Below are 144,179 nucleotides of genomic sequence, written 5' to 3'. Positions count from 1 at the left end.
CAGACTCCCCTGTGTTGTAAACACAGCTGTCTCAGTGCAATGTGCGCGGCCATGTCTGTTAAAGTGAAGACCATCAAGCAGGAGGAGCTGGATGGAAGGAGGTGAGTGAAGCTTGTTGCCAGCTTTTCCCATATTAAAATATCTCTAATGTGCCTGTGTGTGTCCATGTATGATGTGTATATCTATGTATGTCAATGTACAGTACAGACCAAAAGTTTGGACACACCTTCTCATTCAGTTTTCTTTATTTTCATGACTCTAAAAATTGTAGATTCACATTGAAGACATCAAAACTATGAATGAAAACATGTGGAATTAAATACTTAAAAAAGTGTGAAACAACTGAAAATATGTCTTATATTCTAGGTTCTTCAAAGTAGTCACCTTTTGCTTTGATTACTGCTTTGCACACTCTTGACATTCTGTTGATGAGCTTCAAGAGGTAGTCACCGGAAATGGTTTTCCAGCAGTCTTGAAGGAGTTCCCAGAGATGCTTAGCACTTGTTGGCCCTTTTGCCTTCACTCTGCAGTCCAGCTCACCTCAAACCATCTCGATTGGGTTCAGGTCTGGTGACTGTGGAGGCCAGGTCATCTGGCGTAGCATCCCATCAATCTCCTTCTTAGTCAAATAGCCCTTACACAGCCTGTAGGTGTGTTTGGGGTCATTGTCCTGTTGAAAAATAAATGATGGTCCAACTAAACGCAAATCGGATGGAATAGCACGCCGCTGCAAGATGCTGTGGTAGCCATGCTGGTTTAGTATGCCTTCAATTTTTAATAAATCCCCAACAGTATCACCAGCAAAGCACCCCCACACCGTCACACCTCCTCCTCCATGCTTCACGGTGGGAACCAGGCATGTAGAGTCCATCCGTTCACCTTTTCTACAAAGACACAGTGGTTGGATCCAAAGATCTCAAATTTGGACTCATCAGACCAAAGCACAGATTTGCACTGGTCTAATGTCCATTCCTTGTGTTCTTTAGCCTAAACAAGTCTCTTCTGCTTGTTGCCTGTCCTTAGCAGTGGTTTCCTAGGAGCTATTTTACCATGAAGGCCTGCTGCACAAAGTCTCCTCTTAATAGTTGTTCTAGAGATGAAAAGGTGTGTCTAAACTTTTGGTCAGTACTGTATATGACTGTGCATAGATTTGTTTTTTTATATGTATTTTTGTGAATTTGTCTTCAAATATGTATTTTTATGTATGCCTGTATGTGTACATGTTTGTGTATGTATGTGTCTGCATGTGCATGGGCCCCATTGAGACTCTTTTGTGCATGGCCCACGAAAACCTGGAGCCGGCCCTGGATGTCAGCTGAACAAGTATTCAGACAACAGTTATCCTATATGTATGACCACCTTTAATTGCATCAGGTCTTTTAACAAAAACTATAGATGGCAAAGATTTGATAAGGATAACATCTGGGGACTTTGGGATTTTAACTTGTCATGGTGTTTGTGTGACGCCCTGGACTAGCCAGGTAGTCACAGATAGTGCCCCGCACAACACCTGTCCCCCAAAAAGGTAACATCAGCCTACCCTTTAAAACCTAGTCACATCCCTCGAGCTTAATGAACACACCAGGGGGCGGAACCAGGAAGTTGGCCACGCCCACTGAGGAGTTCAGAGGGCCTGAGGCAGGAAACAAGTCAGTTCAGTCAGTGCTGTTTTAGAGAGTGGCAGCAGGCCTATGTAGCAGGTCTGCAGCAGTCTGACAGGTGCCGGGGTCGGAGCCCTGGTGCTGTAGCTGGGAGGCAGACGGTGGCCTGGCCTGCAGGAGCCGGGAAGACGGCTCGGTGGAGGAGGAAAGAGAAAAAACGTGACCACAACGTCTATTAGTGCAAGTGATATCTTTATTGAAACCAGGGAGGGTGAATGGCGGCACAATTACAAGTGAGACTGCAGGTAGCAGGTGGTCCAAGATACTAAAATGTAGTAACTAATGTCAATCAAATTACATGATTGAGCATGTTTACATATACACTGTGTTCCAAATTATTATGCAAAAAGAGTTTAGGAGTGATAAGGTTAGACATTTTTTGTATGTCATTTAAACTCATTGCTGGTGATGTGTGTCAGGGCTCTTTATATCTCTGAAAGCAATTGCAGATACCTGTGCAGATTAGTTTGGAAGGTGTGTCCAAATAAAGGCAAGACTACTTAAGAAGGCTGTTCCACATTATTAAGCAGCCTACATTTTTTGCCAAAATGGGAAAGAAAAAGGATGTGTCGGCTGCTGAGAAGCAACAAATTGTGGAGTATTTAGGTCAAGGCATGAGTACAATCAACATTGCCAAGACACTTCATCGTGATCATCGCACAATCAAGAAGTATGTAGCTGATTCACAGCACACACATGTGTGTGCTGATAAGGAGAAACTGAGGACTCTTTCCAACAGGCAATTGCGTCAGGCTAAAAGAGCAGCTGCTAAAATGCCTTGTCATAGCAGCAGACAAGTTTTTGAAGCTGCTGGTGTCTCCAACGTCCCCTGAACAACAACATGCAGGGTCCTTCAGAGGTTTGCAGCTGTGCGTAAGCCATCCTGTCGACCACCGCTCTCCATTGCACACAAGCAGAAACGGCTCCAGTGGGCCAAACGATACATGAAGACTGACTTCCAAACTGTTTTGTTCACCGATGAGTGCCGTGCAACGCTTGATGGTCCAGATGGATGGAGGGTAGGATGGCTGGTTGATGGACACCCCATGAAAACATGGCTAAGACGCCAACAAGGAGGAGGTGGAGTAATGTTTTGGGCTGGAATCATGGGGTGAGAGATTGTTGGCCCCTTTACGATCCCTGGAGGGGTAAGATGATCTCCATAATCTATGTGGAGTTTCTAAAACAGTAATTCCTGCCATGGTTCAGGAGGAAGAACCGTGCATTCTGCAGCAAGATCATTTTCATGCATGATAATGGATCGTCTCATGCTGCAAATAACACATCTGCATCTCTGGCTGCTATGGGCATAAAAGAGGACAAACGTATGGTGTGGCCACTATCTTCCCCTGACCTCAACCCCATTGAGAACCTCTGGAGCATCATCAAAAGGAGTCTCTATGATAGCGGGAGGCAGTTCACATCTAAGCAACAGCTCTGGGAGGGTATTATGTCCACATGCAAAACAATTGAAGCACAAACCATCCAAAAACTGACAAATTCAATGGACGAGAGAGTTCAGAAGCTTCTTTCAAACAAGGGGTCCTATGTGCAAATGTAACATCACCTAGATTTAAGTTTTGACTTGAAAACTGTTTGATTTCATTTTGTAATAAGCTGATGATTAGTGATGAGCGAGTACTAAAAAGCTCGGGTGCTCGAGGCTCGGGCCGAGCATCCCAAGATACTCGTGTACTCGGCCCGAGCACCGAGCCCAATGTTATCCTATGGGAGACCCGAGTATTTTTGTGAAATGACCCCCGGCAGCATGTAGAAACCCTAAAAATGTCACAAAAGTCTCAGAAGAGTGCTCAAATGACATGGCAACAGCATGGGGAAGACCCCTTGAAGCATTTATCACTCAAAAGTCACAGCTGTGAACAATTTTGTCCGCGTTTTACGCCATTTTTACGGACTCACCAGAAAACCTTCAAAAATGACACCAAAATGAATTTTCATGGCGGAAATGTTAAGGGCACATACCCAATAGTGAGATAGAGCTGGTGTATGTTACTTTTTGAGATTAATACATGAAAGATTTTACGTAAAACATTGTGTGGCACTCCGATGTCCCTGAGAAGAGACGTACATAAAGGCCTCTGAGTCTAATGTGCCCATTTTGAGGAAGTGAGTCTTTGTAGTATTTTCCTTTGCCAGGGCAGTCCAAAATTGTGAGGTTCACCAATGCCCCTGCATACAGACGTGCATGAGGGCCTGTAAACCTGAAGTGCCCATTGTAAGGAAGTGGGTCTATTGTAGTATAGCCCTTTGGCAGGGCAGCCAAAAATTGGGAGGCTCCACATTGTCCCTGGATAGAGATGTGCATGAGGGCCTGTAAACCTGAAGTGCCCATTGTAAGGAAGTGGGTCTATTGTAGTATAGCCCTTTGGCAGGGCAGCCAAAAATTGGGAGGCTCCACGTTGTCCCTGGATAGAGACGTGCATGAGGGCCTGTAAACCTGAAGTGCCCATTGTAAGGAAGTGGGTCTATTGTAGTATAGCCCTTAGGCAGGGCAGCCAAAAATTGGGAGGCTCCACGTTGTCCCTGGATAGAGACGTGCATGAGGGCCTGTAAACCTGAAGTGCCTATTGTAAGGAAGTGGGTCTATTGTAGTATAGCCCTTTGGTAGGGCAGCCAAAAATTGGGAGGCTCCACGTTGTCCCTGGATAGAGACCTGTTAGGTTCTTAGTGCCTCCGTGCTTGCATTTAAAAACCGCACGTGTGTGCCTGTCGGTGGCAGCTTTCCGCTGCACTTGTGTGCGGTTTGCAAAAACTTGGATATAACGCACAAGTCTAGTGAATACACATCAGCACAACATTGCAAAATGCGCAAGGGCGTTGTCAACGAACAAGGAAGTGGACGTGATGGTGGTGCAGGCAGAGACCGAGGTCGTGTGCAAGCTCAAATTTCGCCACAACAAAGGGCCACATCTACTCGCTCGCACGTCCTGTCCCAAATTCTTGGGGACCGCAGCAGTACACCGCTCTTGAACCAAGACCAGTGTCAACAGGTTGTTAGTTGGATAGCAGATAATGCTTCCAGTCAGATTGGCACCACCACAAACACTCTGTCTTCCACACGGTCAAGTGTCAGTAGCCGTGATACTGCACCGCACATTTCAGAACCTGATCCTCCTTCCTACCACCTGGCCGAGTACACGTCCACGGACATTACTGATCCCACACTTGGACACTCGAAAGAGCTGTTCGTTCACGTTTCCATTCACACATTCTGGCCTCTCGCTAGCTCCTGTTGAAGTGGGCCATGACGAGATTGTATGTACAGATGCCCAAATATTTGAGCAGCCACGTTCTCACGAAGTTGGCAACGTGTCTCAACAAGGGGTGGACTATGATGAGACACAATTGTCAGGAAGTCAGGAGGAGCAGGGTGCGGAAGAGAAAGACGACGTGGTGGATGATCCAGTAACTGACCCAACCTGGCAGGAGGATATGCAGAGCGAGGACAGCAGTGCACAGGGGGAGGGAGGCGTAGCATCCCAACAGGCAGTAAGAAGCAGGGTGGTGGCCCCAGGCAGACGTCAGGCAACTGTTCCCCGGAACAACACGACACAAGGTGCCTGTACAAATGTTAGGTCTTCCCGAGTCTGGCAGTTTTTTAAGTTGGCTCCAGATGATTCTAAAAAGGCCCTTTGCAACACCTGCCGTGCCAGCATCAGCAGGTGTACCAAAACTAGCAGCCTGACCACCACCAGCATGATCAGGCACATGTCAGCCAAGCACCCGACTTTGTGGGATGTACAACAGAGTCGAGGAGCAGTGCTTGCTGATGTCACTGCTACGTCTTCGCTTGTTGTGCATGCGAGCCAATCCCCTGTCCATGCTGCCTGCGAACAAGCCTCCTCCGGCCCTGCACCTGCAGTTGCCCACGCAGAAATAACACCATCATCAAGCACGTCCTTGTCCCAGCGCAGCGTTCAGTTATCCATTCAGCAAACCTTTGAACGCAGGCGCAAATACACTGCCAACGCCCCACATGCCACAGTTCTAAATGCTAACATTTCGCGACTGCTTGCGCTGGAAATGTTGCCTTTTAGGCTGGTTGAGACAGAAGCATTCCGCGACCTGATGGTGGCAGCTGTCCCACGTTACTCGGTCCCCAGCCGCCACTATTTCTCCCGGTGTGCCGTCCCCGCATTGCATAACCACGTGTCACAAAACATCACACGTGCCCTGAACAACGCTGTTTCAGCCAAAGTCCACCTAACCACAGACACGTGGACAAGTGCATGTGGGCAAGGCCGCTACATCTCGTTGACGTCACACTGGGTTAATATTGTGGAAGCTGGGACCCAGTCTGAGCGAGGGACGGAACACGTCCTTCACACACCAAGTTTTGCAGGCCCTACCTCAGTCAGGGTTTCACCCACACGCTACAGCTCCGGAATGTCATGCTCCTCAGCCTCCTCCTCCTCCTGCGCATCCTCATCCACTTTACCCTCCACACCAGTCCCAAGCTGGAAGTGTCGCGGGCGGAGGAGGGGACGCTGCGCTCTCCCACTGCTCGGGTCCGGCTGCCGCTGCTCTATGGCTGCTGCTGCTCGGTGGCTCGAGCGATGGCCGGATTCCGGGGACTCGAGCGGCGCTCATCGCCCGTGAGTGAAAAGGGGTCGTTTGGGGTTTGGGGATATTGTCCGTGACGCCACCCACGGTTGTGGTGATTGTGTGGACACCACCGCTGCTCTGGACGGGGATCCCGGGAGCCTGTGACAGGGAGCAGCTTTGTTGTTATTTCTCCCCTCCGTGGGTAGGGGGTTGGTTGTCCCGGGGCCCGGTGATGGGGTAGAGATGGATGACAGGCGGGTTGCGGGGCCTGATGAGGTGCAGGGTCGCAGGGGCAGCGCTGTGCCGCACGGCACGGAGGTACTCACTTAGCCCAATGATGATGACACAGTTCACGGTAAAACAAGTGGCTGGATGGACGGGTCCCTCGGACGGCTGCGGTTGTTCCTCCCTGCAGGTTAGTGATGACTGTCTCTCCCTGCACCTAAGTTCAGTGTTGGTAGTGATGGTTTCCCACCGGTAACCCTCCCCGACCTGGATATGGGCCGGAGGAGCCCCTTTTGCCCACAGGCGCTGGCCCTGGGAGACGGTTGCCCTTGGCGGTGGCGGTGTCTCCCCTTCACGGTTGGACGGTTGCCTTCTATCGGGACTTGGCTGTTTGGAAACCCTGAGGTCCCCTTCACTAACGGATTTGGCAAATTCACGGCGACACCAAGCCTTGCCGGGATCCGAAAGGCCCCTGCCAATGGTGCTGGCTTCTCTTTGTATACCGGTCCGGTACGGCCGGGTCACCACCCGTCCACGGTCCTTACGGCAGACTCCAATCGGCCTCCACTGCAGACTGTCACCACATCCTGCCAACCTTGCTGTCCTGTCCGGGCCACACACCCGGACCAACTTCAGGCTCTTTGCTGTCACTTTTCTCCTCTCTACTACTTTCCTCCTTCCACTTCCTTAGCTTAACTCTCACTGCCTGTGTTTTCCCTCCTCCTTGGTGGGTGGAGACCAACCGCCTGGCTCCACCCCCTGGTGTGGACAACAGCCCCTGGGGAAGGCAACAAGGATTTTGTGTTTTGACTATGATATGCCTGCAGGGAGTGTGGGGTGTGTAAGTGTTGTGCTCTGTGGCCCCTGGCTTGTCCAGGGCGACACAGAAGCACTGCAGCACTGCCTCGGCGAAGCGGCAACAGGATGTGCTGAAGCTAATCTGCATAGGTGACAAACCCCACAATGCAGAAGAGGTGTGGACAGCTCTGAAACAGCAGGCAGATCACTGGCTCACACCTCTGAACCTAAAGCCAGGAAAGGTTGTGTTTAACAATGGCCGGAACCTGGTGGCGGCTTTGAGGCGCTGCCAGCTGACACATGTTTCATGCGTGGCCCATGTGCTCAACCTCGTGGTTCAGCGGTTTCTAAAGTCATACCCAGAGCTGTCTGATCTGCTGGTAAACGTTCGCCGCCTGTCTGCACATTTTCGAAAGTCACCTACTGCTTCAGCCGGCCTTGCCGGCTTTCAGCGCCATTTGCATCTTCCGGCTCACAGACTGGTGTGTGATGTCCCCACGCATTGGAATTCAACTCTGCACATGTTGGTCAGGATATGTGAGCAGAAGAGGGCAGTTGTTGAGTACCTGCATCACCTAAGCCGTCGGGAAATGGGTCAAACTCCACACATAACACCTGAGGAGTGGAGATGGATGTCCGACCTATGTACCATCCGCCAAAACTTTGAGGACTCCACCAAGATGGTGAGCGGCGATGACGACATTATTAGCGTCACCATACCGCTTCTCTGCCTTCTAAAATGGTCTCTGCTCAAAAAACAACCATGATGCATTGCAGGCGGAGCGCGATGAGTTGGAGCAAGAAACAGTAGTGGGTGTGAGTGATAACACACAGCCCAGCCTCGTCTCATCACAACGTGCAGTGGAGGACTATGACGAGGAGGAGGATGAAGACATGGAGCAACTCTCTGGCCAAATTGAGGATATGACATGCAGTCATATCCTCGGTTCATCGTGGCTGGCCAGAGGACAGGGTAGATGATGATGAGGAGGAGGAGGAGGAGGAGGACAGCATGTTCAGTCATCGTGTTGGTCAGGATACTGAAGTGATGGCTGTTAAGAGTCTGGCACACATGGCTGACTTTATGGTAAGCTGCCTGTCTCGTGACCCTCGCGTTAAGAACATCTTGGCCGACAATCATTACTGGTTGGTAACACTGTTAGACCCACGCTAAAAGGAGAACTTTATGTCTCCTATTCCCGAGGCGGAGAGGTCAGGCAAAATGCAGCAGTTCCAGAAGGCCATAGTCACGGAAGTAGGCAAAGCATTCCCCTCACAAAACGCTAGCGGCATAGGTCAGGAATCAGTGGACAACCAAGGCGTACAGCCGAGAGGGGCACAAGTCCAATCCGCCAGAGGTAGGGGAACAGTCTTTAAGATGTGGGACAGTTTTCTCAGCCCCTCACATACCACAGCCCCTGAGGTGCGGGGTAGTGCCACAAGAAATCCTAAGTTTGCCCAGATGCTCAAGGAGTACCTTGCAGATCAAACAACTGTACTCCGACATTCCTCTGTGCCTTACAATTAATGGGTATCCAAGCTGGACACGTGGCATGAATTGGCTCTCTACGCCTTGGAAGTCCTGGCCTGCCCTGCCGCTAGCGTTTTGTCAGAGCGTGTTTTTAGTGCCGCAGGTGGAATCATTACAGATAAACGCACCCGCCTGTCAACTGTAAATGCTGACAGGCTGACTCTGATCAAGATGAACAAGGGTTGGATTGGGCCAGACTTCACCACACCACCAGCAAATGACAGCGGAATTTAAAGTTTGTAACGGGAATTTGCCATGTACCTCCACTCACCCATGGTAACACACTTCTGGAGTTTGGCTAATCGCTGGACTGCTCCTCCTTCTCCTCATGCGCCATCATGATGACCATTACAATAGTTAGGCCGTTGTTTCAGGTATAGCCCCAGTGGTAAATTTTTTCGCCCATTCTTTCAGAATGGGCATTACAACGACAGGAGACCTTCTCCTTTGCAATGGGAACAATGTTTTGAGGCCCTCATGCACATCTCTATCCAGGGACAATATGGAGCCTGACGCTGCCACCGACAGGCACACACGTGCGGTTTTTAATTGCAAGCACGGACGCAATAAGAACCTAGCAGGTTTTTAGGAGCGACAATTACTGAGAAGTCTGACACTATCAGCCACTGCTGACTGACGTTTATTATACACTACCCTTGTGCGTTATATAATAGTTTGTGAAAAACGCACACAAGTGCACCTGTACGCTGCCACCGACAGGCACACACGTGCGGTTTTTAAATGCAAGCACGGACGCAATATAAACCTAACAGGTTTTTAGGAGCGACAATTACTGAGAAGTCTGACACTATCAGCCACTGCTGACTGACGTGTATTATACACTACACTTGTGCGTTATATAATAGTTTGTGAAAAACGTGCACCTGTACGCTGCCACCGACAGGCACACACGTGCGGTTTTTAAATGCAAGCACGGACGCAATAAGAACCTAACAGGTTTTTAGGAGCGACAATTACTGAGAAGTCTGACACTATCAGACACTGCTGACTGACGTGTATTATTCACTAGACTTGTGCGTTATATAATAGTTTGTGCAAAACGTGCACCTGTACGCTGCCACCGACAGGCACACACGTGCGGTTTTTAAATGCAAGCACGGACGCAATAAGAACCTAACAGGTTTTTAGGAGCGACAATTACTGAGAAGTCTGACACTATCAGCCACTGCTGACTGACGTGTATTATACACTACACTTGTGCGTTATATAATAGTTTGTGAAAAACGCACACAAGTGCACCTGTACGCTGCCACCGACAGGCACACACGTGCGGTTTTTAAATGCAAGCACGGACGCAATAAGAACCTAACAGGTTTTTAGGAGCGACAATTACTGAGAAGTCTGACACTATCTGGACTGTTTTAGACTGTGTACACCAGCCCCAGATATAATGAAGGCTGGTATACGGTCACCACTAGGAATGGCTATATACCCTCACTGCCTGCCTGCCTGCCTGCCTGTATACTGCTACAATAGTCCTGACAAGGACTCTTCTGGTCACTAGCCTGTATTGCTGTAAGGTAAAGTCTGGCTCACTTAAAATTAGGTGCCTCCGAGGAAAAATCACAGTATAGCAAAAACAAGTAACTCGGGCACACAGAAGAAAAGGTAAGAGTCTGAGGCAAAAGAGTGCTTGAATTTCAGTTTGCTTGTTTATTGATGAGAAAGTATCCAAAAATAATATTTCTAACGTTTCGGCCTTCACATACAGGCCTTCGTCAGAGAAAGTCTATGACACAAATATACAGAAAGAAAAAACGAATTAATTGTTATACAAACAACATAATGTACAGACAAAACATGTTCAATGTAAGAATACATCATTGAGGGCAAAGAACATCAAACAACATCAACAAGCTTTTTAGTACTGATAATTAGTCTATAATGAAAGAAAGAATCCACATGGTGTATCCTAATGGTCTGTTTTTGAACAAAGTGTCATCTGGAGGAGGTAACGGTAAAAAATTGACCGCTGTATGGGTGAAACACCCTAAAGAGAAATAGCAGGAATAGATGAAACATACCTATCTGCTTGTAGAGAAAACGATGTGTATATAATCTATGGAATCACCATATAATGAAGGGATACCTAAAAATAGAGGGTGGTCAGATAACAGATCCGGCTGGAGATCTAAGATGATTAATACATAAACAAGAGGTCGAAATGTGACCGCTAGTAAACGAAGAGAGGGAAAGTCATGTGAGGTACAAGATGAAGATGAAAAGTGAAGGAAGGAGCAAGAGACAAAGAGGAGAGAAAGGAGAAAGAGGAACAAGGAATAGAAGGATATGAATGAACACAAGAGAAAAAAAAGGCGAGAAAAATAGAGAAAAATAGAGAAGAGAAAATGAGGAGCAAAGTACAGTTATGAAGGTAGACTATAAGTAGGGGATACCTCTGTTGACACCAATGATACGATTAAGGGTAAATGGATGATGTGAGAATCACATAAAAGAAGTGGAGTCCACTGTAGGGTATTATAAACAAGAACACAGTCAGTCATAATATCCAGGGTAAGTAGTATTTTGAGAGAATGTGTCCAGAGACCAAGTCAAATCAAAGTGTACATACCCTGTTGCCGTATATGTGGTGCAGAAAAAACTGCAGGTGTGGGGAGTGCCCTTACACCCAAAGGCAACACATTCCAGGTATGATGGCCTAAATAATCAATCAATGAGAACAATTAATCAAAAGTGTTAATACTACATTTATGTAAAAGAAGGTATATGCTCAAGAGATCGGCTCATACCAAACAATAGGAATTTTAAGTGGTAAGGTTCAATGTATGGAAAACACCCTGAGGGTGTGAAATACCCAATGGTATGGTCTGCAAATACAGAAAAACATAATAAAATGAGTATATGCCCCCATCAATGCGACTACAATGAGATATGGAAAGGATATGACATGTCAAAGCACAAACCTTTATACCGCCAAATATGGCTAGGTATCAGTACATCAAGGGGTAGTGTAATAAGGGGAATCAATCGGACTCCTAGGAAAAAGATATAGAACATAATACAGAATAGATACAGAGACTGAACACAGTCACAGTGAAAGAGAAGAGAGGCAGTGAGTCGTCTGTACCTGGAAAGGATGAAATCCTGTGAGATCGCCGGTCCCCATGTGAATCCCTACGCTGCATAAGGAAGTGAGGAGTGTGCCTTTTAAGGGTGCCTAATTGCCCAGGTGCGTCTGCCAGAACGGGAAGTAGTGCCTCTAGAACGCAAGGACCGCCCGTGGCACGCACGTCGCCCATGCGCGGAGGAACCTGCTGCGATCATCGGCGCATGCGCGAGCGGCGGCCACAGCCGATCCATGTGCGTGTATGTGGGCCGGAACAGGATGTACATGTCCTTGCGTTCTAGAGGCACTACTTCCCGTTCTGGCAGACGCACCTGGGCAATTAGGCACCCTTAAAAGGCACACTCCTCACTTCCTTATGCAGCGTAGGGATTCACATGGGGACCGGCGATCTCACAGGATTTCATCCTTTCCAGGTACAGACGACTCACTGCCTCTCTTCTCTTTCACTGTGACTTTGTTCAGTCTCTGTATCTATTCTGTATTATGTTCTATATCTTTTTCCTAGGAGTCCGATTGATTCCCCTTATTACACTACCCCTTGATGTACTGATACCTAGCCATATTTGGCGGTATAAAGGTTTGTGCTTTGACATGTCATATCCTTTCCATATCTCATTGTAGTCGCATTGATGGGGGCATATACTCATTTTATTATGTTTTTCTGTATTTGCAGACCATACCATTGGGTATTTCACACCCTCAGGGTGTTTTCCATACATTGAACCTTACCACTTAAAATTCCTATTGTTTGGTATGAGCCGATCTCTTGAGCATATACCTTCTTTTACATAAATGTAGTATTAACACTTTTGATTAATTGTTCTCATTGATTGATTATTTAGGCCATCATACCTGGAATGTGTTGCCTTTGGGTGTAAGGGCACTCCCCACACCTGCAGTTTTTTCTGCACCACATATACGGCAACAGGGTATGTACACTTTGATTTGACTTGGTCTCTGGACACATTCTCTCAAAATACTACTTACCCTGGATATTATGACTGACTGTGTTCTTGTTTATAATACCCTACAGTGGACTCCACTTCTTTTATGTGATTCTCACATCATCCATTTACCCTTAATCGTATCATTGGTGTCAACAGAGGTATCCCCTACTTATAGTCTACCTTCATAACTGTACTTTGCTCCTCATTTTCTCTTCTCTATTTTTCTCTATTTTTCTCGCCTTTTTTTTCTCTTGTGTTCATTCATATCCTTCTATTCCTTGTTCCTCTTTCTCCTTTCTCTCCTCTTTGTCTCTTGCTCCTTCCTTCACTTTTCATCTTCATCTTGTACCTCACATGACTTTCCCTCTCTTCGTTTACTAGCGGTCACATTTCGACCTCTTGTTTATGTATTAATCATCTTAGATCTCCAGCCGGATCTGTTATCTGACCACCCTCTATTTTTAGGTATCCCTTCATTATATGGTGATTCCATAGATTATATACACATCGTTTTCTCTACAAGCAGATAGGTATGTTTCATCTATTCCTGCTATTTCTCTTTAGGGTGTTTCACCCATACAGCGGTCAATTTTTTACCGTTACCTCCTCCAGATGACACTTTGTTCAAAAACAGACCATTAGGATACACCATGTGGATTCTTTCTTTCATTATAGACTAATTATCAGTACTAAAAAGCTTGTTGATGTTGTTTGATGTTCTTTGCCCTCAATGATGTATTCTTACATTGAACATGTTTTGTCTGTACATTATGTTGTTTGTATAACAATTAATTCGTTTTTTCTTTCTGTATATTTGTGTCATAGACTTTCTCTGACGAAGGCCTGTATGTGAAGGCCGAAACGTTAGAAATATTATTTTTGGATACTTTCTCATCAATAAACAAGCAAACTGAAATTCAAGCACTCTTTTGCCTCAGACTCTTACCTTTTCTTCTGTGTGCCCGAGTTACTTGTTTTTACTAGCCTGTATTGCGACCTGGCTATACCCTGCCTGTAGATAGCAACAATAGTCCTGAGAAGGACTCTGCTACTGTACTCCGACCTGGCTATTCCCTGCCTGCCTGTATACAACTTATTGTATGTCCTGAGAAGGACTTCTGGTCACACTGTTTGCAGCCCTGCTCCGGAACTAACTATAAAGGGCCGCAAACCTTTCCCTGAAGCAGCGACCCTCTCCCTGCACTGACTGTCTGGATGGCTGTGAGCAGAGCACAGCGCGCCCGCCGGTATAAAGGCTCGGTCACGCTGTGCGGGCCGGCCAATCACTGCAATTCCACAACTAACAGGGCTGTGGCATTGCAGTGGTCTGCCAGCTAATCCCTGCATGAGGGCTGGCTCTCAAAAGAGCGCCAACATGCAGGGATGAAGACCACGAGTACAGCACGAGTATCGCGAGATTACTCGGTCCCCGCCGAGTAGCCCGAGTACAGTGATACTCGTGCGAGTACCGAGTAGTAACAAGCATACTCGCTCATCACTACTGATGATGCTTAGAATTTCACAATTGACCATTTTGTTTTTCAAAATAAAAATAAAAAGGTTGAAAACTCTGCTGTGCATAATAATTTGGAACATGCATTTTGAGTGTTTATTATTTTTAAAAATATACTGTTTTCATAGGCAATTTGATCAAAAACATTGCAATTATACTCGAATAGTAGATGACTGGAAAATAACAATGACTGCAATTCATAAAGTTAATTTAGGAAAATATGAAAAAATATTTTTTGCATAATAATTTGGAACACAGTGTAGATAAATAAATAAACGAAGGCTTGGACAGCCGAAACGGCCGTCGGGTAGACGCAGGTCACGGTGCGTTCCAAGTTCCTTTCCCCTCGAGGTATGCCAGCATCTAATATATGCGGATGGTTGTGGCTTAATTATATGCCCTGTTACTCTGTATCTGCTCTTATGGGTGTCTGATCGCTACTTTCTGTATACTCTGTTCAGGCTATTATATCTCCCTTTGACACCTGATCTACATGCATTCTTTCCTGGTCGGTGAATTGTATCGCTCCATTTGTTAATGAATCAACGGGACGGTACTTGTTTATTTATCTATATGTAAACATGCTCAATCATGTAATTTGATTGACATTAGTTACTACATTTTAGTATCTTGGACCACCTGCTACCTGCAGTCTCACTTGTAATTGTGCCGCCATTCACCCTCCCTGGTTTCAATAAAGATATCACTTTCACTAATAGACGTTGTAGTCGCGTTTTTTCTCTTTCCTGTGTATACTTCTAGGAAGTGCCTAGCACTGAAATGCACTGGGTATTTAAGGCAAGCTCCCACTAGGGAAGTTTCCTGTTCAACACCTTAAGTGTACTCAGTGTATTCTGTCTAGTCAGTTGTCAGGTTACCCGTCTCATCCTGCTTGTCCTGTCCAGTCCTGTACATGCCTGTACCTAATCCTAGCCTGTCCAGCCTATTTGCACCTGGTTCTAGTTCTGTCCTGCCTGTGTCTGGTTCCAACTCATCCTGCCTTTTGGCACCTGGTTCCAGTCTTGTCCTGCCTGTACCTGACTACCGGTCCGTCCTGCCTGTTGGCACCTGCTTCTAGTCCTGTCCTGCCTGTACCTGGCTACCAGCCTGTCCTGCCTGTTGGCACCTGGTTCTAGTTATGTACTGCCTGTACCTGACTACCAGACCGTCCTGCCTGTTGGCACCTGCTTCCAGTTCTGTACTACACATACCTGGCTACCAGCCTGTCCTACCTGTTCACACTTAGTTCCTGTCCTGTCCTGCCCGTACCTGGCTACCAGTCCGTCTTGCCTGTCAGCATCTGGTTCCTGTCCGTCCTGCCTTGTTCGTATTAGTGACTCTGCCTGTCCTTCTGGCCATGCCATCTGCTTTGCTAGTGATTTTGTCTGTCCGTCCTGCTTTGCTGGTGCTAGAGACTCTGCTTGTCCGTCTGCCTTGAGCCACCCTGGCGGTCCCTGTCTGCACCTGAGACTCTGTCCTGTCTTTTCCTGTGCCTTGGGGGTCAGCTGCCACAGTCCGGGTCCTCTGCTCATCGTAAGGGTGGGCCTGAGGTTTCCCTGTTGTCCAGTGGGTCCACTTTCACTCACTGCTTCACCATCCCCGGCGGCGAGTGTTACACATATACGGCATTTGTAACATCGATTTTCCATGGTGAAATTATTTTGAACCATAGCAAACATCGTTTTATTGTATACAGTTCCTATATATTGATAAAATTGGAGATGTTACAGGTTGGAATTTGCTCTTCTGTGTGTGTTTTTTTTTATGAAAAATGCCTTAAAACATTCTCTATCTCTCTCTCTCTCTCTTTCTGTGATGCCCTGGACTAGCCAGGTAGTCACAGGTAGACCCTTGCACAAACACCGCCCTTCTTAATAAGGTGACAGCAGCCAACCTACAAAACCCTTGTCACCTCCCTCAGGGTTTGATGTACACACAAGGGGGCGGAGCCAGGCGGTTGGCCCCGCCCACCGAGGGGTGCACAGGCCCTGAGGCAGGAAAAACAGAGTAGTTCCCCGTGGGCACAGTAGTTTTTGGACAGTGAAGTGGAGAGTCAAGTCCAAGTGCAGCAGGCCTGAGGTGTCAGGCTTGCAGCTTTAACACTGACCGGTGCCGGGGTCGTAGCCCTGGTACCGTGGCAAGGAGGCAGACGGTGGTGGCCACCTGCAGGAGCTGGGATTACAGCCGGTGAAACCGTAAGGGACTGGGTGGTGGCCCGCCGGTACCGCACCGGGGAACCGATTGGAAACCGGAGCACCAGGAGGGGTACTCAGACCCAGTATGAGGCCCAGAAACAACTGGATCGAGTCGAATCAACTGATTGAGGACTGGACTTTAGGCCCTTTCCCATCTAAGACCCGACTGAAGACAACAGCCCAACGGGGGTAGAAAGCCACCGCCCAGGCATCGAAACCCCACGGGTCAGCATCTGCGGGCACATGGGCTCTACCGGCACACATCAGGCTGGAGAGCGGACTACCATTGCTCAGGCATAGGAGTCATCATTTCTACAAAAGTGAGGTGCAGGAGAAAGGCGGAAACCACCAACCTGAAGAGGGGAAAAGCACAGCCGGCTGTGGGCACTGCCCACCATCTTGTCTGGTTTACCAGAGACTCCAGCGTGTTTGTAATAGTGAGTACAACAGTGCCTTCGGGCCGCGCACCGCACCGACACGCCAGCACGCATCCATTCCCCCGCATCAGCATCTTCCTCAAGCCCCCGGGACCTTCATCCCCCTACCCACGGAGGGGTCAAGCTGCGCAACACCGTCCCCGGGAGCCTAGTCAACGGCAGCGGTGGTGTCCCTCCATTCACCACAACCCGTGGGTGGCGTCACAAGCTTAAATCCCCAAACAACCGCGGCCCCGGCCATGGACCTCTCCACCAAACACCACCCCTCACGTAGCGCCAGCAACTCCCTTTCAGAGCGACGTGACGCCCGGGTCCGTGAGGAGCTCGAGCCACCCACCGACTAGCACGGATCCGAGCTGCTCAGCAGGTGGCCGAGCCCCGGGGCAGTACATTTCTCTCTCATTATTCCGGCATTTGGCAAATCTAAATAATTTTGGCTCCTAATTGACCTAAAACAAGAAAGGTTTATTCTGATTTCATGTGAGATAGTGAGAAAAACATGCAGATGTGTCTAGTTAGATAGTGTATGTAAACTTCTGGTTTCAACTATATATATTACAGTACATGCATGATTATTATTATGAATGGACACTGCATGAAAATGTCTAAAGTCTCCCCAGAATAATAAGTGGAGTGTTTGGGGTACCAGGATCAGCAGGCCATTTCAGCGACTTGCTTATTCACAGTATTGTCAATGGAGACTATATCCCTTACAGACAAATATTCCTGTTTGAACCGAGCCTGAAAATTGTTTCTGGAAGTAAATGGCGAATGTATATCTACTAATGTGTGAAAACTATTGTCTGTATACTTGGCTATACCAGAAAACAATTTCAGCAGTATCACAGTACAGCAGGCAGAGCTGCAAGGAATGTCTCCATGAATTATAGCGATCACCAGATAGTCTGCATATTTCATAAATATTTCATATTACATCTTAGTCTCCTAATAACAATCTATATAGTATGATATGATATAATGTAGCTGCAAGGTTAAAAAGCACATCTCAAAGGAATGTTAAATGGCATTACTTGGCAATGCAAGGCACAATCTCTATTATAAACATAGAGATTGTATCTTTAAGCTTAAATCAATCAAATCAATAGAAAGCAGTCCATTGGGAGCACTGTTCACAGTCCAGGGACATGCCTTGCCCACCACGTCTGGTCTGACTAAAGGCATGTCTTCATATCTCACACATCTGGTCTTAATATTGCATCTTCCTCCCCCATGCACTTTGGATAGACAATATATTTCTGGAAGTGGTTTCTTCTAAATATTACTTCACATAGGTATTTGGCCTGACAGGGATGCCCACGGTGCATTTTTAGTCAAGTGTATATGCAGAAATGGCAACACTGTGGACGAGGGATAGTGAAAAAAAACTGTGGTCTTTATTAACAAATGTTTTTTCAATTTTTTTGGCTCATCAAACTGTGAGTCTTTCTGAAGCCATGAACATTCATAGTGCACGAACAAGGTATATAAAGGTTACACTCTATAGTCAGGTATTAATTGTTATCCAGGAAAGCATAGTGCATATGTTTACAGTGCAATAAATGTTTACAGTGCAATAACAACTATCTATCTATCTATCTATCTGTTTGTCTATCTATGTCTAGGAAAGGTGCAGGCCTCCACTGGCAATTAGACAAACTATATGGGTACGGTCCCACTTACGTTTTGCACTGCCAAGTGCAATCCAATAAAACATCGGATTGCTCTCACTTTAGTGCAATACTATGGGGCAGTGTCCATCTGTGATTGATTTCTCATGCCATAGCGGCATGAGGAATGAATTGCAGCATGCTGCATTTGGCAGTGATTCACGGCTCACGCACCCCCATACAAGTTTATGGGAGTGTGTGTCGCCACCTGGCACAAGGGCAGAGAAGCTGTCGTCAGCTCCCTGATCTACCAGGAACCCCTTATTGTGCTGTCCAGCGCTCACTGCTGTACCAAATGCCCAGGAATAAAAACAAACCACTATGAATAAATAAGACTGTACAAAGTATAATAAAACAAAAAGAAAGGGCGTTTAAAATCTTGAAGGCAGAGAATACTGAAATAGCATTTCAGAAGTATAAAGATATCAATATGAAATGTAAAAAAGAAATCAGGCAAGCTAAAATTAGCTACTAAAACAAAAATCACCAAGAACATTAAAATATATTCCAAAATCTTTTATAAATACATTAATGCCAAAAGGAAAACAAAGGAGAATATCGGCCCCTTAAAATATAATAACAAGTTAGTTATAGAGGACAAAGAAAAGACTGAGTTATTAAACAGGTATTTCTCATCAGTGTTCACAAAGAAACTTAAGCAAGCATTGTTGACCTTAGGGAGATCAACATATCCACTGCGGAGACACCATCACGTGTTTCTCAACGCAGTGATTCTAGAGCAATGCCCCCTGGGAAGTATGCAAATAAGAAAAGCCGCGGAGACACCATCACGTGTTTCTCAACGCTGCCAGGAAACTAGCCAGGTCTTTCACCGGGAAGGAACAACCACGGGAAGGGCAGTCTCCAGTCAAGGAGACCACCTATACCAAACATGGTATCCATCCACAGACAGCCGTTTCGGGGTATTTGTCCCTCATCAGTGTGGAGTAGGAATCTGGCTAGTGGGGGCAATGCCTAGTAAAGACTACTTAAGCAAGCATTGTTGACCTTAGGGAGATCAACATATCCACTGCAGAGACACCATCACGTGTTTCTCAACGCAGTGATTCTAGAGCAATGCCCCCTGGGAAGTATGCAAATAAGAAAAGCCGCGGAGACACCATCACGTGTTTCTCAACGCTGCCAGGAAACTAGCCAGGTCTTTCACCGGGAAGGAACAACCACGGGAAGGGCAGTCTCCAGTCAAGGAGACCACCTATACCAAACATGGTATCCATCCACAGACAGCCGTTTCGGGGTATTTGCCCCTCATCAGTGTGGAGTAGGAATCTGGCTAGTGGGGGCAATGCCTAGTAAAGACTACTTAAGCAAGCATTGTTGACCTTAGGGAGATCAACATATCCACTGCGGAGACACCATCACGTGTTTCTCAATGCAGTGATTCTAGAGCAATGCCCCCTGGGAAGTATGCAAATAAGAAAAGCCGCGGAGACACCATCACGTGTTTCTCAACGCTGCCAGGAAACTAGCCAGGTCTTTCACCGGGAAGGAACAACCACGGGAAGGGCAGTCTCCAGTCAAGGAGACCACCTATACCAAACATGGTATCCATCCACAGACAGCCGTTTCGGGGTATTTGCCCCTCATCAGTGTGGAGTAGGAATCTGGCTAGTGGGGGCAATGCCTAGTAAAGACTACTTAAGCAAGCATTGTTGACCTTAGGGAGATCAACATATCCACTGCGGAGACACCATCACGTGTTTCTCAACGCAGTGATTCTAGAGCAATGCCCCCTGGGAAGTATGCAAATAAGAAAAGCCGCGGAGACACCATCACGTGTTTCTCAACGCTGCCAGGAAACTAGCCAGGTCTTTCACTGGGAAGGAACAACCACGGGAAGGGCAGTCTCCAGTCAAGGAGACCACCTATACCAAACATGGTATCCATCCACAGACAGCCGTTTCGGGGTATTTGCCCCTCATCAGTGTGGAGTAGGAATCTGGCTAGTGGGGGCAATGCCTAGTAAAGACTACTTAAGCAAGCATTGTTGACCTTAGGGAGATCAACATATCCACTGCGGAGACACCATCACGTGTTTCTCAACGCAGTGATTCTAGAGCAATGCCCCCTGGGAAGTATGCAAATAAGAAAAGCCGCGGAGACACCATCACGTGTTTCTCAACGCTGCCAGGAAACTAGCCAGGTCTTTCACCGGGAAGGAACAACCACGGGAAGGGCAGTCTCCAGTCAAGGAGACCACCTATACCAAACATGGTATCCATCCACAGACAGCCGTTTCGGGGTATTTGCCCCTCATCAGTGTGGAGTAGGAATCTGGCTAGTGGGGGCAATGCCTAGTAAAGACTACTTAAGCAAGCATTGTTGACCTTAGGGAGATCAACATATCCACTGCGGAGACACCATCACGTGTTTCTCAACGCAGTGATTCTAGAGCAATGCCCCCTGGGAAGTATGCAAATAAGAAAAGCCGCGGAGACACCATCACGTGTTTCTCAACGCTGCCAGGAAACTAGCCAGGTCTTTCACCGGGAAGGAACAACCACGGGAAGGGCAGTCTCCAGTCAAGGAGACCACCTATACCAAATATAATAACCAAATACTTCCCAGGGGGCATTGCTCTAGAATCACTGCGTTGAGAAACACGTGATGGTGTCTCCGCAGTGGATATGTTGATCTCCCTAAGGTCAACAATGCTTGCTTAAGTAGTCTTTACTAGGCATTGCCCCCACTAGCCAGATTCCTACTCCACACTGATGAGGGGCAAATACCCCGAAACGGCTGTCTGTGGATGGATACCATGTTTGGTATAGGTGGTCTCCTTGACTGGAGACTGCCCTTCCCGTGGTTGTTCCTTCCCGGTGAAAGACCTGGCTAGTTTCCTGGCAGCGTTGAGAAACACGTGATGGTGTCTCCGCGGCTTTTCTTATTTGCATACTTCCCAGGGGGCATTGCTCTAGAATCACTGCGTTGAGAAACACGTGATGGTGTCTCCGCAGTGGATATGTTGATCTCCCTAAGGTCAACATTGCTTGCTTAAGTAGTCTTTACTAGGCATTGCCCCCACTAGCCAGATTCCTACTCCACACTGATGAGGGACAAATACCCCGAAACGGCTGTCTGTGGATGGATACCATGTTTGGTATAGGTGGTCTCCTTGACTGGAGACTGCCCTTCCCGTGGTTGTTCCTTCCCGGTGAAAGACCTGGCTAGTTTCCAGGCAGCGTTGAGAAACACGTGATGGTGTCTCCGCGGCTTTTCTTATTTGCATACTTCCCAGGGGGCATTGCTCTAGAATCACTGCGTTGAGAAACACGTGATGGTGTCTCCGCAGTGGATATGTTGATCTCCCTAAGGTCAACAATGCTTGCTTAAGTAGTCTTTACTAGGCATTGCCCCCACTAGCCAGATTCCTACTCCACACTGATGAGGGGCAAATACCCCGAAACGGCTGTCTGTGGATGGATACCATGTTTGGTATAGGTGGTCTCCTTGACTGGAGACTGCCCTTCCCGTGGTTGTTCCTTCCCGGTGAAAGACCTGGCTAGTTTCCTGGCAGCGTTGAGAAACACGTGATGGTGTCTCCGCGGCTTTTCTTATTTGCATACTTCCCAGGGGGCATTGCTCTAGAATCACTGCGTTGAGAAACACGTGATGGTGTCTCCGCAGTGGATATGTTGATCTCCCTAAGGTCAACAATGCTTGCTTAAGTAGTCTTTACTAGGCATTGCCCCCACTAGCCAGATTCCTACTCCACACTGATGAGGGGCAAATACCCCGAAACGGCTGTCTGTGGATGGATACCATGTTTGGTATAGGTGGTCTCCTTGACTGGAGACTGCCCTTCCCGTGGTTGTTCCTTCCCGGTGAAAGACCTGGCTAGTTTCCTGGCAGCGTTGAGAAACACGTGATGATGTCTCCGCGGCTTTTCTTATTTGCATACTTCCCAGGGGGCATTGCTCTAGAATCACTGCGTTGAGAAACACGTGATGGTGTCTCCGCAGTGGATATGTTGATCTCCCTAAGGTCAACAATGCTTGCTTAAGTAGTCTTTACTAGGCATTGCCCCCACTAGCCAGATTCCTACTCCACACTGATGAGGGGCAAATACCCCGAAACGGCTTTCTGTGGATGGATACCATGTTTGGTATAGGTGGTCTCCTTGACTGGAGACTGCCCTTCCCGTGGTTGTTCCTTCCCGGTGAAAGACCTGGCTAGTTTCCTGGCAGCGTTGAGAAACACGTGATGGTGTCTCCGTGGCTTTTCTTATTTTCACAAAGAAACTGACTGTCCCAGGGATCATTTAACAAGTCAAAAATCAAAGCTCACCAACCAATATAATTAATTTAACACAAGAAGAAGTACGCCTGCGTCTGAGTAAATTAAACATTAACAAATCCCCCGGGCCAGATGGAATTCATCTATGAATATTGAGGGAATTGAACTCAGTAATTGACAGACCACTGTATCTTATCTTCTTAGACTTGCTTGTAACAGGGTTGGTGCCTCAGGATTGGAGGATTCCTGATGTGGTACCGATATTTAAGAAAGGTAAGAGGGTGGATCCAGGCAACTACCGTCCAGTAAGCCTGACATCAGTAGTATGCAAGGTTTTTGACGGCCTTTTAAGGGATGACATGCAAAAATATATTGCAGAAAATAATATAATAACAGACAGCATGGATTCATGAAAGATGAATCATGTCTAACCAACCTGTTGGGGTTCTATGAGGGGGTAAGTGCAAACCTGGATATTGGTAATGTCATGATGTGATTTATTTGGACTTTGGAAAGGCATTTGATACTGTACCACATAATAGCCTTATACTAAAACTCTAGAAGCAAGGACTGGGGGAAACTATATGCAACTGGGCAAGGAATTGGCTAAAAGATAGGAAACAAAGAGTAGTCAGAAATGGTACAGTGCCTTGCGAAAGTATTCGGCCCCCTTGATTTTTTTCAACCTTTTCCCACATTTCAGGCTTCAAACATAAAGATAAAAATTTTAATGTTATGGTGAAGAATCAACAAGTAGGACACAATTGTGAAGTTGAATGAAATTTATTGCTTATTTTAAGCTTTTTTAAAAAATAAAAAACTGAAAATTGGGGCGTGCAATATTATTCGTCCCCTTTACTTTCAGTGCAGCAAACTCACTACAGAAGTTCATTGAGGTTCTCTGAATGATCCAATGTTGTCCTAAATGACTGATGATGATAAATATAAGTCACCTGTGTGTAATCAAGTCTCCGTATAAATGCAACTGCTCTGTGATTGTCTCAGTGTTCTATTTAAGGCCCCTTTCACACGTCAGTGATTCTGGGACGTTTGTGCTTTTTTTTTTAAACGTACCAGGATCACTGACATACGCAGATCCATTATAATGAATGGGTCTGCTCACACGTCAGTGATTTTTCACTGCACGTGTCTCCGTGCAGCGTACCCGCGTGTGCGTGATTGCTGCACGGAGACATGTCCATTTTTTTATGGCATCACTGATGTTCCACGGACCACGCAGTGGTGTGGTCCGTGAAACACGTGCCAGAAAAAAACGTGCATTTAAAATAATAAACATTTTAACTCACCCGGCGTCCAGCGATGTCCTCTGCAGCCCGTTCTCCCTGCTGCTTCTAAGCCGGCTGATTACTGTCGCGCATATTCATTATGCGCGACACAGCCGACCCGGAAGCAGCGGCTGCGGGGGTCACCGCCGGCCGGATGCTGCACCGCGGGAGGATTCAGCACCATGGAGAGCGGTAGCAGGCGCAGGTGAGTTGATTTCTAAGTGCAATCATGGGCCACGGAGAACGGAGCCTGGATTGCACTTAGAGAACCCACGTGTGCCGTGATTTTCGGCACACGCAGGGACATGTGCGTGTTTTACACGCCAGTGAAAAACGTCTGTGTTTTCACTGACATGTGAAACGGGCCTAAAGCACAGAGAGAATCATGAAGACCATGGAACACAACAGGCAGGTCCATGATACTTTTGTGGAGACATTTAAAGCCGGATTTGGTTACAAAAAGAATTCCAAAACTTTCAACATCCCAAGAAGCACTGTGCAAGCGATCACATTGAAATGGAAGGAGTATCATACCACTGCAAATCTACCAAAACCCGGCCGTCCCTCAAAACTTTCATCTCAAACAAGGAGAAGACTGATCAGAGATGCAGCCAAGAGGCCCATGATCACTCTGGATGAACTGCAGAGATCTACAGCTGAGGTGGGAGAGTACAGTACACACAACATTGTTGGCTATAAGTGACTTAGGGGGGCTTTACACGTTGCGACATCGCTACCGATATGTCGTCGGGGTCACGTCGTTAGTGACGCACATCCGGCGCCGGTAGCGACATCACAACGTGTAAATCCTATATGCGACGATGAACGAGCACAGAAGCGTTAAAAATCGCTGATCTATGTAACGTCGTTCATTTCCATAATGTCGCTACATCAGGTGATACGATGTTGTTTGTCTCTCCTGCGGCGTCACACATCGCTGTGTGTGAAGCCTCAGGAACGACAAACATCTCCTTACCTGCATCCACCGTCAATGCCGAAGGAAGGAGGTGGGCGGGATTTTATGTCCCGCTCATCTCCGCCCCTCCGCTTCTATTGGCCGGCCGCTTAGTGACGTCGTGGTGACGTCGCTGTAACGCCGAATGCACCTCCCCCTTGAAGGAGGGATTGGTTGGCGATCACAGAGACGTCGCCGACCAGGTATGTGTGTGTGAAGCTGCCGTAGCGATAGTGTTCGCTACGGCAGCAATCACCACATATCGCATGTGCGACGGGGGTGAGCGCTATCATGCTGGACATCGCTAGCAATTGCTAGCGATGTCGCAACGTGCAAAGCCCACCTTAGTCACAAAATGTATTATTGGTGGAGGAACGTTGAACTAGTTCCACCTAGGTCTTTTTTAACCATATGTAACCACATTTAAGAGGAGATGGAGCTTGGTTGGATTGGGAGCCTGGATTAGGTGTGGAGGGAGCTCAGATATCAAGGATTTGAGTCTACCTTTTTCAGCGTCCACCATGTCAGCCCCACATGTCCATGAGCTCGCTTTGTCCATTACATATTGAAAACACGGAACTTCGAGATTGTGTTCAATGGCATTCTCCTGTCGGCAAGTCCACATGAGTCCGTTGACTAATGAAGACAACTTTTGTCTCAGTTCACGATATGTATAATTATTTGAGGAATTGACATTACATCCTAATAAGGAACAGCTCAGTGCTTTGTTTGCTTTCAGCATTTGGCGCATTGAAAATGTCTTTATAGCACTTTGAATGCTATTTTTCTACTGCATTAAATTAGAATATATTCGATGAATTGCAGTTTATCAAATATGATAAATATGTTCAACATGGCATGCATGGAAAAATTCCCAGAGCAGTATGCAATTATTGGATGTGTCATTTGTTAGGATTTCCAGATCCACTGTTATTCGCATGAAAAATGGAGAAATATATTTCATCAATGGATTCTCCTATGTGTTTCAATGTTATAATTTGAATTTATCACATAAAAATAATTTTTCATAAAAAAGAGTCTAGTGATTTTGCCATTTTTCTTTATTTTTTTGTTCTGCATATATACAGTTTGGGAAGGCTATTCTAACTACAGATATGGTGAAGATTGATTTAATGCCTTTATTTTTACAAATTTTGTAATAAGAAAAAACAAAGAGCATTCAAAATCTTGAAGGCCGAGAATACAAAAATAGCAATTCAAGAACATTAAGATCTCAATATTAAATGTAATAATGAAATCAAGCTAGCAAAGTTAGCTACTCAAAAACAAATCCTCAACAACATTAAAATAATGTCTCAAATTTTTATAAATACATCAATGCCAAAAAATAAATAAATGGATAGTATAGCCCCCTTCAAAGATAATAAGAGGATAATAATAGAGGACAAAGAAAAGGCTGAGATATTACATGGGAACTTTTCACCTTTATTCACCAATGAATTGACTATTCCAGGGATCATTCCGAAAATCAAAAATGTTGAGTAATGCGCCTAGGATGGAGTAATTCTATTGCTGCATATACATTAAGTGGACGTAAACTCGGGACTAAAGAGCAGAAGAAAGGCTTGGCTATTCTGGTTACAAGTCAGCTGAGCAGTACTCAATGTCAGCAGATTTTAGGCTATATAAAAAGAGAGATTAGATCCCGTGATTCTAACGTATTGTTACCCCTCTTAAAGTCACTTGGCAAGACACATCTAGAATATGGGATCCACTTTTGGGCTCCACATTTTAAAATTAATATTCAGAAGTTAGAGTTAGCTCAAAAGCTCAAAGGCGGGTAACTATACTACTACAAGGAATGGAAGGCCTCCAATATGATGAGAGGTTGGAATATTTGGACTTGTTTAGCTTAGAAAAAAGATGTCTCAGAGGAGATCTCAGTTATATGTATAAATACATGTGTGGTCAATATAAAGGATTGACACATGACTTATTCCTTCCAAAGACAATGCTAAGAACCAGGGTCCTTTTTTCAGCCTATGTAAATATGCAACTATGTAAAGACCATCAGTACATGAATACCTCAGTAGAACCACTATCCATACAGGAATATGGCACCAGAACCAATATCAGTTTTGATGCAAACTGCATTTGTTGCATGACTGATATAAAACCCATCATAAGTATACCTTTATCATGGGGTTTGTTTGGCTTCCATTCTGCCAAAAGCTGCACACCTTAATTGAAAACAAACAGCTCCCATTATAGTTACATAATGTTAGGTTCTATATCTGTCTTTTGGTTTGACATTTAAAATATAGGATGTCAGGGATGAATATATCTATTTTTCCCCTATAAATGATCTGCAAGCAATGAATGATTCCATATATAACTATAAAACACACTCCCTGTTAAGCCTTACCTCTAAAGTACTCAACTTTCTTAACTTTTGGTGGTATATTTTGGTGAAACTGCTTAACAATTCTGGTAAAAGTGGTCATCAGTGCTTATTACCTGACCCATTGTAGGGGCAAGAAGGGTGCGTTTGGGGTTCTTTTACATTAAACTCTTTTTACCCATTTGTTTACATGGGGTATTAGGCTTCATGTGTGGGGGAAGGGGAACCATCAGCTTCAACTGCCCAGGGCACCAAAATACCTTGTTCTGGCCCTTTATTTATGTGTATGAAGAAATTGGGAGAGAGAAAAAAAGGACATACGTCATAGAGCAAAGAACTGTAAAGTAGTGTTATGGATGGTTCTAAGGCGGGCTTTACACGTTGCGACATCGCTACCGATATATTGTCAGGGTCAAGTCGTTAGTGACGCACATCCGGCTCCGGTAGCGACATCGCAACGTGTAAATCGTAGGTGCGACGATGAACAAGCGCAAAAGTGTAGAAAATCGCTGATCTGTGTCACGTCGTTCATTTCCATAATGTTGTTACTGCTGCAGATACGATGTTGTTTGTCGTTCCTGCAGCACCACACATCGCTGTGTGTGAAACCGCAGGAACGACAAACATCTCCTTACCTGCGTTCACCAGCAATGCGGAAGGAAGGAGGTGGGCGGGATGTTATGTCCCGCTCATCTCCGCCCCTCCGCTTCTATTGGCAAGCCGCCTAGTGACTTTGCGGAGACGTCGCTGTGACGCCGAACGTACCTTCCCCTTGAAGGAGGAATTGTTCGGCGGTCACAGCGACGTCACCGACCAAGTATGTGCGTGTGAAGCTGCCGTAGCGATTATGTTCGCTACAGCAGCAAGTACCAGATATCGCATGTACGACGGGGGAGGGTGCTATCGCTCTCAACATTGCTAGCAATTGCTAGCGATGTCGCAGCGTGTAAAGCCCGCCTAAGACTTGGGTCATTAAATTAAAGAGGATAATACAAGTGGGAGAACAAATGAAAGCTGGATAGAGACGTAATTGTTGACTTTTACTGTTGGTTTGTTTGGCGATTTACAATGTGAAAGAAGAAATAATCTAATATATAAACCTGAATGTGTGTATTTATGTGTGTGTGTGTGTGTGTATGTATGTCCGGGATTGGCATCTGCACCGTCGCAGCTACAGCCACAAAATTTTGCACATTCACACGTCTGGACCTCGAGAGCGTCATAGGCTATGTTGGGAGGCGAAATATTAACCCCACACATTCCAATTTAGCAATCAATTTTACCCCTATCTACAACATGGGGAAAAAGTGAAACGAAAAGTGTATCCGCACCGTCGCATTTACAATCACAAAATTTTGCACACTTACACGTCTGGTCCCCGAGAGTGTCATAGGCTATGTTGTGAGGCGAAATTTTAACCCCGCGCGTTCCAATTTAGCAATCAATTTTGTCCCTATCCACATAATGGGGAAAAACTGAAACGAAAAGTGTATCCGCACCGTCACATTTACAATCACAAAATTTTTCACAGACACCTCATGTGACCCAGGGAACATCGTAGACTATGTTTTGACAGGAAAATTTAACCCCGCGCTTTACAGTTACTTTCCAAAAAATGCCTTCATTAAAGTAAATGGAGCCTGGAACTACAGATTATTAGTAGGAGCTGTGAGTGGTTGCTATAGGAACAAAAGACATTCATAGTATAAGAAGCTTATATGTGAGGTAATAAGATGTCGGTGGGGAGACGGATAGAGAGAGACAGATATGGAAAGAGACAGAAAGAGACAAACGGTGAAAGAGACAGACAGAGACAGACGGTGAAAAAGAGAGACAGACCTGGAAAGAGACAGACCTTGAAAGAGACAGACCTGGAAAGAGACAGACCTGGAAAGAGACAGATGGGGAAAGAGACAGACAGACAAGCAAACAGGGACAGAGACAGGCAGACAGGGAATTTGGAGACAGCCAGAGAGACAGACAAAGATAGATGGGGAAAGACACAGACCTTGATAGAGACAGATGAGGAAAGAGACAGAGAAATAGAGACAGACAAAGACAGACAGGGGAAGAAACAGACAGGAAAAGACACACACAAAGAGGCAGGGAGACAGACTGGGAAAGAGACAGACCTGGGAAAGAGACAGACCTGGAAAGAGACAGATGGGGAAAGAAACAGAGAGATAGAGACAGACAAAGAAAGAGACAGAGACAGGCAGACGAGGAAAGAGGCAGACCTGGAAAGAGACAGACAGGGAAAGAGACAGACGAAGCACATTACTTGGCCAATTTAGTTAAATCTGTGTGGAATATCTGTGGTGTTGAAATATATATTGTGAAATGCTTCTATTAGCTTAGTTTTTGCCTTTTAATAATTACATTTCTATGTATTTGTTTTGTGGTTTTTGTGTGCAGAATACATTTTTGTTAATACATTCTATTTTGTTAACAGCAGTTATTAACCCGGGTGAAGCCGGGTAGTACAGCTAGTCTAATATATAAAGCTGAATGTGTGTATGTATTTATGTGTGTGTGTGTGTGTGTGTGTATGTCCGGGATTGGCATCTGCACCGTCGCAGCTACAGCCACAAACATTTGCACACTCACATGTCTGGACCCCGAGAGTGTCATAGGCTATGTTGTGAGGTGAAATTTTAACCCCGCGTGTTCCAATTTACCAATCAATTTTGCCCCTATCTACATAATGGGGAAAAAGTGAAACGAAAAGTGTATCTGCACCGTCGCATTTACAATCACGAAATTTTGCACAGACACCTCATGTGACCCAGGGAATGTCGTAGATTATGTTTTGACAGGAAAATTTAACCCCGTGCTTTACAGTTAACGGGCTTTACACGGTAGTGGTATCGGTAACGATATCTCTATCGTGCGTACATGCCCCCATCGTTTGTGCGACACGGGCATATCGCTGCCCGTCATGCACAAAATCGTGCTCTCCCGTCACACGGCTTACCTGCCCTGTGACGTCGCTATGGCCAGCAAAATGCTTCTTTTATAAGGGGGTGGGTTGTGCGGCGTCACATTGTTTTAGGTCGCACATAAGTGTCACATGCTGCGATAACGTTAATGACGCCGGATGTGCGTCACTAACGACGTGACCCCGACGATAAAACATTAACGATATTGTACCGTGTAAAGCCCCACTTACTCTCCAAAAAACATGCCTCCATTAAAGTAAATGAAGCCAGGAACTACAGGTTATTAGTAGGAGCTGTGATTGGTTGCTATAGGAACAAAAGACATTCATAGTATAAGAAGCTTATATGTGAGGTAATAAGATGTCGGTGGGGAGACGGATAGAGAGAGACAGACAAAGAGACAGACAGGGAAAGAGACAGAGAGATAGAGACAGACAGGGAAAGAGACAGACAGAGACAAACGATGAAAGAGACAGACAGAGACAGACGGTGAAAGAGACAGACAGAGACAGACAGTGAAAGAGACAGATAGAGACAGACGGGGAAAGAGACAGACAGAGACAAACCTGGAAAGAGACTGACCTGGAAAGAGACAGACCTGGAAAGAGACAGACGGGGAAAGAGATAGACGGGGAAAGAGACAGACGGGAAAGAGACAGACGGGGAAAGAGACAGATGGGGAAAGAGACAGACAGACATGCAGACAGGGACAGAGACAGGCAGAAAGGGAAGGAGGAGACAGCCAGAGAGACAGACAAAGATAGATGGGAAAAGACACAGACCTTGATAGAGACAGATGGGGAAAGAGACAGAGAAATAGAGACAGAGAAGGAAAGAGACAGACAGAGACAGGCAGACAGGGAAAGAGACAGACAGGAAAAGACACAGACAAAGAGATGGGGAGACAGACGGGGAAAGAGACAGACCTGGAAAAAAGACAGACCTAGAATGAGACAGATGGGGAAAGAAACAGAGATAGAGACAGACAAAAAAAGAGACAGATAGAGACAGGCAGACGGGGAAAGAGACAGACAGGGAAAGAGACAGGTGGGGAAAGAGACAGACAGGGAAAGAGACAGACCTGGAAAGAGATAGATCTGGAAAGAGACAGACGGAGCACATTACTTGGCCAATTTACCGTATTTTTCGCTTTATAAGACGCACTTTTGTTCCCCCAAATTTTGGGGGAAAGTAGGGGGTGCATCTTATAAGCCGAATATACGGGGGTGTATATATATATATATATATATATATGCACTGCAGGGTCCAGGGGAGGTGGGGGCGCTGCTGGGGGCAGGTGAACGCTGTGGTGGCAGCGTTTGATCTCCTGCTCCCGCTCATATAATATGCACAGCCGCTGTCCATCTCCGGTGGTGCTGAAATCGCACCGCAGTGACGGGCTGGGGGAACGGTGCATATTATATGTCCCTGCGCCCCCCTGTGATGGCACATGCACCCCCCATGCTGCTACTCATTCTAAAATAAAAAAAGCTTTATTTACCCCATCCAGCATTTCTCCCCGGTGTCCCTGCTTCCACTGTGATCAGGCACGCAGAGATCTCAGTCTGCTGTGCCGATCATATGACCGGCACTAGAACCAGGAAATAGAGGAAGAGAAGCACGGAGGGAGACAGGAGGGAGCTCAGCACTGGAGGAGGTAAGGAAAGACTGTTTTATTTTACTATGGGCAGCAGCCTGGGGGCCATATCTAACACAGGGGGACTTGTGCGATCTATATAGGGGCCAAGGGCAGCACTATGGGGGCGATATCTAACACAGGAGGACTTGTGCGATCTATATAGGGGCCAAGGGCAGCACTATGGGGGCGATATCTAACACAGGGGGACTTGTGCAATCTATAGGAGCCATGGGCAGCACAGGGGAACGTGTGCCATCACAAGGGGGCTATATTTAATGTAAGGGGGTCATATCCAGATTAAGGGGGGCTAATTTTAGGATGGGGGGCTATAAGGGACATATACCCTATATGATTTGTTAGAGGGACACTGGCATTATAAGAAGGACCCCATTTAACATTAAAAAAAAAAAAATTCTCTTTTCCTTCACCAAATTTGGGGGTGCGTCTTATAATCAGGTGCGTCTTATAAAGCGAAAAATACGGTAGTTAAATCTGTGTGGTATATCTGTGGTGTTGAAATATATGTTGTGAAATGCTTCTATTAGCTTAGTTTTTGCCTTTTAATAATTACATTTCTATTTGTTTTGTGGTTTTTGTGTGCACAATAAATTTTTGTTAATACATACAGTTATTAACCCGGGTGAAGCCGGGTAGTACAGCTAGTCAACTATAAACTACTTAGTGAAAAGTATGATACAGAGTACTCTTTGATGAACTGGACTGAGCTATTGTCTATCTATTCCCAACCTCCCATGGTAGGAGCTTCACAGTAAGGTAAGGCAGATGCTTTACAAAAGTTGTACCAAAGGAAGGTGCTGAAAGCCGTGGGTCGAAACATTTTCAGATTATTTTGAAAAACTGGCAGCTATGGCTCCAAACATCTGATACCTGTAATAACAAATGGAGTCTTTTGAAGTTTGATGAATAGAACAATTAAATAAATATTAGAAATAAACCATTGCCGTATCAATATATTGATTATAATGTCTGGTCACTGTAATGCTAACCTGAAAAATATATAGAAACGTAAATGAATTAAAAGAAATACAAAAACAAAGAAACATCTTAGAGATTCCAGTACTTTACAGATTAGTGTATTTGTTAAATCATTGCCTTCCTCTTTTCTGCTTTGTAGAGTATGATCCCACGTGTTCAGAATCTGTAAAATCCGGGAAAGTAAACAATTCAAATGCAGGATATCGATAATGACTGACATTTGTTTCAAATATATCACCAATGTGAAATGATTTTATCTTATTGGCTCTGATAACCTGTTCTTTGTTTTCCTTGTCAGATCTTTGGACTTTCTTTAATCTTAAGCCATCTCTGTATGAACTGAGAATTTGTTTTCTTTTTGCTTCAATTAACTATTTATTAGATTGATTTAAAACACCTTTACTTAGAAGGACTGAGTTGTTGGATCCTAAAATAGCCTATCCATATTTGTTATGTCTCTTAGTGACTGACAAGGTTGTGTTAAACCCATATATCACATGTTAATATGAAAAGAATTTGTCTTCAAGATAAAATAGATATCTGATGGGCATTCCACATCCTGGAACAGCAGTACTGCTTGTCTTCAGGTCCTCAAGATTACTGGCAAGATTTGTTGGTGATAATTTGGATAATAGCTTGTTTATTATAGTGTCAATGTATTTTGCAGTGTTTAAAGGGGTTGTCCACTTTTTAAATTATGTTCTGCCCTGGCAGCAGTTTGTTAAAAAATAACAAACCATGCTGTACTCGCTTCTCAAAGTCCACCGGTGAATCTCCGCCACTGCTCATGGTATCTGGCATTGGCTATAGCACTGACATCATCTCAACAGCATGACAACCAATCAGTAAACTCAGTGACTTTGCAAATGTAAATCAAACACTCCTTCAGAGCCCTAAACTCACTGATTGGCTGCCAACATGATGTCAGGCAGCAGCCAATGCCAGACTCCAGGAGTAGTGTGCTGCATCGGTGATTTGCACAGGGGGTATGTGCTGCTCTACTAATTGTGGTCACCACCGATTAGCGATTTACAGTTTAATGGGACTTGATCTATGCTCACAGAAATTACACTATTTTAAAACTTCCCTTTTATTCTTAGAATTAAAAGAAATGACATGAAATCAATTATCAAACCTATTTATAAAAATAAAAATAAAACCAACAGCCATAGTGAAACACATAGGTGAATATTATAGAAACAGAGGTAGTTGTAGCTCTACTAAACTTAAACGCATCCTTGAAGAAATAAAAAATATTGTACAATCTACAAACTAATGGAATAGAATAAAAGTCAATCTGACGAATTGATGAAACTAGATTTCAAGTACTTCATGTAGAAATATTATTATTAATTTTCACTCGTTATAGCTCTCCAAGACACAATAGCTATCACATCTTTCTTTCTATTGACTATGAGATGTAAAACTGTCTACAGGTTTGCCCCAAATCGAAAAGTATTAATCTTTACCTATATCATCAAATATGTCTGTATGATACACTGTATATGTCGCGGGCGGAGGAGGGGACGCTGCGTTCTCCCACTGCTCGGGTCCGGCCGCTGCTGCTGCTGCTCGGTGGTGGCTCGAGCGGTGGGCCGGATCCCGGGGACTCGAGCGGCGCTCCTCGCCCGTGAGTGAAAAGGGGATTGATTGTGGGGATTTATTGTCCGTGACGCCACCCACGGTTGTGGTGATAATGGTGACACCACCGCTGCTCTGGACGGGGATCCCGGGAGCGGTGACAGGGAGCAGCTTTGTTGTTAGTTCTCCCCTCCGTGGGTAGGGGGTTGGTTGTCCCGGGGCCCGGTGATGGGGTAGGGATGGATGGCAGGCGGGTTACGGGGCCTGGTGAGGTGCAGGGTCGCGGGGGCAGTGCTGTGCCGCATGGCACGGTGGTACTCACTCAGCCCAATGATGAAGACACAGTTCTCGGTAAAACACTCGGCTGGATGGACGGGTCCCACAGACGGCTGCGGTGTTTTTTCTCCCGGCAGGTTGATGGTGACTGCCTTTCCTTGCACCTGTGTACGGTTGTTGGTTCCGATGGGTTCCCACTGGTAACCCGCTCCCCAGCTTGGATATGGGCTGGAGGAGCCCCTTCTTGCCCGCAGGCTCTGTCCCTGAGAAACGGTTGCCTTTGCGGTGGTGGTGTCTCTCTCTGTTGGTTGGACTGTTGCCTTCTGTCGGGACTTGACTGTTTGGAAACCCAGGAGGTCCCCTTCACTAACGGATTCGGCAAATTGACGGCGACTCCTAGCCTTGCCGGGGTCCGAAAGCCCCTGCCAGATGGTGCTGGCTTCTCTTTGTGTACTGGTCCGGTACCGCCAGGCCACCACCCGTCCACGGTCCTCACGGTAACTCTGATAGGCCACTCCTGCAGACGGTCACCACCGTCTGCCAACCTTGCTGTCTCGCCCGGGCCACACACCCGGACGCTGTCAGTCAGTTGCTCCACTACCACACTTTCCTCCTTCCACTTTCACTGTCAAAACTAGACTGTCTGTTTTTCCCGCCTCCAGGACTGTGAACTCCTCGGTGGGCGGAACCAACCGCCTGGCCCACCCCCTGGTGTGATCATCAGCCCCTGGAGGAAGGCAACAAGGGTTTTTGTCTGACCTCGGTGTGCCTGCTGGGAGTGTGGGGTGCTGTGGGTGTTGTGCTCTGTGGCCCCTGGCTTGTCCAGGGTGCCACATTCCCCCTTAGTTAAATGCAGACTGTCCGCGGGCTGCCCGTCCATCACCGGTTTTATTTTCACCAACTGAAAAATATTAAAATGGTTAAATGGTAAACATATTTACAAGTATAATAACATCTTCCCACATCGGGAGGTAATCTTACTTAAACGGTTGCAAACGGTTACGGCTTCCGCTCTCTCCCACCCAAGCAACCTGGCCCTGATGCTGCCCCTAGCAAACAGGCAGCACCCCTTGACCCCAGTCCTGCACAAGTTGCCCGAGCGGGTTCTGTCCTTTTCAGGGGAGCCACATCCATGGGGAACCCCTGAAACCCCCAGAGGATTGCCACCGGTTCCGGTGGTGGCTGGGCCCCAGCCTGCTCCACTGCGGGCCCTTCCTCCAATCTGCCTCTCCGGAGGCGGTAACGGTGGAAGCCAACATAATTATTTACAAGCCACTAAGTTTGTGGTTACCCTGCAAGTTCTCGGGCCTGTTCATAAAGAGTTCTTTATGCAAAAACTTTTCAAACGGTCCCCATGGGCACAACGGTGCCGGTAACAACCGGTTCCAATCAAGGCTTCAAATGAGGTGACTTCATCGGTGGATTAGCTTATAATTTTTGCAAAAACTTTCAAACTTTTAAACAGTTCTTTCTTAACACACTGGTGGTCCCAACGGGGACAACTGCAACGGTACTCCGCTGCCCTTAGGGTGCACTTTCGTCCTCCCCACCCGGCTCTGGGTGGAAGAACATGGGCACCAGCCCCTCCAGCGCATAGCAGGCGCGGCGAGGAAGGGCCGCCCGATACCCGTTATTTCCACTCTGGGGGATGTAAGTGGCCTCCATGTCATGCAGAGCGACGACTCCTTCATCTTCTTCCGAAACGGGCTCGGTGTCAGGCCCGGAATCACTATCGTCCGTCCCTGCGCCAGGCGGGTTGCCGCCAGCTGCCGCAGCTTCCAGGCTCGCCACTCTCTCAGCCACTGTTACGAAGGGGTGTACGCCCGACGGGCCAGACGTAGCGCGGTGCACGGGCAAGGAGGATGGAGGCGGCATGGGGGCCAGGGGCAGACCGGGTCCCTCAGCCGCAACGGCCGGTCCCTCGGGGACACAGGGGCGTGGGTCACTCACCAGCTCCTCCATCATGGCCTCCATTCCATACACCCGTGCGACTGCAGCTACCTCCTCCACCTCCGCAGTCCACTGCTCCATCAGCCTACAGATCTGGCTCCGGTAGTGTCGGCAGATCCCTGCCGTTCGGGCCCTCAGCCATGCCGCTGTCCCGGGCACCGGCTTGGTAGCCTCCGCATAGCTAGGTGGAGCGGACATTCTTTGCAGGGGTCAGCGGATCGTGGGGTCCCGGCGTCCTTATCTGTATAGCCGCGAGCTACATGCGGCCAGCCGCCATTTCGTCCGCCTTAGTTTCTTTCCGGCTTCTCCTCTATCGGGGCGGGGTTTTGGCCTTCGCGTCTCCACTACTCGAGGAGACGCTCGAGCAGGAATTCTTCGCACCCAAGATGGCGACTCTTCAAATTTTCCGGCCGGACACCTGCGGCGGTCACACAAGGCGCACTTCCACCAGTCGGTAGAACGGTAGGATCCTGTTCGTGACGCCAAGTTGACGCAGGCGGAGGAGGGGATGCTGCGCTCTCCCACTGGTCGGGTCCGGCTGCTGCGGCTGCTGCTCGGTGGTGGCTCGAGCGGTGGGCCGGATCCCGGGGACTCGAGCAGCGCTCCTCGCCCGTGAGTGAAAAGGGGATTGATTGTGGGGATTTATTGTCCGTGACGCCACCCACGGTTGTGGTGATAATGGTGACACCACCGCTGCTCTGGACGGGGAGCATCTTTGTTGTTAGTTCTCCCCTCCGTGGGTAGGGGGTTGGTTGTCCCTGGGCCTGGTGATGGGGTAGGGATGGATGGCAGGCGGGTTACGGGGCCTGGTGAGGTGCAGGGTCGCGGGGGCAGCGCTGTGCCGCGCGGCACGGTGGTACTCACTCAGCCCAATGATGAAGACACAGTTCTCGGTAAAACACTCGGCTGGATGGACGGGTCCCACAGACGGCTGCGGTGTTGTTTCTCCCGGCAGGTTGATGGTGACTGCCTTTCCTTGCACCTGTGTACGGTTGTTGGTTCCGATGGGTTCCCACCGGTAACCCGCTCCCCAGCTTGGATATGGGCTGGAGGAGCCCCTTCTTGCCCACAGGCTCTGGCCTTGAGAAACGGTTTCCTTGGCGGTGGCGGTGTCTCTCTCTGTTGGTTGGACTGTTGCCTTCTGTCGGGACTTGACTGTTTGGAAACCCAGGAGGTCCCCTTCACTAACGGATTCGGCAAATTGACGGCGACTCCTAGCCTTGCCGGGGTCCAAAAGCCCCTGCCAGATGGTGCTGGCTTCTCTTTGTGTACCGGTCCGGTACCGCCGGGCCACTGCCCGTCCACGGTTCACACGGTAACTCTGATAGGCCACTCCTGCAGATGGTCATCACCGTCTGCCAACCTTGTTGTCTCACCCGGGCCACACACCCGGACGCTGTCCACTTTCACTGTCAAAACTAGACTGTCTGTTTTTCCCGCCTCCAGGACTGTGAACTCCTCGGTGGGTGGGACCAACCGCCTGGCCCACCCCCTGGTGTGATCATCAGCCCCTGGAGGAAGGCAACAAGGGTTTTTGTCTGACCTCGGTGTGCCTGCTGGGAGTGTGGGGTGCTGTGGGTGTTGTGCTCTGTGGCCCCTGGCTTGTCCAGGGCGCCACATATATATCTGCATTAATCTAGATATTACACAGTAAATCTGTCAAAAATAATGTTCTTCTGCAATTTCATGTTGGTGCAACACCACTTACATAGTGGTAAGTGTGTAGTCCTAAGCACCTGGTGGCCTACCAAATTAACATCTAATTTTTGCGATATAATAGGTTGTCATCAAACCCTGGTGACTCAATGGTAAATCACAGGTTAAGTAACATTTCAGTAGTAATCCAGTGCTATCAAAGGCAGTTCCTTTGTAAAACTAGGTTGTAGTGTCTAGTCTATATTGAATTGTAGTGCCAGGTCGCGTCTCCACCCACACTCCCCCGGCCATCCATGTGTGCTGCTGCGTCTTCCTCTTCTGGGCCCTGTACATGCCGTACATGGTTCCTGGGATTGTACCTAAGATGCACGTACGCATACTGGCCCTCCTCTTAAAAGGCCGGCGTGCTATTTCCAGGAAATACCTCTCAGCCTATGGCTGGGAGGCACAGAGTATTTAAGGCATCACCTTACCTGGGTGTCAGCTGCTACAGACCCTCTGCCCTGGGAGTGGTACGTGTCATTGCCTTGTGGTTGGCACTTCGTTAAGCCCCTTCTAGTAAAGGGTAAGCTCGGGTCCCCCCTGTGGTCCAGTGGGTCCACTAATCCCACTTGCTGCCTCTTCACTGGCTGTGAGTGTTACATAAATCATTGGATTATTATATTATTATTACTATATGTGGTGTCAGGTACTAGGATGTCATGGCAGTTTTTTTCTTTAAACCTATTTTTTTAAATATTATATGAAGTTTAATACTGAAATAGTGGAAAAAAACCATCTCATATGGGTACATAATTCTGAGATTAGTTAAAAGTCAGATGAAATCTATGATGGGTAGCAATGTTATACGCACTTAAAGCCATCAGAAGCTAAGTATTAACACTTTAAATGCCTTTCCGTGCCTCTATCACAATATAACAGGTAAATAAAGCGTTTTTATGTGTAAATTGAATGTTTAGCAAAGTAGTGCACACTATAAACTCAAAACTCAAGTTCTATATACTGTAAGTGTATCTATTTTAATGGCACACTAAGCTTGAAGCAGTTGCGTTACAATTAACTTTGTCAATAGTCTAACTTCAGTAATTATTATTATTAATATTTATTATAGAGCACCATTGATTCCATGGCACTGTCTTTGAGAAGGGGTTACATACAAAATAGATATACAAGTTACAATAGACAGACTGGTACGGAGGGATGATGACCCTTCCCTTGCGGGGTTACATTCTATAGGATAATAGAGAGAAAACAGTAGGTGGGGTGATCGTTAGGCGGCAGTTCTGTTGGTGGTGAGGCGGTGATGTTATGATTCAGTGACCGAGGAGGATCACAAAAAGGACAAAAACTCAGAAACCCTAAAAATAACCATAGTGTCTGGAACCTTAACAGACTGCAGACCTAATACTGACACACAACTAGAAGTAGCCGTGGGACGTGCCTACGATGACCTGGTCGCCTCGAAATAGCCGGAGAACTAAATATTCTTACAGAGATAAATATTAGAAAAGCTAATCTGCCTCGGAGTAGTCCCCAAAGATATATAGATATCCCCCACATGTAAAGACTATGGTAATATAAGAAAACACAATACGTAGCTAGAGAACAGATTCAGCAAAGATGAGGCCCAAACTATCCGCATAGGAAAGGATAGGAAAAAGCACTGACTGCAGCCATAAAAACCTTAGTAAATACCAGCACACCTGATATGGAAAAATACTGAGCCTATGAAGGCTCTCCCCCACTATATCAGTACTCTGGTGTTACTGGGATCCAAGGAAAACACTGATATAGAGGAGGGACTGAATTTTATACCAAGCATGACAAAACACAATACATAGCAGAACATAGAGCAAGGTACACAGACATTCCCAGCAGGGAATGATCCAACTCTACCAAGAACTCCACACAGGCAAAATAACAAGAAAATGGAAACCATAAGCAAAGGTACAAAGACCAACTTATCTGAGAGGAGTTCTGGTAGACACAGAGAAAAGAGCTGGTTTCAGAATGTTCTTAGCACACAAGAGATACGTTGAGCACCGGCAAGGAACAAGAGAACACTACTCAGTTATATAGGCCCAGTCCGAACACCCTGATTGCCAATCCTCCCCAGCTGTCTGGTTTCTATTCTGCAAGCCAACTTCACTACTAGCACTGACCACAAGAGGGAGTCCCAAACTGGAATCTAATTCAAATGTATTCACAACAGTACCCCCCCTTGAGGAGGGGTGACCGAACCATCACAAGAATCCCCGGGTTTGTCAGGATGGGCTCGATGAAAAGCACGGAGCAATCGATCAGCATGTATGTCAGAAGCAACCACCCAAGAATTATCCTCCTTACCATAACCTTTCCACTTGACCAGGTACTGGAGCTTCCGTCTGGTAATACGGGAATCCAAAATCTTCTCCACTACATATTCCAGATCCCCTTCGACCAACACAGGAACAGGAGGCAAAGCCATGGGCACTATCGGTTCAACATACTTTTTCAACAAAGACTTATGAAACACATTGTGAATCTTGAAAGTCTTTGGGAGAGCCAAACAGAAAGAAACAGGATTAATTATCTCCAAAAATCTCATAAGGGCCAATAAACCTTGGCTAAAATTTCAGAGAAGAAATTTTCATAGGAACATGTCTGGAAGACAACCAGACCAAGTCCCCTACCTTAAACCGGGGACCCACAGTCCTACGTTGGTTGGCAAACTGTTGGGCATTTCATTTTCCTGGGAATGGGACAATTTATCCACCACTTGATCCCAAATTTGCTGCATTTTCTCTACTGCAGAATCAACACTTGGGCAGGTTAAAGCCTCCATATGCCCCGAAGAAAACCGAGGATGAAACCCGAAATTGCAAAAGAAAGGAGACATCAAAGTGTCCGAACCAGCTCTATTATTAAGAACAAACTCAGCCAAGGACAAAAATTAAACCCAGTCATCCTGATCAGCCGACAAAAAACATCTCAAATAGGTTTCCAAAGTCTGATTTGTCCTCTCAGTCTTTCCATTGGTTTGAGGATGAAACGCGGAGGAGAAGGACAACTCAATTCCCAGCCTAGAATAAAAAGCTCTCGAAAATCTAGACACAAACTGAACACAATGTTCTCAGGAATACCATGCAAATGAACTACTTGATGAAGAAACAAAGCCATCAACTCTGAAGCTGATGGCAACTTAAGAAGTGCCACCAAATGAATCATTTTGGACAATCTATCACAGATTAACCAAATAACCGTCATTCCCTGAGAAACAGGGAGATTGGAAATAAAATCCATTGAGATGTGAGTCCATGGTCTCTTAGGCAACGGCAATGGCAATAACAGTCCACTAGAACGAGAACAACAAGGCTTGGATCTTGAACAGATCCCACAGGATTGCACAAAACTCCTCACATCACGAGATAGAGAAGGCCACCAAAAGGACCTACTCACCAAATTCCTGGTGCCAAAAATCCCAGGATAACCAGTTAACACAGAACAATGAATTTCAGACATCACTTTACTCCTCAATTGGTCAGGAACATACAATTTCCCCACAGGACATTTTTCAGGTTTGTTCTCCTGAAATTCCTCAAGTGCAAGTCTCAGATCAGGTGAAATCGTAGAGAGAATCACTTCCTCATGCAGGATGGTAGCAGGCTCGGTCACATCCAGAGAATCAGCAAAGAAACACCTAGAAAGGGAATCCTCTTTAACATTCTTAGTGCCCGGAATATAAGAGACCACAAAATTAAAGCGTGTGAAAAACAAGGCCCATCTAGCCTGCCTGGGATTCAACCTCCTGGCAGATTCCAGATAGATCAAATTCTCATGATCAGTGAGTACAACAATTTGATGTCTCGCCCCCTCCAGCCAATGTCGCCATTCTTCAAGGGCCCACTTCATAGCCAACAATTCCTGATTCCCCACATCATAATTTCATTCTGGTGGTAAAAATTTCTGGGAAAAGAAAGCACAGGGTCTAATTTTAGAGGTCACAGGGTCTCGTTGAGACAAGACAGCCCCTGCTCTGATCTCAGACGGATTGATCTCAACCTGAAATGGAATAGACAAATCAGGTTTCTGCAAGACTGGAGCAGAAGTAAACCTCATTTTAAGCTCCCAAAAAGCCAAGACTGCCTCTGGAAACAAATTCACAATATCAGCTCCCTTTTTGGTCAAATCAGTCAACGGCTTGACAATATTCGAAAAATTACTAATGAATTTACGATAGAAATTTAGCAAAACCCAAAAACCTCTGAAGGGCTTTCAAAGAAATAGGCTGAACCCAATCATGAATGGCCTGGACCTTGACCGGATCCATCTCAATAGAAGATGGGGACAAAATAAACCACAAAAAAAGAAATCTTTTGTATGCCAAAAAGACATTTCGATCCCTTGACATATAACGCATTGTCCCTGAGAACCTGAAACACTGTCCGAACCCCAGTTCGAGAATTCCAGTCATCAGAAAAAATCAAAATGTCATCCAAATAGACAATCAAAAACTTGTCAACAAAGTCCTGGAAAATATTGTTCATGAAAGTTTGGAAGACGGAAGGGGCATTAGTGAGCCCAAAGAGCATCACTAGGTACTCAAAATGCCCTTCATGGGTAATAAACGCCGTCTTCCATTCATCACCCTGCTTAAGGCCTCTTTCACACGTCTGTTAAAAACCACGCAAGTTTTTCACGGACGTGTCAGAGGTGCGTTTTCCCCTCCGTGGGCCTTGTTTATGGTCTACGTGTGTTCTCCATGTGTTATCCGTGATAACACATGGAGAACGGAAACTTTTTGCTCACCTGTCCCTGGCGTTGCTGTCCGTGGTGCTGATCTTCAGTCTCTGGTCCTGCCGCCTGCCCGCTGCTGCTGCTTCCGGCCGCAGTGAAGTGAATATTCAATGAGCATAATGAGCGGCGGTCGGCAGCAAGTGACAACAGCGGTAGAGACAGGAGGGCTGGAGAAGGGGAGTAACGTTTTGGTTTTTTTTTCTCGCAGACACGTCTTTTCTCCAGCGCGTGTCACACGGAACACATCCGTGTGGTCCGTGTGTGTTACGAGTGACACATGTTCCCTGTGATACCCGTGATGCCGGAGATAAAACGGACATGTCGGCGTGTGGAGCACACGGGCACACGTAAGTACGGAACGGACACACGTTCCGTGTAAAAATACTTACGTGTGCCCGAAACCATAGGAAAACATATGTCAAAGTGTCCGTGTCTCCGGTACGTGAACACGTACCGGAGGCAAGTTTCTGTGAAAGAGGCCTAATGCAAATGAGATTATATGCTTGCCAAAGATCGAGCTTAGTAAACCAACTAACACTCTTCACTCTGGAAAACAGGTCGGAAATCAGAGGCAATGGATACTGATATTTAACCGTAATTTTATTAAGGAGACGATAGTCAATACCGGGCTGCAATGAGCCATCCTTCTTGGCCACAAAGAAAAAACTGGCACCCAAAGGTGAAGATGACAGTCTGATGTGACCCTTCTCCAAAGACTCCTTAATATAAGTCCGCATAGCAACATGTTCAGGTATAGATAAATTGAAAAGCTATCCCTTAGGAAATTTACATCCAGGCACTAATTCAATAGCGCGATCATAGTCCCTATGCGGAGGCAAGGACGCAGTCTCGGTCTCATTAAATACATCCATTAAATCTGTCAAATAGTCAGGGACCTCCTGTGTCTGAGATGAAATAGACAAAACAGGAGTATAACTATGCACACATTGGCAGCCTCAACTAGTCACAGACAAGGATGTCCAATCCAGAACTGGATTATGGGTTTTCAACCAAGGGAATCCCAGTACCAAAATGACATGCAAATTATGCAGGACCAAAACCTTACAAACCTCCTGATGGTCAGGTGCGACCCGCATCGTCACCTGGGTCCAAAACTGGGGCTTATTTTCAGCTATAGGAGTAGCATCAATACCCCTCAAAGGGATAGGAGCATGCAAAGGTACCATAGGGAAACCACAACGCTCAGCAAACCCAAAATCCATCAAGTTCAGGGCAGCCCCTGAACCAATAAAAGTCATAGCAGAGAATGAAGACAGGGAACAGATCAAAGAAACTGACAAAAGAAACGTAGGCTGTATACCACCCAAATTAAACAAATGGGCAAATCGTTCCTTGCGCTTAGGGCAGACAGAAATAGTATGAGAGGCGTCTCCACAGAAAAAACATAGCTTATTACGCCGTCTAAAATTCTGCCATTCCGCCCTAGGAAGGACCCTATCACACTGCATAGGCTCCTGAGACTGCTCTGAGAGCAACACCTCTGCTCGCATTGTTTTACGTTCACGCAAACGTCTATCAATCTGAATGGCCAATGACATAGAGGCATCAAGACCAGAGGGGACAGGAAAGCCCACCATAACATCCTTTACAGGCTCTGCTAACCCCTTCCGAAAGAGAGCCGCAAGCGCCGCATCATTCTACTCAGTAAGGACCGCCCACTTACGAAACGTCTGATAATATATCTCTGGAAGTTCCTGACCTTGCTGGATCAAAGCCAATAAAGTTTTCTTGGCTTGCTCAATAGCAATAGGTTCATCATATAACAACCCCAGAGCCTGAAAAAAAAATGCCACATCAGCAAGAGCAGGATCTTCAGGTGCAAGCAAAAGGCCCAATACTGGGGGTCACCACGTAGCAGAGAAAAAACAATATGAACTCACTGCCTGGAAGACCCTGAGGACTTTGGTTTCAAGGCAAAAAATAACCTACAATTGTTCTTGAAGTTCAAAAATTTAGACTGATCCCCAGAAAACAAATCAGGTACAGGTATCTTAGGTTCTACAGCAGGTGGCTGGGCAAAATAATTGGATATATCCTTAACCTGAGAAGTAAGCTGATCAGCTTGCTCAGCTAATTGTGCAGCATCCATAGCAGCACAAGATCCTCCACGGCACCCAGAGATAAAGAGGAAAAAACGCCCAAAAAAAATTCAGACACTTTTTTTCCCTCTTTTTTTCCCCCCTTTTTTAGAGTACCCTAGAATCTTAGGTAAGGCCGATGCTACTGTTATGATTCAGTGACCGAGGAGGATCAGAAAAAGGACAACTAGAAGTAGCCGTGGGACGTGCCTACAAGGACCTGATCGCCTCGACACAGCCGGAGAACTAAAAATTCTTACAGAGAGAAATATTAGAAAAGCTAATTTTCCTCGGAGTAGTCCCCAAAGATATAGATAGCCCCCCACATGTAAAGACTATGGTGATATAAAAAAACACAATACGTAGCTAAAGAACAGATTCAGTAAAGATGAGGCCCAAACTATCTGCATAGGAAAGGATAGGAAAGAGCACTGACTGCAGCCATAAAAACCCTAGTAAATACCAGCAAGTCTGATATGGTAAACTACTGAGCCTACACAGGCTCTCCCCCACTATATCAGTACTCTGGTGTTACTGGGATCCAAGAAAAACACTGATATAGAGGAGGGACTGAATTTTGTACCAAGCATGACAAAACACAATACATAGCAGAAGATAGAGCAAGGTACATAGACATTCCCAGCAGGGAATGATCCATCTACACCAAGAATGCCACACAGGCAAAATAACAAGAAAGTGGAAACCATAAGCAGAGGTACAAAGACCAACTTTTTTGAGAGGAGTTCTGGTAGACACAGAGAAAAGGGCTGGTTTCAGAATGTCCTTAGCATACAGGAAATACATTCAGCACCGGCAAGGAACAAGAGAACACTACTCAGGTATATAGGCCCAGTCATAATACCCTGATTGCCAATCCTCCCCAGCTGTCTGGTTTCTATTCTGCAAGCCAACTTCACTACTAGCACTGACCACAAGAGGGAGTCCCAAACTGGAATCTAATTCAAATGTATTCACAACAGGTGGGGTCATTGGAGATTATAGGCATTTCTGAACAGATGAGTTTTCAAGTTCCGTTTGAAGTTTGCAAGTGTAGCAGATAATCTGACATGTTGAGTAAGCAAATTGCAGAAGACAGGGGATGCTTGAAAGTCAGATTCTCCAGGAGATCTGTGTCCTTCCCATAGTTCTTAACAGGTCATTTACACATTAAGAAAATTTGGCGATATCACTGGAATAAGGCATCGAATCACAGATAGCAAGGTATCATTTTTTTCAAATTTCTATGACCATCATGCCCATATAGATGGTTTAGTAGGATTGATGCTACTGACAGTTTCCCTTTAAGGCTGGCTGTACAAATCAGTTAACTAGAGAACAGTATCTTGGCTGATAGCTATTTCCCTAGATCTTTCCAAATGTATGTACATCCAGCCTGGATGAGTATGATGTGTTGTGAATGAGTTGAGGGGAGAAAGCTGCTACCACTCACTTCAAGAAGTGAGTGGTAGCAGCTTTCTCCCCTCAACTCATTCAGTTTCTCTTACTGGGAACAAAAGGATTAGTTGTTCAAATTTCCCCTACATCATCTGTTGGAGGAGAGCCTAGAGGTGCCTTACACACTACATGGTTGACCAACAATATTATACATGGTGAAGGTGCCAACCTAGCATCACCTGTATAAGAGGTTTCATTTGAGATTAATTTAACGTGTGCTGTCAGCTTATCTATCTTAACAGAAACCTTCCTAGATTCATTATTACTTATTACCAAGGATAGAAGCAATGGAATGACACATTATGTATCTAATTCGACACCTGTGCTATTTGCTCTTTTCCAATGAAATGTAATTATGTTAGAATATTTTGGGTATTTGAATGGAAAAATAGTAAAATGTCAATGGAGATGAAAATGAAATCCATTCATGTTACGGAAAATTCATTTTTCATGAAAGCATAAAATCTAAAACAGAAAAGAAAAAAAAGGCATTTAAATGTTCCTGACCAAAACAACAGTAAAAGTGCCAAAGGGGCTTTTAAACAGCTAGGAGCGTGCTAATTGGATAGAGTTCTTTTTTATACGCTAACCTTTGCACAGCTGTGTTTATAACATTGCCTGCAAATTTTAAGATGCATTACTTAAGATATACTTTCTGTGGTAATTGTGGTTTTGGGAGGCTGTAGTTGGAAAGAAGGGCTTTTGTTTTGTGTATTGGCAACATCAATTACACTTCTTCAGATGGCATTAACCCATTCAGGAGAACAAAAGAAGATATATTTAATTAAACGAAGTATGAATTATTGAATTAGGATTTGTGCGAGTCACTACGAGGGCAGCAAAGTGAGCGCTTTGTGTGATGTGACACTTCTTTTGTTCTCATTATAAATGAGACAGGAACAAAAATGAGCAACATTTATAAGTTAAATAGTGCAGCAGAATAAAAAACATTGTCCTGAAAAATGCTAAAAAATATAAAATATTGAACATGTTAAATATTTTGAAAGTTGATTAAAAAAAACAAGTATAGCATAGAGGCTACAGCTTTGGGCTACAATTTAGAAGACCTTCCTTTGGCATTTAATGAGTTACTGTTTAAAGGTTGGCAGCCAATAACCAGCAGCACCCATATAACATGATATTGAGATTTCACTGATGTAGGCAACTTAGCAGTAAAGAAAACAGCATGGCTCTTATTTCCATGTAAAAAGAGCAATCTGTGCTAGCCACCTTTTAGTTAACTTTTGTTTTATTAAATTGGGGCCTTCCTATGGATAACCGCACAGATATATAAGCATGGAGGTCCCGGGATTCTGTGGTGTAATGGTTTAAGAATTTTGTAAATGGATATTAAAGCATGGCCGACAGCCAAATCCACTGTGCCAGGCTCAGCCGTGTGCAAGAGATGTAACCTACACAGCTTGTAACTGGTTTCTTGGGACTGAGTGCTTTTCTTTATACCAAAGATATAAAATGTAATAAATCTTTTTAAATGTCTGCACCGTGACTGAACAAAATGTGACCAACTTTGCAGATCAATGTAAAATATTTACTGTAGGAACACAGGTAGAAAATGCACATGTCTTTATTATAATCAAGGATATAGTCACGGATGTATACACTGGAGATCAAAATTAGAGAACAACATATAATTTCCTAAATGTTAAGCTAATTGTGTATTCCTATGTGATTATATCCTAATATGAGTAAACGCGCAGTATTTTAGGCTTATTTCATAAATTGAATTTATTGTAAAGCACATAATAAAAATGTAAATGAGATGAATGAAAAAGAACACTGATCAAAATTAGAGAACACTTTCAGATACCTGCAAGTTATTGGTGTTAATCTGGCACCTGGTGCTAATATCCTTAATTATCTGACAAATCTATTTTACTGGCAGCCTAACTTTCCAGTTTGTACTGGCTTTGCAAAAATGGTGTGGCGTTCCAAAGTGACTGAAACCCTTCAGCAGCAGATTGTCCAGATGAAGGCCAAAGGGGTGACCCTATCAGCCATGGCAAGAGAAGTTGGTCATTCCAAGTCTGTGATTTCAAGAATATTGCATCTTTATAACATCATAAACTCTTTTAAGTATCCCAAAAAGGCTAGTCACCTTCGAAAGACAAATGCAAGAGAGTACAGGATAATGCAGAGAATCTCCATTGGGAATCGTTTCAGCACTGCAGCTGGAGTTGCTCACTACTTCAGCACTGAACATGGTAAGTATCTGTCTCCTCATACAGTGTCACAATGTTTAAGAACATTTGGACTGAAAGCCCACTCTGCAGTGACCAAACCTCTCAGCAAAAAGAATCAAAAGGCTAGACTCAACTTTGGTAAGGAGCATGTTGTGGGGACAGAGGAGAAGTGGTCCACATTTCATTTCCGTGATGAAAGCAAGTTTAATTTATTTTGGTCTGATAGGAAACATTATGTTCATCAACAAACTGGGGAAAGACTGAGCCCAAAGGGTGTTAAGAACTCAGTGAAAGGTGGTGGAGGAAGTGTCATGGTTTGGGGAATGTTTTCTGCAGCAGGAGTTGGACCTCTCATACAGCTACATGGCAGCATGAATGCAAGTGTGTATCAGAACCTTTTTCAAAAACTCATGATTCCTTACTTGCGTTCATCACTCAATCAGCCATCAATTTTAATGCAGGACAATGCCTCTGTCATACACCGAAATGGGTAAAGCAGTTCCTTGAAACAGAAAAGATTGAAACAATGAAATGGCCAGCCCAGAGTCCTGATCCAAACCCAGTAGAAAATTTCTGGAAAATCTTTGGTGACAAATTTATGGCCAAGAAACCCACAACAGTCAAAAGAACTGTGGGAGAGACTGGAAGAAGAGTGGACCAAAATGACACCAGAGCAGTGTGAGAGACTAGTGATGTCCTGTGGTCGCAGATGTGCAGAAGTCATTCAAAGCACAGGCCTATACACTTCCTACTGATTGGTGACTTGCTGTTACATTTCTCTGTGCTACAGTCATTGTTGTTCTCTAGTTACGATCATCACATTTGGGCAAAATAAAGGTTTTATGTTGATAAACTTTGGATCTTTTGTAAAACACTGTTCTAGTGGTATGGTGTACCCCTTACAAAAAAACCCCTTCAAATGTTGATCAATGTAGATTACATTATTTCTGAAAAAAGCAAGTGATGTCATTGTTCTCTAAGTTTTACCTCTAGTGTATATGCAGTATCTCACTAAAGTGAGTACATCCCTCACATTTTTGTAAATATTTTATTTCTTCTCATGGGACAATACTGAAGATATGACACTTTGATACAATGTAAAGTTGTCAGTGTTCAGCTTTAATAATAGTGTACAGTAAATTTTCTATGCCCTCTAAATAACATGATATACTGCTAATAATCAGTACACCCATAAGTGAAAATAACCATATTGTGCCCAACTAGTCATTTTCTCTCTCTGTTTGTCATATGAGTCATTAGTGTTACAAGGTCTCAGGTGTGCAGGGGAGAAGGTGTGTTACATTTGGTGTTGTCGCTCACACACTCTTTCATACTGGTCACTGGAAGTTCAACATGGCACCTCATAACAAAGAATTATTTGAGGAGCTGAAAAAAGAATTGTTGCTCTACATAAATATGTCCTAGGCTATAAAAAGATTGCTAAAACTCTGAATCAGAGTTGCAGCATGGTGGCCAATACCATACCATAGTTTAACAAGACAGTTTCCACTCAGAACAGGCCCAACCATGGCCAACCAAAGAGGCTGAGTGCACGTGCTCAGTGTCATATCAAGAGATTGTCTTTTCAGAACAGACATATGAGTGTTACTAGCATTGCTTTGGAAAGTACAGGGGTGGAGGGTCAGCCTTTCAGTGCTCAGATCATATGCTGTACACAGCATCATATTGGTCTGCATGGCTGTTGTCCCACAAGGAATTCTCTTCTAAAGATGATGCACAAGAATGCCCTCAAACAGTTTTCTGAAGACAAGCAGACTAAAGACATGGATTACTGGAACCATGTCCTATGGTCTGATGAGACCAAGATAAACTTATTTTGTTCAGTAGGTGGCAAGCGTGTCTGGTGATATACTTTTTTTTGCCTTCCTCTGGATCAACATGTTAGGCTACGGGTTGAACTAGATGGACTTAGAGTCTCCCTTCAACCTTAAAAACTATGATACTATGATACTATGGTGGCGACCAACTGAAGAGTACAAAGACAAAAGTGTCCTGTATACAGTAAGGCATGGTGGTGTGAGTGTCATGGTTTGGGGCACCATGAGTGCTGCTGTCTGTGGGGAGCTACAGTTCATGAATGCGAACATGTACTGTGACATTCTGAAGCAGAGCATGATCCCCTCCCTTCATATTCCAACATGAGAATGACCACAAACACCCCTCCAACATGACCATGGTTGCTAAATAAACAAGGGAATAGGTGCTGGACTGTCCAAGCATATTTTCAGAGTCTAACACTATTGAGCATCTGTGGGGCCTCCTCATATGAAAGGTGGAAAAGCGTGATGTTTCTAACATGCATCAGCTCTGGGATATCATTGTGGAGGGTGGAAGAGCATCCAGGGGCTCTTTTGAAGCTCTAGTGAACTCCATGCCCAAGAGAGTTAAGGCAGTAAAAATAATGGTGGCCACACAATATATTGATACTTTGACCATAATTTGACTATTTTCACTTAGGGGTGTACTCATTTTTTTTAAAGTGGTTTAGACATTAGTGGCTTTGTTGAGTTATTTTGAGGGCACACTAAATTTACACATTTATACAAGCTGTACACTAATTAATTTGCATTATGTCAAAGAGTCATATCTTCAGTGTTGTTCAATGAAAATATATAAGACAAATTTACAGAACTTTGAGGGGTGTACTCACTTTTGTGATATACTGTATATACAGGCACACAGACATATATACATACATATAAACATATACACATACACACACACACACACACATGCAAATACCCATGCATTTACACACACATATACCTCCAGATGTGACTACCCTTTACATAGACATTTTTTATTATATATAAAGTACAGACTAAAAGTTTGGACACACCTTCTCATTCAAAGAGTTTTCTTTATTTTCATGACTCTGAAAATTGTAGTGCAGTGTCAAAAACTATCAAACGCTACAAAGAAACTGGCTCACATGAGGACCGCCCCACTAAAGGAAGACCAAGAGTCACCTCTGCTGCATAGGATAAGTTTATCCGAGTCACCAGCCTCAGAAATCGCAGGTTAACAAAAGCTCAGATTAGAGACCAGGTCAATGCCACACAGAGTTCTAGCAGCAGACACATCGCTAGAACAAGTGTTAAGAGAAGACTTTGTGCAGCAGGCCTTCATGGTAAAATAGCTGCTAGGAAACCACTGCTAAGGACAGGCAACAAGCAGAAGAGACTTGTTTGGGCTAAAAAACACAAGGAATGGACATTAGACGAGTGGAAATCTGTGCATTGGTCTGATGAGTCCAAATTTGAGATCTTTGGATCCAACCACCGTGTCTTTGTGCGACGCAGAAAAGGTGAACGGATGGACTCTATATCTCTGGTTCCCACTGTGAAGCATGGAGGAGGAGGTGTGATGGTGTGGGGGTGCTTTGCTGGTGACACTATTGGGGATTCATTCAAAGTTGAAGGCATATTGAACCAGCATGGCTACCACAGCATCTTGCAGAGGCATGTGCTATTCCATCTGCTTTGCGTTTAGTTGGACCATCATTTATTTTTCAACAGGACAATGACCCCAAACATACCTCCAGGCTGTGTAAGGGCTATATGACTAAGAAGGAGAGTGATGGGGTGCTACACAAGATGACCTGGCCTCCACTGTCACCAGAACTGAACCCAATCGAGATGGTTTGGTGTGAGCTGGACCGCAGAGTGAAGGCAAAAGGGCCAACAAGTGCTAAGCATCTCTTGGAACTCCTTCAAGACCTGTTGGAAGACCATTTCCGGTGACTACCTCTTGAAGCTCATCAAGAGAATGCCAAGAGTGTGCAAAGCAGTAATCAAAGCAAAAGGTGGCTACTTGGAAGAACCTAGAATATAAGACATATTTTCAGTTGTTTCACACTTTTTTGTAAAGTATTCTATTCCACATGTGTTAATTCATAGTTTTGATGCCTTCAATGTGAATCTACAATTTTCAGAGTAATGAAAATAAAGAAAACTCTTTGAATGAGAAGGTGTGTCCAAACTTTTGCTATGTACTGTATATATATGCCTATATCAATACACATATATATTTATATATATTTATATAGACACTAGGGCTGACCGGATCCGAACTGTAAAAGTCCGGATCCGCACAGCTGTGGGCTGAGAATACCAGCCCCCATCCGGCAAAATCATGACTGGGGATGAAAATTAGGGGGGAACGCATGTCGTTTTTTTTTTTTTTTTAATTATTTATTCAAATAATATTAATAATAATAATAATAAAAAAAATAAAATTAAAAAAAACGCCGCACCACCGACACAGCCACGCACACTTCTGACAGGAACGTGCATGTGTTTCTAGGTACACTCATGCTCAGAGAGTACAGGCTGTGCCTGCTGATGTCATGTCAGACTTGTACGAGTCTTAAGCCTGCTTTACACCAGGCAATCTATCGTGCGATAGATCGTCGGGGTCACGGTTTTTGTGACGCACATCCGGCATCACTGGCGATGCCGGCCTGTGTGACACCTCCTAGCGACGCAGTATCACTCACAAATCGTGAGTCGGGTACTGCTCGTTAGGTTCCATAAAATCGTTTAATTTAGTTGACCATCGTTTCCGTGGTAGCACACGCCGCTCCGTGTGACACCACGGGAACGATGAGCAGCTCACCTGCCTCCCGCGGCCGCCGCCGGCTCTATGTGGAAGGAAGGAGGTGGGCGGGATGTTTACATCCTGCTCATCTCCGCCCCTCCGCTCTGATTGGCCGGCGGCCGTGTGACGTCACTGTGACGCCGAACGTCCCTCCCACTCCAGGAAGTGGACGTTCGCCGCCCACAGCGAGGTCGCACGAGAGGTAAGTATGTGTGACGGGGTTTACTACCTTTGTGCGACACAGGCAGCGATTTGCCCGTGACGCAAAAAGGACGGGGGCGGGTACGATCGATTGTGAAATCGCACAATCGGTCGTACCGTGTAAAGCAGGCTTTACAGCGTATCACCGACACAGCCGCACACTTCTGACAGGAATGTGCATGTGTTTCAGAAAGACATGCACGTTCACCATACTGACCCGCAGACACTTGCACTGCTTTCCCCGCCCACCGGCCGTCCTGCCGCCTGTGATTGGTTGCAGTCAGCTGGCACGCTGCCACTCAGGGTGGGAGCGCGTCTATCTGCAATCAATTACACACGCCAGTAGGCGAGCAAAACAATGTACTGTATATTGAATTGTCGGCTCCATAAGGGAAAAGCATGACCCGGAAGGAGTTTGCCATGACACAGCCTCGGGTGAGTACACCGTGCGCTCTCCTACCCCCCTGTCCTCTCCACACATGTTTTTAGAATCCGGATTCTTGTCCCCATAGACTTATATGGGCACCGGAATCCGGAGTGGATCCGAATTTTTTGTTCAATCCGGCAGGGATCCGCCGATTCCGGATTTTGGCGGATTCGATCAGCCCTAATAGACACACATGCATATACTGTGTGAACGTACTAACATTAGACAGATAAATAACACAAGACTACATACTATGCAACCAAGTCATCTAAACAAATACTACAATGACTCACTCCAGATAGTCACCTACTATAGGAGTTAGGGTACCTTCACACTTAGCGATGCAGCAGCGATCCGACCAGCGATCTGACCTGGTCAGGATCGCTGCTGCATCGCTACATGGTCGCTGGTGAGCTGTCAAACAGGCAGATCTCACCAGCGACCAGTGAACAGCCCCCAGCCAGCAGCGACGTGCAAGCGACGCTGCGCTTGCACGGAGCTGCCGTCTGGAAGCTGCGGAGACTGGTAACTAAGGTAAACATCGGGTATGGTTACCCGATGTTTACATTAGTTACCAGCGCACAGCTGTGTGTGCAGGGAGCAGGGAGCCGCGCACACTGAGCGCTGGCTCCTTGCTCTCCTACCATAGCTACAGTACACATCGGGTTAATTAACCCGATGTGTAATGCAGCTACATGTGCAGAGAGCAGGGAGCCGCGCACACTGCTTAGCGCTGGCTCCTTGCTCTCCTAGCTGCTGTACACATCGGGTTAATTAACCCGATGTGTACAGCAGCTACATGTGCAGAGAGCCGGAGCCGGCAGCACAGGCAGCGTGAGAGCTGCAGATGCTGGTAACTAAGGTAAATATCGGGTAACCACCTTGGTTACCCGATGTTTATCTTGGATACAGCTTACCTCAGCTGTCAGACGCCGGCTCCTGCTCCCTGCTCGCTTCATTTGTCGCTCTCTTGCTGTCACACACAGCGATCTGTGTGTCACAGCAGGAGAGCGGCTTTGAAGAAAACGAACCAGGGCTGTGTGTAACGAGCAGCGATCTCGCAGCAGGGGCCAGATCGCTGCTCAGTGTCACACACAGCGAGATCGCTAATGAGGTCACTGCTGCGTCACAAAAAGCGTGACTCAGCAGCGATCTCGGCAGCGAGCTCGCTGTGTGTGAAGCACCCCTTATTTACCACTGACTTTTATTGATGATCTTCTGTAAATATCTGTTTGGTATCAGATTAGGTGTCAATATAGCACAACAATGACCATTATCATAGATAATCCATCTACTGTGTGGTGCATTTTTGCAGTATTTAGTTAAAGGAAGGGTGTCGCGTTTTTTTTTATTTTTGTATTAATAATAGTGATTATAAAATCAAGTATTAATTAATACAATTATTACAGTTTTATTAATTAATTTAATACAAAATTAAAATTACTGCTTATTTAATTTTTTATTTTAATTCTAATTCTACTGAAGGCATTGGGTGCTGCCATGTTGGATTTGGTGTCTGTAACAACAGTTTCTCACCTTCTTTATAGCAGCCCCCTGGGCATAGACTCTGATAGTCGGGCTCCGACACCATTTAGTCTATTTCTACAGTGGGATTTCTGTAGGATTTCAGCAGCTGCTTCCCCCTAGTGTTTAAGAGTGGAAAATATCAAACTTTTTATTTTCTTTTTATTTTGCTCAATTAAAAACAAATAATAATATCTAAACAAAACATTAAAACATTAATACTTTACATTTTTTTAGTTATTGAAATTTTTTTTTTTTGATGACACCTTCCCATTAAGTATCAAATGATACAATTCATTCATATCCCTTCACAGGTTTCTTAAAGGTAACTTGTCGCATTTTTTTTATTTTTGTATTAATAGTGATTATGGAACCAATTATTTTTAATACAAAATTAAATTCACTGTTTATTTAGTTTTTATTTAATTCTATTTTTACCAAAACACTGGGGGCTGCCATCTTGGAGTAACGACAGTTACTTACCTCATTTATAGCAGCTATCTGTGCATTGGATCTAGTAGACGGACTGCAACCCTATACTTAACACTGACTCTGCTTCTGCTGTGAGCTGGACATGCCCCCTGGGCTGTCCAGATCACAGCAGAGAAAGGAGATCACCGCCATCTTTGTGGAGCTCACAGCGTATGCTGCGTGCTGCACGTTCTTATTGTCACCCGCTCTGGCTGGGGTGAGTACCGGTGCTGGGTAGCAGTGATTGCACGGATCCTGGCATGCTGCTCCCTTCCCTGCTGCTCACCACCCTCTCTCCCGCCGCTCACCACCACCCCCTCTGCTCCCCCCCTCTCTCCTGATGCTCACTTCCCTTCTCCGTGTGGGCTCACCTAGGGCCTCCACTCCTAGCAGCTCCACGCTGCTCTGTGCTATGATCATTTATCACTTATCACTCTCACTCACAAAGCTCTCTACGGTTCCGCACCACCCTACCTCTCCTCCCTCATCTCTGTCTATCACCCCACCCGTGCCCTCTGCTCTGCTAATGACCTAAGACTGACATCCTCAACAATTCGAACCTCCCACTCCCGTCTTCAAGATTTCTCACGAGTTGCACCTATGCTCTGGAACACACTACCAAGAGCAATCCGTTTAATTCCCAACATCCACACCTTTAAGCGGACCCTAAAAATGCATTTCTTTAGACTAGCCTATCACCTCACTGCCCTGATCTAATCTAGACCCTTTCTGCCCTCATAACAAAAAATGTACTTCCAATTCTTGTCCCCTGTACCGGTATAAATTCTGGCCAATGACGGGTTCATGCAGCTGGTTTTGAATACCCTTTTAAATCGATGGAATCAATGGCCGGACCATATATAACAAGCTTTTTTCCCCCATTCACCTTTTGTGCCTCCCCTATTTCCTCATAGACTGTAAGCTTACGAGCAGGGCCCTCACTCCTCCTGGTATCTTAATTTTTTTTTGTATTGTCTCAAATTGTCTGTACATGTCCCCTCTGAATTGTAAAGCGCTACGGAATATGTTGGCCCTATAGAAATAAAACTTTATTATTATCATTGACAGGAGGAACAGTCACCAGGCTGACAGGACAGACTGCCGGGGGCGCAGGTCTTAGGTGAGTGCATGCCGTTAGGAGCAATGATCGCTACGTGACATCTGTAGTGCAGTGCTGCTCAGGCTGAAGATCCCCCCTCCTCGCCGCATGTCACCTCGGACCTCCGAATCCGTCCGGCAGCACAATATATAGGGACATGGCATACAATGAGACACAGCATATAGTGGGAAACAGCATACAGTGGGTCACGGGATTCAGTGGGGAACGGGATTCAGTGGGACGTGGGGTACAGTGGGACATGGTATACAGTGGGGTGCAGGATACAGTGGTACATGGTATACAGTGGGGCATGGGATACAGTGGGACATGGTATACAGTGGGGTGCGGTATATAATAGGGCACTGGATACAGTGGGGTGCGTGATACAGTGGGGCACTATGCCAGCTGTCCTAAGTGACACTTTAGACATATTAGGATCACTTTGCGGTCACCAACAAAATAGCTCCACACTGTGATCCTAAACTTCATTCTCTCTTATCCTTTTGAAAACACCCAGATTGGGAGGGGGAGGTGTGACATCACACATAGGAGAGCATATTCCACCCACTTTTACTGCAGTTGCAATGGGAGCTAGTTCTACAGTAGGATTTCAGCAGCTGCTGAATTTTTATTTTTTTTTACGACACCTTCCCTTTAATTTTGTAACTGCAAGTCTAGTAATGCAAAAATGACAACAAATCCCAGAAAAAAGGGGGTAGGTGGGGGGTCTCATTAAACTTACTAACACCCTGTTTTGCATCCATGGAAAAAACACAAAACAAACAGGCTTCGGTGTCAATTATTGAAGAAATATTTAATTTAATTTAGTTACATAGTTACATAGTTATTTAGGTTGAAAATTGATCTAGGTCCATCTAGTTCAACCTTCCTCCACCAATTACACATTTTGTCATTAAGTCACTTATAAACAACAATGTTGTGTGTACTGAGGAAATCATCCAGCCTTTTTTAAAAGCTGTTATAGTGTCTGCCATTACTACCTCTTGTAGTGGGGCATTCCACAGTCTGGCTGCTCTAACTGTAAAGAACCCTTTTCTATTTAGCTGCCGGAATTGCTTTTCTTCCAGTTACCTGCCTTTGAACTGACTCTAACACCTGAATGTCCTTTTTAAAATGTGGAGCCAAAACTGAATCCCATGTTCTATATGTGGCCTTACAAGTGATTTATAGAGGAGTAACAATACGTTGGGATCACGGATCTAAACTCTCTTTTTATACACCCTAAAATCTTGTTTGCTTTTGCAGCTGCTGCTTGACATTGAGTGCTGCTGCTCAGCTGACTTGTAACCAGAATACCCAAGTCCTTCTCCTGTTCTGTAGTCCCGAGTTTACCTCTATTTAATGTGTACGCAGCTATAGGATTACTCCGTCCTAGGTGCATTACTTTACATTTATCAACAATAAATCTCATTTGCCAAGTATCTGCCCATTCTGACATCTTATCCAGATCTTTTTGTAATATTGTACTGTCAAGGTCAGTTTTTAATATCCTACATAGTTTGGTGTCATCAGCAAAGACTGACACTTTACTATCAATCCCATCTACAAGGTCATTAATAAAGAGATTAAAAAGAATTGGTCCTAGCACAGATCCCTGCGGTACACTACTGCTGACTATAGCCCATTTACAGAATGTACCATTTATGACTACTCTTTGTTCCTATCTTTTAACCAATTCCTTACACATTTGCATATAGTTTCCCCTAGTCCCTGCTTCTGGAGCTTTAGTATAAGGCTATTATGTGGTAGAGTACAAATGCCTTTGCAAAATCCAAATAAATCATATCAGCTGCATTACCAATATTCAAATTTACACTTACCTCATAGAACCCCAACAGGTTGGTTAGACACGACTTATCTTTCATGAATCCATGCTGTCAGTTATTATATTATTTTCTGCAATATATTTTTGCATGTCATCCCTTAAAATGCCCTCAAATACTTTGCATACTATTGATGTCAGGCTTACCTTATGGTAGTTGCCTGGATCCACCCTCTTACCTTTCTTAAATATCGGTACCACATCAGCAATCCTCCAATCCTGAGGCACCAACCCTGTTACAAGCGAGTCTAAGAAGATGAGATACAGTGGACTGTCAATTATTGACTCAATTCCCTCAATATTCGTGGATGAATGCCATGTGGCTCGGGGGATTTGTCAATGTTTAATTTACTCAGATAGGTAAGATAGATAAGAAAGGTACCTTCCCTGAAGAAGATGTCACACTCTGCTTGTGAAACACGTGTTGGAAGGGGTCTGTTGGGGCCTGTGAGGGGCTGAGCTTGCATTTTGTCTTGATGGGTAAGCAGCTATAATCCTTTTTCCATTTGATCCCATTACTGCCACTTTTAGTATAGGCGATACTGCGGATCCCTCTACAGATATTGTCAGGGCCGGGAGGACTGGTGGGCCCAGGAGGTGGATCCACTGGACCGAGTACCCCACCGGGGGGCAGAGTACACGGCAGCCGGAGCACTGGCGTGGCCGGGACGGTTATAACCGGGTCACTAGGGTCACAGAGTTCTATAGGATACTGCAGGAAACAGGCACAGGTACCCGGTAGCAAAGGACAAACAGTAACAGGACACAGGACACAGCACAAGGGGACCTGAGCACCTAACTCTAAAGACAAGCAAAAGGACACGTTGATCAGGCCCCGCCCACATGGAAAGGCAAGTCTTATATACCCAGCACAGCCCCATGTCATTACCTGCATCAGGTGTGCTGGGCCCATAAGACCAGGAGAGTGGGCGCGGCCTGGTCCTATACAGAACCATGAGGCCAATACTCAAAGTCAGACTCCTGAGACCAGGAGCAGGAGTCAGGGGAGCAGGAGCGGGAGCGGCAGCCATGACTGGTGGACACATGGAGTGGATCAGTGGGTAAGGAGTGGTGCTGGGACACTGGGAGCGTGACAGTACCCCCCCCTCTAAGCCCCCCCCTCCGAGCACAGAACCCCAGGGGCACCCCGGATCGAGACACCGGGCCGGGGCCCAACGCAAAGGCGGGGAAGGACCTCTGACCCCGTACCGCCTTCTTAGCCGCACGGCGCTTAGCCGATCTACCAGCAGTGGCAGCGGGGGCAACGGGAAGAGGAGGACCGACAGAAACAGTACTGACATCGTGGAGAACCGGCCCGGGCGACTCGGACCGGGCACAGGACGGTGACTCATCCCCGGTAGCTGGTGGCATCAGAGTCTCAATCGTCGGGGACGGTGGAACGACGCTGGGGTGCGTCATCACTTCCGGTTCCGGTGGCACCACAGGCACAAGTGCCAGGATCTGTGGTACAACGCTGGACTGCGTCATTTTCTCCTGTTCTTGTGACATGATAGGATCAGGTGCCAGGGGCTGAGGGACGGGCTGAAGACAGGTATCATGGCACGAGGGACTCCAGCGAGAGATTGCGCCGGAGCGCCAACTGATGTCAGGATCATGGAGTTTAAGCCAGGGCAGACCCAGCAGGAGCTCAGGAGCCATTCTCGGGATGACATAAAACGCAATAGTCTCAGTGTGCAGGGTACCAATACAAAGTCTCACGGGTTCGGTGGTGTACCGGACAGGTTCGTATAATTGTTTTCCGTCCACGGAGGCGAACCAGAGGGGTTTTGCAAGCGGGATGACCGGTATCCGATAACGGTCCACGGTAGCTTGCTGGATGAAATTACCCGCTGCTCCCGAATCAATGTGAGCCTCTGCCGTGAACTGGGTCTTCTCGGTCGTGACCTGGACAGTCTGTGTAACCGGGACTGACGGGATTCCGGTACCAAGGGTGGCGGTTCCCACCATCCCTTGGACTTGGGGTCTTCCTGGCCTCTCAGGGCAAGAGCGGAGCAGATGTGAACCGCTTCCACAATAGAAGCACAGGCCCCGGGCGAGTCGCTCTGCACGACGTTGCTCGGCTTGGCTCAGCCAGTCTATTTGCATTGGCTCAGGAGTGGAGTCGCAGAACGGCAGTGGCGGGGGAACGGTAGACCTCTGCGGGACAAAGGCGTGACGGACTGGTCGCTTTTCCCGGGATACCTCCTTGGTTCGTTCCTGAAAACGGAGATCAATCCGGGTGGCTAGTGATACCAAAGCATCCAAGGTACGGGGAACATCACGACCGGCTAATTCGTCCTTGATGCGACCGGAGAGCCCCTCCCAGAAGGCGGCAGTCAAGGCCTCATTGTTCCAGCCTAGCTCGGAGGCAAGCGTGCGGAACTGAATGGCGTATTGGCCGACGGTCAGGGTCCCTTGGCGTAGCCGGAGGAGCGAGGAGGTAACCGCGGTACTGCGTCCCGGTTCATCGAAGGTACTTCGGAAAGCCTGCAGGAATTCCCGGATGTCGGTCGTCACCGGATCCTCGTTCTCCCACAACGGATTTATCCAGGCCAACGCCTCGCCTTCCAGGTGCGACATCACAAAGGCTATCTTGGCTTGGTCGGAAGCGAAGAGGTGCGGGAGTAATTTGAAGTGCAGCGAGCACTGGTTCAAAAACCCCCGGCAGTTCTTGGGGTCCCCGGCATACCGAGGCGGAGCAGCGAGGCGAAGTTGCGAGGCTGCAGAGACAACAGGTTCAGACGTAGAGACTGGTTGCTGCGTGGACTCAGATGAGACGGCTGTCTGTAGCGTATATAACCGGTGGTCCACGGACGCCAGGAATTTCAGCATCCGGCTCAGGGTTTCACGCTGTTGTGCCAGCTCTTGGCGCAGCTCAGCCAGCTCTGATGTTTGTGCTCCAGCGGGATCCATGGCCTGATCAATCTGTCAGGGCCGGGAGGACTGGTGGGCCCAGGAGGTGGATCCACTGGACCGAGTACCCCACCGGGGGGCAGAGTACACGGCAGCCGGAGCACTGGCGTGGCCGGGACGGTTATAACCGGGTCACTAGGGTCACAGAGTTCTATAGGATACTGCAGGAAACAGGCACAGGTACCCGGTAGCAAAGGACAAACAGTAACAGGACACAGGACACAGCACAAGGGGACCTGAGCACCTAGCTCTAAAGACAAGCAAAAGGACACGTTGATCAGGCCCCGCCCACATGGAAAGGCAAGTCTTATATACCCAGCACAGCCCCATGTCATTACCTGCATCAGGTGTGCTGGGCCCATAAGACCAGGAGAGTGGGCGCGGCCTGGTCCTATACAGAACCATGAGGCCAATACTCAAAGTCAGACTCCTGAGACCAGGAGCAGGAGTCAGGGGAGCAGGAGCGGGAGCGGCAGCCATGACTGGTGGACACATGGAGTGGATCAGTGGGTAAGGAGTGGTGCTGGGACACTGGGAGCGTGACAGATATGAGAGTAGATTTAATGATGGATTGTAATTCTGGTCTTGCTGCATCCTGGCAGTGCATTAGTCTTTTTGGCCTGGGCAGTTTACATCTTCTGCCATTAGTCTGTGAGTTTTTGCTTAGCTTTTGGAGGATTTTTATTCCTCTTTTTGTTGCTTTTTTTATATACAGTCATATGAAAAAGTTTGTGCACCCCTATTAATGTTAACCTTTTTTCTTTATAAGAATTTGGGTTTTTGCAACAGTTATTTCAGTTTCATATATCTAATAACTGATGGACTGAGTAATATTTATGGATTGAAATGAGGTCTATTGTACTAACAGAAAATGTGCAATCCGCATTTAAACAAAATTTGACCGGTGCAAAAGTATGGGCACCTCAACATAAAAGTGACATTAATAATTTGTAGATCCTCCTTTTGCAAAAATAACAGCCTCTAGTCGCTTCCTGTAGCTTTTAATGAGTTCATCGATCCTGGATGAAGGTATATTTGACCATTCCTGTTTACAAAACAATTCCAGTTCAGTTAAGTTTGATGGTCGCCGAGCATGGACAGCAAGCTTCAAATCATCCCACAGATTTTCAATGATATTCAGGTCTGGTTACTGGGATGGCCATTCCAGAACATTGTAATTGTTCCTCTGCATGAATGCCTGAGTAGATTTGGAGCGGTGTTTTGGATCATTGTCTTGCTGAAATATCCATCCCCTGCGTAACTTCAACTTCATCACTGATTCTTGCACATTATTGTCAAGAATCTGTTGATACTGAGTTGAATCCATGTGACCCTCAACTTTAACAAGATTCCCGGTATCGGCATTGGCCACACAGCCCCAAAGCATGATGGAACCTCCACCAAATTTAACTGTGGGTAGCAAGTGCTTTTTTTGGAATGCCGTGTTTTTTTGCTTCCATGCATAACGGCTTTTTGTATGACCAAACAACTCAATCTTTGTTTCATCAGTCCACAAGACCTTCTTCCAAAATGTAACTGGCTTGTCCAAATGTGCTTTTGCATACCTCAGGCGACTCTGTTTGTGGCGTGCTTGCAAAAATGGCTTCTTTTGCCTCACTCTCCCATACAGCTTCTCCTTGTGCAACGTGCGTTGTATTGTTGACCGATGCACATTGACATCATCTGCAGCAAGATGATGCTGCAGGTCTTTGGAGGTGGTCTGTGGATTGTCCTTGACTGTTCTCGCCATTCTTCTTCTCTGCCTTTCTAATATATATTTTTCTTGGCCTGCCACTTCTGGGCTTAACAAGAACTGTACCTGTGTTCTTCCATTTCCTTACTATGTTCCTCACAGTGGAAACTGACAGTTTAAATCTCTGAAACAATTTTTTGTATCCTTCCCCTGAACAACTATGTTGAATAATCTTTGTTTTCAGATCATTTGAGAGTTGTTTTGAGGAGCCCATGATGCCACTCTTCATAGGAGATTCAAATAGGAGAACAACTTCCAAGTGGCCACCTTAAATACCTTTTCTCATGATTGGATACACCTGCCTATGAAGTTCAAAGCTCAATGAGGTTACAAAACCAATTTAGTGCTTTAGTAAGTCCGTAAAAAGTAGTTAGGAGTTTTCAAATCAAGAAATTGATAAGGGTGCCCATACTTTTGCACCGGTCAAATTTTGTTTAAATGCGGATTGCACATTTTCTGTTAATACAATAAACCTCATTTCAATCCAGAAATATTACTCAGTCCATCAGTTATTAGATATATGAAACTGAAATAGCTGTTGCAAAAACCCAAATTGTTATAAAGAAAAAAGGTTAACATTAATAGGGGTGCCCAAACTTTTTCATATGACTGTATATATACATATATGATATATTAATGTAGGGACCCACAAAAATGAGGATCCGTGATGTGGATTGTGGGCTACTATGGCCATATTACCTACCAATACCTAATATATTTATTTATTCTTTTGCACAGAATATTTTATACAGGATGCAGCTGTGATGCCATGGCAAAACCAGGTAGTCACAGAAGTAGTCCACGCTCCTTGTTACCACCAAAAACCAAAAACCCACACCCAGGTACAACACACAGCCAGTAAAGCCTAACCACCCCACTCATGATAATAAGGAAACACCAGTGGTCGGGATCAGGCAGATGAGAATGCCCACCTAGGGGTCCTGAGTAGAGTTGAACGATGTTCGATGTTCGAGGTTCACCAATTTCATGTTCGAGTGATTTTGGGGGGTGCTCGAATTCGAACTTGAACTCGAGCTTTTTGCTAAAAGCTCGACAGTTCGAGTTACGTTCAAGAACGGTTCGATCACCAAAAGCGTGGCTTTTTACAGCTACAGTGTGCAGGGAGCCATCGCTGGCAGCCTGCGGTAAGCTGGTAATCAAGGTAAATATTGGGTATCCAAGCAAAGCGCTTTGGTTAGTAACCCGATATTTACCCTGGTTACGTGTGCAGAGAGCCGACACTTCCCCGTTCGGCTCTGCCCCCGCCTACACTCGGCATGTACACACACACACTCACACTCTTACTCACACTCACCTGTTCCCAGCCATGGAGTCCCCGGCACTGATGTCCTCAGCGCCCCATGGCCCCGCTCGGCTCCACCCACCTCGCACTCCACACACATTACCCCGCTCGGCTCCACCCACCTCGCACTCCACTGCCCGCAAACATTACCCCGCTCGGCTCCACCCACCTCGCACGCCGCACACATTACCTCGCTCGGCTCTACCCACCTCGCACTCCGCACACATTACCCCTCTCGGCTCCACCCACCTCACACTTCGCAGACATGGCCCCGCTCGGCTCCCCCCACCTCGCACTCTGCACACATTACCCCGCTCGGCTCCACCCACCTCGCACTCCGCACACATGGCCCCGCTCGGATTACCTGCGGTGAGAAAGTCCTGCCCTCCCGATGTCAGCGCTGTCACTGTCTTCCGTGGCTGCATCTTGTCACATCTCCTCTCTCTGCCGGCCCGAGACTGTCACTATCGGTGATGTTACGGGCTCCCGCGATACTTGGTTGTGAAGGCGGCGGTCATTGAACTCAATAACAGCTCTGATGTCAGGAGTGCAGCGATCACCGCAGGTAATGTACCTCGCTAAGCTCCTGAAAGCAGCACTTGTCATGCCCTGCAGTTACCTGGGCTGAGCTATTGATGTTAGCTCAGGTCACTGAATTGCTCTCCCAGCCAATATGGAACATTCTGTTCTTCATTGACTGGGATATTGACTAAGGTATGGATCGTCATGGGAACCCCTTGGATTACAGCAGACCTGGATTTGTTTTTCTTTCTAATAAATTGGTGAAAGAGGGAATGTTTTGGGGAGTGTTTTTTCAAATAAAAATGGGTTTGTCGTCTATTTTTTTTTTTATTAGTGACTGGGTTGGTGATGTCGGGTATCTGATAGACGCCTGACATCACCAACCCCAGGGCTTGATGCCAGGTGACATTACACGTCTGGTATTAACCCCATATATTACCCCGTTTGCCACCGCATCAGGACAACGGGATGAGCTGGAGCGAAGCATCAGGATTGGCGCATCTAATGGATGCGCCACTTCTGGGGCGGCTGCGGCCTGCTATTTTTAGGCTGGGGAGAGTCCAATAACCATGGACCTCCCTAGTCTGAGAATATCAGACCCCAGCTGCCCGCTTTACCTTGGCTGGTGATCCAATTTTGGGGGGACCCTCACGTGTTTTTTTTTTAATTATTTATTTAATTTAAAATAACAGCGTGGGGTGCCCTCAGTTTTGGATTACGAGCCAAGGTGAAGCTGCCAGCTGTGGTCTGCAGGCTGCAGCCGTCTGCTTTACCCTAGCTGGTTACAAAATTAGGGGGAACCCCACGTCATTTTTTTTTTTAAATTTTTTTTGGCTAAATAGAAGGCTAAGCACCCTTTAGTGCCACATGAAAGACACGAAAGGGTGTAAAATTACAAAATGCAAGAGAGTGGGACATGATGTGTCTTTCTGCCATTATAATGATAGAAAAGACTGATATGAAGTGTACAAGCATAGGAAAATCACCAGAGCGCTCTATGCTGTGAAAAATAGTAGAAAATGGCACTGGAGTGAACATGTGACCGCCTCATGTAGGTTGAAGCTATGGATCCTGGGTAAATTTATGTATTTTCCCTCCTTCAGTTTTTTGCAGTACGCAAAAAAAACGGAAGGCACACGGATGACAAACGGATGACATACGGACCGTATACGGAATGGAAACGGATGCCACACAGATGCACCTGTGAAAAAAACGGACCGTTTTTTGCAGACCGCAAAAACGGATTGGTCGTGTGAATGTAGCCTTATTCTGATCTGCCGTTTATAAACAGCAGGCAGAAATAAGTGTATAGCGCCCCCCAGCGTCAGAAAATCTCCAGGGTTTCAGGGGTAGCTGAGACCCTGGAGATCATGATTCAGGCTGGTTTTTCCGGTCCCCGCTTACGTGACCACCGGTATTCACCGTATAAAGATGATCACGTTACAGTAAATGACAGCGCTGGTAAAAAAATTATTTATCTACCATCTGGCATGAACAAACATGTCAGATGGGAGATAAATCTCCGCCCCGGTCCCCCGGTGTCGCCAAAGTACCCCCTTCCCGACCCCCTCCTGGAAATCCAAGATAGCCGCGCGCATAGCAGCGTGCCGGCCGCATTCACCCTACTCCTCTGATTTCTGTCGCATGTGCCATGACACATGCGACAGAAAACCCCTCCCCAGGCCCTGCCAGGTCACTCCCTATAACCCACCGGTGTTCCCCGGTGTCCCACGGTACCTGTGCAGTGTTGATCCCCCGCGGCCCCCTCCTTCACAATAGACGCTGCCGCATGCACAGAGCGGCTGTCAGCTCAGCTTCCTGTGTTCAGACACAGTGAGTGGCAGTAACCATGCATCTGTAAGCTACTGCAATGCCCTGCTCATGAGGTAAGGAAGATAGTTGATCAGGAGAGCTATACTACATTTCCAAATGGAGGTGTTTGATTTTATAGTTGCCCTGCTGAACGACTACCAAACATGAGAGCCCGTTATACGCCACAAGAAAACATGTCTAAATAGCGAGCTCTGTTGTTTAGTATTCATTCAGCTGGATAACTGGACTTAAAGGGGTATTCCATCTCCAAGATCCTATCACCAATATATAGTAGGTGGAATAGCAATAATATCAGCAAATACCAATATTTGGAAATGTAGAATAGTTCTCCTGATTAGGCATGCCCTTACTAGAAATGAGCGAACCGGTCGTGGTTCGGCTCGAGTTCGGTTCGTCGAACGGAAGTCTCGTTCGAGTTCAGTTCGGCGAACGTTCGACGAACCGAACTCGAACCGCATAGGAAACAATGGCAGGCAATCACAAACACATAAAAACACCTAGAAAACACCTTCAAAGGTGTCCAAAAGGTGACAAACAACTCACAACACAACACAAACACATGGGAAAGTGACAAGGACATATACTCATGTGAAAACAAAAGAGCTGGACAAGGAAAAAGAGGAGGAGACACAGATATAGGCATGGCACGCCCTTCTAAAATCATGTAAAACACCGCAAGGTGACTCCAAGCGGAGTCTCCCTTTTTTCCAAAAATTGGGCCACACACACACCCACCCCTTCAGTGGCAGCACTTGTGCCCCAGTTGTACACTTTACAGCTAGATTTGCATCAAGCACATTCAAAAATATGCCATACTTAACCGTCCCCAGGATGACCCCGGGGTAGGTAGCAAAGTCTTTCCTGATCCCAGCTCTGTTCATCTTGGATCATTTTGAAAAACAATGTAAGCAAGGGTTACTCTAAGTGGAGTCTCCCTTTTTTTCCAAAAATTGGGCCCCACACACACCCACCCCTTTAGTGGCAGCAGTTGTGCCCCAGTTGTACACTTCACAGGTAGATTTGCATCAAGCACATTCAAAAATATGCCATTCTTAACTGTCCCCAGGATGACACCGGGGTAGGTAGCAAAGTCTTTGCTGAACCATGACTTGTTCATCTTGGCTCCTTTTTAAAAACACGGCAAGCAAGGGTTACTCCAAGCGGAGTCTCCCTTTTTTCCAAAAATTGGGCCACACACACACCCCTTCAGTGGCAGCACTTGGGCCTCAGATGTACACTTCACAGGTAGATTTGCATCAAGCACATTCAAAAATACGCAATTCTTAACCATCCCCAGAATGACACCGGGGTAGGTAGCAAAGTCTTTGCTGAACCATGACTTGTTCATCTTGGCTCCTTTTTAAAAACACGGCAAGCAAGGGTTACTCCAAACGGAGTCTCCCTTTTTTCCAAAAATTGGGCCACACAGAAACTCACCCCTTCATTGGCAGCACTTGTGCCTCAGTTGTACACTTCACAGCTAGACTTGCATCAAGCACATTCAAAAATATGCCATAATTAACCGTCCCCAGCATGACACCAGGGTAGGTAGCAAAGTCTTTCCTGATCCCAGCGCTGTGCATCTTGGATCATTTTTAAAAACAATGTAAGCAAACAAGACTCCAAGCGGAGTCTCCCTTTTTTCCAAAAATTGGGCCACACACCCACCCCTTCAGTGGCAGCAGTTGTGCCCCAGTTGTATACTTCACAGGTAGATTTGCATCAAGCGCATTCAAAAATACGCCATACTTAACTGTTCCCAGGATGACACCGAGGTAGGTAGCAAAGTCTTTGCTGATCCCAGCTCTGTTCATCTTGGATCATTTTTAAAAACAATGTAAGCAAGGGTTACTCCAAGTGGAGTCTCCCTTTTTTTCCAAAAATTGGGCCCCACACACACCCACCCCTTCAGTGGCAGCAGTTGTGCCCCAGTTGTACACTTCACAGGTAGATTTGCATCAAGCACATTCAAAAATACGCCATTCTTAACCGTCCCCAGGATGACACCGGGGTAGGTAGCAAAGTCTTTGCTGAACCATGACTTGTTCATCTTGGCACCTTTTTAAAAACACGGCAAGCAAGGGTTACTCCAAGCGGAGTCTCCCTTTTTTCCACAAATTGGGCCACACAGACACCCCATCAGTGGCAGCACTTGTGCCCCAGTTGTATACTTCACAGGTAGATTTGCATCAAGCACATTCAAAAATACGCCATTCTTAACCGTCCCCAGGATGACCCCGGGGTAGGTAGCAAAGTCTTTCCTGATCCCAGCTCTGTTCATCTTGGATCATTTTTAAAAACAATGTAAGCAAGGGTTACTCCAAGTAGAGTCTCCCTTTTTTTCCAAAAATTGGGCCCCCCACACACCCACCCCTTCAATGGCACCAGTAGTGCCCCAGTTGTACACTTCACAGGTAGATTTGCATCAAGCACATTCAAAAATACACCATTCTTAACCGTCCCCAGGATGACACCGGGGTAGGTAGCAAAGATTTTGCTGAACCATGACTTGTTCATCTTGGCTCCTTTTTAAAAACACGGCAAGCAAGGGTTACTCCAAGCGGAGTCACCCTTTTTTCCAAAAATTGGGCCACACACACAACCCTTCAGTGGCAGCACTTGTGCCTCAGTTGTACATTTCACAGGTAGATTTCCATCAAGCACATTCAAAAATATGCCATAATTAACCATCCCCAGCATGACACCGGTGTAGGTAGCAAAGTCTTTCCTGATCCCAGCTCTGTTCATCTTGGATCATTTTTAAAAACAATGTAAGCAAGGGTTACTCCAAGCGGAGTCTCCCTTTTTTCAAAAAATTGCAGCACTTGTGCCCCAGTTGTACACTTCACAGCTAGATTTGCATCAAGCACATTCAAAAATATGCCATACTTAACCGTTCCCAGGATGACCCCGGGGTAGGTAGCAAAGTCTTTGCTGAACCATGACTTGTTCATCTTGGCTCCTTATAAAAAAACACAGCAAGCAAGGGTTACTCCAAGCGGAGTCTCCCTTTTTTCCAAAAATTGGGCCACACAGACACCCCATCAGTGGCAGCTCTTGTGCCCTTGTTGCAAACAGGATGTTTTGATTTGCATCAAGCACATTCCAAATCCACAAGCATTTACTCTCCCCAGGATGACACAGGGGTAGTAAATTCCTTGTGGATCCATGACTTGTTCATTTTGATGAACGTTAGTCTGCCCACATTGTCACTGGACAGACGCGTGCGCTTATCTGTCAGCACACACCCAGCAGCACTGAAGACACGTTCAGAGACAACGCTGGCAGCTGGACACGACAAAATCTCCAAGGCGTAAGTTGAGAGCTCTGGCCATTTTTCTAGATTTGAAGCCCAAAATGAGCAAGGCTCCATTTGCAAAGTCATGGCATCAATGTTCATTTGGAGATACTCCTGTATCATCCTCTCCAGCCGTTGACTATGTGTCCGACTTGTTGTCTCTGGTGGCCTTGCAAAGGACGGTCTAAAAAAATTATGAAAAGATTCAATAAAATTGCTGTTACCAGCACCAGATACGGTGCTACTGGTACGGGTAGACTGTTGAAGATGACGAGACCGTCCCAAGTTTGTCAAGTTACAACTGGGAGATTCACTCCCTGCACCTGCACGGTTGTTTGGTGGAAAAGCCGAGCTAAGATCGAGTAACAGCTTCTGCTGATACTCCTGCATACGTGCGTCCCTTCCTATGGCTGGAATTATGTCACAAAATTTGGACTTGTACCGGGGATCTAATAGTGTGGCAAGCCAGTAGTCATCATCACTTCTAATTTTGACAATACAAGGGTCATGTTGGAGGTAGTGCAGCAAGAAGGCGCTCATGTGTCTTGCGCAGCCATGCGGACCAAGTCCACGCTGTGTTTGTGGCATAGAGGTGCTAACCGTTCTTTCTTCCTCTGACATCTCCCCCCAACCTCTTTCAACTGATATTTGACCAAGGTCTCCCTCATCCGCTGAGTCTTCCATGTCCATGGACAGTTCGTCCTCCATTTCTTCATGTTCTCCTGCACCTTCCTCAACATTTCGCCTGCTACCATGCGCCCTTGTTGATCCCTGTCCCCCATGGTCCCATGCCTGCCGCGTTGGTGATGATGAACATCTGGACCTTGGTGATGTTGTTGTGTCTTGCGCATATGAATTCTCCTGTAGTTCCTCCCCTTCCTGTTGTCTCACCCCCTGACTCAGTGTTTAGCGTGTGCTCCAGCATGTAAATGACTGGAATTGTCATGCTGATAATGGCATTGTCAGCGCTAAACATATTCGTCGCCATGTCGAAACTGTGCAGAAGGGTGCATAGGTCCTTGATCTGAGACCACTCCATCAGGGTGATCTGCCCCACCTCTGCATCTCATTGGCCCAGGCTATACGTCATGACGTATTGCACCAGGGCTCGGCGGTGCTGCCACAGTCGCTGTAACATGTGGAGAGTCGAATTCCAGCATGTCGGCACATCGCATTTCAGGCGATGAACCGGCAGGCCGAAAGACTTCTGGAGCGATGCAAGTCGCTCAGCTGCGGCGGTTGAACGGCGGAAGTGAGCAGGCAGTTTTCGTTCCCTGGTCAGAAGGGCATCTAGGCCGGGATAGTGTGTTAAAAATTGCTGGACAACAAAGTTCAACACGTGAGCCATACAAGGCACGTGTGTCACCTTGCCCAGGCGAAGGGCCGCACCCAGGTTTGCAGCATTGTCGCACACGGCCTTACCAGGCTGCAGGTTGAGTGGAGACAACCATTTATTAAACTCAGTCTCCAGAGCTGCCCACAACTCAGCCGCTGTGTGACTCCTATTTCCAAGACATGTCAAGCTAAAGACCGCCTGATGCCATTGCGCTCTGCTGCCAGCATAGTAATGAGGGGTGCGTGATTCCTTCTGCGCAGTGCGAACGCTGGTGGCCTGACCAGGCAGGCTTGGAGCGGAGGTGGACCCAGATGAGGTGGAGGAGGCAGAAGCAGTGGCGGAACTTGGACAGACAGAGGATTGACACACAAGTCGTGGGGACGGCAAGACTTGTGCAGCAGACCCTTCACCATCTATCACCATAGTTACCCAGTGCCCAGTCAGCGACATGTAACGTCCCTGTCCATGCTTACTGGTCCAAGTATCGGTGGTGAAATGCACCCGTTGACACACAGAGTTTCTCAAGGAAGCGGTGATGTTGTGTGCGACATGCTGGTGTAGCGCGGGCACACCTTTCTTAGAGAAGTAGTGGTGACTGGGCATCTGGTACTGGGGCACAGCGACAGACATAAGGTCTCTAAAATCCTGTGTGTCCACCAGGCAGAAAGGCAGCATTTCGGTAGCCAAGAGCTTACAGAGGGATAAAGTCAACCTCTTAGCTTTGTCATGGGTCGCAGGAAATGGCCTTTTATTTGTCCACATCTGAGGGACAGAGATCTGGCTGCTGTGTGTAGACGGTGTTGAGAAGGGTGTCCCTGGAAAAATGCAGCTTTGTGAGGAAAGTGCAGGCGTAGACATGATGTCGCCTTCATGCAGTGTTGGTGCTATCGATGTCTGAGAGAGCTGTACACACGTACTTGTTTCCCCTTCCAAACCAACTGACGACCTACCAAGCAAACTGCCTGTTGCGGTTACAGTGGTGGAAGTTGTGCGTGGAAAACCAGGTGTGACAGCTGTCCCCACAGTCCTAGAAGATGAAGAGCGCGCGGATGCACTGGAAGGGGCAGGCGGTGGATGTTTTGCTCCGCTAGGCCGCATTGCAGCACGGTGAGCTTCCCACCGGGACATATGATATTTATTCATGTGACGATTCATGGAAGAAGTTGTCAAACTGCTGAGGTTTTGCCCTCTACTAACAGAATCACGACAAATTTTACACATCACATAATTTGGGCGATCTTTTGCTATGTCAAAAAAGGACCAGGCTAGGCAAGGCTTAGAGGGCATGTGACCTGCTGATCCACCCCGACTAGTGCTCAGAGGCACAGTGGTGGCTGAGTATGCAGTTGGAGATGTGCTACCAGTACTCCGACTCTGTCCAGGAAGGCGCAAGGTAACTTCGTCGTCAGTTGCATCCTCCTCCACCGTCTCTGTTGACCTCCTCGAGGGCCTGACTGTGGGTTGACAGTAGGAAGGATCTAGAACTTTCTCATCAATTGTTGTGTTTGCACTCCCCTCACCCTCAGACCGAGCCTCTTCTTGCCCTGACCGAATATTTAAGTTGTCAGCCCAATCTGGTATCTGCGTCTCATCGTCATCAGTATGTTCCTCATTGTCTATTACCACAGGTGTTTCAGTTTGTGAAAAAGGATCAACATTATGCTCAGAAACTTGGTCATCACGGCCTGAATCTGAATCACAAAGGATCTGGGCATCACTGCAGACCATTTCATCGTCTGTACTCACTGTAGCTTGGGAGAAGACCTCTGATTCCCAGGCTATAGTGTGACTGAACAGCTCTGCAGACTCAGCCATCTCAGTTCCACCATACTGTGCAGGGCGGATGGAGACTTCAGAGCTGTGAGAATGCAAGTGTGATTGGGCTGACAACTCAAAGGACTGGTGTTTTTTGGATGCGGTAGTTGAGGTGGCGGAGAGGGCACTTGGTGGACCACTTGAGATCCATTCAAGCATTTTCCTTTTTTGGCCATCATCTACTTTTGTTCCAGTTGTTTGTGTCCGTAAAAAAGGGAGCACATCGGATTGTCCACGGTAAGTTTTAGACATCTTACTTTTGCTGGAAGATGGTCTATCTTCAACAGATGTTAGTGGAGCTTTGCCACCTTCCCCACGGACAAACCCTTTTTTTCCTTTTCCAACACGCCTCTTCCCCTTTCCACCAGCATCTATCATTTTGCCACTCATTTTGATTGCGACAAGATTGTGCACTTAAAATGTGGTAGTAAAAATTGAGAGGTGGTGTAGATTTCAGCGGTGGTCTAGCTTTATTAACAGCAGAATAAACAACAATAATTATCCCTGACAATGCAACTACGGCCCTTAAACTGGCAGCAGTGTTTGCTAGTATAATGGCTTAGTAACAATGAGTTTGAGTGTGCAATGCGGGCAGACGTGCTGCAAATATTCTTGAACTAGTGGGACAATACAGAAGTCCAACAGCCACTTTTAGGATGCCACTAAGTTTCCTCAGTGTTTGCTAGTATAATAGCTTAGTAACAATGAGTTTGAGTGTGCAATGCAGGCAGACGTGCTGCAAATATCTTTGCACTAGTGGGACAATACAGAAGTCCAACAGCCACGTTTAGGATGCCACTAAGTTTCCTCAGTGTTTGCTAGTATAATGGCTTAGTAACAATGAGTTTGAGTGTGCAATGCGGGCAGACGTGCTGCAAATATCTTTGCACTAGTGGGACAATACAGAAGTCCAACAGCCACTTTTAGGATGCCACTAAGTTTCCTTAGTGTTTGCTACTATAATGGCTTAGTAACAATGAGTTTGAGTGTGCAATGCAGGCAGACGTGCTGCAAATATCTTTGCACTAGTGGGACAATACAGAAGTCCAACAGCCACTTTTAGGATGCCACTAAGTTTCCTCAGTGTTTGCTAGTATAATGGCTTAGTAACAATGAGTTTGAGTGTGCAATGCAGGCAGACGTGCTGCAAATATCTTTGCATTTGTGGGACAATACAGAAGTCCAACAGCCACGTTTAGGATGCCACTAAGTTTCCTCAGTGTTTGCTAGTATAATGGCTTAGTAACAATGAGTTTGAGTGTGCAATGCAGGCAGACGTGCTGCAAATATCTTTGCACTAGTGGGACAATACAGAAGTCCAACAGCCACGTTTAGGATGCCACTAAGTTTCCTCAGTGTTTGCTAGGATAATGGCTTAGTAACAATGAGTTTGAGTGTGCAATGCAGGCAGACGTGCTGCAAATATCTTTGCACTAGTGGGACAATACAGAAGTCCAACAGCCACGTTTAGGATGCCACTAAGTTTCCTCAGTGTTTGCTAGTATAATGGCTTAGTAACAATGAGTTTGAGTGTGCAATGCAGGCAGACGTGCTGCAAATATCTTTGCACTAGTGGGACAATACAGAAGTCCAACAGCCACGTTTAGGATGCCACTAAGTTTCCTCAGTGTTTGCTAGTATAATGGCTTAGTAACAATGAGTTTGAGTGTGCAATGCGGGCAGACGTGCTGCAAATATCTTTGCACTAGTGGCACAATACAGAAGTCCAACAGCCACTTTTAGGATGCCACTAAGTTTCCTTAGTGTTTGCTAGTATAATGGCTTAGTAACAATGAGTTTGAGTGTGCAATGCAGGCAGACGTGCTGCAAATATCTTTGCCCTAGTGGGACAATACAGAAGTCCAACAGCCACGTTTAGGATGCCACTAAGTTTCCTCAGTGTTTGCTAGTATAATGGCTTAGTAACAATGAGTTTGAGTGTGCAATGCAGGCAGACGTGCTGCAAATATCTTTGCACTAGTGGGACAATACAGAAGTCGAACCGAACAGCCACTTTTAGGATGCCACTAAGTTTCCTCAGTGTTTGCTAGTATAATGGCTTAGTAACAATGAGTTTGAGTGTGCAATGCAGGCAGACGTGCTGCAAATATCTTTGCATTTGTGGGACAATACAGAAGTCCAACAGCCACGTTTAGGATGCCACTAAGTTTCCTCAGTGTTTGCTAGTATAATGGCTTAGTAACAATGAGTTTGAGTGTGCAATGCAGGCAGACGTGCTGCAAATATCTTTGCACTAGTGGGACAATACAGAAGTCCAACAGCCACTTTTAGGATGCCACTAAGTTTCCTCAGTGTTTGCTATTATAATGGCTTAGTAACAATGAGTTTGAGTGTGCAATGCAGGCAGACGTGCTGCAAATATCTTTGCACTAGTGGGACAATACAGAAGTCCAAGAGCCACGTTTAGGATGCCACTAAGTTTCCTCAGTGTTTGCTAGTATAATGGCTTAGTAACAATGAGTTTGAGTGTGCAATGCGGGCAGACGTGCTGCAAATATCTTTGCACTAGTGGCACAATACAGAAGTCCAACAGCCACTTTTAGGATGCCACTAAGCTCACTCAGTGTTTGCTAGTATAATGGCTTAGTAACAATGAGTTTGAGTGTGCAATGCAGGCAGACGTGCTGCAAATATCTTTGCACTAGTGGGACAATACAGAAGTCCAACAGCCACGTTTAGGATGCCACTAAGTTTCCTCAGTGTTTGCTAGTATAATGGCTTAGTAACAATGAGTTTGAGTGTGCAATGCAGGCAGACGTGCTGCAAATATCTTTGCACTAGTGGGACAATACAGAAGTCCAACAGCCACTTTTAGGATGCCACTAAGTTTCCTCAGTGTTTGCCATTATAATGGCTTAGTAACAATGAGTTTGAGTGTGCAATGCAGGCAGACGTGCTGCAAATATCTTTGCACTAGTGGGACAATACAGAAGTCCAACAGCCACGTTTAGGATGCCACTAAGTTTCCTCAGTGTTTGCTAGTATAATGGCTTAGTAACAATGAGTTTGAGTGTGCAATGCAGGCAGATGTGCTGCAAATATCTTTGCCCTAGTGGGACAATACAGAAGTCCAACAGCCACTTTTAGGATGCCACTAAGTTTCCTCAGTGTTTGCTAGTATAATGGCTTAGTAACAATGAGTTTGAGTGTGCAATGCAGGCAGACGTGCTGCAAATATCTTTGCACTAGTGGAACAATACAGAAGTTCAACAGCCACTTTTAGGATGCCACTAAGTTTACTCAGTGTTTGCTAGTATAATGGCTTAGTAACAATGAGTTTGAGTGTGCAATGCAGGCAGATGTGCTGGAAATATCTTTGCACTAGTGGGACAATACAGAAGTCCAACAGCCACGTTTAGGATGCCACTAAGTTTCCTTAGTGTTTGCTAGTATAATGGTTTAGTAACAATGAGTTTGAGTGTACAAAGGGCAGGAGGGTACAGTGCCAGGGTTGTGGGTCTTTGTAGAGGAAAGGAATTCTCTCTTTCTATCCCTCCTAATGGGGAAATGCAGCGAGGAAATCCCTGACCTTAGCTACACAGACGCTGTCATCTTGTGTAGCTGTTAAAATCTGTTTTCATTGCCCTGACTGTCACCTATGGCTCTGACCCTGCCGGTGTTAGCCCTTAGAAGGGCTGAAAGAAACTTCTATCCCTATTCTGTATAGCGCTGTGTATAGAGCGTACACAGCAGTATCGGAGACAGGAGCTACGCCAGCGGTGACTGACACCCAGACGCAGAAGAGATAATGGCGTCCGGACGGGCAGATACTCGTTTTTATAATGCAGGGACATGTGACATGGACATCCTATCACACATGCCGTTGCTTCTCTGGCTAAAAGTCCATTTAGCTGTGTGTGTGTCTGGGATTGGCTGACAAGCTAACGCGCGCACTTAGGCGGGCTTTGCACACTACGACATCGCAGGTGCGATGTCGGTGGGGTCAAATCGAAAGTGACGCACATCCGGCGTCACTTGCGATGTCGTAGTGTGTAAATCCTAGATGATACGATGAACGAGCGCAAAATCGTCGTCATCGTATCATCGCTGCAGCCTCCGACATTTCCATAATGCCGGGGGAGCGACAGGTACGATGTAGTTCCTCGCTCCTGCGGCAGCACACATCGCTGTGTGTGAAGCCGCAGGAGCGAGGAACTTCACCTTACCTGCCTCCTGGCTGCAATGAGAAGGACGGAGGTGGGCGGGATGTTTACATCCTGCTCATCTCCGCCCCTCCACTTCAATTGGCCGCCTGCCGTGTGACGTCACTGTGACGCCGCACGACCCGCCCCCTAAGGAAGGAGGCGGGTCGCCGGCCAGAGGGACGTCGCACGGCAGGTATGTGCGTGTAAAGCTGCCGTAGCGATAATAATCGCTACGGCAGCTTTCACTATATATCGAACGTGCGACGGGGGCGGGACTATCGCTGCAGCATCGGTAACACATTGTTACCGATGTTGCAACGTGCAAAGCCCGCCTTAGGGAAGGGAGACAAGGAAAAAAAAAAAAATGGCGATCGCCATTATCCAAACAGCAGTGATCTGAATGCGCTGTTCCCGCACACTATACACTGAAATTTCATAATAGTGTGAGCCACAGAGTGACTTACACTATTACAGCGGAAAGCCAGCTAGTAATTAGCTTGTCTTTTTGCTGCTAGAACCGTTCTCGAACGTATCTAGAACTATCGAGCTTTAGCAAAAAGCTCGAGTTCTAGTTCGATCTAGAAGTGCCCCCAAAATCACTCGAGCCGTGAACTGGAGAGCCTCGAACCGCGAACCGCGCTCAACTCTAGCCCTTACCTCATGAGCAGGGCATTGCAACTTTGGTAGCAACAGTTACGACATGGACTCTGCTGCTGGGGACTCCGGGAGAGTGGGTGCAGATTCATTGCACCCACATTCCTCACATGGAGGGTCTGCACTCCTAGAAAATGGGGGATACGTTCCCTGAGTATGTCCCCCCATATTCTAGACAGTCCAGAGTCATCGTGGGACCCCCTTATTTTTTTCCTTACAATAAATTGGTGAAATTGTTTTTTTGTTGTCTATTTGTTTTGTTAGTACTGACAGTTTATGATGTCGGGTATCTGATAGATGCCATGACAACACAAACTGCTGGGCTTGATGTCAGGTGACCTTACAGCTAGTATCAACCCCATTTATTACCCCATTTGCCACCGCACCAGGGCACGGGATGAGCTGGGGTGAAGCGCCAGGATTGGCGCATCTAGTGGATGCGCCACTTCTGGGGCGCCTGCGGCCTGCTATTTTTAGGCTGTGAAGGGCCAATAACTATGGACCTTCCCACCCTGAGAATACCAGACCACAGCTGTCCGCTTTACCTTGACTGGTGATCCAATTTGGGGGGACCCTACTTTTTTTTTGTAATTATTAATATTTATAAAATAATTATAAAAAAAGAGCCTTTGGTGACCTCCACATTGGATCTCCAACAACGGTAAAGCTGCCAGCTGTGGTTTTCAGGCTACAGCCATCTGCTTTACCCTAGCTGGCTATCAAAAATGGGGGGACCCTACGTCATTTTTTTTTAACTATTTTTTTAAATAAAAAAAATGAATGGGCTTCCCTGTATTTTGATTGCCAGCCAAGGTAACGCCAGGCAGATGGGGGTGGCAACCCGTAGCTGTCTGATTTATCTGCGCTGAGAATCAAAAATACCGCGGGGCGCTACGTCATTTTTTTTTAAAGATTTATTTTTACAGCAGTGTGATGTCAGTCAATCAAAATACAGGGAAGCCCTTTTTTATAGTTATTTAAGTAAATAATTAAAAAAAAATATATATGGGCTCCCGCTGCATTTTTTGTATTGCTAGCTAAGGGTAATCCAAGCAGCTACTGGCTGCTAACCCCCACTGCTTGGTGTTACCTTTACTGGCAATGGAAAATCCAAAAAACTACAAAAAAATGACGTGAGCTTCACTATGTTTTGTTATGCTAGCCAGGTACAGCAAGCAGGTATGGCTGTCCCCAACCCCCAGCTGCCTATTTGTACCCGGCTGGGAAGTACAAATATAGGGAAGCCCTTTTTTTAATTATTTCATGAATTTCATGAAATAACTAAAAAAAAAACCCAACGTGGGTTTCGCCCCATGTTTGTATCCAGCCGGGTACAACTAGACAGCTGGGGCTTGGAATCCGCACAGGTTAGGCCAAGCTTTCTGGGCACCCCTGTTGCGAATTGCAGTCCGCAGCCGCCCCAGAAAATGGCGCGTTCATAGAAGCTCCATCATCTGGTGCTGTATCCAACTCTTCCAGCTGCCCTGATGCCGGTGGCTTGCTGGGTAATAATGAGTTAATACTAGCTTTGTTTTACTAGCTAATATTAAGTTAGAGATTCTTAATGTCAGGCAAGTTTGACCCAGCCATTAAGAATCTCCAATAAAGGGTTAAAAAAAAGACACCACACAGAGACAAAATACTTTAATAGAAATAAATACACAGACACAGTTAGAGACTCCATGTTTGTTACTCCCTTTTATCCCACCACGATCCATGGTCTTCTTTCTTCTTTTTCCTTCAACCCATGCAGCTCTGCTACATCAGCAGCACTGCATGGGAGAAAGACGCTGCTGTTCCCCGTGCAGAATTCACTCCGTGAGTGATCAGTGCTGCTGGCTGTAAGTGGTGACGTCACCCTTCACAGGCGCATTGCTATAGCAATGGTGCTCCGATCACGTGATTCCCGGTGCCACTGCGGCTGTAAGCGGTGACGTCACCGCTGACAGGCGCGTTGCTATAGCAACGGTGATCCATGTTATTGACTGGCTGTGGCAGCCGGTGAATAACGGAATGGGGAAGCAGAACGGGGAGTCGACCATGTGCCAGAGCATGTCGCTGGTACACGGAGATACACAAACGATCACTGCGTACTGGAGAGATGCAATGACAGGTCCTAGCGTGACGTCATAGCCATGTGACCAGTCTGTAGCCAATGAGATAATAGACACATGACTGGTCACATGCTATTTTGACATCACGATAGGTCCTATCATCAGTACTGGTTACCGGGAGGATGCAGCAATTATCGGATGGAAAAGCGACTGGAGACAGAGTGCAGGACGGATCGCGGGGACAGGTAAGTGTTATAGTAATGTTTATTAACTGTATGTGTACATTTATAATGTGTTTTTATGTGTTTCTGTTTGCTTCCCATTGTTTTCAATGGGGTTCGAGAGGTTCGTCGAACGGCTCGCCGAACCGAACTTGAACGTGGCCTCCGTTCGACGAACCGAGTCGAACTCGAGCCTCTAGAAGTTCGCTCATCTCTAGCCTGAGGTGTGAGGGGAGGGAACAAGATAGAAGACATTTGAGTTCAGACAAGTGAAGTTGGAGAGGGGACAGTAGTCAGTGAGAGGAGTCAAGTGCAGTCAGAGGAAGCTGACAGTGGCAGTGGTGTCAGGGGTAGAGGCCCCTGGACAACCTGGTTAAGTGGCAGACAGTGAACAGGGCCACAGGTGACGGAGATCTGGTTGCGGGAGACCTTAACTGGACCGGGGCAGGGTCGTAGCAAATTTCCGAAATTTTCACAAATAAATGCAAAACATATCGGACTAAATTTACCACTGACATGAAGTACAATATGACATGAAAAAACAATGGCAGAATCGCCAAGATCCGTTGAAGTGTTCCAGAGTTATAACCTGTCAAAGTGACACTGGTAAAAATTGCAAAAAATGGCTGGGTCTTTAAGGTGAAAACAGGCTGGGGGGCTGAAGGGGTTAATGGATTGGCCGAGTGGAATGCTTGCTATGCTTTCCACAGACCCAGAAGTGAAGTGGCGGTCACATTAATCACATGGCTATGTGATCTCCCTGTGAAACTGGGATGTACTGAGCATTCCCGGTATAAAATGGCGGCGCCCATGGCTACTTGTGCGGCGCATGTGAATTGAGAGAGGCTACTGACACAGAGTGGTGAGTGTTTCTTTGGAATTTTAGAAAGACCGAACAGTTCACTTGTGGACTTTGAGGTGATTTATAATGCAGACATTGTTGTTAATTCTTGCCGTCCAGAATGGGCATTTTATTCTTATGAAGACGGCCACAATGATTTAAGCTGGCAGATTTCCATGAGCACGGGCTCCCCTGATGATTTCTATGGGGGGATGAAACACATAGGGAGTGACCGGAGGCCTGCTGCTAACATTTTTTGAAAGATAAACATGAAGGAGGTTTATCAGTGAATATCCTATCCATGAGAATTTTGAAGCCCGCAAGTCCTTGGTGAGACCGTTCCAACTATTATAACCATATTATTTAAAGAAATGGTATAAGTTTAATAGCGGTCGTTTACACCAGTTATCTACACATTAGATAATATTGGAGGTACAGAGTGGAGGGCGGTTCCCTGTACATATGACCTCTAATATAGTACAGAGGTGACATAATAGTGACCCAGTCTAGATAGTGTTTGTGTGCAGTACCCAAACCAGGGTCCATTTGAGCTTGGTGACCACTGCTTTGGGTATTCTCATTTTATACTCACGTTTTTATGAGGTTTACTCGTTTTAAATGAACACCATTAAAAGTTATATTTTATGTTTAGTGTGCCGTTGCACAATGTCCCAACTAACTTGATATAAACCATAGGAAAGGAACTGATTGCGGTCAGTGCAAAATCCCTATAGAAAAATACCAAACTCCAAATAGTAAAAATGGCCCTGGTGGTCATACAACCTCACCCCCACTATACCATGTACTCCTGTAAATAATGGGAGAGACAAAATAACAAAAAAGAACACAAAAATACAAAAGAGCAAATAATCAAATCAAACAGGGATAAAAATCCAGCACAGGGGAAACCCCCATGCTCACAGCACAATTGAAACAAAGCTTCAACTGCAAAAAAAAAACCCAGATACACAGCAAAACAAGGAAAAACAACACCCTGAGGTGTAAACAAGAAAGGAATGCAAAACTGAAACTTATCTGCAGAAGTCTTGCTTAGGGATACAGGGAAGAACAAATGTCCAGGCCAGGAACAGAGACAGGGGATATACAATTATAACCAGCATCAGCTGGGCAGAAAGTGCTCTCCTATATATACCAGACTTGTCTGCAATAGAAATTTCCTAATTCCCAATTAACACTGACACCTGTCTGAGTTAATGGCTCAGATTTAGCTCCACTACCATTCCTGGCCACCAGAGGGAGCTTCAGAACAGCACCCACACAAATGATGTTCACAACAGGGGACAGTGTGGAAGTAATGTACCATAATAAGGATAGTGTGGGTCATTTTTTGTGCAAGGATCAAAGTGAAGGACAGTTATTCATTTGGGGGCTTATTTAGGGCACAGCATGAATGATTATTATTTTTCAGGCAGTATTATAATGACAGTGTTATTTTTAAGGACACAATGACTGCATTTGCTGCAGAAGAACAAAGAAGATGGAGGTCTGTGGGTGTGAAGTGATCATGACACCAAGACCTGTAAGATACCAAGAGCTGGTTTACACGTTACAATTAATCGTGCGATCGCATTTGCGATCGCACCACCCCCATTGTTTGTGCAGCATGGGCAATTTCTTGCCCGTGTCGCACAATGTTGTAACCCCCACGTCACACGTACTTACCTTCCAAACGACCTCGCTATGGGCAGCGAACATCCACTTCCTGAAGGGTGAGGGATGTTCGGTGTCACAGCGACATCACACAGCGGCCGGCCAATAGAAGCGGAGGGGCGGAGATGAGCGGCACGTAAACATCCCTCCCACCTCCTTCCTTCAGCATTGCCGGCGGCTGCAGGTAAGCTGCAGTTCATCGTTCCCGGGGTGTCACACAGAGCAATGTGTGCTGCCTCGGGAACAATGAACAACAGGACGTTCAAGTTTTAGAAAATGAGCGATGTGTCAACGATGAACAAGAAGGTGAGTATTTCTGCTCGTTGATAGCTGTCACACGCTACGATATCACTAACGATGCCGGATGTGCGTCACTTACGACGTGACCCCGCTGACATCTCGTTAGATATATCGTAGCGTGTAAAGCCCGCTTTAGGCAGCTAAACGCAGGTGATGGCTAAACACCTTGGCTAAATGCAGGTTTCAAGTGATCGCTGATTTATATCCAGCAGATCGTCAGTCGTTTAATAGCCTGCTTAGCCCATAACCACACTTTCATGTGCACAATACGATCTTTAACATGATCGTCCAGTGCACATAGAACCACATATTCTTGGCAGCGTGTGTTCACAGCACAATGTGCTGTCAAGAAAGATTATGTTTAAAGGCGTCTGTCACCCCCCAACTGCCAATTAAACTGTACACACATTTATTTAAGGAACATAGTCCATATAAAAATCATATCAGGTAGATACAGTTTAACCAAATAATGAAAAAATATTGTATTTATTCTTTTTGAAATGATGGTGAATTGTGCACTTGTGGCATCGCCTATACTATAAATAAATGTAGATTTTTTAGCAAATGTTAAGTTGAGCTGTGTACACCTGGTATGAATTTCTCTGGGTTTATGCATGGTGATTGGCATTTTGGGGGACTCCCTTTTAAACTTAAAAATTGCACTATATGAACAAATGTTTTGCTTCTGCATCGGGTGATTGACAACTTGTTTAGGCAGATCGATAATTGTCTGTGGTGGGAATGCACCTTAAAGTGTAACAAAATGTTTGAGAAATCATTTTATACAGTATGTTGTTAGGGCTAGGTGGACGGGCAGACCCAGGAGGTGGATCCACTGGGCTGAACACCTCACCGAGGGCAAGGTGCCCGGTAGCCGGAGCACTAGCAGGACAGTCCGTTTAGAGGAGTGGTGTAAAGAAGTCCCTGGGACCACGGGGTCTCTGATGGTAGTCCGGGTGATGGAGCTCAGGTTCGGAGGCCGAGATGTCGTCAGGCAGAGTCCGGAACCAATGGAGCGAGAAGACGGGTCACCACAGGGATCGGAGATGGCAGGAACTGACGGGATGGCAGGCCGTCACCGTTCGGGGTTCGGGTATCGTCAGGACCGGTTGGCGAGGCAGGAGCGGCTCTACGAGAGAGATAGGTGAGTATATCACAGACACAAGGAGACCTGACTCCTAGCTTAGAAAACACGAAGAACAGGCCCCGCCCACTTGGAAAGGATCCCCCTATATACCCAGTACCTGATCCTTCAATATCCTGTTGGAGGACACTGGCCCTTTAAGAAAGGGTCAATGACCGCGCGCACGCCCTAATGCGCATGCGCGAGGCCCGGGTGCCAGAAGCCAGGGCAGGGAGCGGTGAACAGGAGGCAGGGGAGCCGGCCTGGAGCAGAGCTGCCGACGGGCGCCGGGAGTGGGGACCGAGCCGCCTGGGGACCGCAGGTGATGGGGGCTGGAGGCTGTGGAGCGGGGGACGCCTGACAGAGGAGCCGGGGAGCGTGGCAGGTGAGCCGGGGAGCAAGGCAGGGGAGCCGGGAAGCAAGGCAGGGGACCCGGGGAGCGTGACAGTACCCCCCCCCACGCCCCCCTCCCCGCAACTGGGACAGGAAGGCACGTATCAGAGGAGTACCCACATTCTCCCGGGGTTCCCAGGACCTATCCTCAGGACCATACCCTGCCCAGTCCACCAGGAAGAACTGTCGGCCTTGTACGGTTTTCATGGCCACGATATCCCTTACCGCATAGATGTCATCATCAGCAATAGGAGGAGGAGCAGAACTGGCAGCAGCGGAGAAGGGACCAAGGACAACCGGCTTGAGCAGGGAGACGTGGAAGGAGTTGGGTATCCTCATCGTGGCCGGGAGCTGCAGCTTGTAGGAGACCTCATTTATTTTGCTGAGGAGTTTAAACGGCCCGATGTAGCAAGGACCCAGCTTGTATGATGGTAGCTTCAATCGGACGTACTTGGAAGCAAGCCAGACCAGATCTCCTGGAGAGAAACACGGGGGATCCAGACACCTCTTGTCTGCGTGTTTCTTCATCCGCAGGGAAGCACGTCCAAGGGACGTCTTGACAGAGTCCCAAATTGTAGAAAAGTCACGGACTACAGCATCAGCAGCAGGGACATCCGAGGAAGAGGATACAGGTAATGGGACGGAAGGCTGAAGACCGTAAACGACATGGAAGGGAATGCTGGAGGAGGACTCACTGACGTGGTGGTTATGGGAGAATTCAGCCCAAGGAAGAAGCGTGGACCAGTCGTCGTGATGGGCGTTAACGTAGTGACGTAAGAAGGAAGTCAAGATCTGATTGACTCGTTCCACTTGGCTGTTCGACTGAGGATGGTAGGCTGAAGAAAAGTCCAGAGTCACTCCCAGATGTTTGCAGAGAGCCCTCCAGAAGCGGGAGGTAAACTGAGTTCCTCTGTCGGACACAATGTGTGATGGAAAGCCATGCAACTGGAAGATGTGCTGTATGTAAGCGTCAGCGAGCTCCTGGGCAGAGGGCAGTCCAGCCATAAGGACGAAATGAGCCATTTTGGAGAACCGATCCACCACGACCCATATGACTGTGTGTCCGGAGGACAGGGGCAAGTCCGTAATAAAGTCCATCGCAATGTGTTGCCACGGAACGGTGGCGATAGGCAAAGGCAGAAGACGACCATATGGCAGGTGTTTGGGTGTCTTGTTCCTGGCACAAGAGGAGCAGGCTGAGACAAAAGAAGCGACGTCCGTGCGAAGGGATGGCCACCAGTAGTGACATACAATTGTACTCCATGTTTTCTTCTGACCAGCATGGCCGGCTATTTTCGAGGCATGGCCCCAGTGCAACACTTTTTGCCTGTCAGTCTCAGAGACATAGGTCTTCCCGGGCGGTATCTGGGCCAGGGTGACAGGAGCCACCGGAATGATCTTACTAGGACAGATGATGGGCTGGGATGTCTCCTCCTCCTGCTCCATGGGCATGAATGACCTGGACAAAGCATCTGCTCGTACATTCTTGTCCGCGGGTCGAAAATGGAGCTGAAAATCGAACCTGGCAAAGAACAAGGACCACCTGGCTTGCCGTGGGTTCAGTCGCTGAGCGGACCGCAGGTATTCCAGGTTCTTGTGGTCCGTGTAAATGATCACGGGGTACACTGCTCCCTCCAGAAGGTAGCGCCATTCCTCCAGAGCCAGTTTGACTGCCAATAGCTCTCGGTCACCGATGGTGTAGTTGCGTTCAGGCGCTGAGAAGCTCTTGGAGAAGAAACCGCAGGTAACCATCTTCCCGGAGGAGGACTTCTGCATGAGCACTGCTCCGGCTCCCGAGGAGGAGGCATCCACTTCCAAGGTAAACTGTCGGTTTAACTCAGGATGGTGGAGCACAGGGGAAGAAGCAAATGCCTGTTTCAGGGAGCCAAACGCGGCGTCAGCCGCCGGTGACCAGTCCTTTGGATTAGCCCCCTTCTTGGTCAAGGCGGAGAGAGGTGCAGTCAGAGCAGAGAAGTGAGGGATGAACTGACGATAATAGTTGGCGAATCCCAGAAAGCGTTGGATTGCCTTCAGTCCGGAAGGAGGGGGCCAGTTGAGAATGGAAGAGACCTTCTCCGGGTCCATCTGCAGACCGGTATCGGAGATTATGTAACCCAAGAAGGGAAGAGAAGACTGCTCGAATACACACTTCTCATACTTGGCGTACAGGCGATTCTCTCTCAGTCTTTGTAGTACCAGCTGCACGTTCTCTCTGTGGGTCTGGAGGTCCGGAGAGAAGACCAGGATATCGTCAAGATACACCACCACACAGACGTAGAGAAGGTCCCGGAACACGTCGTTCACCAATTCCTGAAACACTGCTGGTGCGTTACAGAGGCCGAAGGGCATCACACAGTATTCATAGTGCCCATCGCGAGTATTGAATGCGGTCTTCCATTCGTCCCCAGAGCGGATGCGGACCAGGTTGTAGGCACCCCGAAGATCCAACTTGGTAAACACACGAGCTCCTCTAAGCCGATCAAACAATTCGGGGATGAGCGGCAGGGGGTATTTATTTTTCACGGTGATTTGGTTCAATCCCCGGTAGTCAATGCATGGGCGTAGATCGCCCTCTTTCTTCTTAACGAAGAAGAAGCCTGCTCCCACAGGAGAGGAGGACCTCCGAATGAATCCCCTTGCCAGGTTCTCCGTGATGTAGGCAGACATGGCCCTTGTTTCAGCAGGAGACAGCGGATATATCCGTCCTCGAGGTGGTGTAGTTCCCGGGAGTAGGTCGATGGCACAGTTATAAGGACGATGTGGCGGCAGTACCTCTGACTCCTTTTTATCAAAGACGTCCGCGAAGGACCAATAGGCCGAGGGCAGTCCCGGTAGGGACTCCGGAACCGGAGGTCGTCGGATGGGCTGTATAGTCTTCAGACAGTTCTCGTGGCAAGAGGAGCCCCATCGGGTGATTTCACCAGTACCCCAGCTGACTGATGGTTCGTGTGTCCGTAACCAGGGGAGTCCCAGCAGGATTTGATGGGACATGTGTGGGAGGACGTAGAGAGCGATGTTCTCGGTGTGCAGGGCACCAATACGTAGTTCCACCGGATTGGTGATCCACGAGATGGTGTCAGAGAGGGGTCTCCCATCTACAGAGGCAATCACGAGGGGTTTGTCGAGTGGAGTAACAGGCACCTGGCACTTGTCCACCGTGGCCTGCTGGATGAAATTGCCTGCTGCCCCGGAATCGAGGTATGCCTCGGCCGTGAACCGCGTCTCTCCCGTTGTCACTTGAACAGTCCACGTAACCGGGTCTGAGAGACTCCCAACACCTAGGGGGGCCTCTCCTACCAACCCTAGGCTTTGGAGTTTCCCAGCCTCTCTGGACATGAACTTAGCAGGTGTGTGCTCTCTCCGCAGTAGAAGCAGAGGCCCTTGGCGAGCCGTTCTGCTCGGCGTTGTTCGGACTGCCGCAAACGGTCAATCTGCATGGGCTCGTGGACAGAGACACCAGACAACGCTGACTGAAGTACGGCGGGCTTCTGCAGAGGGGAGGAATGCCGTATCGGACGTCTCTCACGGGACACCTCTTTGGATCGTTCCTGGAATCTGAGGTCCACGCGGGTGGCTAGTGCGATCAGGGCATCCAGGGTGGAAGGAACATCGCGGCCTGCCAGCTCGTCCTTAATATGGCTGGAGAGTCCTTCCCAGAAGGCGGCGGTGAGGGCTTCATTGTTCCACCCCAAATCTGAGGCCAAAGTGCGGAAGCGGATGGCATACTGCCCTACCGTCGTAGTCCCCTGACGTAGCCTGAGGAGTGATGAGGCGGATGCAGCGGCACGTCCAGGTTTGTCAAAGGTGTTTCTGAATGCCTGCAGGAAGTCCTGGATGTTAGTAGTCACAGGGTCCTCCTTTTCCTACAAGGGGTTCATCCACGCCAGTGCCTCACCCTCTAGATGGGACATCACAAACGCCACCTTGGCTTGGTCGGAGGCAAACAAGTGCGGAAGCAGCTTGAAATGAAGGGAGCACTGGTTTAGGAATCCCCTGCAGGTCTTGGGATCTCCGGCGTACCAGGGTGGTGAGGCCAAACGAAGTCTGGAAGCATCCGAGGAGGCTGCCACGGGAGCTGTGGCCGTGGATTGTACAGTGGAAACCTGAGATGCCAAGGATGTGGCCGTCGCTTGTAGCGTGTTCAGGCGGGTATCCACAGAAGACATGAAGTTCAGCATGCGGGTCTGGGTCTCGCGCTGGCGTGTGAGTTCCTGCTGCAAGGCCGCTAGTGCTTCGGCGGGATCCATGGCCTGTTCTTACTGTTAGGGCCAGGTGGACGGGCAGACCCAGGAGGTGGATCCACTGGGCTGAACACCTCACCGAGGGCAAGGTGCCCGGTAGCCGGAGCACTAGCAGGACAGTCCGTTTAGAGGAGTGGTGTAAAGAAGTCCCTGGGACCACGGGGTCTCTGATGGTAGTCCGGGTGACGGAGCTCAGGTTCGGAGGCCGAGATGTCGTCAGGCAGAGTCCGGAACCAATGGAGCGAGAAGACGGGTCACCACAGGGATCGGAGATGGCAGGAACTGACGGGATGGCAGGCCGTCACCGTTCGGGGTTCGGGTATCGTCAGGACCGGTTGGCGAGGCAGGAGCGGCTCTACGAGAGAGATAGGTGAGTATATCACAGACACAAGGAGACCTGACTCCTAGCTTAGAAAACACGAAGAACAGGCCCCGCCCACTTGGAAAGGATCCCCCATTATACCCAGTACCTGATCCTTCAATATCCTGTTGGAGGACACTGGCCCTTTAAGAGAGGGTCAATGACCGCGCGCGCACCCTAATGCGCATGCGCGAGGCCCGGGTGCCAGAAGCCAGGGCAGGGAGCGGTGAACAGGAGGCAGGGGAGCCGGCCTGGAGCAGAGCTGCCGACGGGCGCCGGGAGCGGGGACCGAGCCGCCTGGGGACCGCAGGTGATGGGGGCTGGAGGCTGTGGAGCGGGGGACGCCTGACAGAGGAGCCGGGGAGCGTGGCAGGTGAGCCGGGGAGCGAGGCAGGGGAGCCGGGAAGCAAGGCAGGGGACCCGGGGAGCGTGACATATGTTTTACGGTCATTAATTTTGAGCAGATCTGAGGGGAGCCCGGTTGCAATTTCCCCACCAATCATTCATAAGACCTTTTAGAAAAGTGCTGCTCATGAGACAGGATAGCAGACAGAGCGAGCAGATGCAGTAGAAAGCAATAGTCCAGTCTCCTTATCCGTGCACTTCTAAGAGGTCTTTTGAGCAATCTATGGGGGTCTCAGGACACATTACTGCACTAACCTGCTAAGAATTAATAGACCAAAAACAAGATATCTCCAAAAAGTTAAAAGGAGGATCCGAAGGCAAAGTAATTTTCATTCTAAATCTCTATTTATTTAGAGCCATAATCTAAGCTATTTTCTAATATACTTGTATTAAAAATTTCCTATCATTCACTAACTATACTAATTTCTTTTCTATTTTGTTCCCTACTTCATTTTTGATGATGTTTCGTTTGAGAATCTTAGAGCATGGTGCATGCTGGGATACCCAAAAGAAGCATCATGAGGGGTAGAGGGGGACAAATGACGCTTCATTTTAGGGAGGGGTCAGAGGTTGTAGCAGTGATTCCAGCCTGTGCCCCAGATGACATCTTGTTTGAGTATCTCAGCATGCACCATGCACTAGGATTCTCAAACGAAGTGTCATCAAAAAGGAAGTTGGGACAAAAAGAGAGACTAGCAGTTAGATGGTGTAGTTAGGGAAGAATAGGGATTTATTAATGCAAGTATATTAAAAAATAGTTTACATTTTGGCACTAAATAGAAAAGGATTTGGAATGAAAATTATTTTGCCTTCGGACCAAACCATTAAGTTACTCTTTACATGTTTACAAGTGCTGCTACCTGCAACTAACTAGTACTGTGGTTCCTATATGTTCGATAGTTTCATGATGGCTGTAACAACAACAACAACTCCGTCATCCCCTTACTATTAAAGACATACTAGGAGTTTCCATTTTATGCAATTCAAGTTTATATGCTGGGGGCTAACCTGACATTGAAAGTTATCGCTGTACTAATCTTGGTAATTAAGTCATGCCCTCACAGTACTTCTGAGGCTGTATTTCTGTATTGATGATTGTTCTTGTGATGCAGTCATATACTGACTGTGGTTCAGGTGATGTATTCATGTACTAATGGATGTTCTTGTGATTAGACATGAGAGAACCTGCTCGATAAAAGTTTGTCAATTTCAAATTCGGCAGCCTTTGCCTGTTCGGTTTGGCAATGTTCAGCAACTGTTCGTTTGTAGAAAACCCACTCCCTGCCCCATCACAGCCATGTAAAGTATTGCCATGACAGTGATTGGCCAGGGAAATCGCTATAAAAAAAGAAACAAAAGGGTTAAAGCACTACATACTTACCGAGTCTCCTGTGGCTTTAACTGCTCCTGCAGCTGCAACTGCTAGTACTTCCAAGGCCATTGATTATCCCCCTACATATTCACTGCTTTCTTTGGCCACCTGTGTCTCTGATTGGCTGCAGTCAGAGCCCGCCCCATGACAGCATCTGTGACTGGCCGGAATCACAGATGCTGTACGTAGATCTCTATTGTGGTATAAAATAAATAAATGAAACAATTGGCATAGGGTCTCCCCATCTATTGATACCAGCACAAATAAAGCCCATGGCTAGAGGCTGCAGCCCCCAACTGTGTGCTTATCTTGGCTGTGTGTTAAAATAAGAGAAACCGCATGCGTTATTTTAAAAAAATGATTTAAACAAATAATTAAAAAAAAACTCTCAATTTTAATACCCAGCCTTGATAAGCTAGGGGCTGGTATACTCAGGCTGGGTTGACCATGCGGCCAGCAGCCGGCCAAGACTGACACATCCATTAGATGCGACAATCCCAGTGCTTTACCCTTCTCTTCCTGATTGTTTTGGTACAGTGGCAATTGGGGTAATAAGTGGTTAATAACAGCTGTGAGCTGCCACTATACCCTAGATTTGTAATGGGAGGCGTCTATGAAACCCCCATTACTAATCTGTAAGTAAATTTAAATAAACCCAATCACCTAAAAAACTTTTTATTTGAAATAAAAGACAAAGAAAGCACCCTCTTTCACCACTTTATTAACCCCCAAAATATCCCTGAAGATCTGATGTAATCCACATTGGGTATCAAAATTGGAGGGGAGGGCACCACACACTGTTTTTTTTTCATTATTTATTTAAATAATAATGTTAATAAAACATGAGGCCTGCGGTTCCTTTTATGTTGATACACAGCCAAGATAAGTGCACGGCTGGGGGCTGCAGCCTATAGCTGTGGGCTTTATCTGTGCTAGTATCAATAGATGAAGGACCCTACTTCAATTGTTGCATTTATTTACTTATTTTATACCACAATAGAGATCTGCTCACAGTGTCTATGATTCCAACCCATCACAGATGCTGTCAGGGAATGGGGTCAGGAAGCAGCCAAGCAGAAACTCCAGTGGCTGGAGAAAGCAGTGAATATGTATGATGATAATCAGTGTGCCCGGAAGTACAGCCGTGGGAGCAACTACAGCCATGGGAGCAGATACAGCCGAGAGGAGACTCGATAAGTATGTCCTGCTTTATTTTCTTTCTTTTACAGCCCCCCCCCACACCAGTTTACAACACATAAGTTTGGCCTCCCATTTAATTCAATGGCTCGGTATGTTTGATGAATAGGTTTGCCAAACGGTTGGGCGAACATCGGGAGGCTCAGTAAAGATCGACGAACCAAACTTTGAAAGGTTCACTCATCTACAACTCAGGAGAACGTCTTCCTAGCGTATGGGAACAAAGCCTTTCATGTCCCAAATTACATCTATTATGTGATGGAGCAGATTGGTTGTGAGACTCACCATAAATATCTAAGTAAGGTTCCACTGCCAAATTTGGTAAGTGAACGTATATTGGTGTGCAGTTGGTTTACATTGGATTAAAATGTGTTCATTCTAAAGGCATTATATACAGAGACCTGCAAACAGAAATTATCTTACTGATTAGTAATGGATACATCAAGATCACAGATTTTGGGCTTAAAGTGTACAAGAAGCTTGTAAAACACAGGTAAGCAATGCAATGTATAACCCTGTTTTGGCTGGCCCAAAAATGAGTAGTGTACACAGGAGATGATATGGTGGCAGAACCATTACCAGTGCATCCGCAGAGGGTGGCTGCTATGATAAATAGTCAACATCCCATTATAAATTTTACTTTTGTTTCTCAGCCATTTATGAAACCAATAATTATTTTTTAGTAGTAGTACTGTACCTTCTCATGTACTGTGTTTCTCCAAAAATAAGACAGGATCTTATATTATTTATTGCACAGAAAGATGGGCTAGGGTTTATTTTCAGGGAATGTCTTATTTTTTTTTCCATGAACAACAATCCACATTTATTCTTGAACAAAAAAAATCAACATTTACTCAGATGTAATCATATCGCATTCTGGAACATCAATATAACTCTCCAAAACCTGTGTGTAACACATCTATCCCTCTATCTATCCCTCTATCTATCCCTCCATCCATCCATCCATCCATCCATCCATCCATCCATCCCTCTATCTATCCCTCCATCCATCCATCCATCCATCCATCCATCCCTCTATCTATCCATCCATCCATCCATCCATCCATCCATCCATCCATCCCTCTATCTATCCCTCCATCCATCCATCCATCCATCCCTCTATCTATCCCTCCATCCATCCATCCATCCATCCATCCCTCTATCTATCCCTCCATCCATCCATCCATCCATCCCTCCCTCCATCCATCCATCCATCCCTCCATCCATCCATCCATCCATCCATCCATCCATCCATCCCTCCCTCCATCCATCCATCCATCCATCCATCCCTCCATCCATCCATCCATCCATCCATCCAACCCTCCATCCATCCATCCATCTATCTATCCCTCCATCCATCCATCCATCCATCCCTCCATCCATCCATCCATCCATCCATCCATCCCTCCATCCATCCATCCCTCCATCCATCCCTCCATCCCTCCATCCATCCCTCCATCCATCCATCCATTCCTCCATCCCTCCATCCATCCATCCATCCATCCATCCCTCCATCCATCCCTCCATCCATCCCTCCATCCATCCCTCCATCTATCCATCCATCCCTCCATCCATCCATCCATCCCTCCATCCATCCATCCATCCCTCCATCCATCCATCCCTCCATCCATCCATCCATCCCTCCATCCCTCCATCCCTCCATCCCTCCATCCCTCCATCCATCCATCCCTCCATCCATCCCTCCATCCATCCATCCATCCATCCATCCCTCCATCCATCCCTCCATCCATCCATCCATCCATCCATCCATCCCTCCATCCATCCCTCCATCCCTCCATCCATCCCTCCATCCATCCATCCCTCCATCCATCCATCCATCCATCCATCCCTCCATCCATCCATCCCTCCATCCATCCATCCCTCCATCCATCCATCCCTCCCTCCATCCATCCATCCCTCCCTCCCTCCATCCATCCATCCCTCCATCCATCCCTCCATCCCTCCATCCCTCCATCCATCCCTCCATCCCTCCATCCCTCCATCCCTCCATCCCTCCATCCCTCCATCCCTCCCTCCCTCCGTCCGTCCGTCCGTCCGTCCGTCCGTCCGTCCGTCTATCTTTCTATCTATCTACACACACAAACACACTGCACATACATACCAGCTTGTCTCCTCTTCAGCATTAAGGCCCCGTTACACATAGCAATGTCGTTAGCAAGATCGATGAAACGTTACAAGTTTGTGACGTAACAGTGACCTCGCTAATGATCTCTACGTGTGACACATAGCAGCGACCGGGCCCCCGCTGCAATATCGCCGATCGTACCTGAACGTCCTGGTTCATTTTTTGATTGTTGGTGTCCCGCTGGGCAGCATGCATCGCTGTGACGCCATAACAAAACAAGCAACCTCGTTGGCATGCCTGGGTGGAAACACTATGCCTTTATCGAGGTCTGAGTCGTCAGAATAGTTGCTGTGCGACAGGGTCCCAACGACCATCGAGGTTGTTATACAGATTGCTGTATCGTTGCTGCGTTGTTAATTAGATCTACCTGTTTGACAGCTCACTAGCGACCATGAATCGACGTACCAGCGATCCTGACCAGGTCGTATCATTGTCGGGATGACTGGAACATAGCTATGTGTAACGGGACCCTTAAGGTCCAGTCACACTAAGCAACTTACCAGCGATCCCAACAACGATAGGGATCGCTGGTAAGTTGCTAGGAGGTTGCTGGTGAGATGTCACACTGCGACGCTCCAGCGATCCCACCAGCAACCTGACCTGGCAGGGATCGCTGGAGCGTCGCTACACGAGTTGCTGGTGAGCTCGCCAGCAACCACCAGTGTCCCAGCCCCCAGCGCCGCGTGGAAGATGCTGCGCTTGGTAACTAAGGTAAATATCGGGTAACCAACCCGATATTTACCTTGGTTACCAGCGCACGGAGCTACACGTGCAGAGAACAGGGAGCAGCGCACACTGAGCGCTGGCTCCCTGCTCTCCTTTTTACAGCACACATTGGGTTAATTAACCCGATGTGTCCTGCAGCTACATGTGCACAGAGCAGGGAGCAGCGCACAATGCTTAGCGCTGGCTCCCTGCTCTCCTAGCTACAGCACACATCGGGTTAATTAACCCGATGTGTCCTGCAGCTACATGTGCACAGAGCAGGGAGCAGCGCACAATGCTTAGCGCTGGCTCCCTGCTTTCCTAGCTACAGCACACATCGGGTTAATTAACCCGATGTGTCCTGCAGCTACATGTGCACAGAGCAGGAGCCGGCACTGACAGTGAGAGCGGCGGAGGCTGGTAACAAAGGTAAATATCGGGTAACCAAGGACAGGGCTTCTTGGTTACCCGATGTTTACTGTGGTTACCAGCCTCCGCAGAAGCCGGCTCCTGCTGCCTGAACATTAGTTGTTGCTGTCTCGCTGTCACACACAGCGATCTGTGCTTCACAGCGGGACAGCAACAACTAAAAAATGGCCCAAGACATTCAGCAACAACCAATGACCTCACAGCAGGGGCCGGGTTGTTGCTGGATGTCACACACAGTAACATCACTAGCAACATCACAAAAGTTGTTCGTTAGCAGCGATGTTGCTAGTGATGTTGCTTAGTATGACGGGGCCTTTAGTCTCCTGCAATTAAGAGACAATTGGTGACAATTTATCTCAAAAGTCTTATCACAATGATAAAAACGCTAGGGCCAAGGAAAATTGGGGCCCTGTTAAATTGGCCAGTTTGCTCATCCTTCCCTCCTAGGCCAGTCCTGCATACCAGCCTGTCTCCTTTTCATTTCTTTTAGGCTGTGTGCACACAGTGCATTTTTTAATGTGTTTTTAGTGCAGTTTTATTATAAAACTGCAAGCAGATCCTGATGCCAGCAGTCAATGAGAAACCTGACGTGTGATGCACACGTTCAGTTTTTTTCTCCTCGCAGATTTGGTGCAGAAAATAATCAGTAGGATGTCAATTCTTTGAGAGTTTTTGCATGCATTTTTTCATCATTGAAAGGAATGAGAAAAACGCATGAAAAAAGGAAGGAAGAATGCTGCAAAAATGGTGCAAAAATATGTTTTTGCACAGCGTTTTTCCTGCCGAAAGATGTAGAAATAGTGCAGAAATTTCTGCAACCCAATACTACTGTGGGCACGTAGCCTTAAGCGGGCTTTACACGCTACGATATTGCTAGCAATTGCTAGCGATATTGTACGCTAAAGCACCCGCCCCCGTCGTGCATGCGATTTCGTAAGATCGCTGCCGCAGCGAACATTATCGCTACGGCAGCGTCACACGCACTTATGTGGTCGGCGTCGGAGCTGTGACTGCCGAACAATCCCTCCATCAAGGGGGAGGGACGTTCGGCATCACAGCGACGTCACCGCGACGTCACTAAGCGGCTGGCCAATCAAAGCGGAAGGGCGGAGATGAGCGGGACATAACATCCCGCCCACCTCCTTCCTTCTGCATTGCGGCCAGCGGCAGGTAAGGAGACATTCCTCGCTCCTGTGGTGTCACACACAGCGATGTGTGCTGCCGCAGAAACGACGAACAACATCGATAATCAGCCATTACCGATTTTTGGTTTTGGGACGACATCTCCATGGTGAACGATTTTCACCATTTTTGAGGTCGCTTAATGTCGTTGGTAAGTATCACACGCTGTAATATCGTTAATGACGGCGGATGTGCGTCACTAACAACGTGACCCCGACGATAAAACATTAACGATATCGTAGCGTGTAAAGCCCCCTTTAGACTCCTACAATTAAGAGACCTTTGATTACACCATGGTCACATGACTGTGAAGTCACCAAAGGTTTTAAACAATCTTGATTTCAGAATTCAAACGCTGGGGTCCCTAAGAGAGTGGGGGACGTGAGAAATTGCACAGTCTGACGTCCCTTAAGGGCAGCTTTGCACGTTGCAACATCGCACATGCAATGTCGGTGGGGTCAAATCGAAAGTGACGCACTTCCGGCGTCACTTTCAAGATCGTAGTGTGTAAATGCTAGATGATACGATTAACGAGCGCAAAAGCGTCGTTATCGTATCATCGTTGCAGGCTCCGACTTTTTCATAATTATGCTGCAGCGACAGGTACGATGTAGTTCTTCGCTCCTGCGGCTGCACACATCGCTGTGTATGAAGCCGCAGGAGCGAGGACCATCACCTTACCTGCCGCTGGCTGCTATGCGGAAGGAGGGAGGTGGGCGGGATTTTTACATCTTGCTCATCTCCGCCCCTCCGCTGCTATTGGCCGCCTGCCGTGTGACGTCGCTATGACGCCGCACGACCTGCCCCCTTAGGAAAGAGGCGGTTCGCCGGCCAGAGCAACGGTCGCAGGGCAGGTGAGTGCATGTGAAGCTGGCGTAGCGATAATTTTCGCTACGCCAGCTATCACAAGATATCGTACCTGCGAAGGGGGCGGGGACTATCGCGTGCAACATCGCAGCATCGGCTTGCGATGTCACAACGTGCAAAGCCCGCCTAACTCTGGCCCTGACTGTAACCTAGGCTTATTTTTTGAGTAGGGCTTATACTGTATATTAAGCATACTTCAAAAATTCTGTAAAAGCATGCTTTGGCTTATTTTCGGGGAATGTATTATTTTCAGGGAAACACAATGTTTCTAACTCCCTACGTACATGGACACCTTGCATTTTCTTGTCAATCCTTTGATACTGTAGCACCCTGGCCACTCATGTAAGCATCCACCTTTCCCCTTTATCCAGGATCTCTGTCTGTTAGACTAGTTTTATATTTTTATATTTCTACTAATGAATTAAAGTTAAAATCCAGAACCTAAAAGACTTTTAAAATAAATGATACAAATGTATTTTTATAAATGTTCCTGACTGTGAAAGAACACTTGATCCACAAGAAAACCTCACCCCCAAACTAAGCAAAAAGTAATATTCCTTTCTGTTTTCTCACAATTTATCAACTCCTATCACACTTCTCAACAGTTATAGTATTTAGCTGTACAGCATTAATAGAGATGTTAGCGGAAAAACTAATACAAGTGTAGTGATATATACGTCCCAAATGGCTGACTCCCCAATAGGAAATGTCCAACAAAAATAATCAGGAATTTAAATTTATGCAATTTGTTCCTTTGTTCTTCAGCCAAAACAAATGCTGAGAGACAGTCAGGGTAACAGATATTCCCTACCTCTCCATATGGCACTTTGCTTTAGTTTCTGAAGTATCAGTGAGGCCACACACCCACGTAATCCCAACTCACCCTAAACTGTATAATAAAATGCACATGTTGGCAACATCAGCTTTTGTTTATTTATTCTTACATATTTCATGGCTGGATCATCTGCAAACCACAGGTGGTCACAATAGAGGCAGTACTATGGGAAAACAAATGGCTTTTTTTGCCTTTGTAACTAAAGCATGAACATTATCTGAATATCAATTCCTGTCTGAAATGGAAAGTGATTAAGGGAGGAGACGTTCTCACAAAGCCGATTATGGCTAAACTAAATATATCCATACCTCCGAGTACCTGTGCTACTCTACTTTATCATAATAATTCATGCTGCACTAGATCATCCAGACATTTACATCTGAAACTAATTTTAGCCTCAGTTGTTTTGGAAAGAAAAAACTAGAATCTATTTTTAGCATTCTTCAAATTCCTATTTTTAGTTTCAAATTTAAATGAAGCTATATGTAAAAACAATAGACAAGTCTCTATGTGGCTGGATAAAAGTGTGCGTCTGTGACTAATTCCGCTCAGACTGGGTGATATCCCGCTGGAGCTACTCAAATACCCTATATCAGTCATGGCGAACCTTTCACAGGCCGAGTGCCCAAACTGTAGCCCTAAACCCAATTTTTTTTCCGAAGTGCCAACCAATCCAATTATGAAAATAATTGATTTTAATCTTACCTTTGCAGTCTTCTCTTCTCTTCAGCAGGGGGCATCATGCTCCTGTATGCTTACCACACATTGACGCTGAGCCCCTGACCTTTCCAGACACAGCAGTTGGATTGATCTTTCTGGAAAAAATTGCAGCATATTAGACATAGATTTTAGCATTGAATGCAATCAGATGTCACCCTGTAATCCACATCTACATTTCAAAGTCTGAACATCTTGAAATCCCATAAAGACGTACGAGTTGCTCCCCTCCCCTTTCATTGTGTAGTTATGTCCCTTTTCCTGGTAAACATGTCCCCCATCCTGATATATATTTCCTACATTCTGGTATATTTGTCGCCATCATGGCCCCATCCTGGTAAATGTTCCTCAACCTGGTAAATGTCCTCCATCCTGGTAAATGTATGCCATCCTGGCATGTTCTCCCATACTGGTAAATGTACCCCAGCCTCACATATTGCCCATCCTTGTAAATGTTCCTCATCCTGGTAAATGTCCTCCATCTGGTAAATGTTCCCAATCCTGGCAAATGTACCCCATGCTGGTTAATGTACACCATCCAGGTAAATGTATCCCCATCCAGGAAAATGTACCCTCACCCTTGTAAATGTCCCCCTTCCTAGCATGTACCCCCATCCTGGTAAATATCCCCCTTCCTGGCATGTTCCCCTTCCTGGTATATGTTCCCCATCCCAACACGTTCCCCCAGCCTGGTAAATATTCCCCATCTTAACATGTTCCTCCATCCTGGTAAATGTTCCCCATCCCGACATGTTCCCCAATCCCGGTAAATGTTCCCCATCCCGACATGTTCCCCAATCCTGGTAAATGTTCCCCATCCCGACATGTTCCCACATCCTGGTAAATGTACTCCATCCCGACATGTTCCCCATCCTGGTAAATGTACCCTATCCTGGAATGTTTTCCCCATCCTGTCATGCATATTTCCTCCATCCTGGCATGTATGTTTTCCCATCCTGGCATGCATGTTTCCTCTATCCTGGCATGCATGTTTTCCCATGCTGGCATGTATGTTTCCCCATGCTGGCATGCATGTTTCCCCCATCCTGGCATGTATGTTTTCCCATCCTGGCATGCATGTTTCCTCTATCCTGGCATGCATGTTTTCCCCATCCTGGCATGCATGTTTCCCCCATCCTGGCATGCATTTTTCCCCATGCTGGCAAGTATGTTTCCCCATGCTGGCATGTATGCTTTCCCATGCTGGCATGTATGCTTCCCTATGCTGACATGTATGTTTCCCCATCCTGGCATGTATGTGTTCCCATCCTGGCATGCATGTTTCCTCTATCCTGGCATGCATGTTTCCCCCATCCTGGCATGCATGTTTCCCACATCCTGGCATGCATGTTTCCTCATGCTGGCATGTATGCTTCCCTATGCTGACATGTATGTTTCCCCATCCTGGCATGTATGTTTCCCCATCCTGGCATGTATGTTTCCCCATCCTGGCATGCATGTTTTCCCCATCCTGGCATGCATGTTTTCCCCATTCTGGCATGTATGTTTCCCCCATCCTGGCATGCATGTTTCCCCCAACCTGGCATGCATGTTTCCCCCATCCTGGCATGCATGTTTCCCCCATCCTGGCATGCATGTTTCCCCATCCTGGCATGTATGTTTCCCCATCCTGGCATGTATGTTTCCCCATCCTGGCATGCATGTTTTCCCCATCCTTGCATGCATGTTTTCCCCATCCTGGCATGTATGTTTTCCCCATCCTGGCATGTATGTTTTACCCATCCTGGCATGCATGTTTTCCCCATGCTGGTATGTATGTTTCCCCCATGCTGGCATGTATGTTTCCCCATGCTGGCACTGGCTCCCCATCCCCACCTTGGCACACCCGCACACAAGTTATAAAAAAAACAAAACACACAACTCACCTTCCAGCACCCGCTCCACTGCTGCATGCCGCTGGGTCCTCAGTTCCCACGCGTCCAGAAGACATCATTATGACGCCGCCGCTTACTGATGCTTCTCCGTCTCCTCGGCAACAGACCTGCGGCCTAGGAGAGGAGGAGTGTCAGAGCGAGGAGAAATGTCCCTCCGCTCCGACACAGCTTTGAACTGCCGGCACGACTGCACCAGCAGTTCAAAACGGCAGGATGAGATGACAGCGCACGTGCCGGCTGCTCTGTCTGCCTTGGCTGGCACGCGTGCCATAGGTTCGCCATCACTGCCCTATATCATATATTAATTTGGAGGGATGGATCGCTAAAGGCATTACCACAGTGGGTAAATTATATCACTCAGATACATTGAGAACCTTCTCAGATTTTGTGCAATCATACGGTTATGGAACATATGATAGCGAGCCGAATAGGAACTGTAGCGAAATTCAAATCCCAATGGGACAAATGGTTTCAGTGTCCCAATTATATGTGTTAGCGAGAATATCTTTAGGAGGGTTTAATGGTGTAAATAGCGATAGCCAGGTCGAGCCTTGGGTGGATGGGAATGACCATGTACTGTCATGTTCTAGTATGGTGAAAGGGATGAATCTCTGAATTGCAATGTGTGATCTGATCCAATCATTTGGTACATCCTTCTCTATTTTCCTCGCTTCTCCTCTTCTCCCCCTCTCTTTTTCTTTTGATTATGCTTCTCTTCCGTTACCCTTAAATTGGTGTTAGGCTATGTTCACACACTGCGTTTTTTACCTGCGTTTTTGCTGCAGAAATTTCTTGAGAAATTCTTGTAACCTTTCTGCAGACATTCCCCAGAAAAACCTATGGCAAAAAAATAGCTGTGTGCACACTGCGTTTTTTTCTTAAGAAAATTCTTTCAGTAGATTTTTTTTAAGAAAAATAATGAGCATGTCACTTCTTTTCTGCAGCTAACTGCGTTATTTCACTCCATTGACTGTAATGTAATCATGAAATAGCGCAGGAATAACGCAGGTAGCAAGTTAGGTGCGTTAGTCCAGCGTTATTTTGCGTTTTCGGGACATAGTGTACATCCCTGCCCTGCGTTTTGTCGGGAAGTGATGTCACTAGTAGAGGAAGAGGAAGTTCCTCCATTTTCAGTGTTGGCAGAAAGTAGTGATCTCCCACTCACACACAGACACATACATATATAATGCCTGCTTTACACGCTTCAATAAATCTTTCAATCCGTCGTCGGGGTCAAGTTGTAAGTGACGCACATCCGGCATCGTTCGTGACGTATTTGCGTGTGAAACCTACGTGCGATCAAGATTGACCGAAAATACGGTGATCGCATACACGTCGTTTATTCCTCATACATTGGACGTTTTGTTGTATGAACCTAGTGAATTGTAACGTGTGACATCCCTCATACGATTTTGGTGTCTGATGCTATGTGCGCAGGTGTGCGCTCTGCACCGCAGATTAAAAAAGGTCCGCTTCAGAGCGCAGCTGAAAAGCTGCGTTCTGAAGCGCCTCACAATGTCTGTCATGCACTAATCTCTGTCAGTCGGTCACTATCTCTGTCCCTCACTCTCTGTCCATGTCAGTCTATCCCCCTCTCTCATATACTCACCGATCCCCGATTCCCGGCTCTGCACGGCATTCACACTGCTCCGGCGGCTTTTACTGTTTTGAAAAAGCCGGCCGCCCATTAAACAATCTCGTATTCCCTGCTTTACCCGCCCACCGGCGCCTGTGATTGGTTACAGTGAGACACGCCCCCACGCTGAGTGACAGGTGTCACACTGCACCCAATCACAGCAGCCGGTGGGCGTGTCTATACTGTGCAGTGAAATAAATAATTAAATAATTAAAAAAAATGGCGTGCGGTCCCCCCCAATTTTAAAACCAGCCAGATAAAGCCATACGGCTGAAGGCTGGTATTCTCAGGATGGGGAGCTCCACGTTATGGGGAGCCCCCCAGCCTAACAATATCAGCCAACAGCCGCCCAGAATTGCCGCATACATTATATGCGGCAGTTCTGGGACTGTACCCGGCTCTTCCCGATTTGCCCTGGTGCGTTGGCAAATCGGGGTAATAAGGACTAGTTATTGGCAGCCCATAGCTGACAATAAGTCCTAGATTAATCATGTCAGGCGTCTATGAGACACCCTCCATGATTAATCTGTAAATTACAGTAAATAAACACACACACCCGAAAAATCCTTTATTAGAAATAAAAAACACAAACATATACCCTGGTTCACCACTTTAATCAGCCCCAAAAAGCCCTCCATGTCCGGCGTAATCCAGGATGCTCCAGCGTCGCTTCCAGCGCTGCTGCATGGAGGTGACCGGAGCTGCAGCAGACACCGCCGCTCCGGTCACCTCCACACAGCAAATGAAGACAGCCGTGCGATCAGCTGAGCTGTCACTGAGGTTACCCGCTGTCACTGGATCCAGTGGTGGATGCAGCGGTGGCCGCGGGTAACCTCAGTGACCGCTCAGCTGATCGCGCTACTCACCTCAGTTGCTGCGTGGAGGTGAGAGGAGCAGCGGTGAGTAGCGCGATCAGCTGAGCGCTCACTGAGCTTACCCGCGGCCACCGCTGCATCCAGTGACAGCGGGTAACCTCAGTGACAGCAGCTGATCGCGCGGCTGTCTTCATTACCTGCGTGGAGGTGACCGGAGCGGCTGTGTCTGCTGCAGCTCCGGTCACCTCCATGCAGCAGCGCTGGAAGCGACGCTGGAGCATCCTGGATTACGCCGGACATGGAGGGCTTTTTGGGACTGATTAAAGTGGTGAACCAGGGTATATGTTTGTGTTTTTATTTCTAATAAAGGATTTTTTCAGGTGTGTGTGTTTATTTACTGTAATTTACAGATTAATCATGGAGGGTGTCTCATAGATGCCTGACATGATTAATCTAGGACTTATTGTCAGCTATGGGCTGCCAATAACTCCTTATTACCCCGATTTGCCAACGCACCAGGGCAAATCGGGAAGAGCCGGGTACAGTCCCAGAACTGTCGCATCTAATGTATGCGGCAATTCTGGGCGGCTGTTGGCTGATATTGTTAGGCTGGGGGGCTCCCCATAACGTGGAGCTCCCCATCCTGAGAATACCAGCCTTCAGCCGTATGGCTTTATCTGGCTGGTTTTAAAATTGGGGGGGACCGCACGCCGTTTTTTTTAATTATTTAATTATTTATTTCACTGCACAGTATAGACACGCCCACCGGCTGCTGTGATTGGGTGCAGTGTGACACCTGTCACTCAGCGTGTGGGCGTGTCTCACTGTAACCAATCATAGGCGCCGGTGGGCGGGTAAAGCAGGGAATACGAGATTGTTTAATGGGCGGCCGGCTTTTTCAAAACAGTAAAAGCCGCCGGAGCAGTGTGAATGCCGTGCAGAGCCGGGGATCGGGGATCGGTGAGTATGAGAGAGGGCTGCTCAATTCAGTTACTCAGGAGTTTAGCGGTCACCGGTGAGTCCTTCACAGGTGACCGTTAATCAGGACGCGACACAGACAGAGCCGCAGCATGACAATGAAGTCGGGTGAGGTTCACCCGAGTTCATTCTGATCGTGCGGCTCTGTCTGTGTCTGCTGTCATCTGCCATTCAGCTCTGCTACATGGCTGTCTGTGTCTGCTGTCAGCGGCCATGTAGCAGAGCTGAATGGCAGATGACATAGTAAAACCGCATCCCTACACATTACACACGCTTGGCAAGTCAATAAATGAAAAAAAAAAAAAGGGTGTCCAATGCATACGTCACAGAACACATGATCTAAAGGATCGCACACAAAATTGATCAATTTAACATAGACTACTAACGCACGTGTGACAGCAAATGAACGACCTACGTGCAATCTCATTCAATCGCATATGCGACCTGGGCGTGTCACATCGCATACGAGATCGCACACCTAATTGTAAGGTGTAAAGCTGGCTTAATGCACACACACATAGAAATCAAACGTACATATTAAAAAAAAACAAAAACGTGTGCTCCGATATATTTTTACTATCCAGCCGGGTAAACAGACAGCGGCAGCCCAGTATTCTCAGGCTGGGGAGAGCGAGGGTCAGGGTTAATGCCCTCCCCCTTCCGCAGCCCAGAATATCAGCCAGCGCTGCCCCGGGACTGTCGCATCCATTATGCGGCAGTCCCGGAGTGTCCCAGCTCTTCCTGTTACCGTGATGCGGTGGCAATCAGGGTAATATGGAGTTAACGGCAACCAATAGCTGCCGCTAAGTCTAAGATTAGTAATGGCAGCGTCTATGACTAATCTGTAAGTGAAAGTAAAGAAAGACAAAAAGCCCCCTCTTTCTCCACTTTATTAACTCCTCCTGAACACAGCTCCGACGTAATCCACAGCGATGTTCCGCGGCGCTTCCAGCCCCTGCTCCAGCCGCGTGTGACAGTTCTCCATGCAGCCTCGTTCAGTGAGCGAATGCTGAATGCGGCTCCCTGAGCGAGGCTGCGGGTAACTCCAGGACATTTCTCACGGCCTATGATGTGAACACATTACCGGCCGCGAGAACTGCAGTGTGTGTGGGGGTTGGGGCGAACACAAACATCATAAATAAAGCTGGAATATCTATCTATTTATCTATCTATTTATCTTTCTATATTATCTATCTATCTATCTATTATCTATCTTTCTATATTTTCTATCTATCCCTCTATCGATCTATCTATCTATTCCCCTAAATATCTATCTATCTATCTATCATCTATCTTTCTATATTATCTATCTATCCCTCTATTATCTATCTATCTATCCCTCTATCGATCTATCTATCTATTCCCCTAAATATCTATCTATCTATCATCTATCTTTCTATATTATCTATCTATCTATCCCTCTATTATCTATCTATCTACCTACCTATCTATCTATTCCCCTAAATATCTATTATCTACAGTTAGGTCCAGAAATATTTGGACAGTGACACAATTTTCGCGAGTTGGGCTCTGCATGCCACCACATTGGATTTGAAATGAAACCTCTACAACAGAATTCAAGTGCAGATTGTAACGTTTAATTTGAAGGTTTGAACAAAAATATCTGATAGAAATTGTAGGAATTGTACACATTTCTTTACAAACACTCCACATTTTAGGAGGTCAAAAGTAATTGGACAAATAAACCAAACCCAAACAAAATATTTTTATTTTCAATATTTTGTTGTGAATCCTTTGGAGGCAATCACTGCCTTAAGTCTGGAACCCATGGACATCACCAAACGCTGGGTTTCCTCCTTCTTAATGCTTTGCCAGGCCTTTACAGCCGCAGCCTTCAGGTCTTGCTTGTTTGTGGGTCTTTCCGTCTTAAGTCTGGATTTGAGCAAGTGAAATGCATGCTCAATTGGGTTAAGATCTGGTGATTGACTTGGCCATTGCAGAATGTTCCACTTTTTTGCACTCATGAACTCCTGGGTAGCTTTGGCTGTATGCTTGGGGTCATTGTCCATCTGTACTATGAAGCGCCGTCCGATCAACTTTGCGGCATTTGGCTGAATCTGGGCTGAAAGTATATCCCTGTACACTTCAGAATTCATCCGGCTACTCTTGTCTGCTGTTATGTCATCAATAAACACAAGTGACCCAGTGCCATTGAAAGCCATGCATGCCCATGCCATCACGTTGCCTCCACCATGTTTTACAGAGGATGTGGTGTGCCTTGGATCATGTGCCGTTCCCTTTCTTCTCCAAACTTTTTTCTTCCCATCATTCTGGTACAGGTTGATCTTTGTCTCATCTGTCCATAGAATACTTTTCCACAAACTGAGCTGGCTTCATGAGGTGTTTTTCAGCAAATTTAACTCTGGCCTGTCTATTTTTGGAATTGATGATTGGTTTGCATCTAGATGTGAACCCATTGTATTTACTTTCATGGAGTCTTCTCTTTACTGTTGACTTAGAGACAGATACACCTACTTCACTGAGAGTGTTCTGGACTTCAGTTGATGTTGTGAACGGGTTCTTCTTCACCAAAGAAAGTATGCGGCGATCATCCACCACTGTTGTCATTCGTGGACGCCCAGGCCTTTTTGAGTTCCCAAGCTCACCAGTCAATTCCTTTTTTCTCAGAATGTACCCGACTGTTGATTTTGCTACTCCAAGCATGTCTGCTATCTCTCTGATGGATTTTTTCTTTTTTTTCAGCCTCAGGATGTTCTGCTTCACCTCAATTGAGAGTTCCTAAGACCGCATGTTGTCTGGTCACAGCAACAGCTTCCAAATGCAAAACCACACACCTGTAATCAACCCCAGACCTTTTAACTACTTCATTGATTACAGGTTAACGAGGGAGACGCCTTCAGAGTTAATTGCAGCCCTTAGAGTCCCTTGTCCAATTACTTTTGGTCCCTTGAAAAAGAGGAGGCTATGCATTACAGAGCTATGATTCCTAAACCCTTTCTCCGATTTGGATGTGAAAACTCTCATATTGCAGCTGGGAGTGTGCACTTTCAGCCCATATTATATATATAATTGTATTTCTGAACATGTTTTTGTAAACAGCTAAAATAACAAAACTTGTGTCACTGTCCAAATATTTCTGGCCCTGACTGTATCTATATCTATCTATCTATCTGTCCCTCTATCTATCTATCCCCCTAAATATCTATCTATCTATCTTTCTATATTATCTATCTATCCCTCTATTATCTATCTATCTATCTATCTATCTATCTACCTATCTATTCCCCTAAATATCTATCTATTATCTATCTATATCTATCTATCATCCATCTATCTCTCTATTATCCATCTATTATCTATATCATCTACTAGCTGTACTACCCGGCTTCGCCCGGGTTAATAACTGTTGTTAAAATAGAATGTATTAACATTCCCGGGATAGACTGTATAAATAGAATATATTAACACCCGGGATAGTAACTGTCTCTCTATTTCTCTCCCATTCTCTGTCTGTCTCCCCCTCTGTATATATCTCTCTATCTCTATCTCTTTGTCTGTCTGTCTCTTTCCCTGTCTGTCTCTGACTGTCTCTGTTTCTTTCTCCGTCTGTCTCAATCTCTTTCCCTGTCTGTTTATCTCTTTCCCTGTCTGTCTATATATCTCTGTCACTTTCCCTGTCTGTCTCTTTCCCTCTCTTTCCCTGTCTGTCTCTTTCCCTCTCTTTCCCTGTCTGTCTCTTTCCCTCTTTCCCTCTGTCTCTTTCCCTGTGTCTATCTCTTTATCTGTCTCTTTACCTGTCTTTGTCTGTCTCTAACCCTGTCTGTCTCTTTCCCTTTCTTTCCTTGTCTGTCTGTTTCCCTGTGTCTGTCTCTGTCTCTTTCCCTGTCAGTCTGTCTCTTTGTCTGTGTCTGTCTCTTTGTGTCTGTCTCTTACCCTGTCTATGTCTGTTTCTTACCCTGTCTGTGTCTGCCTCTTTCCCTCTCTGTGTCTGTCTCTTTCCCTGGCTGCATTGTGACACGCCAACATTCCATATAAGGGCGTGGCTGCGCATTCTTCTGAAGTTCTGGCTGCACTGTGGCTCCCAGCTCCATTCGCTTTAATCAAGGCAGGTTTTTTGGCGAATAACTGTAAAGCGTGGGGTTCAAATTTCCCCTCAAAACATAGCCAATGACGCTCTCGGGGTCCAGACGTGTGAGTGTGCAAAAGTTTGTGGCTGTAGCTGCGACGGTGCAGATGCCAATCCCGGACACACACACGCACACACACACACACACACACACACACATTCAGCTTTATATATTAGATCTATCTATTTTTTATTTTTTTTTCATTTTCAACATTCTTTATTGCTGTAAAGGCATTAAAAAACGCAGGGACCAACCTAAAAAAAGGCACCAAAAACGCACCAAAACACACCTGCGTTATTGGTGCGTTTTTTAATGCAGGTGCGCTAATCCTTCACTTTCAAGAAATTTCTTTAGAAATTTCTTAAGAAAAATAATTTTTCTAGTGTGAACATAGCCTTAGGTTTCTAAGGAGCGTTTAACTGGTACACAACCATTTAAGCATTGTAAGTGATTGTTTACATGACAAGAAGTGTACTCCTCACATTGTCTGTACATGTTGATTTGAAACTAATAAAAGTTTATGTTTAAAAAAAAAATCAACAAAAAACAATAAACAAATATCTACCAATAGGACAAAATTACTGAATGCTTTGTAGCATAAATAAGATAAGGCTTTATGAAAAATTTAATTATTATTAGGAAGCACAGATCAGCTAACACAAGGTCAAGGAATGGGAACAGTAGCCGATCGGTCAGGGATAGTATTGGTTCTTTTTTCCACCAGTTTGAGACTTTTCCACAATATTTATATTCTCTGGGTAACTTAAATTAGGCAACCTTTACATGGTACAATTCTTGAAGACATCGTAGGACCCCCTTCACACATGCGCACATATGGCACATTCCTTTCTGTTCATCCGTGTGACCATCCATATGTACGTGTGTCATCTGTATGCTATCTGTGTGCCATCTGTATGTATGGGTGTTCCTTCCTTGTGACATCAATGTGCTATGCGAGTGTGTCATCCGTCTGATACATACCAGAAAAAATGCATGATACTGAAATTAATAATTTTTATGTGTTAAAGATGTGCAAAGATAGATAGATATGTGATATAGAGATAATAGATATATGAAAGATAAAAATATACAGTATTTCACAAAAGTGAATGCACTCCTCACATTTTTGTAAATATTTTATTTCACTGACAAGCAAAAGGGTAACAATGTTTTGAACTTTTGATTTTCAAGCTCCATATCTCACCATTCCCTACAGCTTTAAATGTGAGACTACCTTCATTTTATAGACAATCATCTTGGCTATCTCATACATAAATTTCAAACAAATCAGTTTTGTCTTTTCAATACAGTTCTCAATTTAATAACATCCAATCTATAATTAATATTTACCTATTCTTAGGCCTCTGCCACACTTCCGCAAAAAACACGTACGTGTCTCATGTCCATGTTCCGTTTTTTATGTCCGTTTCTCCGGTACGTGTGACATCCGTGGGATGGCGTATGCTCGCCGTGTGTGCGTGAGGAATGTCTGTGTATGCGTGAGATACGTACGTGTAATGTCCATGTGGTGTCCGTTTGAAATGATCCGTGTGTGTGTGGCAAAATGTCATTGCTACATACCCGCTGACAGCAGATACAGACAGAGATGCGTGATGAGAATGAACTTGGATGAACTTCACCCGACTTCATTGTCATACCAAGGCTCTGTCTGTGTGTGGCGTCCTAATTAGCGGTCACCCATGAGGGACTCACCGGTGACATATAATCCCCTTGAGTGACTGAAGTTAGCGGCGTGATTATCACTGCTGTCACTCAGGCTACCCGCGGCTAGCTGGAGTCCTCCACCTGAGACCGCAACTCACCTGTGACTTTTTTGCAGATCGCTCAGCTCATTTCAGTCACTTGGGCGACTTGCTGTCACAGTTGGAGGATCCAGCGGTGGCCGCGAGTAACCTGAGTGACGTCATCGCTGATTGTGTGGCTCACCTCAGTTGCTGCGTGGAGCTGACAGAGAGCGGTCATGGTATGTGGCCGCTCCTGTCACCTTCATGTAGCAGAGCTTAGAGCGTCGTGGGACCTCCGTGGATTACGCCGGACCTGGATGGGTATTTGTGGCTTAATAAAGTGGTGTTTGTTTTTGTGTATTATTCCAAATAAAGGATTTTTCGTTGTGTGTTTATTTTCTTTAACTTACAGGTTAATCATGGAAGGTATCTCGGGGAGACGCCTGTCATGATTAACCCCTTATTACCTCGATTGGCACCGCACTAGGGCAATTCGGGATGAGTTGGGTAGAGTCCCGGAAATGTCTCATCCAATGGATGCGGCAATTCTGGGCGGCTGCTGGCTGATATTGTTAGGCTGGGTGGCTCCCCATAACGTGGAGCCCCCCATCCTGAGAATACCAGCCTTCAGCTGTGTGGCTTTACCCTGGCTGGTATCAAATTTGGGGGGGGCTGCATGTCATTTTTGCTTATTTATTTATTTATTTATTTGACTGCATGATATAGACCCGCCCGCCGGCGGCTGTGATTGGTTGCAGTGAGACAGCTGTCACTCAGCTTGGGGGCGTGTCTGACTACAACCAATCATAGGCGCCGGTGAGCTGAGGAAGCAGTGAATATGAGAATGAATAATGAGCGGCCGACATTTTCAAAAAAGTAAAAGCCGCCGGAAGTTTTTGATAGCCGTGCAACACCGCGCCTGTGATCGGGGATCGGTGAGTATGAGAGAGGGGGAAGAGACCGACTGACGGACAGAGAGAGGGACAGACAGAGAGGGACAGACAGGCAGAGCGACCATCTGACAGGGAAAGATACCGACCGACCGACAGAGGGAGATTGACCGACATCGCATCCAGAATTCACCAAAAAAATGCACACGGATGCTACGGGTAGAACACGGACATGCTACGTGTCACATACGTGCAGACACGGACCCATTGACTTTAGCGGGTCCGTGCCTGTGTGATGCCGGAGAAAAACAGAGATGTTGAGCGTGTGGAAAAACGCACACACGTACAAACGATACGGACACACGTTCCGTGTGGTTTTACGTGTGTGTGCCTGTTACCATAGGATAACATTGGTGTACGTGTCTCCGTGCCGCCGGTACGTGCAAAAACGTACCAAACACGTACCGGCGGCACAGATGTGTGTCGGAGGCCTTAGTTAACATCCCATTCTTGCCATTTTATTGCAATCTGGTTGCAATATTGTGGCTAAGAAGGTGCCTTCACTTGTTAATATTTTGTCTCCTAGTTTGTTTATCAAAAACAAACGCACCTCCACTTGGCTAAAACACAACATCTTTTATAAATGTGGCACAAATCGTTGCCGTACATGTGATTTTGTGACTCCCCGTTAGAGATGAGCGAACCGGTCGCGGTTCGGCTCGAGGTCGGTTCGCCGAGCCGAGGCCCCGTTCGAGTTCGGTTCGTCGAACGTTCGACGAACCGAACTCGAACCAATAGGTTATAATGGGAGGCAATCACAAACACATAAAAATGCATTATAAATGTACACATACAGTTAATAAACATTGCCATAACACTTACCGGTCCCCGCGATCCCTCCTGCACTCTGTCTCCTGCCGCTATTCCATCCGATGAACGCTGAATCCTCCCGTGACCGGCACTGCCAGCAGAGATGCAGGACCTATCGTGACGTCAAAATAGCCATGTGACCAGTCACGTGGCTATTATCTCATTGGCTACAGACTGGTCACATGACTATGACGCATCATGTAGGACCTGCGAGTGCATCTCTCCGGTACACGATGCACATTTGTGTATCGCCGTGTACCGGCGACATGCTCTAGCACACGGTCGACTCCCCGCTCCGTTAGGGACCGGCTGACACAGCCGGTCATTAACAGAGATCACCGTTGCCATAGCAACGCATTTAGCGGTGACGTCACTCCGGGAGCACCGTTGCTATGGTAACGCGTCTGTCAGCGTTACCGCTGTTACCGCTAGCAGCACTAATCACTCACGGAGTGAAGGCTGCACGCTGCTTCTCGTGCAGCTTTCACGGAGTGAATGCTCCACGGGAAGCAGCGTCTTCCCCCATGCAGCAGTGATGTAGCAGAGCTGCATTTGTTGAACGAGAAAGACAGAAGACCATGGATCGTGGAGGGCTGACAGGGGGTAATAAAGATGGAGTCTCTAATGTGTCTGTGTATTTATTTCTATTAAAGTATTTTTTCTCTGTGTGGTGTCTTTTTTTTAACCCTTTATTGGAGATTCTTAATGGCCGGGTCAAACGTGCCTGACATTAAGAATCTCTGGCTTAATACTGGCTAGTAAAACAAAGCCAGTATTAACTCATGATTACCCAACAAGCAACCCGGCTCCAGGGCTGTTGGAAGAGTTGGATACAGCACCAGATGATGGTGCTTCTATGAGAGCGCCATTTTCTGGGACGGCTGCGGACTGCAATTCGCAGCAGAGGCGCCCACAAACCTCGGGCTAACCTGTGCTGCGGATTCCAATCCCCAGCTGCCTAGTTGTACCTGGCTGGACACAAAAATGGGGCGAAGCCCACGTCATTTGTTTTTTAATTATTTCATGAAATAAGTGAAATAATTAAAAAAAACGGGCTTCCCTATATTTTTGGTTCCCAGCCGGGTACAAATAGGCAACTGGGGGTTGGAGGCAGCCCGTGGCTGCCTGCTGTACCTGGCTAGCATACAAAAATATGGCGAAGCCCACGTCATTTTTTTGGTGGGCAAAAAACGTCTGCATACAGTCCTGGATGGAGTATGCTGAGCCTTGTAGTTCTGCAGCTGCTGTCTGCTCTTCTCCATACAGACAGACAGCAGCTGCAGAACTACAAGGCTCAGCATACTCCATCCAGGACTGTATGCAGAAGATTTTTGCCCCCTGAAAAAATTATGTGGGCTTCGCCATATTTTTGTATGCTAGCCAGGTACAGCAGGCAGGTACGGCTGCCCCCAACCCCCAGTTGCCTATTTGTACCCGGCTGGAAACCAAAAATAAAGGGAAGCCCTTTTTTTATTATTTCATGAATTTCATGAAATAATTAGAAAACAAATGACGTAGGCTTCGCCCCATTTTTGTGTCCAGCCAGGTACAACTAGGCAGCTGGGGATTGGAATCCGCAGCACAGGTTGGCCTGAGCTTTCTGGGCCCCACTGCTGCGAATTGCAGTCTGCAGCCGCCTCAGAAAATGGCATTTTCATAGAAGCGCCATCTTCTGGCGCTGTATCCAACTCTTCCAGTACCTGCCTGCTATACCTGGCTAGCATACAAAAATATGGCGAAGCTCACGTCCTTTTTTTGTAGTTTTTTGGCAAAAAAAATAAAAATGCTTCCCTGGATTTTCCATTGCCAGTGAAGGTAACACTAAGCAGTGGGGGTTAGCAGCCAGTAGCTGCTTGGATTACCCTTAGCTAGCAATACAAAAAATGCAGCGGGAGCCCATATATATTTTTTTTAACTATTTATTTAAATAACTAAAAACAAAATGGGCTTCCCTCTATTTTGATTGCTGGACATCACAGTGCTGTAAAAATAAATCTTTAAAAAAATGACGTAGCGCTCCGCGGTATTTTTGATTCTTAGCGCAGATAAAGCAGACAGCTATGGGTTGCCACCCCCATCTGCCTGCCGTTACCTTGGTTGGCAATCAAAATACAGGGAAGCCCATTATTTTTTTCTATTTAAAAAATAGTTAAAAAAAAAATGACGTTGGGTCCCCCCATTTTTGATAGCCAGCTAGGGTAAAGCAGACGGCTGTAGCCTGAAAACCACAGCTGGCAGCTTTACCGTGGTTGGGGATCCAATGTGGAGGTCCCCTCAGGCTCTTTTTTATAATTATTTTATAAATATTAATAATTACACAATAAAAGTAGGGTCCCCCCCAAATTGGATCACCAGCCAAGGTAAAGCGGACAGCTGTGGTCTGGTATTCTCAGGGTGGGAAGGTCCATAGTTATTGGGCCTTCACAGCCTAAAAATAGCAGGCCGCAGGCACCCCAGACGTGGCGCATCCACTAGATACCCAACATCATAAACTGTCAGTACTAAAAAAAAAAAAAAATCGACAAAAGAAATTTATTTGAAAAAACAGTCCCCAAAACATTTCCTCTTTCACCAATTTATTGTAAGAAAAAAATAAAGGGGTCCCACGACGACTCTGGACCGTCTAGAATATGGGGGGGGAGACACTCAGGGAACGTATCCCCCATTTTCTAGGAGTGCGGACCCTTCATGTGAGGAGTGTGGGTGCAATGAATCTGCACTCACTCTCCCCGGGTCCACAGCAGCAGAGTCCATGTCGTAATGGTTGCTACCAAAGCTGCAATGCCCTGCTCATGAGGTAAGGGCATGCCTAATCAGTAGAACTACTGTAGAGGAAGCTCTGCTCACTGGTATATAGGTGCTCAGAGGTAATAATAGATAAAATTAGTGAGTAACCTCGGCACTCTAAATCTCCCAGACTAAGTCAGTAAGTCACAACGGATAGTAATGCAAAATCACTCTTTATTGGTCCGTATTAAGAAACATTTTTTTTTCATAAGCATATATGTTTTTGTCCAAAACAAGTTACAAATGACGTTTCGGCCTGAGCCTTCGTCAGATTGGACTTATCTTACATGTAATCATGAAAAATGACAATAATCAGTATCACATAAGAGTGAGAGAACAATAACATAAACTCGAACAATGTAGAGGTACAATTGGGATGCAGCAAAAAAATTGCAACACAGCAAGAAATGAAACACATGATACAAATGTCATAATACAGTACAAGGACAATATAGTAATGACAAATATGGGGTCAGAGTAGGCTTAGACAGCTCTGGTACGAAAGCGATGTCAATCATAAAGTAACATGTGCAGTAGGTGTAGAGGTACACTATTCATGGCAGAGCTAATGGGTAGACCGACCATAGAAAAAGAACGGAGAAAAAGTGGAGAAAAAGTGGAGAAAAAGTGGAGAAAAAAATGTAGAAAAGTGGAGAAAAGGTGGAGAAAAAGTGGAGAAAAAGTGGAGAAAAAGTGGAGAAAAAGTGGAGAAAAAAATGTAGAAAAAGTGTAGAAAAAATGGAGAAAAAGTGGAGAAAAGGTGGAGAAAAAGTGGAGAAGAAGTTGAGAAAAAGTGGAGAAAAAGTGGAGAAAAAGTGGAGAAAAAATGGAGAAAAAGTGGAGAAAAAGTGGAGAAAAAGTGGAGAAAAAATGGAGAAAAAAATGGAGGAAAAGTGGAGAAAAAGTGGAGAAAAAGTGGAGAAAAAGTGGAGAAAAAGTGGAGAAAAAATGGAGAAGAAGTGGAGAAAAAGTGGAGAAAAAGTGGAGAAAAAGTGGAGAAAAAGTGGAGAAAAAGTGGAGAAAAAGTGGAGAAAAAGTGGAGAAAAAGTGGAGAAAAAGTGGAGAAAAAGTGGAGAAAAAATGTAGAAAAAGTGGAGAAAAAGTGGAGAAAAAGTGGAGAAAAAGTGGAGAAGAAGTGGAGAAAAAATGGAGAAAAAGTGGAGTAAAAATGGAGAAAAAGTGGAGAAAAAGTGGAGAAAAAATGGAGAAAAAGTGGAGAAAAAATGTAGAAAAAGTGGAGAAAAAATGGAGAAAAAGTGGAGAAAAGGTGGAGAAAAAGTGGAGAAAAAGTGGAGAAGAAGTGGAGAAAAAATGGAGAAAAAGTGGAGTAAAAATGGAGAAAAAGTGGAGAAAAAATGGAGAAAAAGTGGAGAAAAAGTGGAGAAAAAATGGAGAAAAAGTGGAGAAAAAGTGGAGAAAAAAATGTAGAAAAAGTGGAGGAAAAAGTGGAGAAAAAGTGGAGAAAAGGTGGAGAAGAAGTGGAGAAAAAATGGAGAAAAAGTGGAGTAAAAATGGAGAAAAAGTGGAGAAAAAATGGAGAAAAAGTGGAGAAAAAGTGGAGAAAAAATGGAGAAAAAGTGGAGAAAAAGTGGAGAAAAAAATGTAGAAAAAGTGGAGGAAAAAGTGGAGAAAAAGTGGAGAAAAGGTGGAGAAAAAGTGGAGAAAAAATGGAGAAAAAGTGGAGGAAAAAGTGGAGAAAAAAGTGGAGAAAAAGTGGAGAAAAAATGGAGAAAAAGTGGAGGAAAAAGTGGAGAAAAAGTGGAGAAAAAATGGAGAAGTGGAGAAGAAGTGGAGAAAAAGTGGAGAAAAAGTGGAGAAAAAGTGGAGAAAAAGTGGAGAAGAAGTGGAGAAGTGGAGAAGAAGTGGAGAAGAAGTGGAGAAGTGGAGAAGAAGTGGAGAAGTGGAGAAGAAGTGGAGAAGAAGTGTTTGTTCATGCCAGATGGGAGATAAATAATTTTTTACCGGCTCTGTCATTTACTGTAACGTGATCATCGGTGTACGGTGTATACCTGTGATCACGTGAGCGGGGACCGGAAAAACCGTCCTGAATCATGATCTCCAGGGTCTCAGCTAGCCCTGAAACCCCGGAGATTTTCTGACGCTGGGGGGCGTTATTCACTTATTTCTGCCTGCTGTTTATAAACGGCAGATCAGAATAAGGCTACATTAACACGACCGATCCATTTTTGCGGTCTGCAAAAAACAGTCCGTTTTTTTTCACGGGTGCATCCGTGTGGCATCCGTTTCCGTTCCGTAGACGGTCCGTATGTCATCTGTTTGTCATCCGTGTGCCTTCCGTTTTTTTTGTGTACTGCAAAAAAACTGAAGGAGGGTAAATGCATAAATTTACCCAGGATCCATAGCTTCATCCTACATGAGGCAGTCACATGTTCCCTCCAGTGCCATTTTCTACTGCTTTTCACAGCGTAGAGCGCTCTGGTGATTTTCCTGTGCTTGTGCACTTCATATTAGTCTTTTCTGTCATTATAATGGCAGAAAGACACATAATGTCCCACTCTCCTGCATTTTGTAATTTTGCACCCTTTGGTGCCTTTCATGTGGCACTAAGGGGTGCTTAGCTTTGTATTTAGCCAAAAAAATGAAAAAAAAAAATGACGTAGGGTTCCCCCTAGTTTTGTAGCCAGCTAGGGTAAAGCAGACGGCTGCAGCCTACAGACCACAGCTGGCAACCTCACCTTGGCTGGTAATCCAAAACTGAGGGCACCCCACGCTGTTATTTTAAATTAAATAAATAATTAAAAAAAACACGTAGGGGTCCCCCCAAAATTGGATCACCAGCCAAGGTAAAGCAGACAGCTGGGGCCTGATATTCTCAGACTAGGGAGGTCCATGGTTATTGGACTCTCCCCAGCCTAAAAATAGCAGGCCGCAGCCGCCCCAGAAGTGGCGCATCCATTAGATGCGCCAATCCTGGTGCTTCGCCCCAGCTCATCCCGCGCCCTGGTGCGGTGGCAAACGGGGTAATATATGGGGTTAATACCAGATGTGTAATGTCACCTGGCATCAAGCCCTGGGGTTGGTGAGGTCAGGCGTCTATCAGATACCCGACATCACCAACCCAGTCAGTAATAAAAAAAATAGACGACAAACACATTTTTATTTGAAAAAACACTCCCCAAAACATTCCCTCTTTAACCAATTTATTAGAAAGAAAAACAAATCCAGGTCTGGTGTAATCCAAGGGGTTGCCATGACGATCCACACTGTCCCAGTCAATGAAGAGCAGAAAGTTCCCCATTGGCTGGGAGAGCAGTGCAGTGACCTGAGCTAACATCAATAGGTCAGCCCAGGTCACTGCAGGGCATGACAAGTGCTTCTGTCAGCGAGGTACATTACCTGCGCTGATCTCCTGCACTGCCGACAGCACCTGTCACTGAGTTCAATGACCGCCGCCTTCACAGCCAAGTATCGCGAGAGGCCCTCGACGTCACCGCTAGTCAGTCTCAGGTCGGAAGCGAGAGAAGGTGATGTGACAAGCGGCGGCCATGGAGGACAGTGACAGCGCTGAGGTCGGGATGGTGGGACTTCATCACCGCAGGTAAGCCGAGCGGGGCCATGTGTGTGTATGTGTGTGTGTGTGTACGTGTACGTGTGTACATGCCGCGGGGAAGTGTGGGCTTCCTGCACGTAACTAGGATAAACATCGGGTTACTAACCAAAGCGCTTTGGTTGAATACCCGATGTTTATCTTGGTTACCAGCTTCTGGCAGGCTGCCAGCGATGGCTCCTGCACACTGTAGCTGTAAAAAGCCCTGCTTTTTGCTGCTAGAACCATTCTCGAACGTATCTAGAACTATCGAGCTTTTGCAAAAAAGCTCGAGTTCTAGTTCGATCTAGAACAGCCCCCAAAATCACTCGAGCCGCGAACTGGAGAACCTCGAACCGCGAACCGCGCTCAACTCTACTCCCCGTACTTTCTTTTGATAACTATAATAGTACGGTTTCATTTTCCATACATGACTATATAAATTGCAACTCAGAAAATGTAGTTTATTGTATTAAGTCCACAGAATGTAATCTATTATACATAGGATGCACTACATGTAGGTTAAAAATATGTATTAATGAGCATATCAGAGATATTATTAATTCTAAAAATCATACTATAACCAGTGGCGTAGCAAAGGGGGGACAGATGGGGCGGTCCGCCACGGGTGGCACTTGTCAGGGGGCGGCATTTTGGGGGTAAAAAAAAAAAGCTTATAGAAAAGGGCCATCCGCAGATGCATTCCTGAACAACTTTAACCCCTTAATAACCCATGACGTACTGGGTACGTCATGGTGACATGGTACTTAACGACCCATGATGTACTCAGTATGTCATGGCGAAATCGCGGCCCCGGTGGCTGCGATCGGTGTGCAAAAACCTTAGATTCGGGAAGGAGGGGACCTCTGTCTGAGCTCAGGTACCTACAGAGGCTGTGATTGGCTGACGAACGCTGCTCAGCCAATCCCAGCCACTGTGATGTTTCAGCCATTGAAAATGTCTGAAACATTGAAATCCAGTGATGATCAGTACAGCTATAGCACTGATCATTGGCTAGAGCTGGATGAACTTTGTTTCACCTGCCCCCAGCTCTGATTGGAGAGATCAGCCTTGTGACCCATCTCTTCAATCACCTTGGATCTGGGGCCGGTAACCTGTAGTTGACCACTCCCCTCACCTTCACTCCATTCATGAAAGTTGAGGAGAGTGATCCCTACAAGTGTCATTAGGTAAGTGTCCCTGATCCACTGCTGAGCCCGATCAGCCCCCACAGCAGCAGTGGCAGCAGCAGTAGTCACCGCCCCTGATCCACCACCGCTACGGCCTCCGATTTGCCACCGCCCTCCTCCATCTGCTGCCCCCCCTGCATCCGCCACCGCTCTCCCCATCAGCCACTGTCTGCCTTCATCCGCCACCGCTCTCCCCATCAGCCACTGCCCGCCTGCATCCGCCACCGATCTCCCCATCAGCCGCTGCCCCCCTTCATCCGCCACCGATCTCCACATCAGCCGCTGCCCCCCTCCATCTGTCACCGCTCTCCCCATCAGCCGCTACCCCCTCCCCAATGTGCTGCTTACTCTCTCCCACCTCTTACCCTCCTGCATCTGCTGCCCCCTTCACCACTTTTCACCCTCCTTCATCTGCTGCCTCCTCCATGTGCTGTGATCCTGCTGTCTAGATCCATCCTGTAAGGTAGCTATCTCCAATCTCACCTTCCATCCTCCCTCCCCCCCCCCTCATCCCTCGCCAACGGAGGGGGTGGCAAATTTGACGATCGTCCCGAGCGGCAAAAGCAGTTGCTACTCCACTGACTATAACTCATAGACATTTATCCGTTGCAGCTAAACATTTTGTCACTCAACATAATTGTAATATTAACTCCTTATGTGTTTATGGAATTGAAAGGGTTAAAAGTTCTCTCTGAGGAGGTAAAATTGCAGATCGAGTCCTGACTCGTAAGGTTTATTGGATTTTCCATTTATGAATGTTGTCAATTTTTTATACATTTGTATGTTTATATATATATATATTCATATATATATATATATATATATATATATATTTATATTTCACATGTTTTCTGTAAATTTTTTCTGCTATTCTGGTAATGTTTTTTGTGTGTTCTTGGTGATTAAGTCCACTCCACACCTGATTTGTTGACGTGGACTTATATACCTTAGGGGTTAAATTTCCCATGAGGTTTGACAAAGAACACAGACCCTGTTTGAAACGCGTTGCTGTTTCCTCTGCTCCTCTGTTCTTTCTTTAACATTTTGATGCATGTCTATGTTTTTCCTGGATTTTTAATGAATAGGATTTGAAAGATTTCTAAGGATTAATTGGAAGCTGGATCCATTTTTCTTATTCATGTTTCCCCGTGACTGAGAGCACTGATCCGTGCATGCCGACTATCCTCCACGGTTGAGCTGGATTAACTCTCCCCTATCATGTGCCTTGAATGTGGGATTATCTTCATTTTATAGACAATCATATTGGCTATCTCATACATAAATTTGACTTGCAACTATTAAGCATATGATTAGATATGCAGATTCTTGTCATGTCATTGCATTGTTACTGTTTTGCTCTTTGTGTTTAATTTTGTTTTTCTTCCTGTATGATAGAAATTACAATCTGTTCTCACATTCCTCAATAGTTCAGCGTTTTATTAGGTTGATTTCAAAGCAAAAGGTCACTGGTTCAAGTTTAGGAGCAGCCATGAAGAAGATTTCCCAAGAAAAATGAAACAGCAACATCTAGCTCAGCAACAGTGGTCTCTCGGCCAAGAAAATCACCAAACTATGTCATGTGAGGGCCAAAACAGTTGAAAAAATGCAAAATGAAGTCCGTAGATCCATCAACAAGTTGGCTCATCACAAGGTCTATCAGTTCTGGTGCAACAAACCTAGCAGTGGAGGCGGCTCATATGCTTCGTAATAGAGATCACAGACATACATGCAAGTGTGGCGCCCCTGAGGCTTCTGTCGTCACCGAGGTACTGCACCTCAGCCAGAGGTGTTGTATCCCATCCTGGGTAAGAAGGGGGTCATCTGGCGGTTCAGACAAAACCTGCACACACCAATTGTTAGGTCACACACTGGGTCAGGGTTTAAGGCAGGGACTCCATTAATCCGGAAAAGCAGCGACCAGTATACCTGGTTATGGAGCCTTAAGTCCCGTTCACTGTCCTGGAGGGGTGGAGCCTGGCAGAGGGAGTGTGGGAGGAGGCAGTGGGGTAGTGAGGAGAACCAGTTAGAATCAGTCAGTTCTAGTCAGGGAGAGTTTCAGTCAGAGTGAGGGAAGTGACAGTGACAAGAACCGGTGAGAACCAGAGGGTGTGAGGTGATGGTAGGAGGTGACAGTCTGTAGTTCAAGGTGAAGACCCTGGAGTTCTGCTAGACCCAGGTGTCACAGAGAGAAGGGGTTCCAGTGTGCCATGGATGTGCGAGAGGCCTCCATGGGCCTGTTCCACCAATAACACCGGGGTGGAAGAATATGGCGGCAATAACGGGGATGGTCCCCAGGCAAAAAGAAAGAAAGACATTTCTTTTAGCAATCTGACGGCCCGGGTGATTGCTGTAGGTACCCGAGGCCACAACCTGCCACCCATTCTCTGCTAGGGAGGCTACAAAAAGACCACGGTCAGCCACCTTTTAGTCAGGGGTCGGTGGCGGAGGCGCAGGACAGTCCAGTGAAGATCAGCGCTAGAGAGATGGCCAGGAAAGGCACATTGAGGGGTGCACCGGTACTGACCCTTGACCTGTTCGGGATCGTCGAGGGCCCACAACAGTGAATCCTCACACACCATGGGGAAAACTGGTCAGCTGCAGTTTTGGAACAAACTGTGAGTAAACATCTTGACTGCAAAGCCTCGTGTCGTCGCTCCTTCCTGTGCCCCAACCATTTCCACCATAGACTTTCCTAACGGTCGCCCTGGTATCTCGCTCCACCTGTGGAGAGCAAGATCACCTCCGCTGCGCAATCACCAACTGCCCCGGGGAACCCGCAGCGCAGCGGCGGCCCACATAGCCGCAAAACCACAGGTGGTGTCACGAACTTCATATTTTCCAAAAATACAACTCCCATCATCATTCTCCCCTTTATTGTGGAAACACCGCCAGGGTCATGGAGCCGGACCCACGCCACCGCTGACATCCCCAGACTAGTCTGGACTGATTCCTTGTGCCCCGGCCCTGGGGCGAGCGTGTCACAAGCACCGTGCGATGCACATTTAAAGAGTCTGAAATGGTTGGCTCGAAAATAGGTGAAGAACCCTCGACTTCAATATCGTCATAAGAAGCGTCAGCTCTACTCTGTAAAAAAAATATGAAAAGTGGACAGTAGAAGATTGGAAAAGGGTGCTTTGGAGCAATGAGACAAAAGTCAATTGACTAGACTCTAATGAGTGCAAATGGGTCTGTTAGATAAAAAGGAAAAAGGGGCTAATGGATCGAGAATATTTAGTATAATTTATGCACTGTACTGAGAAGAGAAGGACAGGACATCGGGACTGAGCCCTCAAATTGGATTGCTCAGCTGAATCCAAAACGGTTGGGAGCTATGAGCTCCCTAATGTTTGCTAACAGTTACTTCCGGGTCATACTGCACTGCAGGAGACCCAGCGCCTCAGAAGTGAGCTTACATCAGTAACATTACTGCTCTTCAGTAGAGATGAGCGAGCCTCTAGAGGCTCAAGTTCGGTTCGGTTCGTCGAACAGAGGCCGCGTTCGAGTTCGGTTCGACGAACCTCTCTAGTCCCATTGAAATCAATGGAAGGCAAACACAAACACATAAAAACACATTATAAATGTACACATACAGTTAATAAACATTACCATAACACTTACCTGTCCCCGCAATGCGTCCTGCACTCTGTCTCCCGCCACTTTTCCTTCCGATAATCGCTGCGTCCTCCCGGTAACCAGCACTGATGATAGGACCTTCCGTGATGTGAAAAAAAGCATGTGACCAGTCATATGTCTATTATCTCATTGGCTACAGACTGGTCACATGGCTAGACGTCATTGCTAGGTCCTGTCAGTGCATCTCTCCGGTAGGCGGGGGTCGTTTGTGCATCCCCGTGTACCGGCAAGATGCTCTGGCACATGGTCAGCTCCCCATTCTGCTTCCCCATTCCGTTATTCACCGGCTGTCACAGCCGGTGAATAACAAAGATCACCGTTGCTATAGCAACCCGCCTGTCAGCGGTGACGTCACCGCTTACAGCACGCAGCTTCTGATCACTCACAGAGCAGCAGCGTTCTTCCTCCCATGCTGTGCTGTCTTATGTAGCAGAGCTGCATGGGTTGATTCTCCTTCAACCCATGCAGCACTGCTACATCAGACAGCACAGCATGGGAGGAAGAACACTGCTGTTCTTTGCAGTCTATTCACTCAGTGAGCGTCTTTCTCCCATGCAGTGCAGCCTAATGTGGCAGAGCTGCATGGGTTGAAGGAAAAAGAAGACAGAAGACCATGGATCGTGGAGGGATAAGAGAGAGTAATAAACTTGGAGTCTCTAAGTGTGTCTGTGTATTTATTTCTATTAAAGTATTTTTTCTCTGTGTGGTGTCTTTTTTTTAACCCTTTATTGGAGATTCTTAATGGTTGGGTCAAACTTGCCTGACATTAAGAATCTCTGGCTTAATACTAGCTAGTAAAACAAAGCTAGTATTAACCCATTATTACCCAGAGAGCCACCCGTCACCATGGCAGTTGGAAGAGTTGGATACAGCACCAGATGATGGCGCTTCTATGAAAGCACTATTTTCTGGGGCGGCTGCGGACTGCAATTCGCAGCAGAGGGGCCCAGAAAGCTCAGGCCAACCTGTGCTGCGGATTCCAATCCCCAGCTGCCTAGTTGTACCTGGCTGGACACAAAAATGGGGCGAAGCTCATGTCGATTTTTTTTTTAATTATTTCATGAAATTTATGAAATAATTAAAAAATGGGCTTCCCTATTTTTTTTTTCCCAGCCAGGTACAAATAGGCAGATGGGGGTTGGGGACAGACGTACCTACCTGCTGTACCTGGCTATCATACAAAAATATGGCGAAGCCCACGTCATTTGTTTTTTAATTATTTCATGAAATTCGTGAAATATTTAAAAAAAACGGACTTCCCTATATTTTTGGTTCCCAGCCGGGTACAAATAGGCAGCTGGGGGTTGAGGGCAGCCCGTAGGTGCCTGCTCTACCTGACTAGCATACGGGCTGCTCCCAACCCACAGCTGCCTATTTGTACCCGGCTGTGAACCAAAAATATAGGGAAGCCCTTTTTTTTAATTATTTTATGAATTTCATGAAATTAAAAAAAACGACGTGGGCTTCGCCCAATTTTTGTGTCCAGCCAGGTACAACTAGGCAGCTGGGGATTGGAATCCGCAGCTCAGGGTGCCCAAGCTTTCTTGGCACCCGCGCTGCAAATTGCAGTCCGCAGCCGCCCCAGAAAATGGCGCTTTCATAGAAGCACCATCTTCTGGCGCTGTATCCAACTCCTCCAGCTGCCCTGGTGACGGGTGGCTCGCTGGGTAATAATGGGGTTAGGGCTAGCTGTATATTATCAACTGGCCCTAAGCCCGATTCATGGTGTCATGCCAATATTAGACATGGACACCATGAATTTCTAGTACAGATAAAAAAAACACAACACACAGAAAAATATTTTTATTACAAATAAAACACAACACAATTAGTGACTCCATCTTTATTAAAATAAAGAACCCCCCTCCACAGTAATCCTGGGTAAGGGTCCCGCGCCGTCCAATCCGGATCAAATATCATCTGATGGGTTTGCTGGAAGGCAAAGCGATCAGATGATGTGTCAGGTTCAAGGGCCTGAATCACATGACACAGCAGCTGATTGTATAAACGGGCTTTTATACAATCAGCAGATGCATCAGTGCAAAAAAACCCCAACAAACTACACACTTCAGTGCAGACTCCTGTCCGACAGCATCAGCTGATAGTTTAGCCGGCTGGGCGGTAAAAAGCTGGCCTCACCGCTCCACTTATAGTGTCAGCTGATTCCGTCAGGTGACCGCATCAGCAGATCATTGCCAGGTCTGAGAAAGAGAGAGCGAGAGAGAGGAAAGATATAGAGAGAGGAGAGAGAGAAGAGAGAGAGAGAGGAGAAGGAGAGAGGTAAAAAGAGAAAAAGAGAGACTGAGAAAGAGAGAGAAAAGAGAGAGAGAAAAAGAGAGAGAGAAAAGAGAGAGAGAGAAGTGGAGAGAAGAGGAGAGAAGAGAGTGAGAGAGAAAAGAGAGAGAAGAGAGAGAGGAGAGAGAGCGAGAGAGGGAAAAAGAGAAAGAGAGAGACTGAGAAAAAGAGAGAGAGAGAAAAGAGAGGAGAGAGAGAGCGAGAGAGAGAGAAGAGAGAGGGAGAAGAGAGAGAGGAGAGAGAGAGAGAAAAAGAGAGACTGAGAAAATGAGAGAGAGAAGAGAGAGGAGAGAAAGAGAGAGAGAGAGAGAGGAGAGAGCAATGCAGCCTCATTCCGTGAACTGCTCTGATTTTAGAGGTGAGTCCCGCGGCTCACAGCTGATGCCCGGCTGCTCCCCTCAGTGCATATTTAAATTAAATTATAATTATAAATATCCAATAATTTTAATTTAAAATTAAAAATAAAAAAAAAATAAAAAAATTTAAATTCTTGATTGGGATTAGAACTCACAACCCAATGCTTCTGAGGTGAGCGCTTTATCTACTGAGCTACTGACTACTACTGATGTGGAGCTGATACAGAGCACTCGTGTTCTGCAGCAGAGCTGACAATGTCGTGTGGATTACGTCGGACCTGGAGGGGTATTTGGGGATTAATAAAGGGGTGAAACAGGGTGTTTTTTGTCTCTTATTCCAAATAAAGGATTTTTCGCTGTGTGTGTTTATTTACTTTCACTTTTATCATGGAAGGTATCTCGGGTAGACGCCTGGCATGATTAAACTCATTATTACCCCGATTGCCACCGCACCAGGGCAATTCGGGATGAGCTGGGTAGAGTCCCCCAGGACTGTCACATCTAATGGGTGCGGCTATTCCGGGCGGCTGCTGGGTGATATTGTTAGGGTGGTGGGCTCCCAATAACGTGGTGCTCTGCATCCTGACAATACCAGCCTCCAGCCATGTGGCTTTATCCTGGCTGGTATCAAATATGGGGGGAACCGCATTTTTTTTATTATTATTATTTATTTATTTTACTGCACAATATAGACCCGCCCGCCGGCGGCTGTGATTTGTTGCATTGAGACAGATGTCAGTCAGCTTGGGGACGTGTCTGACTCCAACCAATCATGGGCGCCAGTGGGTGGGGAAAGCACGGAATAACTAATTGACTAATGAAGCGGCAGCCATTTTCTAAAGAGGAAAAGACACCGCAGATTTGTGACAGAGGTGGAGCGAGGCGCCCGTGATCGGTGAGTAGGAAAGGGAGAGGGATTGTGCTGGGGACGCAGGACGCATGCAGATAGCAACGTGTGCACATAGCCTTACTGTGAAAAGCCACGTTTATGGTGATCGAACCGTTCTCGAACATAACTCGAACTGTCGAGCTTTTAGCAAAAAGCTCGAGTTCGAGTTCGATCTCAAGCACCCCTCAAAATCACTCGAACATGAAATTGGCGAACCTCGAACCTCGCTCAACTCTACTCTTCAGTCACTAAGTCATGCATAGCACAGCATCTCCTGGACCCCCGAAAAAAAGGGAAACTCAAGGCAAAGATCCAGAATTAGAGCATCCTGTGATGCTCCACTTCTGGGGCTGCTTGTAGTTTTAGTCTGGGAGAGGCCAAATAACCATGGACCTTTCCAGCCTGATAATATCTGCTCACAGCTGTCTGCTGTACATTTGTTAGTTATTAAAAATAGGGGGACCCATGTCTCTTTTTCATTTAGTTAATATTTGTATAAATTATCTAACTATATGTTAGCTATCTATCATCTATCTCTGTATCGCTCTACCTATCTATCATTCATCATCTTTCACATCCTTAACACTTAAAACTCATTTAATTATTTATTTGATTAATAGCTGTTCAATCTATCTATCTATCTATCTATCTATCTATCTATCTATCTCTCTATCTATCTCTCTATCTACAGTATATCACAAAAGTGCCGCTCACTCATCACTAGAATGAACATATTCATTGCAATGTAAAAATAACTAAAGCCCGCTTTACACGCTGCAATGTATCTTACAATGTGTCGGCGGGGTCACGTCGTAAGTGACGCACATCCGGCATCGTAAGTTACATTGCAGTGTGTGACAGGTACGTGCGATTGCGATTGAACGTTAAAACGTTCATCGCATACACATCGTACCTTTTTCTAGGATTGCACGCCAGATTTTTCATCGTACCCGGGGTAGCACACATTGCAGTGTGTGACACCCCGGGTACGATGAACAGATCTTACCTACATCCTGCGGCTCCCAGCCCACAATGTGGAAGGAAGGAGGTGGGCGGGATGTTTACATCCCGCTCAGGTCCGCCCCTCCGCTTCTATTGGCCGACTGCCGCGTGACGTCGATGTGACGCCGAACATCCCTCCCACTCCAGGAAGTGGACGTTCGCCGCCCACATCGAGGTCGTATGGAAGGTAAGTACGTGTGATGGGGGTTAATTGTTTGTGCGGCACGTTCAACAAATTGAACGTGCTGCACATACGATGGGGGCGTTGCAAATCACATACGGTATCGTATGCGAAATTGCAACATGTAAAGCAGGCTTAAGGCTTTTGAGCTTCCTTTAACTGCTTCAGGTTTTCAAAACTATGAAGCTAACTATACTTCAGATGGAAACTGCACACTATTTTATGTATAAAAGTAAAAAAAAATATAGAAGTGGTAAGGCTGTTGCAAAGAAGCTGGCAAAATATAAACATTTCAGGAAAGAAGCTGCCAGCGTTTTCTTGAAGTGTTTTCTACTTGAGTTTTAAAGGCGTGTGCACTAGAGATGAGCGAACCTCCCAAGGTATGGTGCTGGTTCACTGAATTTACCTGTGTTTGCCGAACATATACAAAACCCACTGAATTCAATGGGAGGCAAAGCTTTATGTGTTAGTTAGGGCTCAGGGAGCTGGTGTTAGTTAGTATAGGGAGGCTCCAAAAAAAGAAAATAAGGAATAGAGCAGGACAGGTATACTTACCAACCTTCCCCACAGCTGTAACACTACTTCTGGGTCTGCTCATTACAGCTCATACATATTCACTTCATCCCCCACTCACCAGCAGATCTGTGATCGGTTGCAGTCAGACTGCACCCCCACCCTGTGTGACAGCGTCTCTGATTATTTGCCCTCACAGAGGCTGTCTGGGTCTCCTAATGAAATGTAAAAATTAATAAATAAATTAAAAAAATGACATAGGGTCCCCCCATATTGTGATACACAGTACAGATAAAGGAGCCTGCTACAGGCTGAAGCCCCCTAAATATGAGGGACCCTACATGGCTTTTTTATAATTATTTAGATAAATAATTAAGAAAAAACATATGGTCCCTCCCATTTTGATACTTAGCCATGATAGAGCCGACAGCTGGGGGCTAATATTAGTAAATTGTGGAGTCCCATGGCTATTATTCACTCCAGCTTAAAATAGCAACTAGCAGCTGCCAAGAATTGTGTGGTGCCCTGTGCCTAGCCACCACAAATATTATCACACAACTACATGCATTTTTCTATTTGTTTAACATGTATTGTAAGCCTTAATGAGGATTTGACCTCATGCTCGTATTGTTCTTAGTTGCAGGACCTGGTGAAGCTGCTATTTTCCCTACAGAGCTGGGTCTCATAGATAATGAAGAGGATGCTACTCTCCATATAATGCTGCGGTCATATAGCTGATGGGCAGGAATGCAAAATCAGATCCCCCTGAACTAATATTGACGACCTATTCTACAGAGAGGTGATCAGGAAAGCTGTCGCTGTCACTGGTGATAATTTTTGACTCATACCACTTAAGGAATGGGCAAAGACATTTTTGGGGGCAGATCCCACCATGGAAACCACTATGAAAAATCCTCGAATGACCATATGCATCTACTCGCTGTGCACAGGTTCAGGATTTTGAGCATCTTTTACCCACTTCAGGTTTCTAAAACCACCAAGTGATTAAAAAAAGTGACTGCTCCATTCTTCTGGTTTTTTCCACTCGGAAAACGCTCTGTATTTTACAATGCAGATCAATGGGCAGGCTCGGAAGATGCCGGAATCTACAACTTCCATCTTGTCCTTAACAATGATAAGGAGATGCTGGGAGTTGTTGTTATCAGACTCTGGACCATACAGGAACCACAATACTGATAAGACGCAGGCAATGTCACAAATAATCATTTACATCCAGGTACCTTTATAGGTGACATCTTCTGAGTCGTTCCCATCCTTTTTGTCTCCACGCAGTACAGATGCCATGATGAGGTTTCGTGCACACCGATCATCTCTGAAGACCTCCCTCTTTATTCTTCAGCAGCACTTCCCCACACAGCACCTTTAAAAATAAAAGTATCATTATACTGCTTCAAAACTATAAATATCTCCCATGCTGTGCCCCTGAAAAAATAATTGCTGGGCTTCCTTCACAAAATATCCCCCCCACACTGCCCTTATCCAAAATACCTCCCACACTGCCTCTCTCCTTAATATACCCCCACGCTGCCTCTTTCCATAATGTCCCCATGCACAGCTTCTCTCCATAATGTCCCCTCCACACTGCTCTCTTTATAATATACACCCACACTGCCTCTCTCCATAATACCCCCCCATATTGCCCCTTTATTATTATTATTATTATTATTATTTTTTTTTTTTTTTTATTTATATATTCCCCCCAAACTGCTCTTTTGTAATCCCCCCCCACACAAACACAATGCACCCTCCATTACCACTCCCCCCCACACAAAATACAATGCACCCCATTAACCCTACACACACACATACACACACATAATACAATGCACCCTCCATTACCCCTCCCATGCCGAAGGGTGAGTATAATGCCGATGGCTGGTGACTTGGATTTATAGCGCCACTTTTGCGCTGAACAAAAATAAAGAAAACACTGGAGTGGTGCTTTAATACCATTGTGTTCATTAAGGGCTTGGTTGGACTTGTTTCAATAAGTGAAGAAGAGACTTCATTAAGAATCATTGATTGCCATAGGATATGTTGGGTGTTTCCAGCACAAAATACTTTTCCACATTCTCATTTAATAAAAACTGCTTTACTGGCTCATGTTTAATCATAGAATGTATTTGTCAAATCCCTTTGTAAAGCTAAGTTCAACTTCTGCCTAGGTCTTCTCATAATATAGTTACGCTAAAGAAGGGTAATTGGTAATTGCTGTGGGAAAACGTAATAGTGATAATTCATTTAAATCATTGAACGGACATATTATTTTCCTTGGTTTCATCACCCTCATCTGCTTGGCATTAACATTTTTTTATTCATTGAAAATGTAGTCTCCTTTCTATAAGTTTTCTAGCTTAGAAGAAAGGGTTAAATTACATTAGTTCTCTTTTTCTGGGGCATCCCTTTAGAATCCCTTAAGAGTCAAACACTGCTAATTGAAAATTACTTTGGGACTTGTACCAGACCTTGTAAAAATGTGAAAATTATTTAACTGGTTCATGTAATATTATAGGGCAATTGTCACATGACATTAGCACATGTACATTATACAAATGTGCAGGTGTGAACTGGGGTGTTGATTGCATAGTTTAAGGAAACAATACCTTACTGAAGAATAATTTGTTGACTTTTCTGAGAAACAACATGGAACGCACAACAGTTTTTTAACACAATCTTTCAATATTTTATTAAATTACATAGTTATTAAGATTAATTGTGGGACGGATTTGATAAAAGACTTTCATTATTGATTCATACATCGCTTTCAAGAATGAATGGAATTATCCATCATTAACATAAACATACACTGCAATGCTTACCAAGCTGCATCGGCAGTCATGGAACTCATGCATGAGAATCCCATGTAGCAAGGAAACCATCTGCAGTATTCATACAGACGGGCGATATATTAGTATGCAAAACTCCTATAATTAACAATGCCTTGGCTAAATATATACACTGGTGTTTATTTTTACTTTTAATTTTGTCAACAGTTAAAGATGTTTTATATATTAGATACTGCCTCGGACAGCAATAAGAAATCAATTATTTGAATTTTTGTAAAGGTTTTCTTACAATAACCTGTAAGATTTATGTCTCATGAATTTATCTAGCTCAACGTACTCCATAGAATAATACACACAATGTAATTATTCATACCAATGCCATTTGGGAAACTGTAATTGTGAGTCTATTTTTTGGGCGGTGTGGGAGGACACACGGTTGATATGATAACAACCCACCAAACCACTGAGCAACTCTGTTGTGCCGTTTAAGACTAAAAGGGGAACTCTAATGAAAACAAGTTATCACCTATCCACAGAATAAGTCATAACTTATTGTAACACCCTTAACGTGCCTGCGCTCTTACCTTCCGTAGCCCCCGGGGCCACTGGACTGAGTTAATTGACTGATTATGGTCTGGACTTTAGGTCCTTTCCCACCCCCTGTCGTTGGTCCATGCTGCTGTTCACCAAGGCCTCTGCACACTGCACAGGTTTCCTGGAAATGCCGGTAGGGTTTCAGCACGGCCAACCACTTTTTCTTAAAGGGCCAGTACGCCCTGAGCAATAAGTGACCTCTCAGCTTGCTGAGTGTCTGCAGGTATTTAAGGCACCTTCCCCTTAAGGGAAGTGCCTGGGTAATGAGTTCCTAACGTTGATAGTTCTTAGGTCCCATTGTGCTGCTGCTATCATTGTGCTGTATTCTGCTGCTGATTCGTATCTATGTTTCAGATCATTACCAGTCTGTTGCTGCTACAACCTTCCACATCGGCCGGCTGCCACAATATCCGCTGCTGCAAGTATCCATGCCAGCCGCCTACCATGATATCCGCTGCCATAAATATCCTTATCAGTCATTGCTATCGCATCCATCCATACCAGCCAAATCTGCAACACCGGATCCTGTTGCTACAGCCAGAGACTACATTGTATCCATATCGCCAGCTGCTGAGGTACTGCTGATCCCTGGGACAGCTCTCTGCTGGCTGCTTACCTGCCTGTGTCACCACCTCCGAAGAGAAGACTTGACGGCCAGTCCAGTTCACTCCTCCAGGCAAGGGATAGGTATCTTTGGTCTAGTGGACCCACTTATTCCATCTCGCAAGCATAGGTTTGCCCAGGCCATGGATCCCCTTAACGCCAATGCATCCCCAATGGCCGGAGTACAACAGGAGCTCATCTGCCAACATGAGACAAAGACCCGAATGCTGGCCTTTATGACTTCAGTGGTTGTCAGCCTGAACAGCCTGCAAGCCACCTTCTCTCCAGCTCCTGATGAGATTGCAGTACCAGATTCGATGGTCAGTCCTGCCTCTGCCTTCAGACTCCATCTCTGGGCTTCTCCTTGGTTTAATAATGATCTGAAGTTATGTAGAGGATTTCTGAATCAATGTTCACTGAAATGTAAGCTTCTTCCTCACCACTTCACCTCTGATCAAGCTAAAGTGGCCTTCCTCATGTCCCATCTTGAAGGGAAGGCTTCCATGTATCCCTCCTCAATCAAACCTGTCATCCTGAGCCGCTACTACAGGGATTTAGATACTTCGCCTCTCCCAGTCAGTGATCATATATAAGGACAGAGTACTGTTGTCTAGGGGACACTCGAGAATGTAGTTTATATATATATTTAAAGTCATTATATTTAATGTAGGCCTCTCTCGTTTTGCTTCCTTTTATGCCCATTCCCCTCCACTTCCCTCTTTTTCCTCCCCCCTTTCTCACCTTCCCTTTCCTCTCCGCCCCCACCAATCCTCGCTGACTCTCCCTATCCTCCTTGCCTCTTTTACTTTCCAACATTACATACTGTTTTTATCTATTCATTTTTAATCATTATATTGTATTCACTGTTACATGCTTTGTAATCCTTTGATACACCAATAAAATACTTTTCTAGCACACCTACAGTATATTGGGACCTTTTATCACTATTGTGATTAGTAACATGTTTTATCCATTTCAAGGGAACCTGTCAGGTCCCATATGCATTCTGACCTTCAAAAAGGGTGATGTGTGGCCTAGAATTCCCTTCCGACCCATCCCTGTGTTGTAATATTATGTAATATGAATGTATGAAAAAAGTTTTATTACTTACATGTTCCCTATGTAAATGATCAGAGGCTCTAGTCCGCAGAGCGTATTATCATCCCGTGGGCGTTTGCATGGTTTCCATGGTATCACGCTCCTGTGAGCGGGATACCATGGATTTACATGAGCGACGTCACCGTCAGCTCCTTGAGATCCCACGTGTGCACGCTTGCAATTCCCGCAGCCTTGTTATCCAGGTGCTTGCTCTTCAGCTTCAGACGCGCTCTGCGTGTAGTCGGAACTGCAGGAGTCTTCTGAGAATGTGCAGTGGCCCTTTCTATATTTTAATATTTTATTCATGTTTGTATTTACTTTTGCACTTCTCTAATATTCAATTCTACTATGTATACAATGTAAACACCAAAAGAATCATAGTAACATAACATACATAGTAGCATAGTTTGTAAGGCGGAAGGAAGACATTATGTCCATCTAGTTCAGCCTATTTTTAGTGCAGCTGTTCTGCAGTGTTGAACCAGGGGAAGGTAAAACCTACAGAGTAGGAGCCAATTTTCTTGATAGGGAACAATATTCTTTCCCGACTCCTAATCTGGGTCAACTATCTACCTGTAATATTATGTTATTCATAACCTTCTATACTGTTGCTTTCAAGAAAAGCATCCATTCATCTCTTAAATTCATTCAGTGAGTTTGCCATCACCACTTCCCGAGGAAGAGAGTTCCAGAGCCTCACTGCTCTTACCGTGAAGAACCCTCATCAATCAAGAATCAAGAAACCACAGAAATAAATGCATCAATACAATCTCCAAGTATTGTATGTATCACCTTTTCTTTCTTCTTGGAGACTTGAGGTGTACTTGGTGATTCTTCTCTTGGTTTCAATGGTTCTGGGCATTTCTTCAATTGATCCCTTGAAACAGTTGATGAAGTTTTTTCCTTTATCCTTGCTGATTAAGCATGTTTTCTTGTTGTCAAAATTAGAAGGTAGTACAGAATAGGGTTCTTTTTCCCATTGATCATCAAGTTTGTGAACTTTCCTTTTTCTTTTAAGAACTATTTCTCCAGGTGTTAAAGGAACGGCGTTTGCTTTCTTGTTATAGTCCTTCTCTTGTTTTTCTTCAACTTGGTTTAGACTCTGCTCAACATATTCTTGTATTCTTTTGTATTATGCTTGACGATTAGAGTCCTAATCAGCATCTGGTGAATTGGTTTCTGGAATCTCCACTTCCATTTCAAAATCTACTGGCAATCTTCCAGGTCATGCTCGCATTAGATATGCTGGTGTACATTTGGTGGAACTTACAGGAATGTTATTGTACATGTCCACTAAGTCAGGTAACTTTTCCAGCCACATGTTCCTTTCTTCCAGTAGTAGGGTTTTCAACAGGTTGATTACCAAATGGTTCATCTTTTCACACATTCCATTTGTTTGCGCATAGGGTAGGGTGTAGTACAAATCTTTTTACAGTCATACAGGTTGCAAAATTCTTGCCATATTTCGGCTTCAAAAGCGGGACCTTGATCTGTCAATACCTGTTCTGGGTATCTGTGAGGTCTGCAAAAGTGAGCTTTAAAGGCTTTTGCTGCAGGACTTGCTGTTAAATCCTTTACAGTTACGACCACTAGAATCTGGATTAGTGATCCATTATGGTGAGAGCGTAGGTATAACCTGTTCGACTGGGTGTTAACGTTAATTGGTCCAGGGCGACAATTTCCAAGGGCTTCTTGGTGATGATGGGTTGCAGTGGTGCTTTTTGACTGTTGTTATCTTTCCTTCTCAAAGCACAAGGACCACAGTTTCTGCACCATTCTTCTATAGTGGTTCTCATTCCAATCCAATAGAATCGATCACTCAGTAATGCTTCCAGCTTCTCCCATCCGAAGTGTCATGCTCAGTCATGGTACGCCTCTAAGACTAACTGGACATGTGCTGTAGGTATCACCACTTGACATCTCCTTTCATGTGTTTTAGGATTAGTAAGGCTTCGGCACAATTTACCTCGATGGATATATACCCTGCTTCTGTCCTTCCACAACCGTTGGGCATCCAGTGGGGCTTCAGGACTTAGGTATGAATCTGGTTGGGCTATCAACGCTTTGATCAGTTTTACTGCAGGGTCATTGTCCTGTACTTCCTTCCAACCATGGTGATGTAGCGGATCCAATGTGCTTTCCTGACGCAAGCTGTAAGACTGTTTATTCTGTAGATCACGGGGCCGGTGGAATGCTGGCAACTCAATTTCCTCCAGTTCATCTTCGTCTTTTCATTCATCAGATAGGTGGGGCATCCTGGACAACGCATCTGTGTTGGCATTCTTGCGATCAGCCCGATACTTGATGGTGAAGTCGTAATTCGCCAACCGGGCCACCCAACGTTGTTCCAATGCATCCAGCTTTGCCGTATCCAGATGGGTCTGGGGGTTGTTGTCCGTGTAGACGGGGAACTTTGCGGCTGCAAGATAGTGTTGGAAACACTCAGTTACTGCCCAGACCAGTGCCGGGAACTCCAGCTTGAAGGAGTTATAGTTTTCGGGATTGATTTCAGTAGTATGGAGCTTTCTGCTTGCGTAGTCAATCAATCTTTCTTTGCCGTTCTGCACTTGAGATAGTACAGCTTCCAATCCCATGTTGCTGGCATCGGTATACAGTACAAATGGAAGGTTGTAGTCAGGGTACGCCAGAATCTTGTCACCTGTCAGGGCCAACTTCATCTGTCCGAAGGAACTTTCTTCTCCTTCAACCCATTCAAATGGAGGACCAGAAGTCTTGCTCTTTTTGGCTTGGCCTACCAGAAGTTCTTGCAATGGTTCGGCCATTTTTGTGTAGCCCTTTATGAACCTCCTGTAGTATCCTACCAGGCTCAGGAACTGACGTACCTCTTTGACGGTGGATGGTCTTGGCCAGTTCTTGATGGCTGTAATCTTTTCTGGGTCTGGCGCCACTCCCTCTGCACTGACTACGTGCCCGAGATACTGGACCCTGGGTTTCAAAAGATGACACTTGGATGGTTTCAACTTCATCCCGTACTTTGACAACGCTTCGAATACCTCCATTAGGTGTTCAAGATGTTCCTCGTAGGTCTTTGAGTATACGATCACATCATCTAGGTAGAGCAGAACGGTCTCGAAGTTGCGGTGTCCTAGGCAGCATTCCATTAGCCTCTGGAACGTTCCCGGCGCTTTACACAGTCCAAACGGCATGCTGTTGAATTCACACAGGCCCATTGGCGTGGCGAATACAGTCTTTTCCCGATCCTCTTCGGTGACAGAGACCTGCCAATAGCCACTGGTGAGATCTAGGGTAGAGAAGTAATTAGGAGCCTTCAGCGCAGCCAGCGACTCTTCTATACGGGGTAGCGGATAAGCATCCTTGTGGGTGATTCAATTTATTTGCCTATAGTCCACGCACATTCTCATGGTGTAATATATCAAAGGATAATCAAGGGGTCCTCAATTCAAAAATCACTATGACAAAATACCCCATAAAACATCTTTATTACAAAAAATACAAAACACTCCCACACATAGGAAGAAATATTAAAAACAATAATGCACACGTGTGTCCCAACAAGGGAATCAAGAGAAAGGCCCAAAGGTATACACCCTTACAAATTGTCCCATAAAATAAACCTAACGAAAGTGTCTCAGATAAACATGATTATTTCCCAACTATATCCTATGTTCACCCTTCTACTAATACGGCTTTAGACATATATATTTTTTTATATTTTTAATGATAGAAAGGGGCCATACAAGAAAAAAATCGAGACCCTAGACCTTATTTTTTGTAATAAAGATGTTTTATGGGGTATTTTGTCATAGTGACATTCTCATGGTGCCATCCTTTTTCTTGACTAGAACCAGTGGAGTTGCCCACGGGCTACAACTATCTCTAATAACCACAGCCTCCGTCATGTTCCTCAACATCTCCTTGGCACACTGATAGTGAGTGGGTGGTATGGGTCTGTATCTTTCTTTGATGGGTGGATGATTACCTATGGGTATGTGATGTTGTATCCTTTTTATCCTCCCAAAGTCTAGTGGATGCTTATTGAAAACTTGTTTGTATTCCTGTACTACCCAGTAGACTCCATATTTTTGGTGTGAAGGGGTGGAATGAGTACCTACATGCAGTTCCTAACACCAACCCTCTAATTGGTCTTGGGGACAGTAATCTTTTGCCTGTTCTGGTGGGGTGAGGGATTCTGCTGCCTGAATAGACTCTTCAGTGACAGTGAACAATTTGGCAATGGTGGCATACCTGGGCTATTTGGTTTCCTCCTCCCCATAGTTTAACACTCGCACGGGCACTCTCCCTTTACGAACATCAACCACCCCCCTGGCTGTGGCTGTCAGGGCCGTGGGCCAATGTTCAGAGTGCATGGGCTCTACCAGTGCCTGGTAATATTGCCAATTGAGGCCTATGGCCGCCCGACACCATATCATCATTTCACTTGGTGGGGGCATCACAAGAGGGCCGGCGTCTATTACCCGTACATTGCCAATTTCTCCACCAGATAGGTTTACCTGTTGTCTCTGCAGGAGGACTTTGATTTCTCTCTGCAGGACCCTCTGCTGCCCAGCACCTGCAGTTTCAGCAATCTGTTGGAGTAAGAACAACACTTCCCCCAAACAATTTTCAATGATACAAAAACTTGTGTAAAACACATGTAGGAGACTGATTCAGATTAAAAAATATCAAATTTTATTGAATAACAACCAAAAAGGTAAATTCATTATACATACATGCAGATATGAGGTAAGTGGATTCTATATTCACCCACCCATCAATGAACCACCCAGGTCAACCCATCATAGTGTCAAGACCAAAAGTAAACAGCCAGTGCAGCAATGATAAGACACACCGTGTGATCAAATAGTCACATCAGATAACAGCAGTTTATGGAGTAAAGCTGGGTTCACACTAAGCGACAGCGACAACGACGTCGCTGTTACGTCACCATTTTCGGTGACGTAACAGCGACCTTGTAAGTCGCTGTTATGATCGCTGCTTAGCTGTCAAACACAGCAGAAGCAGCGATCATAACGTCACTGTGCTACATGTGCAGAGAGCAGGGAGCCGCGCTTAGCACTGGCTCCTTGCTCTCCTAGGTACAGTACACATCGGGTTAATTAACCCGATGTGTGCTGCAGCTACATGTCACAGTGCAGAGAGCAGGGAGCCGCGCACACTGCTTAGCGCTGGCTCCTTGCTACAGTATACATCGGGTTAATTACCTGATTTGTACTGCAGCCACATGTGCACAGAGCAGGAGCCGGCACTGGCAGCAAGAGCGGAGGCTGGTAACGAAGGTAAATATCGGGTAACCAGGGAAAGGTCTTCCCTTGGTTACCCGATGTTTACGCTGGTTACAGCTTACCGCAGCTGCCAGACGCCGGCTCCTGCTCCCTGCTCGCTTCATTTCGTCGCTCTCTCGCTGTCACACACAGCGATGTGTGTGTCACAGCGGGAGAGTGACGACCAAAAAATGAAGCTGGACATTCAGCAACGACCGGCGACCTCACAGCAGGGGCCAGGTCGTTGCTGGATGTCACACACAGCGACAGCGACGGGACGTCGCTGCAACGTCACAGAAAATGGTGACGTAGCAGCGACATCGTTGTCGTTGTCGCTGTGTGTGACACCAGCTTTACCCATGGTGTGAGAATAGGGAGCCAGACAATGGTGGTTCAGAGATGGATAGGCAAATATCCTTCAACCCGTTCGAAGGTGTCCAAAAGGTGACAAACAACTCACAACACAACACAAACACATGGGAAAGTGACAAGGACATATACTCATGCGAAAACAAAAGAGCTGGACAAGGAAAAAGAGGAGGAGACACAGATATAGGCATGGCATGCCCTTCTAAATTTGCATCAAGCACATTCAAAAATACGCCATTCTTCGGCACGGTGGCTCAGTGGTTAGCACTGCAGTCTTGCAGCGCTGGGGTCCTGGGTTCAAATCCCACCAAGGACAACATCTTCAAGGAGTTTGTATGTTCTCCCCGTGTTTGCGTGGGTTTCCTCCAGGTACTCCGGTTTCCTCCCACACTCCAAAGACATACAGATAGGGACTCTAGATTGTGAGCCCCAATGGGGACAGTGTTGCCAATGTATGTAAAGCGCTGTGGAATTAATGGCGCTATATAAATGAATAAAATTATTATTATTATTATTATTCTTAACCGTCCCCAGGATGACACCGGGGTAGGTAGCTAAGTCTTTCCTGATCCCAGCTCTGTTCATCTTGGATCATTTTTAAAAACAATGTAAGCAAGGGTTACTCCAAGCGGAGTCTCCCTTTTTTCCAAAAATTGGGCCACACAGACACCAACCCCTTCAGTGGCAGCACTTGTGCCCTAGTTGTACACTTCACAGCTAGATTTGCATCAAGCACATTCAAAAATACGCCATATTTAACCATCCCCAGGAGGACACCGGGGTAGGTAGGTAAGTCTTTCCCGATCCCAGCTCTGTTCATCTTGGCTCCTTTTAAAAAACACAGCAAGCAAGGGTTACTCCAAGCGGAGTCTCCCTTTTTTCCAAAAATTGGGCCCCACACACACCCACCGCTTCAGTGGCAGCAGTTGTGCCCCAGTTGTACACTTCACAGCTAGATTTGCATCAAGCACATTCAAAAATAGGCCATTCTTAACCATCCCCAGGATGACACCGGGGTAGGTAGCTAAGTCTTTCCTGATCCCAGCTCTGTTCATCTTGGATCATTTTTAAAAATAATGTAAGCAAGGGTTACTCCAAGCGGAGTCTCCCTTTTTTCCAAAAATTGGGCCACACAGACACCCCTTCAGTGGCAGCACTTGTACCCCAGTTGTACACTTCACAGCTAGATTTGCATCAAGCACATTCAAAAATACGCCATCCTTAACCGTCCCCAGGATGACACCGGGGTAGGTAGATAAAGTCTTTGCTGAACCATGACTTGTTCATCTTGGCTCCTTTTAAAAAACACAGCAAGCAAGGGTTACTCCAAGCGGACTCTCCCTTTTTTTAAAAAATTGGGCCACACAGACACCCCATCAGTGGCAGCACTTGTGCCCTAGTTGCAAACAGGATGTTTTGATTTGCATCAAGCACATTCCAAATCCACAAGCATTTACTCTCCCCAGGATGGCACAGGGGTAGTAAATTCCTTGTGGATCCATGACTTGTTCATTTTGATGAACGTTAGTCTGTCCACATTGTCACTGGACAGACGCGTGCGCTTATCTGTCAGCACACACCCAGCAGCACTGAAGACACGTTCAGAGACAACGCTGGCAGCTGGACACGACAAAATCTCCAAGGCGTAACTGGAGAGCTCTGGCCATTTTTCAAGATTTGAAGCCCAAAATGAGCAAGGCTCCATTTGCAAAGTCATGGCATCAATGTTCATTTGGAGATACTCCTGTATCATCCTCTCCAGCCGTTGACTATGTGTCAGACTTGTTGTCTCTGGTGGCCTTGCAAAGGACGGTCTAAAAAAATTATGAAAAGATTCCATAAAATTGCTGTTACCAGCACCAGATACAGTCCTACTGGTACGGGTAGACTGTTTAAGATGACGAGACCGTCCCATGTTTGTCAAGTTACAACTGGGAGATTCACTTCCTGCACCTGCACGGTTGTTTGGTGGAAAAGCCGAGCTAAGATCGAGTAACAGCTTCTGCTGATACTCCTGCATACGTGCGTCCCTTTCTATGGCTGGAATTATGTCACAAAATTTGGACTTGTACCGGGGATCTAATAGTGTGGCAAGCCAGTAGTCATCATCACTTCTAATTTTGACAATACAAGGGTCATGTTGGAGGTAGTGCAGCAAGAAGGCGCTCATGTGTCTTGCGCAGCCATGCGGACCAAGTCCACGCTCTGTGTTTGTGGCATAGAGGTGCTAACCGTTCTTTCTTCCTCTGACATCTCCCCCAACCTCTTTCAACTGAAATTTGACCAAGGTCTCCTGTCACATCTCGTGGCTCTCCTGAGGCAAGGACTGAGGCAGTCTCCCATTCCTTGCCTGCCACGAGCATTCCTGCTCAGCAGCGCCGAAGGTCTGCCAGACTGCGCAGTGTGCAGGAGATACCTTCTCAGAGAGGCAGCAGAAGGGTGACACCTAGTGGTTCTCCTGTTACAAGGAGTGAAGCGGTCTCCCATTCCTGGCCTGCCGCAGACTCTCCTGCTCAGCGGCCCCGAAGGTCTGCGAGGCTGCGCAATGTGCAGAGGTTTACTGCTCAGGGAAGCAGTGAGATTCCCGTTATCTCTGCACATTGTGAGACCGTGGATCCCGCCTCTATTTCCCAGAGGCAGGAGGATGAGCATGTGCAATGCGTGGTGGGTCCTGATTCGCTCACTGACGTCACACGGCTTGATGACAAGGCTGGTGACGTGGTGAATCCTGACTGGCCAGGCTGGGACGTCGTGGACCCTGATTGGGTCAAGTCCGTCATCTCCGCCTCGCGCCCGCCCTCGGGTGGAGCTGCACCTCCTTAAAAGCTCCCCCTGCCATCATGGCGGCGAGCGACCGTCCTTCTATGTTTGGATGTCTGGCAGCGTGCTGCCACGCCACTGCTCAGGCATTACTGTCTCTTGTGGGCTTGGCCCTTGCTGCTCCGGCAGTACCTCGTTTGCAGGCCGTGTTCCTGCCTTGCTGCTCCGGCAGTACCCCCGTCAACAGGCCGTGTTCCTGTCCCAGGTGAGCTCCTCAAGTCTCCTTTGGACTCACCTGGTTATTGAAAGCACACGTGCATGGGCACCTCTGTGCTACCCTCGTGCCATATTCTCGTGACTTCCACTGGCACACGTGCGTGGGCACCTTTGTGCTTCCCCGTGCAACAGGTACACCGAGCCGTGAGATCTGTGCCATACAACCCTCACGGGTTAGGGCAGATCGGTGTACATAGATCGTCTGTGACATTCCAGACGATCGCTAGCAGCAACCCGCTCACTCTTCACCCACCATAGCGGCGGTCCCTTACACCGCACAGTGGACCTTGACCGGCGGAAGCAGTCCATTTCCCATCTTGGCACGCTTCCCCGGGTCCCCCTCGTAACAGTCTCCCTCATCTGCTGAGTCTTCCATGTCCATGGACAGTTCGTCCTCCATTTCTTCATGTTCTCCTGCACCTTCCTCAACATTTCGCCTGCTACCATGCGCCCTTGTTGATCCCTGTCCCCCATGGTCCCATGCCTGCCTCGTTGGTGATGATGAACGTCTGGACTTTGGTGATGTTGTTGTGTCTTGCGCATATGAATCCTCCTGTAGTTCCTCCCCTTCCTGTTGTCCCACCCCCTGACTCCGAATAGTGTTTAGCGTGTGCTCCAGCATGTAAATGACTGGAATTGTCATGCTGATAATGGCATTGTCAGCGCTAAACATATTCGTCGCCATGTCGAAACTGAGCAGAAGGGTGCATAGGTCCTTGACCTGAGACCACTCCATCAGGGTGATCTGCCCCACCTCTGCATCTCGTTGGCCCAGGCTATACGTCATGACGTATTGCACCAGGGCTCGGCGGTGCTGCCACAGTCGCTGTAACATGTGGAGAGTCGAATTCCAGAGTGTCAGCACATCGCATTTCAGGCGATGAACCGGCAAGCCGAAAGACTTCTGGAGCGATGCAAGTCGCTCAACTGCGGCGGTTGAACGTTGGAAGTGAGCAGACAGTTTTCGTGCCCTGGTCAGAAGGCCATCTAGGCCGGGATAGTGTGATAAAAATTGCTGGACAACAAGGTTCAACACGTGAGCCATACAAGGCACGTGTGTCACCTTGCCAAGGGCCGCACCCAGGTTTGCAGCATTGTCGCACACGGCCTTACCAGGCTGTAGGTTGAGTGGAGACAACCATTTACCAAACTCAGTCTCCAG

The 144,179-nt window shown here is 46.3% G+C and overlaps 1 protein-coding gene across 1 annotated transcript; it reads left to right on the top strand.

The window, feature by feature from the left end:
• The first annotated feature begins 57,417 nt into the window (after positions 1 to 57,417).
• Positions 57,418 to 134,071, top strand: LOC142301716 (uncharacterized). Its single transcript, XM_075342735.1, has 2 exons — positions 57,418 to 57,440; positions 133,002 to 134,071. Exon 2 carries the CDS (start codon positions 133,076 to 133,078, stop codon positions 133,841 to 133,843), a length of 768 nt encoding a protein of 255 aa, XP_075198850.1. The 5' UTR covers positions 57,418 to 57,440; positions 133,002 to 133,075; the 3' UTR covers positions 133,844 to 134,071.
• The last annotated feature ends 10,108 nt before the right edge of the window (positions 134,072 to 144,179 follow it).

The sequence above is a fragment of the Anomaloglossus baeobatrachus genome, chromosome 4 (genome assembly GCF_048569485.1).
Source record: "Anomaloglossus baeobatrachus isolate aAnoBae1 chromosome 4, aAnoBae1.hap1, whole genome shotgun sequence".
In the NCBI taxonomy this organism is placed as follows: Eukaryota; Metazoa; Chordata; class Amphibia; order Anura; family Aromobatidae; genus Anomaloglossus; species Anomaloglossus baeobatrachus.
Note: the sequence above shows the minus strand (reverse complement) of the source record. Positions and strands in the feature narration are given on the sequence as shown.

What these genes read in the sequence shown, in the direction of transcription:
- LOC142301716 (XM_075342735.1), top strand. Translation starts at nt 133,076, where the DNA reads ATGCCAGCCGCCTACCATGATATCCGCTGCCATAAATATCCTTATCAG.